This window comes from Salvelinus namaycush, chromosome 24 (genome assembly GCF_016432855.1).
Source record: "Salvelinus namaycush isolate Seneca chromosome 24, SaNama_1.0, whole genome shotgun sequence".
NCBI lineage: Eukaryota > Metazoa > Chordata > Actinopteri > Salmoniformes > Salmonidae > Salvelinus > Salvelinus namaycush.
Genome location: NC_052330.1, coordinates 12,174,456 through 12,296,351, shown reverse-complemented (window position 1 = coordinate 12,296,351; position 121,896 = coordinate 12,174,456). Strand labels below are relative to the sequence as shown.

The window sequence follows — 121,896 nt, the reverse complement described above, 5'->3', positions numbered from 1 at the left end:
TGGAAATGTTTTTTGGGGATTCAGTTCATTTGCATGGCAAAGAGGGACTTTGCAATTAATTGCAATTCATCTGATCACTCTTCATAACATTCTGGAGTATATGCAAATTGCCATCATACAAACTGAGGCAGCAGACTTTGTGAAAATTAATATTTGTGTCTTTCTCAACTTTTGGCCACGACTGTATATTGCCACGCTGAGGTTGGAATAATACTGTGAAAATGATAATGCCCTTTTAGTGTAAGAGCTGTTCGAAAGATCACCTGAAATTTCTGCCTGTTTTGGTGGGATGGAGATTTGGCCTGCCTGGTGACATCACCAGGCGGTAATTGGTGAATGAACCAATTAGAAAGAGTTCCAAACCTCTCTACCAATAACAGATGGTTTTCAGTTTTCCCCTCTTCACTCAGACCACTCCCGAACAGTCCCAGTTAAATTCTTGCTTGAGAAATTGTTCTTTGCTAAGGAGCTATTTTTCCTTCTTTTTGACCGTTTTAATTGAAAAGAAGCACCGTAAGGTACTTAATTGTTATCCAGAAACTATATAACATTGAGATAAACCTGCTGCATTGGACCAACAAAAAAAAGTCTAAATTAAATATTAAAATATAAAACTTAAAATAATTTTTTCAATGGAATTGAAAATCATACCAGGGTATTTCAAAATTCCCCGGGATACGGTATATTTGGCATACCGCCTAACTCTTATGCGTTTCAGATCCTATTGAGAGGGAATATGGAGCTATACTGTTAGTTGGTTAAAAACTCGTTAGCTATGCTTTGAAGCCTGGGGAGAGAGCGCTGTGTATCAGGGCACAGCTGGTAGCTTCAAACACATTGCCTGCAGCGCAGGACCCAGCACTATCCACTGTCAGTCAATGATATGTTTGAACTTCAAGACTGCTCAGCCCCTCAATCTATACAGAGGAGTTCAACAGAAGCACATAACTCAAACTCAGAGCCTGAATCTTTTACCCCAGAGTTGAATTACATTTTTCCAGGCTCATTGTGTTTTTTCCCTGCCTTCTTAAAGTGGTAATCTATAGTTCAAACCAGACACCCCGCCACAGATTTAGCAAACAGTTTAGGGCTGTGCCTGGAGACCATTCTCAAATTAATCTACAGAGCTATGAATGGCAGAACCATCCATGAGATTATAGTTTTAACCATGTTTTGAAGCTATACAGTGTTTGTTAACAATGTTATTATTAACAAAGGTATAAAACAAGCTTATTTTCGGGTTCTGATAGCGTTAGACAGTTGAACTAAATTCCTAATTTAAAAACCCAAACAGGGATGTTGCAATCACGGATTGCTCCTTTAAGTTACAGGAGTCTAAATAAAACACTGACTGGCTGCAGGACTAAATGTAATAACTACTTGTGAATAAAACATCTTTCACCATGGTATTATCAATGTAATATTTTAAATGCCCTTAGTATTCAGAGTCTCCATCCTGTCTGGGCGAGTCATTACATATTCGATTAATCCAAATTTAAGGCACTGTGGAGAGAATAACTTGAGCTCTCTGAAAGTTACTTTGGGCACAGTTTTTTTTTCTTTCTTCTAAGAGATGACAAATTGCCTTCATGGAGTTATCCATTTACTCCGTTTCCTTGCACATTCTGTTGTTCTCCAGTCTCTATGTGGTTTGATCATGTGAAATTCATCCCTGCTTCTAAAATAATGATGCTCACAGTAGAGATTGGATGGAAGAAAAACTGAAAAATACTCTTTCATTGCTACTCCAAGGTGTCTGTCACGTTCGTCATAATGATGAGACCAAGGCGCAGCGTGAGTAGAGTTCCACATAGTTTATTAAAATTGACTCACCTAACAAAACAACCAAACGAACGAAACATGAAGCTACTGATGTGCACCAAGGCAACTATACATAGACAAGATCCTACAACACAAATGAGGAAAATGGCTACCTAAATATGATCCCCAATCAGAGACAACGATAAACAGCTGTCTCTGATTGGGAACCATATCAGGCCAACATAGACATACAAAAACCCCATGACATACAAAAACTAGAGTACCCACCCTAGTCACACCCTGACCTAACCAAAATATATAGAAAAACAGATATCTAAGGTCAAGGCGTGACAGTGTCTCAATTCAGGGCCACCCACCTATTCATGAATGGATTTTCTGTTTTTGTTTCACCCTTTCATTAAGTGTTTCATTTGTATCAGGAATATGACCATTTTGGAATTTATAAAACATTTTTGTCATGCATTTTCTGTCATTACTTAATATTCATTCATATTAGCCATATGGCCATTAGAAATGTCTGAAGTGCATCTCTCTGGTCATCCCTCAGGCAGTACATAGTGTCAGGCAATGCAGTGTACCGAGGGCCCGTGCAGAGCTTCCTCCAAAGGAAGAGGCTGGTCCATCACTGGATCTTCCTGGAGCAGAACTCCTAGGTTCACACGGGTGCTGCCTGACAACCTCTACCCTCTGCTGGAGTTTGACACCAAGATCTCCCAAGGTAAAGTAGAACCTCGGTTCTCCAGTATGTACCCAGAAACCTCTTGTTATCATTATATACCCACCCTATCAGCTACAGAAACCTCTGTTATCCAGTATATACCCACCCTATCAGCTACAGAAATTTCTGTTCTCAGTATATACCCACCCTATCAGCTACAGAAACCTTTGTTCTCCAATATGTACCCACCCTATCAGCTACACAAACCTCTGTTCTCCAGTATATACCCACCCTATCAGCTACACAAACCTCTGTTATCCAGTATATACCCACCCTATCAGCTACACAAACCTCTGTTATCCAGTATATACCCACCCTATCAGCTACACAAACCTCTGTTATCCAGTATATACCCACCCTATCAGCTACACAAACCTCTGTTATCCAGTATATACCCACCCTATCAGCTACACAAACCTCTGTTATCCAGTATATACCCACCCTATCAGCTACAGAAACCTCTGTTATCCAGTATATACCCACCCTATCAGCTACAGGTTGTCTTAAGATTTCCTTCTATTGATTTCTTCAATGTTGTCCTTTCTCATTTAGGTTCTTACTAGTTTTACTTGTGGTGCTAATGCAGGGTTTTCAGCCTTTAAGAATACCATGATGATTTTGATCATAGTCCGTTTTAACAGGGGGAAATCCCCTCCTCCAGGCAGCCAGGGTGGGAGGTATTTGAATATAAGTGGTTTGACATAATTTACCCTGAGCTGTACTACAGCCATCCATCACCGGCCCCAGCCATGACAGTTTGTCAAAATGCTCTACATTTTTTGTATTAGGATTTAGTAGCTGAGCCTGCCCACGGCTGACTGACCCAAGTGATAGACGGACACAACCAAAGGGGCCATTTGTCTTGTTTACAAGCCTAAAATTATGGCGTAGCAGGTCTGTGTTCTTTCTGGTGCAGATGTAATGCTTCCAATACACACACACACACACAGCAGCTAACCTTTGTGTTTACACTGTTCTCACTGTATGCAGTGTTCCTAGGAGGGTTTCCCTTTGTGGATGGCTGTAGAAATGCTTAAAAAAAAATCTCATTCACACGTGTGGATCTGCCAATATTATGGTTCTGCTGTATCCGTTTTTGATTGGAAGATGTGGTGTTTGCATGCATTCACTAAGGTTAACATATTTTGGGGGGTTTGTTTACATTTTGCCTCATTTTGCCAGGCCTGTGGTTTCTGTGAGGTTTTGGGGGGATTCTATTAAGCTGGCCCGGATGGGCGTCGTTTGCACTGGGTGGAAAGTGATAGCATTCATTTTGGAAGGGGCAGCCTCCCCGGCGTGAGCTGGGCGCCCCGTTCTGGCTGACAAGAAAAGTCACGTATATTAAGCACGTGGAGCAATGAGTAGGATTCTGCATGTTCACATGTGATAGTGTTAATATCAAAAGCAATCTGCCTTCCCAATGAAAACTAGTTGGAGGTGGGGAATAGAGGGAGAGGTTTCATTTATTTTTTGGAGGGGGTGGGTCTTGGATGGTTGAGGGGCAGCTCTCGGGGAACTGTAGGGGGATCTTGGAGGGCTGGTGGCCTGGCGGTTGGGAGCTTGGGCCGGTGGCCAATAGGTCGCTGGTTCGGGTCCCCGTTTTTGACTTGGTGGGAGATCTGGCGACGTGCCCTTGTGCAGGGCGTTGACCCTGGTTGCTTCTGGGGGTCGCTTTGGATGGGAGTCTGTTAGATGACTGAATGTAATGTAAATGTTGAGCTGCTTCACTGCCGGTAGATTGTATGTTTTAATATTCAATAATAAAATAATAATTAGGGTTTAGCCAACGGATGGATTGAACTACTTTGACGTTTTTGAATTGATCGGTCATTCCCCTTAAGTTGTGGTAGTAAATAGATTTCAAATGCTAACAATTCTTGGCCAATTAACGACAAAAGCTAGAACGTGTGACAGTGCTGGGTCGCTGTATAACCAATAAAACACAACTCATTGACTAGAACTGTGATCTGTTTCAGGTTCTGAATCATCTGATTATTATAACTGCGGCCTAGAGAGAACACATACAAACAGTTATAGAAAAATATTGTATTTGCAATCTGTACAAATAACATATCAAATGGAAAAATACTTGTTAATACATTTAGGAACATCATATATAAATAGACCTTTGGCATTCATAAAATCTAGCTGCAAAACTAAAAGCTTAAAACATTTATAAACCACAGAAATAATCCTACGTACAATAAAGCCAACCAGTGGCTCAAAGTCCACAGTGCACAGAGAGACAGCCATGACAACCACACCTTTCCCTTTTTAGATGAGTCGACAACACCAGTCTCACCATAGACTTACACCGTCACAATGGATGCCATACTTACAGTGCCTCACCGTTCTGTGCACCCGAGTACATTCTTCTTCAGGTTTCACAAGAGCCTGCTATGGTCATTATTTACCTGAGTGGATATGTATGCATTGTTTGTGGCTATTGCTTAGCAACATCTTTGTCAACATACAGACAGTACAATGTAAGATGGTAATCATACATTGTAAGCGAGTCAGATAGTCCTATTTACATTGGATGCATACATGCAGAATAGTTACATGTCTCCAGACACTATTCATGTCAATAGGGAGGAACATACAGGAGCTCTTATCTGCTGCATAGATTTGTAAAGGCACAGAAGAGCAATATCTCATATCTGCTGCTGATAACTGAATGTGAGGCGCTGGCTGGTGCATGGGACATTGCATAGTATTTTACGGTTTCCATGTATCACTTAGGGCTAGATTAAATCCGTATCGTGGAAGATTCGCAGTATCGTACGACTGAAATGTAAAAGCCATTCCCGGTTGAGCCAACACATGTAGGGTTTACCGCGACTGCAGAAACATTGCTTTTAAATTACAATCCCGCTCTACTGCGGTTCAGCGTTAGCGAGGCTGCATATGTCGGCTCGACTGGAACACAGTCAAAACGTTAGTTCCATATCTTATAGCCTACCAAAACATTTGTTACATAGCTCATACTGTACAAGTTTCCTTTTTAAGATCGGTAATACAACAGTAGAATAGGATACCCTACCCATGCAAATTGTTCCTCGCACACAACACAATGACTTAAGTCCACATTAAAACATGTCACTTCGAAACATGCAATAAATTAGCTATGAAAATGGATATTGTCATTTTTAACAACTTATTACCAGGCTGAATTACAGTATCTGTAGATCGTATTTAAAATAACATGTAATAACGTTCATCACCTTGTAGCAAACAGTAAATTCACTTTCCATTTAGTTAAAGATCAAGCATGAGGAGTATTCCTATGACAAATAGTGGGAACGACGGCAAACAATGAAGTAAAACAGGAGAATGTGAACCAACGATCACACCATGAATTCAATAGACTAAAGAGTCCCCTCTACTGTGTGGAAGAGGTTGGAGGAGTAGAGTGGTCAGTAACCTTGACGTATTACGTGCTCCTATATTGACTGACTGGATGGATACAACTACTAGCTGAGTCAAGTCCCAGTGGGTAATGTTCTGAAGGCCTAGACTGTAGAAGTGCCTTGTCAATTTTGCCCTCTGTGTTTTTGCATTTGTTCTACTGTCTCAATCAAACAGGTGTCTATGGAACTCAGGGGAGACGGTACTGAGCCCTGACTTCTGACCTTACCAAGGAGATTCCTAACTTCGAAAAACAATTCCTGAATTTAATTTGGTTAGAAAGACACCTGAATATTACCTGATGGGTTAATATATTGCTTACGATGTTCAACAACAATACAACAGCCAATAATATAACTGAGGGTATAATTGCAATGCTATCATTTCCTTATCAACATAGCTATCCTAATAACCAGTCTGGGAGTGTTATTCACATCACTGAACTCACACAGAAGAAACACCTATATTAAAAAGGAACCGGAAACACCACAATGGCGCGGATATGAAAGGAAGAAGTGCCACTATGCAGTGTCGACCTGCGACTATGGGCAGCAGCTGAGAGAGAGACGTTTGGGGACAAGGTCTTTGGATAACACGCATTGTGGAGATGATGTGTGAGAGGAGAGCCATTGGTTGCCGTTGGAGACGACTTAGGAAGGGGACAGCTGATTGCTGGAGAAGCTGTCACACAGAGGCACTTGACAGAGCAGCAGTGAGAGTAATTTTCCTACCGGCTGGTGATTGTGTCAGAGGGGCCAAATACACACCAACACACACACATACAGTCACACACTCATACTCCCTTCTGTGCATCAGTGAGGGTAGGGGTCTCCAGGTTTAAATACACAAGTCTATGCGCATGAAGCAATGTACATGATCATGTAGGAATTCTTTCTAGTACACAGGAAGCACGATCAACATTTGAAAAATCAAAACATCCTATTTAAAAAGACTGTTCCTTGTAAACTTGATTCACAGCTTGGTCCTACGTTCAGAAAGCTGGCGATAGATGCCTCCATCACGTAGAACTGGATAAAAACCTCACGGCTGCTTGACACTGTACCAGGTTTATTATTCCCTATTTTAACACTGTTCTTCCTGGGTTTCCTCCAATCAGGATTTCTCCTGTCCTCACTGGCTGTGAAACAGTAGCCCTGGGGAGAGGGAGAAGGAAGTGGGCATGCTGACGCTGTGCAGTGACAAGAGAAGAGGGGCGGTCAGAACCCCTCGTGGCGGGTGTGTCATTGTCATTGCGTCACACAGTTGTCGCCCATGTCCTGTGCGTAGCGGTCGGAGATGGCGGTGCGCAGGTCGTCAATGTCCTTCCTCAGCTGGCCAACCTCCAGCAGCTTGGCCCGCAAGTTGTCCTCCACCAGGGAGTTGTCATTCTCCTCCCCTGACATGCTCATCGCTATGGGGGTTAAGAGAGAGAAATACACCGTCAGAAACCAGAGACCACATCAGTGAAGCAATACTGAAATCTATCTGATGGGCTTTAGTTCACATCTACCATTGCAGGATTTCAACGAGCAGCAGGTGTGTGACTTAGTGAGTGTGAGATATGCCACATTATGAGATAGTAAGTGTATGAGTATCTTTTGGCAGGTGTGTGTATTTTTTATTATTAACTGGGTGGTTCAAGCCTTGAATGCTGATTGCTCTAATTCTGTCGGTAACCAGTTTATAATAGCAATAAGGCATCACGGGGGTTCGTGGTATATTTCCAATATACAACGGCTAAGGGCTTAGAACAGCCCTTAGCCACAGTATATTGGCCATATACCACACCCCCCCGGGCCTTAATGCTTAATTATACTGCGGCTGTGTGAAAGGCTCTGTTCAGTGTGTGAGTATAGAGAGTGTATATTGTGTATGTGCTAGGGATGGGCATTTGAAATATTGCCACTATTAGAATAATATTGTGATTGTTTTTCTCTCGGATATCCGGATAGTCAGAATACATGTGTCTTTTTTCTTGTTTGATGCGCGACAGCATAGACGATGCTGCTCTGCTTGTGCAGCAGGGCGGGGAAAGGGCAGGGGCCTGTGCCTGTTGGGAGAGAGAGAGAAAGTAGCTATACTCGCACTAGTTAGACACACTTGTTGCTGCCATAGGTTATCTATCATACAATCGATGCAAATAAGCTATTTTTTTAATGGGGCGCACGTCATAAACACTACATTCAAAAGTTTGCTGTTTTATTAAATGAATAATTTCATGGTACATTGCATTTGGAAAGTATTCAGACCCCTTGACTCTTTCCACATTTTGTTACGTTACAGCCTTATTCTAAAATGGATTAAATAGTTTTCCCCCCTCATCAATTTACACACAATACCCCATAATAAAAAACGGAAATATCACATTTACATAAGTATTCAGACCATTTACTCAATAGACTGCTGAGCATTTTTTAAATTTTATTATCCATTTTAGAATAAGTCTGTTGAAAAAGTCAAGGGGTCTGAATACTTTCCGAAGGCATTGTGTGTATATATATATATATATTTTTTAAAGGAATACTCTCTCAAGTAATTGAATACTAATGTACGTTAGGATATTCGATTAACCGTGCCCATCCCTCTGTGTGTGTCATAGTCCTATTTGAACCTTGAAAGGCTTTGTCTGAATTAAATACTATTATCCATGTGACATGGCTACATACAAGTACTGTATATACAGTACAGTACATTCGGAACGTATTCAGACCCTTTGACTTTTTCCACATTTTGTTACGTTACAGCCTTATTCTAAAATGGATTAAATAAAAAAATGTCCTCATCAATACCCCATAATGACAAAGTGAAAACAGGTTTCTAGAAATGTTTGCAAATGTATTAAAAATAAAAAACAGAAATACCTTATTTACATAAGTGAATAGACACTTTGCTATGAGACCTGAAATTGAGCTCAGGTGCATCCTGTTTCTATTGATCATCCTTGAGATGGTTCTATAACTTGTTTGGACATGATTTGGATAGGCACACACCTGTCTATATAAGGTCCCGCAGTTGACAGTGCATGTCAGAGCAAAAAACAAGCCATGAGGTTGAAGGAATTGTCTGTAGAGAAGGGTACCAAAACATGTATGCAGCATTGAAGGTCCCCAAGAACACAGTGGCCTCCATCATTCTTAAATGGAAGAGGTTTGGAATCACCAAGACTCTTCCTAGAGCTGGCCGCCCGGCCAAACTGAGCAATCGGGGGAGAAGGGCCTTGGTCAGGGAGCTGACCAAGAACCCGATGGTCACTCTGACAGAGCTCCAGAGTTCCTCTGTGGAGATGGGAAAACCTTCCAGAAGGACAACCATCTCTACAGCACTCCAACAATCAGGCCTTTATGGTAGAGTGGCCAGACAGAAGCCACTCCTCAGTAAAAGGCACATGACAGCCTGCTTGGATTTGCCAAAAGGCACCTAAAGGACATTCAGACCATCAGAAACAAGATTCTCTGGTCTGATGAAACCAAGATTGAACTCTTTGACCTGAATGCCAAGCGTCACGTCTGGAGGATACCAAGCACCGCTCATCACCTGGCCAATAACATCCCTACGGTGAAGCATGGTGGTGGCAGCATCATGCTGTGGGGATGTTTTTCAGCGGCAGGGATTGGGAGACTAGTCAGGATCGAGGGAAAGATGAATGGAGCAAAGTACAGAGAGATCCTTGATGAAAACCTGCTCCAGAGCGCTCAGGACCTCAGACTGGGGCGAAGGTTCACCTTCCAACGATAATTAGCACACAGCCAAGACAACGCAGGAGAGGTTTCAGGACAAGTCTCTGAAGGTCCTTGAGTGGCCCAGCCAGAGCCCGGACTTGAACCCGATCGAACATATCTGGAGAGACCTGAAAAAAGCTGTGCAACAATGCTCCCCATCCAACCTGACAGAGCATGAGGGTCTGCGGAGAAAAATGGGAGAAACTCACCAAATACAGGTGTGCCGAGCTTGTGGCGTCATACCCAAGAAATTGAGGCTGTAATCGCTGCCAAAGGTTCATCAACAAAGTACCGAGTAAAGGGTCTGAATACTTTTGTAAATGTAATATTTTATTTTTTTATTAGCAAAAACTTCTAAAAACCTGTTTTTGCTTTGTCATTATGGGGTATTGTGTGTAGATTGATGAAATCTAAATATATTTTAGAATAAGGCTGTAACCTAACAAAACGTGGAAAAAGTCAAGGGGTACTGAATTCTTTCCGAATGTATTGTATAAAATTAGTAATTAATTGGAGAAGTCAAATTGCTTTGAATCTTTGAAGGAAAGATGTCTGGTCACGAAGGAATGAAGCAGTGTCTTCTTTCTCCTCTGTTGCCTGAAGCCTGAAACCTGTGTAATCATCACTTTAAAACATAAATTTTTAACCCCCAACACGCTGCCTTCACTTCAAAGGCTGACAGTTTCTATATCTGGAGAAAACATCATTAGCTATCGGCCTCATAAATATGGGAGCCGGCAAGCCCACCAGGAGGTTCAGCCTCTCTGATCTGAGCTCTGACTGAAGGCGTAAGGATTTCTGTCTAGCTAAGCTAGCTATAGCTACAGTACAGCCACTGCTGCACTCCGTCTGCTCCTTTCACAGCTCCAAACAACGCATTTTCAAAAGAAAAGCTAACGATTCAACAGAAAAGGGAACATCATTTTCTCTGGCTCTGCGTCAATAGTTCAGACTCTTTTCAAATGCTTCCCCATGATTACAGTTATGCCAGTTGTTTGAGTAATTGCCACAGTGCAGCAGGACCAATGACGTATACACCCTGGATTGCTGATGCTATGTATTGACCATTGAGAGGCTTTGAAGCCACCAGTCGGCCAAATTGGCACACCTCAGGAGGAGCAGTCCTCCATAGGAATGAATGGAATTCTACAGTATTTCAATGAAATGTTTCAAGGACAAAAATCTATGTATTTAGGATTTTTGTTGTTGTATTGGGGACAGTAACATCAGTAACAACTAAGTAAATAGTTAAACCTTTTTAAATTTGTTAGTTTTATGTTTAGCTCACATAGTATACAGTGGCTTATGAAAGTATTCGCCCCCCTTGACATTTTTCCTATTTTGTTGCCTTACAACCTGGAATTAAAATAGATTTTTTGGGGGTTTGTATCCTTTCATTTACACAACATGCCTACCACTTTGAAGATGCAAAATATTTTTTCTTGTGAAACAAACAAGAAATAAGGCAAAAAAACAGAACTTGAGCGTGTATAACTATTCACCCCCCAAAGTCAATACTTTGTAGAGCCACCTTTAGCAGCAATTACAGCTGCAAGTCTCTTGGTGTATGTCTCTATAAGCTTGGCACATCTAGCCACTGGGATTTTTGCCCATTCTTCAAGTCAAAACTGCTCCAGCTCCTTCAAGTTGGATGGGTTCCGCTGGTGTACAGCAATCTTTAAGTCATACCACAGATTCTCAATTGGATTGAGGTCTGGGCTTTGACTAGGCCATTCCAAGACGTTTAAATGTTTCCCCTTAAACCACTCAAGTGTTGCTTTAGAAGTATGCTTAGGGTCATTGTCCTGCTGGAAGATGAACCTCTGTCCCAGTCTCAAATCTCTGGAAGACTGAAACAGGTTTCCATCAAGAATTTCCCTGTATTTAGCACCATTCATCATTCCCTCAATTCTGACCAGTTTCCCAGTCCCTACCGATGAAAAACATCCCCACAGCATGATGCTGCCACCACCATGTTTCATGGGATGTCAAGAACAACATGGGATGTTGTTCTTGGGGTGATGAGAGGTGTTGGGTTTGCGCCAGACATAGCATTTTCCTTGATGGCCAAAAAGCTACATTTTAGTCTCATCTGACCAGAGTAGCTTCTTCCATATGTTTGGGGAGTCTCCCAGATGCCTTTTGGAAAACACCAAATGTGTTTGCTATTTTTTTCTTTAAGCAATGGCTTTTTTCTGGACACTTCCGTAAAGCCCAGCTCTGTGGAGTGTAAGGCTTAAAGTGGTCCTATGGGCAGATACTCCAATCTCCGCTGTGGAGCTTTACAGCTCCCTTAGGGTTATCTTTGGTCTCTTTGTTGCCTTTCTGATTAATACCCTCCTTGCCTGGTCTGTGAGTTCTGGTGGGCAGCCCTCTCTTGGCAGGTTTGTTGTGGTGCCATATTCTTTCCATTTTTAATAATGGATGTAATGGTGCTCTGTGGGATGTTCAGAGTTTCTGATATTTTTTTATAACCCAATCCTGATCTGTACTTCTCCACAACTTTGTCCCTGACCTGTTTGGAGAACTCGGTCTTCATGGTGCCACTTGCTTGGTGGTGCCCCGTGCAGACTCTGGGCCTTTTAGAACAGTTGTATATATACTGAGATCATGTGACAGATCATGTGACACTTAGATTGCACACAGGTGGACTTTATTTAACTAATTATGTGACTTCTAAAGGTAATTGGTTGCACCAGATCTTATTTAGGAGCTTCATAGCAAAGGGGGTGAATACATATGCACATACCACATTTCCAAATAAAAATCCATTCAAATTACAGGTTGTAATGCAACACAATAGGAAAAATGCAAAGGGGATGAATACTTTTGCAAGGCAAAAGTATGCATTAAGGTGTCTGTAATAAATAAGTGTGACACATTAATGTATTCATTAAAGAGGAACTGCACCTGCTAATTTGGCCTTGCTCCTCAAGAAACGCTGTCGGCCCCCCAAAAGAGAAAATAATATATATATAAACTCAGCGAAAAAAGAAATGTCCCTTTTTTCAGGACCCTGTCTTTCAAAGATAATCTTTGTGTCTATCATACAATAATCTTTGAAGACAATGAAGATCACAGATCTTCATTGTAAAGGGTTTAAACACTGTTTCCCATGCTTGTTCAATGAACCATAAACAATTAATCAACATGTACCTGTGGAGCGGTCGTTAAGACACTAACAGCTTACAGACGGGAGATAATTAAGGTCACAGTTATGAAAACTTAGGACACTAAAGAGGCCTTTCTACTGACTCTGAAAAACACCAAAAGAAAGATTCCCAGGGTCCCTGCTCATCTGCGTTTACTTGCCCTAGGCATGCATGAGGACTGCAGATGTGGCCAGGGCCAATTGCAATGTCCGTACTGTGAGACGCCTAAGACAGCGCTACAGGGAGATAGGACGGACATCACACCTGCGGGACAGGTACAGGATGGCAACAACAACTACCCGAGTTACACCAGGAACGCACAATCCCTTCATCAGTGCTCAGACTGTCCGCAATAGACTGAGAGAGGCTTGACTGAGGGCTTGTAGGCCCAAAAAATAGAAAATTATATATATATATACATATATATATATCTCACACACACACGCTACCAGTAAAATGTTTGGAGACACCTACTCATTCAAAGGTTTTTCTTTATCTTTTACTATTTTCTACATTGTAGAATAATAGTGAAGACATCAAAACTATGAAATAACACATATGGAATCATGTAGTAACCAAAGAAAAAGTGTTAAATAAATCAAAATATATTTTAGATTCTTCAAAGTAGCCACCCTTTGCCTTGATGACAGCTGTGCACACTCTTGGCATTCTCTCAACCAGCTTCATGAGGTAGTCATCTAGAATGCATTTCAAATAACAGGTATGCCTTGTAAAAGTAAATTTGTGGAACTTCTTTCCTTCTTAATGCATTTGAGCCAATCAGTTGTGTTGTGACAAGGTAGGGGTGTTATACAGAAGATAGCCCTATTTGGTAAAAGACCAAGTCCATATTATGGCAAGACCAGCTCAAATAAGTATTATTACTTTCAGACATGAAGGTCAATATGGAAAATGTCAAGAACGTTGAACGCTTCTTCAAGCGCAGTCGCAAAAACCATCAAGCGCTATGATGAAACTGGCTCTCATGAGGACCGCCACAGGAAAGGAAGACCCAGAGTTACCTCTGCTGCAGAGGATAAGTTCATTAAGAGTTACCAGCCTCAGAAATTGCAGCCCAAATAAATGCTTCACAGAGTTCAAGTAACAGACACATCTCAACATCAACTGTTCAGAGGAAACTGTGTGAATCAGGCCTTCATGGTCGAATTGCTGCTGCAAAAAAACAATAATAATAAGAGACTTGCTTGTAGGGCTGGGCGATATGGCTAAAATATCATATCATGATATTTTTATTTTTTTTTACAGTATTTTATGTTTTGATTAATAAAAGTTCTAAATGTGCTTTATGAGTAGTGCATGACCCTAGGGTGGAAACACATATATTCTAAATTACTTCAATGGGTCTTTCTCCATTCGGATTGTTTTATACTGTTCAATTCAACTTCTACCTAAAATAATTTCCTGCATTTCCTGCACTCATTTGAGATCATTTCCACACTGCCACGATATGGGCAAAAATACTAGGCCTTATTTTTAACCAAATGTTGCAATTGCGATTTAGATCAAAACACTTGGGTGAACTTTTGGAATCATGGAACATCGTTGTCATTCAACATTGTTGCATGTGCTGCATTGACCATGCAGACTGAACGAAAGTGTCTCGTGGTCAAGCAACAACAAATGCGCTCCTTGAGTGACAGGGGGTGGGACTGGGTCTGTGTGGAAAGCGGCATGGAGAGAGAGAGAGGGGAGAGGGATGACTCAAGTAGCGGAGTAAACTATAAAAATGGATGTTACACACGGCGTCTCACACTTAACAAACCAAACATTCAAATACCGTTCTAGAAGGTAAACCCAAACCGGTCCGTGTATAAATACCGGTATATAGTAAAATACGGTATACCGCCCAGCCCTACTTGCTTGGGCCACGAAACACGAGCAATGGACATTAGACCAGTGGAAATCTGTCCTTTGGTCTGATGAGTCCAAATTTTAGATTTTTGGTTCCAAACGCCGTGTCTTTGTGAGACGCAGAGTAGGTGAACGGATGATCTCTGCATGTGTGGTTCCCACCGTGAAGTATGGAGGAGGAGGTGTGATGGTGCTTTGTTGGTGACACTGTCAGTGATTTATTTAGAATTCAAGGCACACTTAACCAGCATGGCTACCACAGCATTCTGAAGCGATACGCCATCCCATATGGTTAATCAATGTGATTTTTCCAAAAAAGGTCAAGTATTTACCTCTCCATGGTTGCAGAATCGTATCTATTTTTGCAAACTTTCTATTGAAATGAATTGTGGTAAGTTAATTAATATTTTTTGAGATATGAATACCAAGCATGTCTACTACACCACCCGTGCCCTTTTTATTGGTAAACTACAAGGTAGTGTAAACACTGTCTTTTAACGATCCAATACGTAATATGGTACAGTACACACTGACTTGATTAGTTAAATAAAATAAAAAAACACTTGTCATAAGTAGGTTTTAATCCAGAGAGGCTAGAAAAGTGATCAAGATCTTCAATGAGACTTTGCAGGGATCAAGATTTATTTATTTATTATTTCACCTTTATTTAACCAGGTAGGCCAGTTGAGAACAAGTTCTCATTTACAACTGCGACCTGGCCAAGATAAAGCAAAGCAGTGCGACAAAAACAACACAGAGTTACACATAAACAAACGTACATTCAAGTTTGCGACTTAAGAAAAAACTTCAGTCATCGGCATACATTGACACTTTTGTTTTTATCCCCTGGATTTCTAACCCCTTGATGTTCTTGTTGGATCTAATTTTAATAGCTAGCATTTCAATGGCTATAATAAATAGATATGGAGATAACGGACAGCCTTGTTTTACTCCTCTTAAAAGCTCAATACGTTCTGAGAAGTAACCATTATTTACTATTTTACATCTGGGGTTGCTGTACATAACTTTAACCCATTGTATAAGAGATTCACCAAAATTAAAGTAATCCAGGCATTTTATATATAAATTGTAGTCATACTTTATCAAACTCATTTCCAAAATCTGCTATGAAGACCAGGCCCGGTATCGTTGATGTTTCATAATGTTAAATTGTTTCAAGTAACCGTTGTACATTATCTCCAAGATATCGTCCATGTAAAAAACATGTCTGATCAGGAGGAACAATATCTGGTAAAACCTTCTTTATTCTATGTGCTATGCATTTCGCCAGGATTTTCGCATCTCTAGAAATGTTTGGTGTAGCCTACTGTTCTCCGGGTATAATGCAAGATACATTTTAAGCAAAACATTAGGAAATTTAGCAGGCTATGTTCTTTCTATGATAAACATTAGAAATATGATGGCCATGGATCGTTTTTGCAAAAGACCTTGCTTTTTCATTGTAAGCTCATTTACTTTGTGGCTGCCAGCCAAATAGTGTTGCACTTTTCATCTGATGAAAATTAAGCTATTTTATGCGAAAACGTGTTGCACTAATGCATTTTATGTGAAGGAAAACTATAGTTGCAGGCCACGGATCCTATTGAAGTAAAAAAAAAACACTTGACTTTCAATAGAAAACAAGACTCCTGTCAATACACAGCTGGACTCACCTGTTTCTGCTTTCTCCCATTGTGCTATGTACAAACAAACATGACTGGCTCAACTGTTCTCGGGAACAACGGTAAGCTTCATAATGTAAAATAATGTGACACGTGAAATTAATAATGTGATCTACTTTATCTCCTAACGGATTGCACAAGTTGACTGCAGTTATTTGCTTAAAAAGTAGCTACAAATTTGTAAATGTATTGAAAAAATAGTTTTAATGGTATTGAATGTATTGAAAAAACATCCCATGGATATTTCCAAATACCCCAGTATACCGTACGGTATACCGCCCAAGCCTATTTTGGATACGGCAGTAGTTTGTGGGTGGAGGTGTGTGTATGCAGAGAGGTATGATCTAGACAGATGTACTTACATTTGATGCCCAGTAGCAGTGCCAGGTTAGGCTCCTTGCCCTGGGCCCTCTGGGTGAGGATACTACAGAGGGCCTTGAGGTCCAGCAAACACAGGGACATCTCCTTAAGTAAGGGCCCCGCCTCGGGCCCTTGGCCCCCGCTGCCCTGTCGCACCACCACGCCCTCCTCCACCTGCCTTCGGTTCTGTAGGAATACACACACACAGTGGAACACACACACTTAGAACACACACACACACTGGGTTTATTATTAAACGCTGACACTAATGCAGCAGAGCTCTGGAGTGTTCATTAAATTAATGTAAAACCCATTAAATCCGCCCCAATATTAAATAGGATTTTGCGCCAGTTCAAAGTAGATAAAGTGTTGCTGAATTGAAACACAAATTGGCAAAAATCTTTGCTGTGCTTAAAAGCGTCATTGTTGTTCTCTGTCACTGTCACAATGCATTAACAACAACACATTGTAAATAGCTAGAGAAGGGAGTTTAGTCGCTCACAATAGGAACACAAGCATTTCACGGACCTGCAATAACATCTGCTAAATATGTGTTTGTGACCAATACAATTTGATTTGATAAAAACGTTTTTGTTTTTATCATAACATGACAGCCGCGCTATTATTTCTAAACAGAAATGGATTTGTCCATTAAGGCTCCAGAGATTGTATTTTTGGATGAAACTGTGAATTTGAGAGAGAAATGCTGAAGAAGTGAGAACTGCCGCTGGCAGGCGGTGTCTAAAGCTGAGTGTGCGTGTGTGTGTGTGTGTGTGTGTGCATTTGTGTGTGTTACACTCCTTTGTAACCTGTGAGGATCATCAACACTTGCACAGCCTCTCATTGGTTCTGCTTTGAAACAGAATAGTTCAAATAGACACTTTAAAATGAGTCTCTCCAAATGTCTCACAGAACACCATGTAGTTTGGAATAATAATCACCATCCCTCAACAGGATAATGAGGCGTCATAGTAACACAAACACCCACAGAGGGGGCAGAAAGTTGTTGCAGGTGCAAAGTCATTTTAGGACCGATTATCCAAGATCCTGCTCTTCCAAGATGGAGGCCGTTTCACCACAAAAAAAAACTCTCTCTTTCATCTCAGTTTCACACCCAAAGGTGCTTACCACTTGTTGATGCCTGGAGTCAAATGTCCCTCCTCCCCTGTCATTCTTTCTACACGCTGCTGGGGACATAGTGTGCAGCTTAAGACCCAGCCTCCACAGAGCAGTGGAGTTAAAACCACCCATACTAGACACACCACACAGACTCATCTCATCTTGTCATATCTCACCGTCCCCGCGCCGACAGCCCTTTGAGTAGTCAGAGCCAGGCAACACTCCATCCCCTCACCCTCCACCCTCCCCCCCCCTCTCTCTCTCTCTCTCTCTCTCTCCAAACCAGCGACCTCGCTTTGTGGGAGCCGAGCCGGGGAATCTTCCAGCTGATAATTGCCTCTTGTGTCCCTGTCAGTGGGATAATGTATGATGCTGCGGCGCCAGCCATGTGTGCTCTCTAGCTCTCCTCTCTCCTCTGTACAGGAGACACACATGTGTGCTCTCTAGCTCTCCTCTCTCCTCTGTACAGGAGACACACACCTTGAGACGGGCGGGGGAGGTGAAGAATGACACCATGAATTCTAATAGGGTGTGTGTGGTAGTGGTGGGAGCTGGAGGGGCCATATTGGGTTATTCATGACTTGGCTGCTATGAAAAGATCTGAGGACAAAAAGGGTCACTAGAGGAACATAATGGGGGTGAATGGACCTCTCCATCACCAGCTAAACCTGGGACAGAGCTACTGTCTGACAGGATGTGTGTGTGTGTGTGTGTGTGTGTGTGTGTGTGTGTGTGTGTGTGTGTGTGTGTGTGTGTGTGTGTGTGTGTGTGTGTGTGTGAGATACTCCAATCTACCCTTGGTTCTAACATGCGTTCTTTGTCCTGATCTTGTCCTCATTCTGATTGTGCCCACATTCTTAGACAGGAGTAGACGATTAAAAGGCCCACTGTGAACTGATTTTGATCAGATCTTATAAGTGTAAACTTATAGTAAACGATCAGGACAAGACCAGGACGCGTGTTAGCGGAGGGTATAAACGGGGCTAAAGAAATGTCCGCTCATTGTTTGCTGTTCCCGAGAACAATTCTACTTTGCGACGTGTACACATTTGTAGTTAGTGTTTTAGGAGAGGCTGCGCGGGGCTCATCAGCGAGGGTCTGGTTACCTGGTGGAGGGTGTAGGAGAACGCATCCAGGTCCTCGTCCTTCTCCTGCAGCTGTTGCTGGAGCTCTTGGGAGAGACATCGCTCCTTCTGCAGCCTCTGCTCTACAGCCTGCAGCAGAACAATAAGACAGCCATCACATGAAACGCCCACTATGCTGTACGATGCACGGATGACAGTGATGACTGATCGTCATCCTCTTTTTAAACATTATCATCATCACCCACTCGCAGACACACTCAAGGACAGACACACAACATGACAACTACTAGACGACAATAGCACCTGATTGAAGCATACTGTTGACCCAAATTCAGTCTAATAATAAGGCTTACCGTCAGCTCAAGGGTCAGTTTTTCTATCTGGCTCTTCTGATTGTCTATCAGCTGAAAAAGACCAGAGCGGAATCGTAAACATCTGGTAGCTGTCAAGACTCAGCACTCTGAATGACCCTGTGTGTGCGCGTGTGTGTCTGCATTCGGCGTCTGACCTTGCTGGTGGTGGCTTGTTGTTCCTGTAGTCTTGCGTTCTCTACCTCCAGCTGCTTTAGGTCCAGCATGGGGAGCCGGACCCCGTCCTCAAGACACTGCTCCACCTTTTCCTGCAGGCTGGGGGAACCAGAGAGACACAACGTTAGGGCACTGTCTGTCATCAGCACAACCACAGCTAACCAGCTCCGTTTTAATCGCACTGTGACAATTAAAAACATGTTGCAATTGTATTTCTATTCCTTGGCCATACCTCTGCACAGCAGCCACCAGCTCCTTCTCCCTCTTGCACTGGGTCTCAATCAGGTCCTCTTTCTCCTGCAGCACGGTGCGGCCTTCCTCCAGGTTTTTCTCCAGACGAGCCACTGTGTCCTGCAGGCCCTGGGCCTTCCCCTGACCCTCCTCCAGCTGATAAACACACACAGCACATGGACATAACATTAGGACTGTACACACACAAACAGGCAAACACAACTAGATAAGACTCACCAAACCATACACACCAGTTTAGTGCACACAAACCCACACTATGCAATTTACATTGACTTAATTGTCTGGTTCTTATTGACCTCTGGTGGTAAAATGGTGTATTACACGATTACCATTACCAAATTGAATCTCATTAATTGTCTTGAAGAAAATTACACAAAGCAGGTTGACGATGATTTAATTATCATTACAGTTCAGATAGACAGGGCAAACACAATAGGAGACATATTAACTTAAGGTTGATCAGAGGTTATTAACAGACACTTGCTGTTAATTGACAGTATGAACTCCCCTGCCTCCTCCTCTTTCCCCTCTAGCACTACCATTAATGCAGCCTGAAATGGCTGATCTAATCAGGTCTAATGGGATTAAAGAGCTGTAATGAAGAGACGCCTCCGCTCCATTACCAGGTGTTACTGTAGCTTATCACTGAGACGCTAGCTAGCAGAGATGTTAGCTGGGGCTCACTATCTGGCCATGCTAGAGGGGGCAGACATAAGGAGCTTTCTGACCAGTGACCACAAATCCAATTTCAACCAATAACCTTAACCTTTAACCCTCACCCTCACCTGGCCTTTAAGCTAAATCTTAACCCTAAAACTAAATCAAGACCATACAGGCTAGCTTATGTACTTTCTCATCATTTTGGGGGTATTTTCTAACATGGCCATCAAATGACTAAGAAGCATAGCAGAGATTCTAGCAAAGATTCTAGCGGAGATGCCAGGCAAACGAGACCCCCTGAGATGATCCTGTGGCTGGACAGGGTCTCTACCTGCTGGGCCTGGGTCTGGACTTCATCCAGGGAAGGCAGATCAGCCAGGTACTTCTCCAGGGTCTCTATCCTCTGCTGCTTCTCCTGGTTCTGCTCACTCTCCCGCTGACACTTCTTCTTCAGGCTGTTGATGTAGCGGTCACGCGTCTTCATCTGGAGGGCAGGATAGAGGGTTGATTACATACATTAGGGTTAGGGTTGTGGCTAGGTTAAGTGTTCCAGGGGTGTACACATCAAGCTAGAGTTAGGGTTGTGAATGAGGCTGGGGTTAGGGTTGATCCAGGGTGTAGACATGAAGCTAGGGTTAGGGTTAGGGTTGAGGCTGGGGTTAAATCAAATCAAATTGTATTAGTCACATGCACCGAATACAACCTTACAGTGAAATGCTTACTTACGAGCCCCTAACCGACAGTGCAGTTTCAAAAAATAAAGAATAAGAGATAAAAGTAACAAGTAATTAAAGAGGAGCAGTAAAAAATAACAATATATACAGGGGGGGGTGCCGGTACAGAGTCGATGTGCGGGGGCACCGGTTAGTTGAGGTAGTATGTACAAGTAGGTAGAGTTAATTAAAGTGACTATGCATAGATGACAACAGAGAGTGACAGTGGTGTGGAGAGGGGAGGGGGGCAATGTGAATAGTCTGGGTAGCCATTTGATTAGATGTTCAGAAGTCTTATGGCTTGGGGGTAGAAGCTGTTGAGAAGCCTCTTGGACCTAGACTTGGCGCTCCGGTACCGCTTGCCGTGTAGTAGCAGAGAGAACAGTCTATGACTAGGGTGGCTGAAGTCTTTGATAATTTTCAGGGCCTTCCTCTGACACCGCCTGGTATAGAGGTCCTGGATGGCAGGAAGCTTGGCCCCAGTGATGTACTGGACCGTACGCACTACCCTCTGTAGTGCCTTGCGGTCGGAGGCCGAGCAGTTGCCATACCAGGCAGTGATGCAACCAGTCAGGATGCTCTCGATGGTGTAGCTGTAGAACCTTTTGAGGATGTGAGGACCCATGCCAAATCTTTTCAGTCTCCTGAGGGGGAATAGGTTTTGTCATGCCCGCTTCATGACTGACACAGTGTTCTTGGACCATGTTAGTTTGTTGGTGATGTGGACACCAAGGAACTTGAAGCTCTCAACCTGCTCCACTGCAGCCCCGTCGATGAGAATGGGGGCGTGCTCAGTCCTCTTTTTCTTGTAGTCCACAATCATCTCCATTGTTTTGATCACGCTGAGGGAGAGGTTGTTGTCCTGGCACCACACGGCCAGGTCTCTGACCTCCTCCCTATAGGCTGTCTCGTTGTTGTTGGTGATCAGGCCTACCACTGCTGTGTCATAGGCAAATATAATGATGGTGTTGGAGTCGTGCCTGGCCGTGCAGTCATTAGTGAACAGGGAGTACAGGAGGGGGCTGAGCACGCACCCCTGAGGGGCCCCTGTGTTGAATCAGCGTGGCGGATGTGTTGTTACCTACCCTTACCACCTGGGGGCGGCCCGTCAGGAAGTCCAGGATCCAGTTGCAGAGGGAGGTGTTTAGTCCCAGGGTCCTTAGCTTATTGATGAGCTTTGAGTGCACTATGGTGTTGTACGCTGAGCTGTAGTCAATGAATAGCATTCTCACATAGGTGGGAAAGGGCAGTGTGGAGTGCAATAGAGATTGCATCATCTGTGGATCTGTTGGGGTAGTATGCAAATTGGAGTGGGTCTAGGGTTTCTGGGATAATGGTGTTGATGTGAGCCATGACCAGCCTTTCAAAGCACTTCATGGCTACAGACGTGAGTGCTACGGGTCGGTATTCATTAGGCAGGTTACCTTAGTGTTCTTGGGCACAGGCACTATGGTGGTCTGCTTAAAACATGTTGGTATTACAGACTTGGACAGGGAGAGGTTGAAAATGTCAGTGAAGACACTTGCTAGTTGGTCAGCGAATGCTCACAGTACACGTCCTGGTAATCCAACTGGCCCCGCGGCCTTGTGAATGTTGACCTGTCTAAAGGTCTTACTCACATCGGCTGCGGAGAGCGTGATCACACAGTCTTCCAGAACAGCTGGTGCTCTCATGCATGTTTCAGTGTTATTTGATCCGGGGTATTGATATGAAGCTAGGGTTAGGGTTGGGGTTGTGGCTGAGGCTGGGATTAGGGTTGATCTGGGGTATAGACATGAAGCTAGGGTTAGGGTTGTGGCTGATCCGGGGTGTAGACATGAAGCTAGGGTTAGGGTTGTGGCTGATCCGGGGTGTAGATATGAAACTAGGGTTAGGGTTGTGGTTGAGGCTGGGGTTAGGGTTGATCCGGGGTGTAGACATGAAACTAGGGTTAGGGTTGTGGTTGAGGCTGGGGTTAGGGTTGATCCGGGGTGTAGACATGAAGCTAGGGTTAGGGTTGGGCTGGGGTTAGGGTTGATCCGGGGTGTAGACATGAAACTAGGGTTAGGGTTAGGGTTAAGCTGGGGTTAGGGTTGGTCTGGGGTGTAGACATGAAACTAGGGTTAGGGTTGTGGTTGAGGCTGGGGTTAGGGCTGATCCGGGGTGTAGACATGAAGCTAGGGTTAGGGTTGTGGCTGAGGCTGGGGTTAGGGTTGATCCGGGGTGTAGACATGAAACTAGGGTTAGGGTTGTGGCTGAGGCTGGGGTTAGGGTTGATCTGTGTAATATGCCCATTGCCCACCTTCTCCTCCAGCTTCTTGATATCCTCTGTGTATTTCTGGGTGTTCTGTTTGAGGAACTCGTTGAGGTGGATGACCTCCAGCTCTGCAGCGGCCAGCTTACGGCCCAGCTCCCCGTTGTCACAGCACAGAGGGCTCATCCTGTCTGGGACCTGCAGCTGGGGCTGGGGGTGGGGCTGGAGCTGGGGGTGGAGCTGCAGATGGAGCTGGGGGTGTGATTGAGCCACTGGACTGTCATATGGAGACTCCTGGAAAATAGAGGAGGATAGACATGAGTTGTCAGTCTTTTAAAGAGTTCCAGATATGTCAACAAATGGCTTCAGACAAAGCTTAAAAATGTTAACACATGGCCAGTTGTGTATAACAGTATACTGTACTAAGTCAGACAGTTGAGCTGTTAATGTATAGGTGAGGCTTTATTACCTTAGCTTTGAGTAGATAGGGGTCGTCACAGCGCCCCTTCTGGCTCTGGAGGACCTGTTGCGCTTTCAGCTCGTTCTCCCTGATCCGAGCATGGAGCTGTAGGATCTGCTGCTTCTGTCTGGAAAACACACATCCGACATAGAATGTCAGCAATACACCACAATGTATAGCAGAAGTAGCTATACTGATATCCAGGTAATACTTACACATTAAAAAATGAGGTACACATTCAAATATGCAATGGTCACACACAGTGCCACCTCTCTCCATTATGAATATTAGACAGGCTGGCAGTAATACAGAAAAACACAGCCAACAGGCCAATCAATGTGGAGCATATAGGACCATATATAATAATAGTATATAATAAGGCAGCTTGACTCAGTGTAAATCACTTAAATCTAATAATTCTCTCTTGTGAAGGGTGGGCCAGCTGGCTACATACTATCCCGATGAGGCAAGCACACTTTCCTCCCCTAAACCCCGCCGTGAAAAAAAGTCACATTTATAATCAGCTCCTAAATACCTGTGTCTCTTTGCTTTGACATTTTCTGCCTTTCAGCAAAATAAAAAGGGGAGCGTTGATAAATGCTACCGGATCGAGATAGGAATACTAAACGCTTGGTGATTAGGTTTGCTTTCGACTGCCACCTGGTGGTGAAATTTGCCCGTTTTCTCATTCATTTGAGTCACAATTGATGGAGACATTCAATAACGAGGCACACAATTGAGAAAGCCCTCACCTTAACACCAGCCTGCTGCTAACTCAACTCATGAAGTTACATAACGTTAGGAAACTGTTCATCCCATATCTAACAGCATGTTGTCGTATTCACAATAACACCAGTTGGCCAGGATATTGAGTGTACTAGATTGATCTCTCCAGTTCAAAGCGGGTCCGGCCTTTAATGTCATACCAGTTCACGTGTCGATGTGGCAGGGTAGTGTCTGTGTGCTGTGTGTCTCCTCTGTTTCTCTGCCTGTATTTCCTGCAGTAACCTCAGGGTGGGTGTGTGTGTGGGTGACCCTGTGCTGTCCACTCCCCTCCCCTGGCACTGCCCAGCTTGTCCTGTCAGCGCCAGCCTGCCACTCTGAAAGGGGACACCTCGGACGCGTGTGGCCGACATGCCGCCACACGGACATCTGCTCAAGGTCATTGAAAAGTGTGTGTGTATGTGTGTGTGCATGCCTCGGCTGGGTTGACAGTGACAGTGTGTGTGTGTGTGTACATGCCTCGGCTGCGTTGACAGTGACAGTGTGTGTGTGTATGTGTGTGTGTGTGCATGCCTCGGCTGGGTTGACTGTGTGTGTGTGTGTGTGTGTGTGTGTGTGTGTGTGTGTGTGTGTGAACATGCCTCGGCTGGGTTGACAGTGTGTATGTGTGTGTACATGCCTCGGCTGGGTTGACAGTGACAGTGTGTGTGTGTATGTGCATGCCTCGGCTGGGTTGACAGTGTGTGTGTGTATGTGTGTGTACATGCCTCGGCTGGGTTGACAGTGTGTGTGTGTACATGCCTCGGCTGGGTTGACAGTGTGTGTGTGTATGTGTGTGTACATGCCTCGGCTGGGTTGACAGTGACAGTATGTGTGTGTATACATGCCTCGGCTGGGTTGCCAGTGCCAGTGTGTGTGTGTGTGTGTACATTCCTCGGCTGGGTTGACAGTGTGTGTGTGTGTATGTGTGTGTGTGTGCATGCCTCGGCTGGGTTGACAGTGTGTGTGTGTATGTGTGTACATGCCTTGGCTGGGTTGACAGTGACAGTGTGTGTGTGTGTGTACATTCCTCGGCTGGGTTGACAGTGACAGTGTGTGTGTGTATGTGTGTGTATACATGCCTCGGCTGGGTTGACAGTGTGTGTGTGTGTGTGTGTGTACATGCCTCGGCTGGGTTGACAGTGACAGTGTGTGTACATTCCTCGGCTGAGTTGACAGTGTGTGTGTGTATGTGTGTGTGTGTGCATGCCTCGGCTGGGTTGACAGTGACAGTGTGTGTGTGTGTATGTGTGTGTGTACATGCCTCGGCTGGGTTGACAGTGACAGTGTGTGTGTGTGTATGTGTGTGTGTACATGCCTCGGCTGGGTTGACAGTGACAGTGTGTGTGTGTGTACATGCCTCGGCTGGGTTGACAGTGACAGTGTGTGTGTGTGTGTACATGCCTCGGCTGGGTTGACAGTGACAGTGTGTGTGTGTGTGTACATGCCTCGGCTGGGTTGACAGTGACAGTATGTGTGTGTGTGTACATGCCTCGGCTGGGTTGACAGTGACAGTATGTGTGTGTGTACATGCCTCGGCTGGGTTGACAGTGACAGTGTGTGTGTGTGTACATGCCTCGGCTGGGTTGACAGTGACAGTGTGTGTGTGTGTACATGCCTCGGCTGGGTTGACAGTGACAGTGTGTGTGTGTGTGTACATGCCTCGGCTGGGTTGACAGTGACACTGTGTGGCCCATAGAAATGAATAAAGGATGTCAAAGACTGAGAGACTGCAGTGCTCTAACTGTCCACCGGGCAATAGCAACCAGAAGGGACACTCACGGAATGTTCTTTCCTTCCAATGTGACGAACAGAGTCAGACACCGTGCTGGAATATAATGAGGTACATACTGACTCAGTCCGACTGTGTACATTTGCTGCTCAGAAGCCTTGGTCCAATATAATAATGCTAAGATTCAGATGTGTTTCTCCTAGAATTGTTTTGGTGTTTTTTTTCCTCCAGCCTAAATGAATTCCCCTGCTTGGCCCAATGACTCACTACTGCACCTCTGCTGGTTTTAAACGCCCCTGTCCTCTGCCGTGCATTTCTGACCTGTCAATCTCCAGCTCTCTCTGTCGCAGAAGGCCCTCTTTGATCTTCACCAGCGTGTTCACAGGAAGGGAGGCTCCGCCCAGCATCTGCACAGGAAACACACACATCGGTCAGCACACTTAACATCTACTCAACAAGCAGATCCACATCGTTTGTCATCGTTGTCATTATCTTCATTATAATCAAACTAAAGATTTAACTAAGAGACACCATAATGCCATTTCACATTTATAACCTAAATGTAGTCCCTATACAAAGACATGAGCCACAGCTTATCTGCAAGCGCTGGGCCTTCACACATTCCAACAGTATATCCTTTATAGCCCTCCTCTATACAGGAGTGTGGGTAGGGTGTCACGGACAGGCCGTTTGGGCGGGCGTCTCTTCAACATTGCATCAGTGAGTGACTAATCTCCTATAGCATAACAAGGTCTCTGTGCCAGATGGCTGGGCTGCTGCAGGGGCCCTGGTAAGAAGCTGTCACAGGGATCACGATATGGGTCAGGTATGTCCTCACTATCTACTACTGCAGGGGCACAGGGGCACAGGGCAGAGACAGACATATCACGTTCAGTAGGCATGAAATAGAAAATCATTTGAATCGGAAAGATGAAAATGGGTGTTCCTATTGGACAAATTCAGTTACTGAACAGATCCCTTACTATTATAATCTGGTCTCAGTCTCCATAAGATTGAAGGTTAGGAGGTTGCAACATCTACGCCTTTATTTCTATACTCTCAAACCATATCTGAAACCCTGAAGAATCCCATAGGTATTCTAATATGGTGGACTGGACAGTGTGTCTACAACAGACTTCAGGCTTAGTCACGGGTGGTATGGTGGTGCTATGGCGCTATGTGCACAAACAATGCACACCAATCATATGGATCCTGGACACAAGAGCCATTACCACATACTGCGTTCTGCTTATCTGATGCGTGTAACCCTTCGGTTATTGTCTGTTCATTTTTTTTCTTCTCCAGTGACAGTCGGACTTTGAGTTGCCCTGCCTGCCACCAGGTTAAAAATACCTCTCCTATTAATGCCCTAGATATCAGCTGCACAGCTCTTCTCTCGGTCTCTCTAGCCCTGGTAAAAGGACCCCCTCCTGTGAGGCTTTGCCCCCCCCCCCCACGCCCTGATAGGAACCAGGGTAGGAAGACATCACAGGAGATTGGTGGCACCTTAATTGGGGAGGACGGGCTCGTGGTAATGGCTGGAGGGGAAATCAGTGGAATGGTATCAAATACATCAAACACATGGTTTGATGCCATTCCATTCGCTCCGTTCCAGCCATTATTATGAGCCGTCCTCCCCTGAGCAGCCTCCACTGGCAGACATCCATCCGTCCCTGACTCCAGATCCACTTCACATAGCGTAGCCTATTTTTAACAAACCATTGTGTGACTGTGGCCACAGCAGCGGGCAGAAACAAGCAGAGACGTGTCCACTGTATCCTGGTAAGATAAGCTAGTACACATGGGCTCTCAGAACTCAGCAGATAGGAGATATTACAAAAGGGCCCCAATAAAAAGGTAGGGACACTGCTGTACTGACAACAAACAAGCTGGAGGGAAACATGGGGAGTTCCCACAACACTGTATGAGGAGGCCAAGCCAGGACAGGCCAGGGTAAGACAGGATAGGCCAGTGGGGCCCACAGGGACTGGCCTGAATTCTGGATCCCACTGCTGGCTTCGGCCCTCTCATCACAATATCACCACACATGATGGTTTATGTGTTTTTCTGCAGAGGAAACGGAGGGAAGCTCCGACTCTCTTTTGTTTTAGGCTGGTCTAAACCCAACCTAAATAGCGAGCATGACAAACTGAGGAGGTGTCGCCTGTGTAGAGGACACTCAGTGTGTCTCTGGGGACGGCAGAGCACCAAACTGCCACTACAGCCTTCAGGGAGCAGGAACACCACCCAGGGAGCGGAAGTCAGCATGAAAAAATCATGAAAATGACGGTCAAGTTTGTGCATTAGTATGTGCTAAAAATGAAATGGCATTGTACGCTGGAGGCCTTTCTCAGGGAATTAATGGTGAAAGAGAAGCTGTCCACTTGCCTGCCAAGTTTATAGAAAGAGAAAGACAGAGCGAGCGAGAGAGAGAGAGTATGTTAAGAGAAGGTGGGTGGGGTGCAGTTAGTTTGTCGCCATGCAGTCGGAGGCTCTTGGGCTGGGGGGGATTTACTTTAACATTAGGGATGAATGGCTGATCTGGGGCATAGCTGTCCCCACCAGCTGATAGCAAAGCCCAACACAAAGCAACACCCACCGCCCTCTGACTGAGGTCATGGCCATGGGCGCAGCAGGGGTGATGTTATCACTGCATGCCTGCTAACCCCGCACCACACACTCTTTCTTCATTGGTTTAATACCAGAGGAAGCCTACTCCCAGCACCAGGCCCTAGACCCAGTATCAGGCTCCCTCACGTTGTCACTAGACCTAGAGCAGGAGCATACTGTATATCTCCGGTTGTCCGGCAACAGGTTTTTCAGTGTTCCACCTAATGACCATATTGTCGCTTTCTTCCTCCACACAGTCATTTCAACCAATTACAGTTGAAATGCAGTAACAGCAACAGCTGCTCCCAGACAGACCCAGACATTATACTGTGCTGCTGCCTGCTGAACTCTGCCAAACGACAAGACAGTTTCATTTAGATGCCTGGGGAGCTGGGTTTATTCATCTGTACCACACAGGAAGATGGAAACACGCACACACCCACACACAGGCATGCACACACCAAACTAACGAACCAGAAACCGAATCATCTTTTATAATGTGTCCCACATACGCCAGTGTATTTCAAGTTCAAAGCATTCTTACTGGGAGGTGGTCTTTAATCCTGTCAAAAGACTATCTTCCTGGCAGAGCTTATTACTTAAAGTAACTGTCCAGTGTTTCCCGATTTTTCTGAAATATGACCTATAATTGCTTACAATATGAGTGAAATAGTTTTCCTTTAAAAAGTGTTCAATTAAGTATGTTAAAAAGCAGCTTTTCTTTGTTGGAATGGTGTGGGCGTATACCAGTCGTTAAAAATATTAACGCGAGTAGACCGCTGATTGGCCAGCACATCGTCCTCCAGGCCGCTGATTGGCCAGCTCATCCTCCTCAGGAGTATGACATCATACTCTATCAGGAAATAGCAAGCATTTTTGAAACGGTCTGTTTGAGATGCAAGTTTGAGGCGGGGTGTTTTTCTTCCATTTTATGCTTTGACAAATAGGAGTATAGGATGAGTCAACAACATTATTTGGGTATGAGTTAACAAAATATGAACTTCTGAAAGTGAGATTTTCACTGGACAGTTAATTTAAAGGATCAGATCAGATTACAGCAGCAAACGGTCTGTTTGCTGCTGTAGGTAAATCTATTAGGCCCACTGGTCAAAGGTGCTATTGGCTAGTTAGCATAGCGAGGCTTGAGTTACATGTAACGGCTATGACCCAGGTTAGCCCTGAGGTGGACTTGCTAGCTTGTTAGCACCTACTGCTACTACATCTCACTAGCTAGATTTACCAAATCTCTCACTAGCTTTCTCACACTTCTACTAGGCCTACATATTATGTACTGTAGTCCTGGATTTAGCCCTACAATCTTTAATTGCATCCATTTAAATTGAGTAGAATTTGTTAAATGTTCTAATTTTCCAACAGAAACGGCCTAGCCTGTCTCTCTCCACTCTCTCCATCACCAGTCGAGGTCAGCATTTGGCTTTGGGCCTGGTTTCAGCTGCATCTATGTTACCAATTAAAATGAACCTGGCACATTGGGAACAACACAACTTTGTTCCCAATGAATTCTTGTGGAGATGCCTGACTAAATGACACCTGGGAGCCAAGCAGGCTAATAACTGTAGCTCGCTCTGTCCATCTCTCTGTCTCACTGCTGGAGAGGAGGTCGTCTAGGAGGGCCCTGGAGACCTGACAGGCAGGCAGGCAAGCAGGCAGGCTGACTCATTATACTGTAGTATGGTGGGGCAATATGGAGCAGAGAGACAAGCCATATTCTCTCTCTCTCTCTCTCTCTCTAGCTCCTCTCACCTTTCTCTCTCTCTCCCTATTTACCTCTTTCTGAGTCTCTCTCTTTACCTCTTTCTGAGTCTCTCTCTCTCTCTCTATCCCCTGGCTACTGCCGTGGCGAGGCGAGCGCCACTCTATCACATAGCACAGCTAATCTGCTGCCAATTCCTAGAACGTTATCGCCCCTGCCGCCCTCCTTCCAGGGCCCTCCAGTGCAGACACCCCAGCTTTCAGCACTCTCTCCCAGCCTTGCACACTGACACACACCTCCCCCTCCACCTCTCCTACCCTAGTGGGGATACATTGGGACTGCCGTGATCTGAGCATTGCAAATGCATTAGACTTTACCTTTACATTTGTATTTTTAAATGTTTTATTTAACCTTTATTTAACTAGGCAAGTCAGCTAAGAACAAATTCTTATTTACAATGACGGCCAACCAGAAGAAGCCTCCTGCGGGGGACGGGGGCTGGAAATATAAATAAAAATATAGGACAAAACACACATCACAACAAGAGAGACACCACAACACTACATAAAGAGAGACCTAAGACGACAACATAGCATGGCAGCAACACATGAAAACACAGCATGGTAGAAACACAACATGGCAGCAGCACAAAACATGTCACAAACATTATTGGGCACAGACAACAGCACACAGGGCAAGAAGGTAAAGACAACAATACATCACGCGAAGCAGCCACAACTGTCAGTAAGAGTGTCCATGATTGAGTCTTTGAATGAAGAGATGGAGATAAAACTGTCCAGTTTGAGTGTTTTTTGAAGCACAATCCAGTCGCTCGCTGCAGTGAACTGAAAAGACGAGCGACCCAGGGATGTGTGTGCTTTGGGGACCTTTAACAGAATGTGACTGGCAGAACGGGTGTTGTATGTGGAGGATGAGAGCTGCAGTAGATATATCAGATAGGGGGGAGTGAGGCCTAAGAGGGTTTTATTAATAAGCAGTGGGTCTTGCGACGGGTATACATTCGGGGTGTACATCTAAGAAATGAAGGTGTGTCTGCAGATACACCATATTCTGACTTTGACTTAATTCCATCATAATTCCACCACATTTATTCAGCGAGCGCAAGGGACCCACCTCTACCAAGCCTGTTACGCACCTTCTAAAGGGAAGTCTGAATACCAACTACTGAGAAGTGCTTAGGAAAGGCGTCATTTCCTAAGTCGGAATCGGGCCCTTAAAGCATAGAGCATGGCCTTGACACACATACAGCCAGAGGACACGCCAGCTGCAGCTCACCGTGGCCCGTCCTGGCCCTTAGTACCTGCCTCTCTCTGTGTAAGCATACACATGGCTGCTATATGCACTGAACACAGGTTTCCAACTAACCCCAAAGCCCACAGAAGGCCACAGTTAACGAGAGACCCATGCTGTGCTTAGACTTTAATGAACTAGCTAAACAACATCAACAGCTTCCATTATAGATGTGGCTATTTGGATTTCTCTCTCTCTCTCTCTCTCTCTCTCTCTCTCTCTCTCTCTCTCTCTCTCTCTCTCTCTCTCTCTCTCTCTCTCTCTCTCTCTCTCTCTCTCTCAGCATTGAAGAAGTTCTCTCTCATGTAATGGATACGGAGCAGATTTTTTTTTTTTGTATACAATTTTTTTTATTTCACCAGGTAGGCTAGTTGAGAACAAGTTCTCATTTGCAACTGCGACCTGGCCAAGATAAAGCAAAGCAGTGCGACAAAAACAACAACACAGAGTTACTTTACCTAGCAGAGACTTGTAGATGACCTGGAGCCAGTGAGTTTGGCGGCAAGTATGAAGCGAGGGCCAGCCAACGAGAGCGTACAGGTCACAGTGGTGGGTAGTAAATGGGGCTTTGGTGACAAAACGGATGGCACTGTGATAGACTGCATCCAATTTGTTGAGTAGAGTGTTGGAGACTATTTTGTAAATGACATCGCCGAAGTCAAGGATCGGTAGGATGGTCAGTTTTACGAGGGTATGTTTGGCAGCATGAGTGAAGGATGCTTTGTTGCGAAATAGGAAGCCGATTCTAGATTTAATTTTGGATTGGAGATGTTTAATGTGAGTCTAGAAGGAGAGTTTACAGTCTAACCAGACACCTAGGTATTTGTAGTTGTCCACATATTCTAAGTCAGAACCGTCCAGAGTAGTGATGCTGGACAGGCGGGCAGGTGCAGGCAGCGAATGGTTGAAGAGCATGCATTTAGTTTTACTTGCATTTAAGAGCAGTTGGAGGCCCCGTAAGGAGAGTTGTATGGCATTGAAGCTCGTCTGGAGGTTAGTTAACACAGTGTCCAACGAAGGGCCAGAGGTATACAGAATGGTGTCGTCTGCGTAGAGGTGGATCAAAGAATCACCAGCAGCGAGAGTGACATCGTTGATGTAAACAGATGATGATGAGAGGGTTTGGGAGAATGCCGTGCAGAGACACAGTAGGTATAAATGGAGTGTGTGTGTATGAATGCATGTACTGTATGTATGTATGTATGTATGTATGTATGTATGTATGTATGTATGTATGTATGTATGTATGTATGTATGTATGTATGTATGTATGTATGTATGTATGTATGTATGTATGTATGTATCTGTGTGTGTGTGTGTGTGTGGAGAGTACAATCGGTAAACAGCTCAAATGCGTAATGCTTTATTAAACCTCTAATGAAGGGCACCGACCGCTGGCATCCGACACCTGTGTGGGCATACCTGTGCCACCGCATGAGGGGGTGCCAGGTGTTCCAAGAACAGTACCACCCAAGCCAGAGAAAAAAGGGACAAAGCATGTCGTCCCAACTTCGTTCGCCCCCCGTCGTCCTTCCTCCTTCTTCAAAGCAACGGCCATATAAAAAATGCACTATTCTGAGCTTGTTTTGATCGAGTCAAGACCCAGCTAAACGCTCCTTTTAAGGAAGAGCAGAGGGCCGAAAAGGCAGGATTTGTTTCTGTTTTGGGGCTGAAAACTGTGCAGGAAAGATTTTCAGATTCAGAGCCCCTGGAGAGATTGATGACCACTGTGTTTCCTCTGATACAGTCAGGAACACAGAGAGGACTGACTGCATGCAACGGCAATAGACAGTCCAAACAAACAGAGTCTATGCGGGTTAGGAAGCACACACACAACGGAAGTCAGAAAAGCTGAAAGGGAACAAACTCTCAATAAGAAACAAGTAAGCGACGTGGCTGAGGATTGATTCATTCTCGGAAACTCTCCTGAGAGAGAAAAGAAGCACAGCAACCACAACATTGTGCTTTTTCAGCTGTGGCTGCGCATCACTTTCATGACTGACAATCAGCCTGTGTTTGCCATTTCAGAATGACTAAGTATGACCTGATAGAGACAGTGAAGACACACGGGTCAAACTCCTCAGGGTTCAGATGGTTTAGGTCCTCCAGCAGAGGGGAAGAGAGACCCTGTTCAGAACGTGTGGTACTAGCCAGGTGAGAGAGGGGAGGCCGCTTGCCCGCTCTGCCCATCCGTGCCCTCCTCTTCCAAAATGGAAGGATAAACAGACCACATAGCAGCGATGCCACTCCCCCAGGCAGCTACATCCCTCTCTCTCCCTTCCCTCTCTCCCCCTCTCTCTTCTCTACTCTCCGCCCATCTGCTTTTCCTCCCATAAACAAGGTGACATAGTGTAGAGTGCTGCCAGAGAACCTCCTCGCCTGCTGCTGCTGAATCCACAGCCTTTCTCCCAGCCTCCTCACCAGACGGTCTGTGACCTCCAGATCAACATCTATCCATCCATCTATCCATCCACTCCACTGGAGCAGGTAAGTGCACAGGCCTGACGAGAATGACAACTTAAGTGCTGTAAAGAAAGCAATATTGTAATATTGTTCCAGCTATACGATGATATCGACATTACCTTGAAACTAATAACAATGCATTTCTGCGGGGCTCCAAAGAATTCCCTAAGTATAATTTATTCACAAGGTCAAGCACTAATAGTTCAAATGGATAAGACTCACAGAATACTTAAGCAACTGTATTTGTCTCTCAAGCATTGATTGATCTTGCAATACGCAATAGTGTGTCATGAAGGCTATATCCTGAGACAAAGGTATCCTGACGTTTAGGATGGAGTAGTACTGAACTTAACTGTCCTACTGTCTAAACAAACAGAGCAGCGTGCGCACACACACACACACACACACACACACACACACACACACACACACCAGAGGCTAGCCGTGACCTATCCACAACACACACACACACACACACACACACACACACACACACACACACACACACACGAGGCTAGCCGTGACCTATCCACAACACACACATTTGCATCTGGCAAAGGCCTGGAATTTGCATTGATTGAAATGAGCAGACAGGACACAGAGGGAGTCTGTAGACAGGGAAAGGTTACTGCCAACCAACCAACCAACACTAGAGGAGAGAACTGGAAATCACATGGGTTTATCATGAAAATGGCCCTCTCTAGCTTGCCTCAGTGCAGTGAATCTACCGGTAATCATTTCTCATATTCATTGTAATCCTATATTTCAATACCAGGTGGAAGAGGCTGTTATGAAGATACATTTTGTTTGAATAGAACAGACATTTTGTGGTTGTCAACTGACCATTGTTCACACTGCTATGTGTACCGTAATTGGGACTGTATAACATTTCACGTATGCCCTCTCCTGGGCCACACAACCAAAGCAATGCCCACAGCTCCCTGTGCATCGCTGTGTGATGCCATCATGGAAAGTTCAGTGCTGGGGGCCAAGCCCATTGAAAGCTTTCCTCCCTCTCCCTCCAGATGACTCATTTTCACAGGAACTACGCCAAGAGAGCAGAAAAAAAAACTAAAACGAACATTATTGGCCTGTGAACGCTTCTGCCAGGTTTCAGAAGGATTTCCTTCTTAGGTTCGATTCGATTTCATGTTCAGCTTTGTTTTTCACCCACTGGCTCCGTCGCTCCATGTGCACTCTTTCATGGAGAGGAATGGCGGGTTTGGGTTTACAATCCAAACAACGTCCCCATAGGGTTTCAATAACAGCCTCTATTAGTTTGTCATTTCATCCTGCTGTGTCCTTGGCCTCCCCTTCAGAATGCCCTTGTAAGGGTGGGTGGGTGAATCGAGGGGGCAGTGAATGAGTAGACGGTGACATGTTTAGTAGTGCCAGGGGAGAGGCTATTATTAATGAACTTATCATATCCCCTTGTCCTGACATGAGGAGAACAACTCCTGACCACTCCAGAGTTGAAGGCTTGGGGGCATTTGGTGTTGACATGCCGCTTGATTGCCACTCATCACTGAAGGCATGGGGCGTTAAGCAAACCCATGTGTCATGTGACCAGGGTGAGGGAGGTATGTTTGTGCCAGCCTGGGCTCCGACGTCATTCACTAGTAACCCCTCTTACCCAGAACCCTCCAGTTCCTTTTAGGCTGGGGGGCTCCTGTGATCTTCTTGGAACACCGGGGTATAGCCTAGCATTCCTCTCAACCACAATGGAACGTAAAACAACACGACTCAAAACATGTAGAAAGATAATGATCTCTTAGCAGAGATGTATTAGATGCTATAGTGGACAGAAGAAAGGCCCTTAATCCTCACAGACTCATTATCAGGACTCTAGCGAGATTCCTCCGATTCTACATCCTAACCCATTAAATCCGCACGCTCTCCTACACCCAACCCATGCTTTGCACGCGCACTTCCCCTCCCTCCACACTGGTGGTGTTCACGAGGTCAGGTCAGAGGGATGTTTAAAGAGGGGTTTAGGTTTGGCTAGTGTCGAAATGGACTCCACCTCTTTGAGATAGCCAAAGGTCAGCCCTAAGAATACCCGCTGGCACATAGCTGGAGCCGGGCAGATAACTGCTGTCAGCAGGTCTTCAGCGGGCCTGGCCGCCTCCTCGCCTTGCATCTCCCTCCCCTCTACTCTGGAGCAGGCCATGGGTAGTCTGACTCAGAGAGGCAGGGAACCAGCAGGGACCAGGGGCAAAGCTGGGAGAGTGACCCACAGATCCTCACCTTTCCCGGGCATGCCTGTCACTGAGGAGCCCCTGAGGGGAGAGAGGATTCTGGAAGAAGAGATAAGGCCTGTGCGGACGGACTAGAGAGAAGTAGGGCTGCTCTGACGATCACAATCCAGTGTGTATATTCTCGACACAAAATGGAGGACAGCTTTAGCCACAGTAATATCTCCAACAGCACCCTCACCGTCACTGAGATTAGAGGTGGTTTGAATGGCTTCATCTCCAGTTAGAAGTGTTCTGCGTTCCGATAAGGCGTGTCATCTCCAGCAGGTTTTTCCTTCCATATTCTGCCAGAGGGAATGCGGTGGAGCCAAATAGGACACACCACGTACAGCACCTACTCACTTCCATGTTGGAGTTGTCAAAGACCCAGCAGGGAAATGGGCTATTCATTTATATGATGTCTAAAGCTGTCACAGTACATAGAAAACACACATTCCACATAAAATCATCGAGCTAAAGCATCGCATCCTTCAAGAACCCTGACAATATTCTAGTATTAAAATTAACCAAAATATACAAAAAAACAAGTAACATACACCATGAATACCAAACTGCCACCATCCAGGGTACAAACATCTCTTCAAACCTAGCTTCCGACTCACAACTTATGAACCCCATTGAGAGAAAAGTACAAAACCGGTTTCCTTTTTAGAAAACATTGCGGTGCGTCCTTCACAGAATAAGCCCAGATAAGATCGGCCAAATCCAGTCAGCCATTTATAGAGAGGAATGAATTATGGGAGACGACAGGAGGTTGGAGTCCATTTTATTATCATTCCATTATCCTCCCCTCTCTGTTGTTTTGACCTTGAGAGGAGGGCAGAGCAGTACAAACACGTGACACTAGAGAGCAGACTCAGTGGGGATAGGAGATCTGTGATTGATTATAAGGCCTGAGGTTATGGGGCCCCAAAGTGAGTGATGTTTGATTATATAGATTAAAAAATGATGTTGTATTGTAACATACACTGGATAGCTGCAGTGAAATGTGTTGTTTACAGGGTCAGCCGTACTGTTGGGCATGAAGGGGATGGGTGGGGTATCTTGCCCTCCAGTTGAACCAATTGTTAATGAAACTGAATGTGACTGAAAATGTTATTCTGACTCCGTTAACAGTATTTCTTTGTCTTTGTTTTCTGCATGCTCACTGACTCCACTTTCTCTGCTGCTCCCTCCCCCCAGCGCAGCTCCTCCAGACCCCTGGGCCCTGGGACCACTTCTCTCACCTCCCTCCGTCACCGCCCCGCCACCACTCTCCATCCTATGCACCACCCCTCTGTCCACCTGTCCTAGAGTACGCTCTCGCCCCTCACTGCCTAGCGCCCAACCCCACAGAGCCCGCCCCAAGCCCCAGCCAGCCCCAGCATGGATAAGGTGCAGCACACGATGCGCTCGGCCATCCGCAGAGCCTCCATGGCGGTGGACGTGCCCCCCCAGGCCAGGCAGAACATGCAGGAGCTCTTTGTCAACTTCAGCCTCATCCTCATCTGCCTGCTGCTCATCTACATCATCGTGTTGTTGATGTGAGGGCCGAGGGGGGGGGGGCCGGGAGGGGCCAGGTGCCACACTACAGCCCAACAGGGCCATGCACTCTTCAAGAGGGCCAGACAATGAAAGGGGAGAGGAGGGGAGGGGATTGGGTGGCAAACATGGAGATTATCTTAATATTTTGTCAAATGGTTTTGAATTTGCAGGAATTAGTGTAGGATAAGATCAGATATACTGTTTTGTAGAGTCTAATAATTCTGCATGATTTATTTTAATGACTTATACAATCAGACACTTTAATACTATAAAGTTGCAGTGTGAGAGTTGCAATAGAAGATTGTTGTTCCCAGATGCAGTATACACTCCCCTACATATTTATTTGCACAGTGAAGCTAAAGTAACAGGGGCATAAATATCCTACCCCACCAAAGAAAACGCTAATGAGAGGCTAGCATGTTTTGGCGGCATGATCTTTGCCCATCTGTCACTTTCTCAATCATCATTGTTCACGATTCATTCGTGATTATCCGTAACCGTGGTAGCACCCGCACGTTAATGTAGAAGTGTTCAGAAACATATTCTATTGTTATTTACAATACAAGGGACTCCAAAATGACACAATAAATGATTTACCAATCATTGAGCGCACCATCATCCGAAACACACACAATACTAAAACAAACTGCAAATGCATCCAACGAGTTTGTAGAGTCACAAGCATGATGTGGTCATTGCGTGCCAGGAATATGGGACCAAACACTAAACTTTGGACTAAATTGAATACACTATTCTAAGAGTAGAGGAGTTAACCTCCGTGTCCTGTCTGAATTCCCAATCTGGCCCGTATACAGTACCATCACAGTCACCTAATCATCCCCGGTTTACAATTGGCTCATTCATCCCCCCTCCTCTCCCCTGTCACTATTCCCCAGGTCGTTGCTGTAAATGAGAACGTGTTCTCAGTCAACTGACCTGCTAAAATATGGGTTCAAATACTTATGACACCTTCAAATGCGGGAGGACTAGATACATAACGTGCTTTCATTTCTAAACGGTAAACAGATATGTATGAAAATACCCTGAAATAAAAAGGGGACATTCTGTACTGTCGCCTGATAAAACTTTTGACCTCAAATCCAAAATGCTGGAGTATAGAGCCAAATTAAACCTTTTAGCCTCACTGTCCAAACAAATACGTAGGGGAGTGTACGTTAAAGTTGTGTGCACACGTGTCACCCTCCTGTACGTCTGTCATCCCTCACAGTGACTCTTAACCTACAGCCCCCTACTGCCACCTGGCTATACTGACACACTACAGTGCACTGCTGAAATAAACTTACTGACAATGTTAACCCAAGGGAATCTGATTTGTATATATGTGTGTGTGCGTGTGTGTGTGTGTGATCATATGTGTGTCTGCGTAAGCGAACCAGTCTCTCACTGGGCCCCTGTTTTCCCTCTCAGACCTCTGTAGCTGAACCAACAACCACCACAGCTTCAGTGAGGGCTAAGCAGGGAGATGTAATCTGCATCCATCCAATCATCCATCCATCACTAGCCTTCCTGAGGAACCTTCCAGAAGACACCCCCCCCCGAACTGAAGAGCTTTGCCCAGAAATTGATCACTCTGCCTGGGGTATCTGCAGCCTGAACCCAGCCTCTCCATGTTGAGTGTCATCATGGATCTGGTCAACAACCGCGGCCTCAACCTGATGCTCAACTTCCTGCTCATCGTCATCGTGTTGCTCCTCATGCTTGTCCTGGTCAAGCTCATGTAACCGCTGACCTCTGACATCTGACCTCATGGCTTACAGTAGTTAGGTTGAGCAATTCCAGTCCCCAAGGGCCACAGAGTCTGATGGGAGTCCCTCTACCTCTGATTTGATCATATAAATACACCATGGCTTTGACTAATTTCTATTCAACAGTTGTTCATCCACACCATCAAAACACTGAATAAAGGCTGCGAACCTGCTGGATTAGAATCCAAGATCTTGAGCTTTTGGAGAGAAGAAAAGTCTGGGATTCCATGAGATGGTAACATGAGACGACAAGATTCAAAATATGACAGGAGGATGAAGCTCCATCCACCGATGGTAGAGAATGTAAAAAATGTTGGCATGGGAGAATCAATAGCATGCTCTCCTTCTGTTTAGCTGACCTCCCCCTAGTGGTAGAATCACCTAACTGCACCACATTTCATTCTGGCCAATGGTTTATTTTTAAGTATGCCATTCAGCAGACACTTTTATCCAGAGTGACTAACAGTCATGCGTGCATACATTTTACGTATGGGTTTATATGAGCCATAGAGAACAAGCTCTTTAAAGCTTTTACACTCACAGTCAGACTATTCAAAGCTATTAAGACCAAAGCACAGAACACGAATGATGCCACTGACAAATGAAATGGAACTGAAAATGATTAAAGCTGCAATATGTAACTTTTTTGGGTGACCCTACACAATTCACATAGAAATGTGCGTTATAGATCTGTCATTCTGATTGAAAGCTAATCTAATCTGTTGTATGTGTGCTATTTCTATGCTTCCCATTTTTTTGTCTTTTACTTTCTTTTTCAGCTACAAACGGCTGAAAATACAATATTTTTGGTTATGGAAAATATATTTCACAGCGGTTTAGACGGTACAATGATTCTCTACACTATACTTTCTTGTTTGCCACATAAACTGAAATTAGGCAAACTAGTATGCGATCTTTAAAGGCCCAGTGTATTCAAAAACGTGAATTTCCTGTTTTATATATATATTTCCACACTATGAGGTTGGAATAATACTGTAATATTGTGAAAATGATGATAATGCCCTAGAGCTGTTTGAAAGGATTGCCTAAAATTTCTGCCTGTTTTGGTTGGATGGAGTTTTGGCCTTCTATGGTGACATCACCATGCGGTAAATTAGATAATAGACCAATGAGAAAGAAGAGTTCCAAACGTCTCTGAAAATAACAGCTCATTTTCAGTTTCCCCCTCCCCACTCAGACCACTCCCAGACAGTTGCAGCAAAATTCTTGCTTGAGAAATTGCCCTTTGCTAAGAAGCAATTTTTTTACCATTTTAAATGAAAACAATCACAAGTTAGGTACTTAATTGTTACCCAGAAATGATTTGATGTTGAGATAAAAACAGCTGCATATGACCTTTAAAGTTATCAGTCCTTTGTGGTGTGATATAATCTCTTGCACTCACAGAGTAACTGTTGAGTTAGGCCGTCCCTTTGGAGACGGTTTGCTTTTCATCTTTTTGTGTCCAGTTGCTTTTGAACACAGTATGAGTTTTAGCATATTCACAACACATTCTTCACTCAATAAAAATGGGTATGTAAGTGTAAACTGTTCGGTGAGAGATATAATATTGTTATGCGATATCCTAACATAATTGTGTGCTGTAAATGTTTTAGTGCCCAGTAGTAAGACTCGACTCATTTATTTTGGCAGATTAAGACATAAATACAGAGTAAATGCACCAAACACGTCCAGCTCTAGCTCTCTGAAGATGAAACTACTGTAGAACGGTTGTCTATCTGCAGGCACTGGCTCCACTGTTCACTTTCTTACGCCACAACGCATTTTGTAAAGAATGTTATAAAATAAAGATAAAACACACAAACCATAAAGAGTTTGTCTGTCTTCATTGAAAATGTGAACTACTTTATATAAACCTTCGTGGAAATGCTGGAATGGATGTGTATCTTGTATCGGTGCAATCCGGGATCCACCTCTACCGCTCCAGTATCCCTGCACATTGTAAATATGGTATTGGAACTGACCCTGTATTTAGCATACTTACTTTCTCGTGTTATTCAACAACAAAAAATTGCGTGTGTTTTTGCTCTACCTTATGTTATTTTTAGTACTACTTTGATTTTGATTATTGCATTGTTTGGTTTAGAGCTTGCAAGAAAGGCATTTTACTGTACTTGTGGACGTGACATTAAAACCTGAAAACGTGATCCTTGGGACGTCCCTAATCCATTGAAGTTCACAGTTAAAATGGTTAAGGTAAGGATTAGGTTAGAGTTAGGGTTAAGGTTAGGATTTAGGGTAGGGACGTCCCGAGGATTCCAGATAGCACTGACCATCTTGTATTGTTTGCCTTTAGGAAAAATGACAATGCTTCAGAAGCCCACCAGAGGGCAATATGCCCTCATATTTAGTCCTACATGAAGCGGTTCACAATTTGGAGGGAAATCTTCACCAGTTTTTAGTACAGACTCCAGGCAATATTGTGCTGAAAATCTGAAAGGTTAACACCCATGACAACTAACTAACACTCATCAATTTACTTGACAGAGTCCCCTGACTAGCTGTCTAACAGAAACTGTAGCCTACTTCCCAATCCACTCCTCTCACCTGGTTGAGCTCGGCCTCTTGCCGTAGCCTCTCCCTCTGCTGCTGCTCCTGTTGCCAGGCCGACAGGGCCCCACACAGCTCTGGCCCGGGGCCGGGGGGCCGGTACTCCATCTGCTCACTCAGCCACATCTGGGTCCTCACTGCTGGCTGGATGGGGGACCCTCCTACTGTCTGGTGGCCCAGTGGTAGGCCCCTCTGGCTGGGTACCGTCAGCCCGACGCCAGGATGCTTGGTCTCCGGTAAGGCACTGTAGGTCAGGTCTAAGGTGTTGGGTTTGAGTGGGGACGAGCAGGCAGAGTGAGAGTCTGTCTTAGTACTCAGGGGGTACTTGTACCTGGCCTCGGCCCCTGGGGAGTGCAGGTGGGATAGGTAGGGGTCCGTGGGGCCCAGAGGGTCATGTCTGTAACCGTAGAGCATCCCTCTGTCCAGGGAGCCATGGGCGTCAGAGCGGTACGCGGCCCGGCCCCCGGGGATGGTCTTCTCCTGGGGGCTGAGGCGGGTGAGGGAGGACCAGCGGCGGACAGGCCGGGGGTCCTTCATGTCCAGGGGGCTGTCGAGGGGCGAGGGCAGCTGGCATGAAGACCAGGGGCTGCTCCCAGGGGAGGGCACTGTGCTGAGCTTGGAGCCGGAGGAGGGCGAGGGCATGACGTGGGCCGTGGGGAGGGCACCTTGGGAGCGCAGCGGCTGGAAGGACAAGGTGGTGCTGGAGCTGGAATGGTCTGGAGGAGAGGAGAGAGGAACAGTGTGTGGGTGGACTCGTTCAACTATCTTACATATTCCAAATGACATACATTTCTATAATACATGACCACAACTTTTTGGGAAGTTTCTTGCCTGACGACTGTAGAATTTAGTAACAAAGGGGTGTTCCAATTCTGAACACAGTACTGCACAGTGTGCCCCAAGAACCATTTCATACTACTGAACATTATTATTTTAGAAAATGTGTTCCTGGTTCATAGAAAGCTGCAGTCTGTCTGTCTGGAGGGCTCAGATGTTCGGGAGGGGTGTTACTGTGTTACTATATGGGTGGAGGCACCGCCCACAGTGTCAGCCCCGGGCTCATCTGCCATGTTCCTCATGAATAACCCACGATCTGTGTGTGTGTGTGTCTGTGTGTTATACGACATACTAGGAACACTGCTTCCTCAGGGGCATCACGCAACGTGAGCAATGAAGGACACAGCTCATGGAACAGACACATGTGGCCAGTCACACACAAAGAAGCACGGGGGAAACAAAGGACTGTGTCTATGGCTGGGCCCTTCTAAACCAACATGACTAACTACCAAAGCAAGACACGGATAATTATCTCCCCAGTGCAGGTCTGAAATTGAATGACAGCATCATATGTTAAAGTCACACTGTCATTAATCATTGGATGAACCAAACCGTATACTTCTACTGTACCTCAGCATGAAGGCCACTAGTTAGCCATGAGTATATAGACAGGGCTGAACTCGGACTCATCACCAATTATAAGTTCTGCCCATTACTTAAGCACATCATAGCAATGATGCAACAACCAGTGGCCCATATCCAACTTTCCTCATTTACACCAATAGACTAATATTAAGGCATCAAAGCCTCCACCGGGGCTTCCGTGCATCTCATTAAAACTAGAGGACTCTGCAATGCAGCAGAGCAGGGATTTACTCCTTCCAGACTTATTGGAAGTAGACTGGCTGGTGAGTTGGAGGAACAGGGAGAGGGAGGGGAGAGCAAGCCACAGTGACAGGGAGAAAGGAGGCTGAAGCTGGGGCAGAGTGGGAGGAGGACAATAGCCTGGGATGGTCTTAGCGCTGCCTGGGCCAACTCTTTTGTCATCCGTTGTAATGCGGTAAACTGTTAGCATGGTAACTAACACCACAGAGGAGTTGGCTAAACTAAACCATGCAGTGACAGTGATCTTCCACCAGGCAAGAGAGAGGAAGACAGAGGAGCAGTCTGAGAGTGACAGGGCAGTCCTCCAACATCCCAGAGCCCTCTAGTACAGGAAGCACAGAACTGCTCCTGGCCCTAACTAACCCTGTGTAACGTTCCCTTCAACTGAATCTAAGCAATAGATGACCAGATAATCTGAGGCCAAAGAACCTCGGCCAAAATAAGAGCATTGCAGGCCAAGGGCTCTGACTCCCCTGTACCCTGACAGTGACAGAGAGTGACACTTTGAAGGAGGAGTCAGCCAGTCAGAGAAGAGACAGAGCAGTCATTCTGTCAGCCCTCCTCACATCACATTAGTCATTAGGGCAATTCACGCATCAGAGCAACCCCCCCCCCCCATGCACTGCTCCCACGACCAACGACCGGAATGTTCTCTAATATGAGCAGCAAGGACGCAGGGGGGACGCATAATGATTTTATCCTTGGTTGAGTTATAAGGTCAATCAACTTAAAAGATTGTCGGCAATATTTTGAAAGCAATGTTAGTTCAGAATGGAGGTCAATTTCACTGGTTTGCAAGTTGTACTGAAGTAGCCGACTTAAACTGACTTTGTACTGAGACAAAGACCCTGTTGTCATGCCACCATACCACCCGGATTCCGTTGCTCCTTGTTGTTCAGTTTGCGCTCACCTTGAGCTCCCGGGAAACCATTAGCGGTTGGGCCGTTAACAAAGACAGTGGCACGTGGCTAGTTGAGGTTCTGACAAAGTGCTCCTTTGTTAACACTTTTGAGTGTCAGGGCAAATGCTAGAGCAGCTGGAAGGGGCTGGGGGTTGAAGGGTGGAGGTGGGGCTAGGGCAAGTTAGGCTCAGACAGCCCATTCCACACAGGACCGGCTGCCACTCTAAACCTCACACATTAGACACTTCCTTCCCTAGCTGGCTATGTGCAATAACCTGGTCTGGGAAGAGGTGACTCTAAACCAGGGCCCGGATGCATAAAAAATCAAGGGTTTCCCTTAAGGAATAGAGCCCCTCAAATATGTCCTTAGGCCTACTTGAGGGGTTTTACAGTAGTTTGAAGGTATGTATGGCAGAAAGAGTATCTGGTTACCACGGAGACGGCATTATTCACTGACTAATGTCTCGTCAAAGAGATTGCTTTAATTTTGTCAGATAACAATCAAGACAGGATAACCAAATTGCTTCAGAAGACAATAAATCACGTTTCTTGTAGTTACTTTTTTCTCAACTTGTTCATATTAAGTACGTCAAGCTAGCTTAAATAGTACTTAGAGCTAACTAGCCAGCTTTGTAGCCATGGATTGTGCATCTTCCATTGTTTAGCTAAGTAGCTAGCTGGTTGAAGTTTTCCTTTTGTAACCAGAGCAGATGAAAGCAACCTTCACCTCCAAAATTGCTGTTTACATTGATATCCATACTGAATGAAGCAGTTCAGGGACCTCATGGGCACCCTTAACTTTTTCACTTAATTTAACGGGGAAATTCACCTTAAAATGTTTTAACCAGACCCACTAACCAGCCTTCGGCTGTCTCTATACACGCTGAGCCTGACACAGGTAGTCTGGAAGGCTTTGAGTAGATATAAACCAGTCTGAAAGGTGTTAAGTAGACATAAACCAGTCTGGAAGGTGTTAAGTAGACATAAACCAGTCTGGAAGGGGTTAAAGAGACATAAACCAGTCTGGAAGGTGTTAAGTAGACATAAACCAGTCTGGGAGGTGTTAAGTAGACGTAAACCAGTCTGGAAGGTGTTAAGTAGACATAAACCAGTCTGGAAGGTGTTAAGTAGACATAAACCAGTCTGGAAGGGGTTAAAGAGACATAAACCAGTCTGGAAGGGGTAGACATAAACCAGTCTGGAAGGTGTTAAGTAGACATAAACCAGTCTGGAAGGTGTTAAGTAGACATAAACCAGTCTGGAAGGTGTTAAGTAGACATAAACCAGTCTGGAAGGGGTTAAAGAGACATAAACCAGTCTGGAAGGGGTAGACATAAACCAGTCTGGAAGGTGTTAAGTAGACATAAACCAGTCTGGAAGGTGTTAAGTAGACATAAACCAGTCTGGAAGGTGTTAAGTAGACATAAACCAGTCTGGAAGGTGTTAAGTAGACATAAACCAGTCTGGATAGCTCTAAGTGAAGAAGACATATCCTGGCTGGCTACTGTTGGAGACTGCGGCTCAGACCTGCTGGTTTCTCTTTTCCTGCAGGCCAGCCGGAGCTCAGGAAGCATGCTACACTGAGCGCTAACAACTTGGAAAGGCATTCAGATGCACACTGTGACTGACTGACACTGGGCTTCCAATGGCTACTGAAGTGAACTCAGCCTCAACCACTCTGGATGCCAGCACTACATACAGTACAGCACACTAAGCACTGAGAGGTAGGGAACAGCATGGAGGGTTAGTGGAGGAGGGAAAGTCAACGTGGGGAAATACAGAGGGCAGTGTATTAACACTGACCACCATCTCTGACAGCCTGATGATGCTAGCATGATGATGATGGTAACTGATATAACAGTTGGCTACCAGGGAGCAACCATAATGAGGCCACACCACAGAATGGTGACAAGTGGTGACAGGACTGCTGGCAGGGAGGATATGTTCAGGACAATTCTAAGCAATGCCAATAAGCTTGTTATTGGAGCAAAAAGCAATAAAAAGTGTTCTGAAAGGCGTTACAGATCTCTGAGATCCAGCAGGCTTTAATTAAAACTCTATTAACAGGGCTCAATAGTGCAACAATTTTACTCGCGCCTAAATTTTACTTATGCGCCTAAATATTTTGCTGTGCGACCTTACATTTTAACCAGTGCGCCTAGAGAAATGAAGGATTCTAGCTTTATTACCTCAGATATTTTTCTTTGTGCTCCTAAATTTCTTTGTGTTTGCCTATATTTTTCAATTTAGGCGCAAACATGCTCCTTGTAAAAAAATGATGCGTAGAGAGATGATTAAATATCTAGGCCTTATTAAATCAAATGAAAGAAATTTTAATCTAATCAAATTGTATTGGTCACATGCTTCGTAAACAACAGGTGTAGACTAACAGGGAACTGCTTACTTACGGGCCCTTCCCAACAATGCAGAGAGAGAAAACAGAGAAATAATAAAAAGGTTAAACATAATAATAAATACACAATGAGTAACGATAACTTGGCTATATAGACGGGGTACCAGGACCGAGTTGATGTGCTGGGGTACGAGGTAATTGAGGTAGATATGTATAGTGCATTCGGAAAGTATTCACATATTGTTACGTTACAGCCTTATTCTAAAATGGATGACATTTTTTTCACACCTCATCAATCTACACACAATACCCCATAATGACAAAGCAAAAACAGGTTTTTAGCATTTTTTTCAAATGTATATATATATTTTTTTACATAAGTGACAATTCATGACATTTACATAAGTATTCAGACCCTTTACTCAGTACTTTGTTGAAGCACCTTTGGCAGTGATTACAGCCTTGAGTCTTCTTGGGTATGACGCTACAAGCTTGGCACAACTGTATTTGGGGGGATCCTCTGTCAGGTTGGATGGGGAGTGTCGCTGCACAGCTATTCGCTGCACAGAGATGTTCAATCGGGTTCAAGTCCGGATTCTGGCTAGGCCACTCAAGGACATTCAGAGACTTGTCCCGAAGCCACTCCTGCGTTGTCTTGGCTGTGTAGTTAGGGTCAATGTCCTGTTGGAAAGTGAACCTTCACCCCAGTCTGAGGTCCTGAGCACTCTGGAGCAGGTTTTCATCAAGGATCTCTCTCTACTTTGCTCCGTTCATCTTTCCCTTGATCCTGACTAGTCTCCCAGTCCCTTCCACTGAAAACCATCCCCATAGCATCATGCTGCCACCACCATGCTTCACCATAGGGATGGTGCCAGGTTTCCTCCAGATATGACGCTTGGCATTCAGGTCAAAGAGTTCAATCTTGGTTTCATCAGACCAGAGAATATTGTTTCTCATGGTCTGTGAGTCTTTAGGTACCTTTTGGCAAACTCCAAGCAGGCAGTCATGAGCCTTTTACTGAGGAGCGGCTTCGTCTGACCACTGTACCATAAAGGCCTAATTGGTGGAGTGCTGCAGAGATGGTTGTCCTTCTGGAAGGTTCTCCCATCTCAACAGAGGAACTCTGGTGCTCTGTCAGAGTGACCATCGTGTTCTTGGTCACCTCCCAGATCAAGGTCCTTCTCCCTGATTGCTCAGTTTGGCCGGGCGGCCAGCTCTAGGAAGAGTCTTGGTGGTCCCTAACTTCTTCCATTTAAGAATGATGGTGGCCACTGCGTTCTTGAGGACCTTCAATGCTGCAGACATGTTTGGGTACCCTTCCTCAGATCTGTGCCTCCTTCGACCTCATGACTTGGTTTTAGCTCTGACAAGCACTGTCAACTGTGGGACCTTATATAAACAGGTGTGTGCCTTTCCAAATCATGTCCAATCAATTGAAATTACCACAGGTCGACTCCAATCAATTTGTAGAAAGATCTCAAGGATGTTCAATGGAAACAAGATGCACCTGAGCTCAATTTCGAGTCTCATAGCAAAGGGTCTGAATACTTATAAGGCATTTTTATTTTTTTAATTTTTTTTTATACATTTGCAAAAAATACTAAAAAACAGTATTTGCTTTGTCGTTGTGGGGTATTGTTTGTAGATTGATTAGTATTTGTATTTTTATTGAATCCATTTTAGAATAAGGCTGTAACGTAACAAAATGTAAAAAAAGGGGTCTGAATACTTTCCGAATGAACTGTACATATAACTAGGAATAAAGGGACTAGGCAACAGGATAGATAATAAAGAGTAGCAGCAGCTTAAGTAATGAGTCAAAAAAGTTCATGCAAAAAGGGTCAATGCAGATAGTCCTGGTAGCTTTTTGGGTAGAAGCTGTTCAGGGTCTTGTTGGTTCCAGACTTGGTGCAGAGAGAACAGTCTATGACTTGGGTGGCTGGAGTCTTTGACCATTTTTCGGGGATTCCTCTGACACCGCCTGGTATAGAGGTGTACTGGGCCGTACGCGCTACCCTCTGTAGCGCCATGCGATCGGATGCCAAGCAGTTGCCATAGAAAGTGATGATGCAGCCAGTCAAGATGCTCTCAATTGAGGATCTGAGGGCCCATGTCTCCTGAGGGGAAGAGGCATTGTCGTGCCCTCTTCACAATTGTGTTGGTGTGTGTGGACCATGATAGATCCTTAGTGATGTGGACAATGAGAATCTTGAAGCTCTCGACCCGCTCCACTAGAGCCCCGTCAATGTGAATCGGTGCATGCTTGGCCCTCTGTTTCCTGTAGTCCACGATCAGCTCCTTTGTCTTGCTGATGTTGAGGGAGAGGTTGTTGTCCTGGCACGTATTGAGGGTCAGCGTGGTGGATGTCCTATTGCCTACCCTCACCATCTGGGGGTGGCCCGTCAGCAAGTCCAGGATCCAGTTGTAGAGGGAGGTGTTCAGTCCCAGGGTCCTTAGATTAGGTGATGAGCTTGAAGGGCACTATGGCGTTGAACGCTGAGCTGTAGTCAATGAGCAGCACTCTCACATAGGTGTCCAGGTGGGTGAGGGGCAGTGTGGAGTGCAATAGAGACCGCGTCATCTGTGGATCTGCCGGGGCGGTATGCGAGTTGGAGTGGGTCCAGGGTGTCTGGGATGATGGTGTTGTGATGTGAGCCATTAAGAGTGATTTCAGATGTTATTGTATGAAATCAAAGAGGGGCAAGAGCCTAAAACAGACACACACATTTTAACAGCTGTTATTCATTACACAATTAAAAAAACAAAAAAAGATTTTTGGAGGTCGAGGTCTGTGTTTCCCATCCTTATATAGTCAGGGAGGTAATTCCAGACAGGGGGTTTAACGCACTCAGAATAGACTCATCTGGTTCTGATTTGCATTGCGGCAGTAGAGAAAAACAGGGATACAGACAGAGAGAGAGAGAGGAGAGAAAGAGAGAAAGAGAGAGACAGAGTTGAGAGAGAGCACAAGTGAGAGCGAGACAGCAAGAGATGGGGAACTAGGCCTGCGGAAGCCTGGGGCTGGTAGTACACAGCCCTCCCCTACCACAGCTCACAGAGCTGGGGAGAGCCTCCTTACAATGTTCCTGCATCTAGCAATGAAAATCACAGCCCTTTTGTGTTCCAGGCCAAATTATGTCCAGTAACAGTCAGCTGTAGAATGCAGAGCTACATAGCTCGCCTCTGCCTCTCTGATTTTGTACAGTCTGTAGCTTCCCTCAGTTAGACCCATCTGGCTCTCTGTCCCCTGACTCAGCTAGCCTGTCCTCTCTGTGCAGGCAGGCAGAATGGTGCAGTGTGAAATGCCCCGTACACTTCATAATACCCCGTACACTTCATACCCCGTACACTGCATACCCCGTACACTTCATACCCCGTTGGCTCTCGAGCCCCAGCCACACACACACGGACACACATCCCACTGCCTCACAAACACCAGCTAAACACACACCCCCTTGCCCAGCAGGGTCACAGCGAGCCACCCACCAGGGTCAGTGGCCTTTCTCAGCAACCCCTTCTCACTGCTGTCCGATGGACTGTGACACTCACTGGGGGCAGCAACACTGTGACCTAGACAACACAACATCCACACAACACAGCGCTGACTCAGAGGGGCAGGGGACTGCAGGGGGCTGCACAGTGGGGTATGGGTAGATGGCTCCACAAGTCATCCCTGCCAAATATAATGTGCACCTTCCACAGTTCAACAGATAGGAAAAGATCTATTCTGTGTTTATTTATCGAGAGGTCCTGGAGAATAAATCAACTGTATTTAAATAAACGGTATTCCCCCAAACCCCAGTTACATGACAGGACAAGATAAACTGTCCAGGGCCAGCAGGATGAGGCTGTGCTGCAATCCCCAAAAGAGGATACAAGTGGATCAGGGTGATCTCTGTTAGCCTGAACATCAACAGAACAGGGCTGGATTTGGACTGGATCACGTGGCCACAGCGTTCCTCTAGGCCAAACAGTATCTGGTCCAAGTAACACTGAGGGGAGGCGATGAGCTCCGTCTTATATCACAGGATCTTGAACAGCATCCAAGCAGCCAAACGCCCAATGACTCACACCGCGAAGTTATCCTACATGAGTGCAGGACACTGAGTCCAGGTGAAGAAAATAGCAGTGAGAAGAGAGAAGGGGACAACAACAGCAGCGTGACAGACTGCGTGGTCTCAGATCAACAACACGTCGCCTGATAGAACGGTTGGGAGGTGGTGGTGGTGGTGGTGGTGAGTGATTGTGAAAGAGAAGGTTGCGTCATCATCATCATCATCATCATCACTGTCAATAGAACCAGCCTCATGATGTGTTCCACCAGCCAGGCCCTGTTGAGCAATCCCACACACGTGTCTATTAGCCAATCAACAGCTCTGTGGTGTGGGCCTCACTTAGTATGTGTGGTTTTGAAGAGAGAATTTGTGTGTCTGAGAGAGAGTGTGTGTTCACTCTGTGGCCTTGTGAGCATGTGTTTAAGAATATGTGGTATATACGATAACGTATAGTATACGATAACGTGTGTGTGAAAGATGGTATGTGTTGTAGGTGTGAGACAATAAGTGCGTAAATAGTTAAGTGGGTATGTGTCAGACACGCCGTGTAACATGTTTTCATCCCCCTTTGTAGACAGCCTTTCTCCCTGAAGGGTGCGTAGGATGCTAGCGTTTCCGCCACATTAGCACGTATTTAGCCACAGCTATCGGGTTTCACGGCACCGGGCTGTTACCGCGGCGCTGGCGCCAAGGAGACGGGTCACCGGGGTAGAACACGCGACTCAGGAGCTCTGGACGTTCCATTCTCGTAAACCAAGGGCCGGGCCAGGGGCCAAAAATGAGGCTCCTATAAAAACACAGCCGTTTTTACAGATGGGGTCCGACAGGGGCCAGAGTAGAGGGAATTGGAGGGGGGTGAGAGGACTGCTTTAATGTCCTGCTGCTTGGCTAACTGCAGAGAGAGAGAGATATAAATGGGATGTTTTGATTCAGGTTTAATCCGGGATGGGTAAACATCCTATGGTCCAGCCACTCAGAGACATGACGTAAGGAAGTGGAAGGACCCCTGCCTGGGTAAAAGGTAGCCTCTGTCCTGCCTGTCAAAAACACAGGAAGAATCAGATGACTGAACAGTCTCATGGTAGGCTCAGGAATATGATGTCATCAGTCACACACACACCATGTATTATCATATGACTTCGGTAGGGGGTGTGTTAGATTTGTTCATACCCACAGCAGCCCCATGGGCATACAGCCCCACTGTTCCAATACCTTTCAATTGTACTGATCCTAACACCTTTTCATGTCCGTCAATATCATCATTCATCAGACTTTTGAAGTTTGTTTACAGACCCGCTCACATGATGCCATTCAATCTGCAACGAACACCACGCGGCTTCAAAACTCACCATCACAAATACAGCACATCAACCTCATCTATTTATGTAGTGAGGTGGAATCCAAATGGGAAAGCAGTAACGTTGGCTTCCCGTCAGCCTGCGCTCCTCGTGTCACGACATGCCTGTCCTGCTAGCTGTCGTCTGAGCGGTAGTGGAACTCGCTCCACTGGTTGCGTCACCACAGATAGCACTTAGCTAGCTAGCCCTGCCAACTTGCTCCTGTCCTGGACTCAATAAGCATGCCTCAGGGAAGAGACGTGTTGATGTAACCAGAGAGATAGAGCTAGGACGCGGGGTACAGACTGAGACAAGGGCACCAGCTGAAATATGAGTCGCCACATAGGACAGGAGAGGAGAGTAGAGAGGGCGGGCAGGGTGTGCTATCTGAGCTGAGCACTGGCCAACAAGGAGCACAGTTTAGCGGCCATCAAAAGAGACGCGAGCTAGGGTTAGCAGTCATTACGGCTGTTGATTTTGATTGTAAACATCCTACCGCTTATGCATTCCGCCTGTCAACAATAAACAAGCTCTAGGCTAATTCGAAGCGACAAGTGGGGAGCAGCAGCATCCAATCCGGTTGCGTAACACCTTTAGTGGCTGAGCAGCAGCTTTGAGGCAGTGTTTTTTCTGTATGCCCAGTTTGGCTGCAGTCTTATATAACAGTTCTCCAAATCCAAAATTCATGTAAGAGTCCTCAAGCCCAAAACCTCCGTGATAGAGCGTAAACAAGTGTGTGCAGTATAAATTCTGCCCGGTATGTAGTATGCCTGCGTGTGCACAGTATGTGCCCAGATGAGTATCATAAAAACAGTGTCCACATGGCTGGACCACAGGCAGTGCTGCTCAATAATCCCACCGAGGCCAGTGTGTGTGTGTGCACGAGGACACGAGGGGACAGATGGTCCTATGGCCCAGTGTGTGTGTTCATATATCCCTCTCTAATCTCCCAGTCATCAGGGTTAATGGAGACCTGTTGAAGGAGGGACACAGTCAGAGAGACCGGCCAGCTGGATGTATGAATATAGACCACCTCCCTCTCTCTCTCTCCCTATCTCGCCATCCCTCTCTCTATCTTTCTCACACTCCCTCTCTCTTGCTCGCTCGCTCTCTCAGCAGCCTAACCGACCTGAAGCAGAAACAAAGGAGTCACCAGTCAGCATAGTGTTAGTGAGAACGCTTGGCTTGCCTCACCAATTATACGGTGTCCGTAGCTGACTAGATAACACAAGCCTGTACAGGACAGGAAAGCTGGCTGGGTCTGGGGAGAAGTGCTGAGCCATCAGGCCTGTCAGAGCTGAGAGACGGACTTCATAAAGAGAGAGGAGACATATGACTGGGCTCAGCTCTCCAATAACACTGGCTGACGGCAACAGAGTATGGCTTCAGATGAGTCTGCAGATAGTCAGCGGCCAGTCTACACCGAGACCGGGGGAATTACTGTCATATAACTGTAAAGTTCTCAGTCAACACCTAAAACACTCGGGTTGTTCCCTGTCGTTCCTCCACGCACAGAGACGATCCATGGATTACCTCACTTCAGTCGCAGTCACCTCAAATCACACGATCTACCACTGAGTTCCCTCCTCCTTCCTGTTGCTATTCACATCCTTCCATCAACAGCTCCCAGGAACGCAAACCCAGCAGCACGTTGCATGTCACCAATATGCATTCCACTGGTGAATCAGTGCACATGGCTCTGTAGCCTAACTACAGCCTAGCTCCTGTATCCTTCCCTTAGCTCATTAAAGTAACATTTGAATTAGAGCCCTGCCTTTAACACGAAGGGGTAAGTATTTCTGGTGTACACCGTAGAGCCTGGGTGGGGACTGTAATACCCTGTTAGCAATACTGTAATAAACTCCTGCCATGCTCCTCATGCCTCTGTAATGAAGCAGGGCCGCTTTCCTCTCATCTCACCCCTCCTTGTTTCTTTCATTAAGTCCAGGGTGTCTCAGTTCATCTGTATGTGATAGGGATAGACCTCAGCTTTAGAGAGAGAGAGTGAGGTAAGATATGAGATAATGAGCTGTAATGCTTCCTGTCCCAGGGGCCTGCAGGCTATATGAACATACTCAGGAAGAGAAGGATCGATTGGCCATTTGTATTTTATGTGGCACGTGACAAAAGGGGGGGAAAGGGGAGCAGAGAAGGAGAGAAGGGCTAAGTGGAGGTTTTTACGACAGGAAAGACAGCAAGAGGTGAGTGTGCTGCATTTGTGTTTACTGTGTCTGTGGGTATTCCTTAGGGTAGGAACAGAGAATGGGAAGACAAGAGAGGCGAAGAGGGAGGTAGCCGGGAGGAGGGAGAGAGGTGTGTGTGTGTGTGTCAGCTCCACCTCCTGCCCTGTGGGCTCTCAGACTGACAGGTACGGTGGGGTCGTGACTTCACGTCCCCCAGAAAGGCACTGAAGCTGGGGCCGATTGACGAACGAAAGGCCGCTCCATCATACACTGGGTGTTAAAGTGCACCTACCACAACAGCCCTATCAAAGCCATAATAGCTAACATCTGATGTCAATTATTGTTATAGCCTACAGCAAAGGGAAGACGCCATAGTGACACCAGAAATTAGACATCGCTAGGCTAAACCCTACAATCTCAGAGCAAGGCTGTTAGAAGAATGTTCATGAGCGACCTTGAGAAAGCTCAAAATAACAACCTTTTGGGTTTTAGAAGAGAGGAGATTAGTGGAGTGACCTCATTCAGCACCTCCATTCATTTTCAGAAGGACACTCCCCCCCCCTGAGGTCTTTAGTTACACCAGTTCTAGCTGATTTCAAACTGAGAAACCGTTCATTCACAGACTGAGACCGGCAAAGCTTTTAATCCCATTATCATTCATTAAAATAATATTCAGGATTTCTGAAATGCTTAGAAGAGCCACATGGAGAACATAAATCTTAGAAAGTGAAACAAGTTGAGGGCTTGCATCTCACGGGCTGAAAATGAATCTGGTTCATTTTGCCACCATGCAAAAGAAAGCTAAGTAATATCATTTGTCCCATTCCACTAACCACCAGTCCAAACCAAATACCATGACCATTTTTTAACCACTTCCCCTCCAGGCGGGTGCTGGGATTTGTAGTCTAATTACACGTTGTGCCTCTCTCTACGAGACGTCACTGAAAAAGACCCTGGTTACGATGATGCCTATACAACCCCCCCCCCCCCCCCCCCCCCCCCCAAGAACTTGGTCTTCCTATGGTCAGACGTTGAGGACACAGAATACTGAGAGTGTCCTGCTGCGAGAGATTCTTCCTCCTATGCATCCATCCTCCTCAGAGTGGTGTAATTTAACATGGTGAAAAGCAGGCTGTTTATCTGGAGAACAGACCAAGGACACGCACTCCTTGCTGGTCTCTCATCCTGTCTGTCAGAGAATTGCCTTTCCAGGCAGATCCTCGCTAGGGGGCCATATAATTAAGCTGGCATGGAGACTGGCATGGACACTTCCTGTGTGTGTCTTCTCAGTTACATCCAGCTCCATTCAGTTATCCTTCTCCTCCAGGTATATCTATGTAACATGGATTTAAAGAGGAATATGAAGTGTGTGTAATCCAGAGAGAGGTGCTCACCTAGTTGTGTCTCTACTCGTCGTTAGTGGATTTGCATACACTACAGTCTCCCAGGGCAGGATTTGCCTCCAAGCTCTTCAAAAAGCTTTAAATCTCAGATCAGTTCAGGATGGACGATTATCCTATTAGAAATGCGTGGATGGTTTCTTTATCTACGAGGGTGGCGAATCTACTCTTTTCTTGAATGTTGGGAAAGTATCCACAGACACAACGAAGCCTACCTCAGCAACATTGCAACATTGTCACCGTGGAATTCACTCGTTGTTTTCGGTTAAGGAAACCAATCAAGGAAAATTGACCGGAAAAATTGACTTGAGATGCATCCAGGGAATAAAGAGATGAAGAGCTGTTGTTAAAGTGCACATTCAGTGGAGGAATGGAAATCTGACAGAGACGAGCCAAGGGCTGCCAGAGAGAGAGAAAAGGGAAAGTTTGGTTTCCTTGGGAACCCTGAAGGAGGCGGGAGAAACTGGTGAAATATCTATCAAGCCTTCATCTAGAAGACAGCTATTGTGCGTTGTATTTAGAGTCATCCCCTTCCCACTACTAGAGCAGAAAACAAACCAGACTCATAATGCAGACAAACACACACACACACAAATGCACGCACCTACACACATACCTTCCCTCGCTTGTCGACCTCATTCCATTTCCCCTCTACCCATGCTAGCCTGTATCAGCGTGTCAACGATGGACAGTGTGTGTACCAGGCACCGACTGACAGTCAGTCAGACAACCTGGGTTCTGTCTTTTCATCGCCCCTAGATTAACTCTGGGGGGTCCCACTAATTACAAAGGGCAGTGATGAAGGCTGCAGGAGGCCCCATATGTACACATGGCTCAACTCCAAGTCTAATGACTAGCCTAATCCATACATGAACTGGACCACTTCCTGTCTTCACACCGCCACGCCAACCCCTCGTCTGACACATCCTGTCGTGTCAAGCCCCCCTAAACTAAAGAACAGATTCAGAACAGTTGGGGGGCCTCTGGTTTATTTCATAAATCCAACTAATATCCCATGAGATTATATACAAAGAAGCCTTTTACAACATCCACTAAATGAGGTGTTAATCAAGTTGGGGTTACGCTCCTTGAAAGGGTCCAGGATCGCTGTAAGAGGATTTGGTTTTTATTAAAAGATTATGGGAACCAGAAATGCGGTAACAGCACTGTGTAAATAACAGAATCTAACAGAGTGCTAACATGCATTGTGGACTAGCTAAATGGTGTATCCAGGTTAGCATGCAAGCTAGTACAGTAGCTTATTATCCTTCACAATTTCCATTGTTTGAGCTGAGTTTTAGTTGCTTAAGGTTCATTATGCATCCTCTTCCTACATCCGCATATTTAGTTTGTGGAATACGTGTTGATGCCAGCAGTGCAGACAGTGGAGCCAACAGACGCCTACAGCACACGACTACAAATTCAAATGTCAAACTGTGTCTTTCTTTGAGCCTGAAAGACAAAGAAAGACACAAACTATACTAAACTGTACAGAACTACCTTAACACCAGGTTTGTTCATTCCCTCCACAGCGGTACCATAACAGCAGGGAAATCAGCAGGGAGACCATTTCCTTTGTGAATGCAGATGTCCAAATCAACACCCGATCACATGTGGTGCATAAAAAACATGTCACCACTGCCAAAAGCATCTCTGTGAAGACGAGGGAAGATGGAGCTGCGTTCAGCCCAACTGTGACTCACATTATAGCAGAGAACGATAAGACACGCACTCTCTCACACACACACACACTCTCTCACACATGCAAGCACTGATCCCTGGTCCCAGCGGAGAAACTAACTAGCTCTGATTCATCCGGATCTAAGTCAGAGGCTCAGTGAGCGAGAGGGAGCTTCAGAGAGGAAGAGGCTGGGGAGATCCAGGAGAACAAAAGAACACTGCTTATTATTTATGACACTATTAAAGCTAACTGCGCTAGCTAGCTACTGCGTGTTAGCGCACAGCCACAGGATCAGCTAATATGCTGGCTAACTAATTGCAGCATTACCGCAAAAATGGATGACGCAAGTGGAAGGGGGAGAAAGTAAGGAACTTGTCTGTCGGCCCTGCATTAAAGACCATAATTGGTTAAAGAAAATTGTGATAAATAAGAAAGTATACCAGTTTCATTTAAGGACCAAATAATGTACAGATGTGCAAAATATACGTTGCAAAATAGTTGTGAAGAGATTTTCGATGTACTGATTCCATGGCACTGATACGGAAAACGTCACTGGATTCAAAATGATTATACAAAATTCTTGCAACCAATAGAATGTTATATATATGGGGGGATACAACCATCCCAGCTCTGGGGATTTTGCTGCAAAAAGACAGAATCATTAGATCATGTGTTTTGGTACTGTCCATATGTAGTTTGTTTTTGGTCGCAGGTCCAGGAATGGCTGAAGAATTGCAACATTTACCTGGAGCTAACTCTGCAAATAGCACTGCTGGGTGATTTGAAAAGTCATAGTCAATCGTTCAATATTATAATAATACTTTTAGCAACAACAACAACAATCTTTCATTTACAATCTGTAGAAACTATGAGAATAGAAAGGTTCAGAAATTTGTGAAACATCACAGCACAGTTGAAAAATATATGCCAATTATAAATAAAAAAATGGATGGAGATACCTTAAGAGATAGATGGGAGGGGTTGAATGGAGCTGAAGGGTGAGACTAAAAACAACAAGATATCTCATGTAAAATATACTGTGTCCGTAAAACGTATACAGGTTCAGAACTTTGTGAAACAGTAAAGTTTAAAATATACGACAAATAGAAATCAAACTGGATGGTCTTCAGAGATAGATGGGAGGGGGTGGAGGGTAGCTGAAGGATAGGACTAAAAACAAAAAAAAGATAACTATTGCAAAATACATTGAATCCGTAAAATGTATATAGTATGTATAAGCTGGAAGTAGAAGCCTAAGTATGGTTGTCCATTATTTACTCCAATTAGGGGAGGGGTGGTAGGGTTAAAAATAAAAAATAAAAAATATGCCGGCTACAGTGGCTAGCAGATAGCGTTAGCATACTGTCCTGTACCTCACAGCAGGATGTGATGGAAAACGTTATGTTTGTGCTTTTCTAATAACCAATTCTGTGACTGATTGAACAAATCCTCACTATCAGTATCTGCAATTTGGCAGTACGCCGAGACCCTTGTTTTGAGAATGAAAGATATCTTAGTTTCAAGGTTTCAGCTTAGAGAAAAGAAGCCTTGTGAGGTATTGGTCTGTCACATGCATGACCCAGTATTGGTCGGTCACATGAATGAAGCAAACGTCAATGACTAATTCATTATGAATAAGTTAAAATATAACTTGTATATAAGAGAACTAACGGGACTGCCCCGGTGGAGCTCCTGATCAACATGTGTACTTGGTGCATTGAGTTGTTTGGAACCGCTCCAGCGCTGATAATAAATAATGATTCATTTAAGATTGACTTCGAGTGTCCCTGTGTAGAATTTCCATGACAGGGATTAGCATATGAAAACTAGCATAATGGACAAACAAATACCCATCTGCTTATGCATGAGTGGACAGGGATTAAAGGCTCATGCAAATATGTGGGATCAATGTAGGCCTAACTCTACTATTAGGCCTAACCTTTACCAAATTGGATCCACTCACATGTTGCCTATCACAGTAACCATTTGGTGAACACAAAACAAAACAAGAATCTTGATAACATTGCTGACATTTTGGACTGGACTCTCCAAGTGGGTATATTTCTATTTTCAAGACTTAGCCTAGGCTAAAGACCCATCTGACATATTACCCAGCGGGAAATGTCATATTCAGGTACACAATAGCTAACTTTGCTAACTTCAGTGAAGGATGGTCCTTGCCAAGTCTTTGTGTGGCCTGTCCTAACCCATCATTAGTGAGATGAGAGCGGAGCAGCTGGTCTAGCGGTTGTGTTAGGGACTAGAGGGGTGACGGGGCAGGGCCCTGGGGGCCTTGCCCAAACAATACCCCCCACTCCCTTCAATCATAGCCTAAAATAATTACCCCCCTCACAGTCAAACGCTAATGAGATGAGCCACAACTGGCCGAGCGTGCTTGGGATGGTGCAAAGCTACACCAAATCTCATTTCAGAATAGCCTCTCTACTTAGGTCTCTTCTGGGAGGTGGAAATTAGGTTCGGATCAACAGGAGATTTAGACACTTATTCCAAAATGGCCTCCTAGAAACAAGGATTCTAGACAGCAAATCTACATGGATAGTTAACCTGCCTAAATTCATTAGACACCATATAAAGCACAAAGGGGAGCAGTTGCTGGCCCTTTTTAACTGGGAACAATGGTCCCCGAATTCCCTCCAAAACGTGAGCCTATCCCGGGCTTACCTTTCAAACAACTGGAATTGGTCATACAAGGGCTTGCAAGAGTGGGGGACTATGAAGAATGGAACATAGACATGTTGAGCTAGAGACCTGACACCCACTATTGATACACAGGGTTGAGTGATGAGTGTAAATCCTTTGTGATGGAGTGAGTGCCGAGTTGCCCTTCATCGATACGCATGGGTGTTCTTTAGTATTAATAGAGTGCTCAGGGGAATGCCAAGCATCCTTCCCGCATGTCTTGGACCACCTCCGTGTTTATTCCTGGCCCATATGTCACTGTGCTCAGCTCAGGTTGCCTCTCCCAACTGCCCATCATCTCCCTGGTAACCTAACACCCCGGTGACGGCCCGGGCTCGACCTGCATTACGTAAAGCACCCCATGGATCTGGATGTCTCCACGGGGCCAAAATAAGAACCTGAGAGCCTCTATGCTTAAGGTGTACACAGAGCCTGTAGTAACCCTGAGAGAAGGACGGTTGCTGGAACTCAAGCATGGAATTTTGCTGCACTGTCCATGTCACTCCACAAACAACTGCTGATCTGATATCAGGAGGGCCTTCACTTGGTCTTGATTAAGATGTTGGCTAGCAGTGTACCACCCTGTATCCCACTGCTGGCTTACCTCTGAAGCTAAGCAGGGTTGGATGGGAGACCAGATGCTTCTGGAAGTGGTGTTGGAGGGCCAGTAGGAGTCACTCTTTCCTCTGGTCTAAAAAAAAAAATATCCCAATGCCCCAGGGCAGTGATTGGGGACATTGCCCTGTGTAGGGTGCTGTCTTAACCCCAGTGTCCTGGCTAAATCCCCTTTCTAACCATCATGCCCAGCTTCCAATTGGCTCTTTCATCCCTGTAACTATTCCCCAGGTTGTTGCTGTAATGAGAATTTGTTCTGTCAACTTAACTGGTTAAATAAACAAATAAAAATGTTCAGCTTACATGGAGTAGTTAACCCTGGCAGAACATTACATCAGCTATTGGAAAGAGTCTTCAACAGGAAATTGACATGAACCACCAATATGTTCACCTTTGCAACACAACCTCTCAATAAAAAGCTTTACAGCCAACCATCTGATGGGCCTGTTTTACCCAGAACCACTGTGGTGAAGCTAAAGGCACCCCTGAAGTAATTATGAGGCTTGCTGCTGTCGCGGCCATGTATAATTAGAGAGGAGGGTCATGGGGCGGCCTGGTTCCAAACCGGAGGAATTTCCTTCGCCTTGTTCTAGGTCGGCAGCGGCCGAGAGCTAATTTAGAAACGGGGGGATTCTTTAGAAGGGCTCCTTGGTTCTCCAGAGGTCTGGGAAACTGTGTCGTCTGTTACAGGTTGGTTGACTCAGAAAGCCGGATGTATCAAATTCTTTGCTCAACGCTATTTTTTCTCAAGGTTATATTTGACCGAAGAGAGACGGTAAGGGATGGTAATGCTTCAACCTATTTTTCCAGGTTGGATCATTTTGTGGAAAACCAGGTCCACCAGAGAGTTGGAGAAAGGGTTATCCGACACACAATCGGATACAGAGATTTCATCTAGAGACAAGAAGAGGTAGCCATAGGCGATAGATGATCACTTACAAACGCAGCTCTCAAGAAGATGATGACCTCACACAATCAGGAAAGACATTCCTCCCCTAAACAGACATCTACCCTGCCCCCACCCCAATGGACATTTATCATGCTGAATAGCCACCACTACTACTTCACTGCAACTACATGTGCGATCCTGTGCATGTGACTAAATAAAAATTGAATCTACTGTGAAAGGGGGATACCTAGTCAGTTGTACAACTGAATGCATTCAACTGAAATGTGTCTTCTGCATTTAACCCAACCCCTCTGAATCAGAGAGGTGCGGGTGGGCTGCCATAATCGACATCCACATCTTCGGTGCCCAGGGGAACTGCCATGCTCAGAACGACACATGTTTACCTTGTCAGCTCAGGGATTTGATCCAGCAACACTTTCAGTTACCAGCCCAACGCTCTAACCACTAGGCTACCTGCCACCCCTGAACACATTCCATCTCTGCACTTATACTGGGAGGCCGGAGCCAAATCATTTAATCATGGATGTAAATATCCAAACCTGCTAGTTCTAACACTAGAAGTCTACAACACCCTAAGAATATACTCTGAACTTTTCAGCGCTCAGGTAAGTACATATATGTGCAACCCTGAAACAGAACTAGCCTACAGCTGACTTCAAGCACCAAATCAGATGGCTCTGTGCAGGCTGCCATAGACAGCCTAGAGCTCTGGCTGGGATGGATGACCTATATTTACATCAATATTATGTCTGGAATTCTGAGCCTGGACTGAGCCTCTGGTATGGCTACATCACCCAATGGTCTTTGGCATTGGTGTCAGCACAGCCATTGGTCTTTGGCATTGGTGTCTGCACAGCCATTGGTCTTTGGCATCGGTGTCTGCACAGCCATTGGTCTTTGGCATCGGTGTCTGCACACACAGAAACCAGGGAAAAGGCAGAGTGACCTGGATGCACCCATGTCCCCAGGCGAAGCCAAGCCCATCCACTGTATCCTACCTCCTAATGAACCGGAATGAACTGGAATAATTATGAAACTCACGTGATGGAGAATAGCTATCAAAGGCACACAATTGAAACACACACAAAAAAGCAAGCGGCGTTACATAAGCACGCTCTGCAATGAAGATGTTGTTTAAGGATATGTAAGGGGGACTGAAATAGAGCCGTTTTGTCTTGGTAAACGTCAGACAGAGAGACGGAAAGAGAGCGGGCTGAGGAGTACAGCAGATAGCAATCTCTTGATAGGGGGTACTGAAAGGGTATACTGTCAGTACGTTTGGATTAAATGTGTGTAAAACCAGATTGTCCCCATATGTGAGGAGCAAAACGGAGGGCAAAAAGAAGATCAACCAACTGTACAATTGATGCAGTGGCTCCAGGAATTACAATCCTCCCTTCATGTGGATTACAGTCTGCACAGAAAAAAACCAAGGGTTTGGAGTAGAAACACCAGCGCTGCATAAATACCAGCCTTCAAACCCCAGCTATACATCGAGATGAGAACAAGAGGAATTCATTGTATCACTGCTGTAAGGAGAGAGGAAGATTTCCTATAAACTCAAATGTCAACGCAATGATGTGAGGTGGAAAAGTGTACAATAAAATGCATGAGATCCTGCACACAAGGGGTTTAAATAGCGAAAAGGTATCTCTCAAAGTGTCGAGTCCAATGTCCAAACAAAACAAATAGGAATAACTGAGAATTCAATCATCCCTTAATCACTAGACCTTTGTTCCATTTAATTACAGGGTCCAGTGGATTAGCAATCGGAGTTTGTCTGATGTTAGCCTAGCTACAGTATCGGAAGATATAGCCATGCTACAGGATGATCACAGTAGTGTCCTCCTAATGCGATAGTTATAGAAGAGCTCCTGATCCATCCACTCATCCACCATTGTCATGGCAGAGCTGCCCTACTTCAGAGTCCAGCTCTCTCTCTCGGCCTGTATCCATTCACATCTCCAGTGGTTATGGCATTTAGATGGGGAGGGGGGGGGGGGGGGGGGTCACGAGAAAATACAAAGGAAACAATTCACTATTTGTGGTTTAAAATAGGCAGAGCCTGTACAGGTCATCCTGGGTTAGTGAAAGGCAAGTCGATGTTATCTTACGTTCTCCTAACACACCAGCCAGCCTGGAAGAATGAAATAGCAGCAGCGGAGATGAAGAAGTGAGGAGAACTGAGTCTGACCTTGTTTCTGGATCTACGCAGTGCCTGATACGCTGCACTGAAGGTAAGTAGCTCAATTAAAAGCAGAGATGCTGCGATCAATGTGAGTCTGCCAGGCCCTGTGCTCATCAACCGGCCGGGAGAGGTCGGGGAGGCTCAGTATTAGTTAGTTCCCCACAGCACACACACACAGACAGGCAGGTGCCTCAGAACAGCTCTAGATCCAGCCAGGCTCCAGGAGGTGACAGACAATGTGCCCTAGCCCGGCCCAGTGTCTCTGGCTGGGAGGGTGGATGAGGGAGGGCAGGGTGCTGAGTGCTGAAATGTAGGCCAGAACAATGAAACTCCAGCCTGGTGTTTCCGCAGGTGAGGACAAACAGAACGTTGGCGCAGTGCTATATTCCATCATCGCCAAGGGTACCAATTAGGAACTGTTGACTGCTTGTGTCATAATTAACAAGAAGGGTTCCCAAGGTAACAACACTTCCTTTGGGTGTGTGCTGTCTGTGTACATTCAAGTTGCTAGGGGGGCTACTGGGACACAGAGTTGAGAGAATTGAGAGTCACTCTCCTATTCATCTCTCACAAGGCAGTGACATTCACAAGCGTCTGAAGCGCTCTGTGTGTGTACGCTCCAAAATACATCTGAAAACACTCTGCAAGTCCTAACGAAATGCTAAATGATTCTGTGCGTTTGTTTAAATGATCCTAACAAAGCAAGGCCTTGAGCAGATCTCTACAGCGCAGCCCACAAAATGTCTGGATGACCTGAATGTAGAGTCTTTGTTTGGGTAGCCCTGAGGCAGACCGTGTCTGGCCAGCTGTTAATGGTTATCGTGGTTGTGGGAGATGGGTGGCCAGTCCAAAGAGCTCCAGTCCCAGACACAGCTCCCCAGGGAAGGTAGAGGGTAGAGGGGGCTGGGCTGGGTCCTGACATCTGGACCTGTGGAGGTTATGGCCGCAGTGCAGCCAGGGGGCTGCCGACAACATTCTCTAATCTGGCAAAGCCACAACACCACACAAGGCAGGCATACCCCCCATCAGGAGATAAAGTGAGCAGCTTTAAAGTTTGGCTACTAGAAACTAGTAGGCCTAGTCCTAGAGTGGACTTGTTGATAAGCAAACGTTTGCCACAGACTTCTTGTTCATGTTGGGCTGGTAGGAGTAGTACGCAGTAGTGCAGGGAGTAGGACCTACTCAATCCAAATGTAAGAGTTGTAGTCTTGACAATTGTAAGGAAAACATATTTCCCAATGTAGCTAGAAACTAGGAGAGAAACAGGGATATGCAAGAAGTGAGTCCCGTACCACAAAAATAGAGTGGATTTGGAGTCTCCACTAAATCTCAATTGAATTCCTTCCAGTGATCCAGACAGTTAAGCCACACTACTGCCAAAAGGACAATACTTAAGTTTCCATTTGTGTCATCGTTACTTTCCTTTAGAAAGTGAAACACCCTTATCCGGAACAACAGTGTGGAAAGAGTTGGACTAGAGTCCGTAGCTTCAGAACTAGTCATTTATATAACAGCAGACTCTTAGCTAGAAGATGCGGTGAAACTTAAAATGGGTCATACATGAGAGATTCTCTCTCCCTCTTCTCTTGCTAATAATGCTCTTATTGTGCTGTACTGTTAGTGTTATGGAGGAGTGGACCTCCTATGCATGATGAGAGTCCATACCTTCCACACTGTCGGAGCAGGATGTGCCGATGCCTGTGTCACCGCTGTCAGAGGCACCGCTGTGGCGTCTCCCACGGTTACTGGTACCGGGGGCAGAGGAGGTACCCTGCCATGACGACTCACACCCCGGGACCCATCCAGGAGGGCTGGTGTTGGAACCTAAAAAACAAGACCCCCAGTCAGGGAAGAAGCGTTTGTTAGAAACACTCACTGTTTACTACACTGTACTAGTCTGTTTCAGTCCCAACAAAAGTCAAACCAACTTCAACTTTAACAATCCTGTGTTTTCATAATAGATTCAATGAATTAGCCTACCACCCATGGTAGCCCAACAGCTAGGCCTAGCTCTAACATGAAGCCAATAAATGCTGTCTTGGTGGGTTACCTTATCTCTAACCGATAAGAGGATCGGGATTGTTTGATCATTATTAAAGTCAGCAAACAGAATCTGCACAGCTAGAGACCCTAATAACAGCTGCTAACTTAGCTCAACTGGCATATGTTTTGGTTGGAGACGGACTGACTACATTTCTGTTGCTCTACACCCCCTTCCCCCCCTAGTAAACACACAACTAGTTGGCAAAAAAACAGACTCAACAATCCCTGAAGTCTGGTTGTATGCTATAACTACACTAGATCTACTTTTCTCTCAATTACAGTCAATGTGATTGTGTTATACAGTCAGATATTTTTTATTTAACCTTTATTTAACTAGACAAGTCAGTTAAGAACAAATTCTTATTTACAATGACTCCCTACCCTGGCCAAACCCTAACAACGATAGGCCAATTGTGCGCCGCCCTGTGGGACTCCCAATCGTGGCCGGTTGTGATACAGCGTGGAATTGAACCAGGGTCTGTAGTCATGCCTCTAGAACTGAGATGCATTGCCTTAGACCCCTGCGCCACTCGGGATAATATAGAGATAGTAGTACTGAGGGGGTAGTGTTGACAGTTGAATGATACAGTGGTAGTGCACATATTGACTAGGAAACACTCAGTTCCTGAGGGGAGATAAACCCAGTAGTATAACATGACACAGTGTCACTGAAATCTACCAAGCAGGGATGTGGCCTGTACGCTCAGGTCAAAAAAGACTACACAGCTTAGATTTAAACTAGCCCAAAGGCCGGCAGATGTCTCTTCATCTTACCGTCCGAAGGCATTGTATGCAGCCGGCTCAAGCACGGTAGTGGAAAATGGTGTTTATAAAGAAAGTATGCATATTTCCCCCATTTTTTCCACCTTCTCACCATTAAATCGAGTTAAGGAGGAAATTGACGCCTTTGCAGCCTGAATGGAGAATGTTTTATGTACAACCCTGTCCACGGATACGCAGCCGCTGCATACAATACCTTTGGACGGTAAGATGAAACGACTCAATATCGCCATCTGCCGGCCTTCGGACTAGATTTAAACCAAATTATGTTCTAAACACAGATAGGACTGTTTAGTATCAAACAAAAACAAGGGATCGTAGATAAGTAAACCTATTTTTGAGATAATAACCAAGAAAAAAGGCAGAGGACTTCATACTCTTTTGTGCTGACTGAGCTAACACATGAGACGTGGAAGCCAGACCAGAAGTGCCCGCGGTACTGATTTTCTGTCTGCTCAGACCTCTAATCCAATTGTTTCCCTTGATTTACTGAGTCACAAAACACAAAATAACTTTTGCCTCCTGTGATATTCAGTTGTTAGACAGTATGCTAGGCCCTAGTTCACTGCTAAGCTACACCAATCCATAACTGAGCAAACCAGTCAGTCGCCCATTATAAAAACACAGTCCCCTCTAGTGAAAACAAACCCTCTCTCCCAGGCACATGGAAATGAAAGCAGAGGCTACACTGAAATATTTCCTGAGTAATTTCAGATGACAGGAGGGATTTTCGGTTTCAGATTCCTAGGGAGAGTTACTCACACTGAGTAACTGTTATGTGTGTATGGGTAATGACCGAGGTCAGGTTAGACATAGTGAGGTTCAGGTGAGTCCCAAACACACAGTAGTGCATCCCAACAGTCCATGTCTGTCTCTACACACTGCAGAGGCTGTATGTCCTCTTTGTCTGCAAACTATTCTGAGTGTGTAATCCGTTTAGACAGACGTCATTAAGGCTGTCCTATTATGTGCCGTACGGCAGGAGGAGGCTGAGGAGGGTGCAGCTCAGATGTGCTCTGTAACGTTACTCCACATGGAAAGGTGACTGTCCTCCTGCTCTGCTGTGACCATCACCAAGGCACTTGCTGAAGCACACTCCTGTTACAATGCAGCGTAGGTGGTAGAATACTTTTGCTTATAGATAAGACGTTATATCAAATTGCTCTTATACCTATGTAGTAACACTATATTACTTTAGTAAGAACATTGCTACTTATTGTAGCCTATAGTTGGCCAATTGCGTAGTGTTTTGGGGGGTTATTACACAATAATAAGAATATTACATAGTTGTGTAAGAGGCATGGATAGTTATCCAATCTACAGTGACCACATACCAGAATCCTATTTCTCTTTACACACTTTCCTAGACTCTCCCTCTCTCTCTACCAGGAATCAGCACATCAATTATGATAGGCATCAGCAGCAGAGAGAGGTTGAACTAGACCTGCTACATGATCACTCTCCCATTTCTGACGTGTCTTAAATCTCGAGGGCTCTGTCCAGACAGCCCCTTACATCATCATGCCCAAGGCCTCCACTCCACTCCTGCTCCCAGCCTGCATATGTGGCACATCACAAATACCTGTGATTTCTAGCATAATTCTGAAAGCTGGAATCTCCCTGTGGATGTAACACTTGGTGAGGGTGAACCTACAGTGAGCATGGCTCAGATTGAGGTGATTGAGCTGTTGGATTCCAGTGGTCCACTCTCTCTAATCACTGCCCAGATATATTAGCCATTCCAAAATTGCCTACATTCTCAATATACCTGTCCTGAATCTGAGCCTGGTGAAACCACTCACATAAACTAGAAGTCCTTAAATAAAGACGATCATAAAATAACGATATAATTGATATGCCTTTTGTAGCCAACATATTGTAACACTATGGAGAACAAGTTGATAGTGTAAATTCCTCATCTGTTTTACGGAGGAGTGCGCCTAGGCTCTTTAGAAGGTAGTACTTGGGTTATGCAAAAATAGATAGATTATTTAGATCACAAAAGCACGCTGCACCCGCCAAGCTCCATTATGACACTGCAGTGGCTATGCTCATCTGATTCAGCAGTTTGCTGGGCGCCGAAGAACATTATGCTTAGGGAACATATCAAGTTTGTTGTTCATTGTAGGCTAAATCAAAACGTGATGATCTATTTGTAGGGCTGGTACTATATCTGTTGGCCACTTTAGATGATCTAGCTAGTAGGCTAGCTAGATTGATAGTTAACTATCAATCTGGCCATAGCCACAGTAATTGACAGGGCTAGCTGTCACTGACTCACTGGACAGGAAGACAAAGGACGCGCGGGGGTAAATCCGTCATAATATAATTCCTGCGACACAATGCAGATAACTACATCACAATGTAGCTTGGCTAGACATCTTTCGAATGTTGATTACAGAAACAGAAATCGTAAGCTATAAGGGCGAGCAGTTAGTTAAATGCCCCCGATGATGAAAAAAAATCCGCTCTCTGCAACCTGCATTATTTTGTCATGAACAATTGATAGTCATCTATTCAAGCATTTCTGTTACAATGTCTCATCATCAACGATGTTTCATCATTATCAAGAAGCACCAGATGCTCCGGGAGAGCAAACGTTAGCAGTTAGCTCGCTAGCAGAAGCCCTTATGTATTAGCTTAGCATCAGCTAGCTAGAATCGAGTGAAGGTTCACCGTTATACGAGCCTGATCAAGCCTCTCGTCTGTTCAGACATTATTGCCAAAAAAATATCAACACAGTGATGTTATTCTTGAATAAAATATAAATAATAAGATCTTACCCGTTTTAAAGGTATCAAACCCATCCTCAAATTCGTTTCTGCCCCACATTGTGACTGGTTTTATGCGCCGGATCGCAGTGGAACTCCGATAGATCCCACAAGAAAAAAGCAAAACGTGATCTCACAAAAGATGGAAGATTCCTCAAGAGGTTGTCATGATTACATTGCGGGAAAGGACAGTCATTAAAACTGAAACGAAACGGCTTCCTATTATAACACGTCTTCTGTCCAAAACGAGCTCCATAAATCTGAAATCTTGGTAAGGTTGACTAAAGAACTACTGTCGACTCGCTGGCAAGAGCAATGCATGTAAGGATGTGATCTCACTGAGTGCGCGCAACAGCTCCTCTTCCCGAAAGGCTGTCTCCTCCCCCTCTACTCAGTGCCAAGGCCACTGCAGCTAGACAAGGGTTGAGTGTGCCTTGGCGACTCTAAGCATAGCCAACCGGGCTTCACACAGTATTCTAAAATACTGATAATCGTTTCCCTGTGTGTGGCTTTTGGGATTTTGGTTTTGAGCTGCAGTATGCAGTCAAAGGCAAAGCCCCACTGTCTGCAGTCTTGACGGAGAGCCAATTGTACAGGTGCGCTGAGCATCATGAGTAAATTGTGACGTTTCTGGCGCGCTGTCACTTTTAAATTATGATTATTTTTTATCCAGGTGAGGCCCTGCTGAACGGCAATTAAACAACAAATTAATATATCTAAGGGAAATATACTTGTTACTGTCGTGTAATTAATTAATACATAATAACACCAACGTTCTACCCCAAGACTGCACTTCCATTAATAGGTAAACAAGGCAAGGTTACCCGAAAAGAAAAGGATCAGCTAAGGTCATATCAGCTGGCAACTTCTCACAGTGAGATTTATTTTGGATTACAGAAATGTTTGAAGCTCTGTGGAAGACACCTGGTCAAAGCTGCTAGACAACAACACAGCAGTCAAGACAGGAAGAGGAGCTATTGAGTTGCCTAGTGGGGAAACCAGTGGGACCAGTTAGTGACATTCCTCATTTTTTTATTTAACTAAGCAAGTCAGTTAAGAACAAATTCTTATTTACAATGGCGGCCTACACCGGCCAAACCCGGACGATGCTGGGCCAATTGTGTGCCGCCCTATGGGACTCCCAATCACAGCTGTGATACAGCCTGGATTCAAACCAGGGTGTCTGTAGTGACACCTCTAGCACTGAGATGCAGTGCCTTAGACCGCTGCACCACTCGGGAGCCTCATATAAGTCTCATATAAGCCTGCCTACTACACATTCCTAAATGGTCACATTCCTACTAATGACAATTTTCTACACTAATCCTGAAATGATGAAGGGCACTTTGGGACCTTCCGTTAAGCACTTGAACTGAAAACTGAACACAGTGCATTTGTTTTTTTGCAGGCAGTAAATGTCCCTTTAAACCTAGTCCTGTCACTTCTGCTTTGCTCTCTTTATTCCCTATCACTTAGTTATGTGCTTCACTGTCCAGCTTTGTTCCTCTATTGTGAATTTAAAAAACTACCGCTTCTTAGACTTGCTTTCAATGAGAATTACAGATCTAAAAGTCACAGATCTATAAGTCACATTTCTATGTGAATTTGGTTGGTAGCTCAAAAAGTTACATATTGCAGCTTTAACCTAAACCCATACCAAACCCGTTATCATGCGAATGTTTATTTCTACACAATATTTCCTTGGGAAAAACAGACTACCATAATAATGTGTCAATAAGCAACATTTCAGCAAACACAATTCCAAAACTCATCCTCCTAAGTTCATATAAATACTTCCCTTTAAGTTTGAACAGAGGAGCTTCCTTAGCAACCTACCATGGTGCTAACAAATTGACAAATTGTGATGAATCATTGTTCATTACACAGTAAGATCACAATATGACAGATCATTCCCTGGCCATCAACAGGTTTTAACCGAGTGAAGAATATTTGGAAGGAACCCAAGGATGACAAAAAAAAATCTGAAATATCCCAGACAAAACATCTGTAATATTTCAATGTGTGCTGGAGTTTTGCATCACTACCAGACTGTAAAATTGGTCAGCTATGACACCAGAGGACCGATCCAAATCAGTTCCAACGCTACAATGACATGAACTGTCTGCAGTCATTCAGCATGAGACCGTTTCAGGCCGAGGGGAACAGCCCCGCTGCATAATTATTTGTGTACAGTATTGTCCCGCTTCAATTACCCATACTGTCTCAATTAAATAAATTACATTCTCTCTGTGTCTGCATACAAATGCAATTATCTCAATAGACGAGCTAAACAGAGCTGCCAAAAGACATGAGACACATGGGAAAGTGTGTGTTCTTAATCACTAAATGTTTTTTTGTGTCATGTAATTGAAGACTTATCAACACAAAATGAGAGCACATGATGGTTGCACACTCCTCCTGCCCGCTTTTGATCAAGTTAATGTAGAAAATATATGGGAAGTGTGATGTCAGTGTCACAAAGTTCATGAAGTAAGGCAAAGATAGTGTTTTGTTATTGAATTTCATCCCCCATGGTTTAGAGTGTTGGCAAATTCAGCTCTGACCTAATAGCAAAAACATTAAGGGTCAAGCCCAAATCATACATCAATATCAACATTGGAAATTCGGTCTAAATTCATTATAATGATATAAGGAAATGGGAAGTATGAAAACAGACCACAGTATTTACAGGTATAAGAACTTCCAGATGGCAAACTGTTATAAACAAGAACAAAACACACAACTGAATCTCCCAACAGGTCTGAACATGACGCATCACTACAGCGTATTACACAATCATCCATTTCCATCATCAACATGAGTTATTGAGAACACTCTCCCGTTCACAGTCAACTAATTGACAAGGTAGTACTTTGGCAGCGCTCAAAAAAGGGGGTCACAATGCACAGTGCCTTCAGAAAGTATTCATACCTCTTGACCACAGGAGGTTGGTGGCACCTTAATTGGGGAGGACGGGCTCATGGTAATGGCAGGAGCAGAATGAGTGGACTGGTTCAAATATATCAAACACATGCTTTCCATGGTTTCCATGTGTTTGATACCATTGCATTCACTCTGTTCCAGCCATTACTATGATCCGTCCTACCCCCTTATTCCACATTTTGTTGCGTTACAGCCTGAATTCAAAATTGATTAAATAAACTCAGCGAATAAACTCACTGTCAACTGTGTTTAATTTCAGCAAACTTAACATGTGTAAATATTCGTATGAACATAACAGGATTTAACAACTGAGACATAAACTGAACAAGTTCCACAGACATGTGACTAACAGAAATTGAATAATGTGTCCCTGAACAAAGGGGGGGCAAAATCAAAAGTAACAGTCAGTATCTGGTGAGGCCACCAGCTGCATTAAGTATTGCAGTGCATCTCCTCCTCATTGACTGCACCAGATTTGCCAGTTCTTGCTGTGAGATGTTACCCCTCTCTTCCACCAAGGCGCCTGCTAGTTCCCGGACATTTCTGGGGGGAATGGCCCTAGCCCTCACCCTCCGATCCAACATGTCCCAGACGTGCTCAATGGGATTGAGATCCGGGCTCTTCGCTGGCCATGGCAGAACACTGACATTTCTGTCTTGCAGAAAATCATGCACAGAATGAGCAGTATGGCTGGTAGCATTGTCATGCTGGAGGGTCATGTCAGGATGAGCCTGCAGGAAGGGTACCACATGAGGGAGGAGGATGTCTTCCCTGTAACGCACAGGGTTGAGATTGCCTGCAATGACAACAAGCTCAGTCCGATGATGCTGTGACATACCGCCCCAGACCATGACAGACCCTCCACCTCCAAATCGATCCCGCTCCAGAGTACAGGCCTCGGTGTAACGCTCATTCCTTCGGCGGTAAACGCGAATCCGAACAGCACCCCTGGTGAGACAAAACTGCGACTCGCAGGGATTGTGCGTTCCTGGTGTAACTCGGGCAGTTGTTGTTGCCATCCTGCAGGTGTGGTGTTCAGATGTACCAATCCTGTGCAGGTGTTGTTACTTGTGCTCTGCCACTGCGAGGACGATCAGCTGTCCGTCCTGTCTCCCTGTAGTGCTGTCTTAGGCGTCTCAAAGTACGGACATTGCAATTTATTGCCCTGGCCACATCTGCAGTCCTCATGCCTCCTTGCAGAATGCCTAAGGCACGTTCACGCAGATGAGCAGGGACACTGGGCATCTTTCTTTTGGTGTTTTTCAGAGTCAGTAGAAAGGCCTCTTTAGTGTCCTAAGTTTTCATAACTGTGACCTTAATTGCCTACCGTCTGTAAGCTGTTAGTGTCTTAACGACCGTTCCACAGGTGACTGTTCATGAATTGTTTATGGTTCATTGAACAAGCATGGGAAAGATCTGTGAAGTTATTTGGATTTTTACGAATGATCTTTGAAAGACAGGGTCCTGAAAAAGGGACTTTTCTTTGTTTGCTGAATTTATATATTGTTCTCATCCATCTACAAACAATACCCCATAATGACATGTAAAAACATATTTTAAGAAATGTTTGCAAATGTATTGAAAATTAAATACAGAACTATACAGTACAAGTTTACATTTTGGACACCTACTCATTCAAGGGTTTTTCTTTATTATTACTATTTCTACATTGTAGAATAACAGTGAAGACCTCAAAACTATGAAATAACACATATGGAATCATGTAGTATCCAAAAAAGTGTTAAACAAATCAAAATGTATTTTATATTTGAGATTCTTCAAAGTAGCCACCCTTGGCCTTGATGACAGCTTTGCACACTCTTGGCATTCTCTCAACCAGCTTCATGAGGTAGTCACCTGGAATGCATTTCAATTAACAGGTGTCCCTTTTTAAAAGTTAATTTGTGGAATTGCTTTCCTTCCTAATCTTTGAGCCAATCAGTTGTGTTGTGACAAGGCAGGGGTGGTATACAGAAGAAAGCCCTATTTGTTAAAAGACCAAGTCCATATTATGGCAAGAACATCTCAAATAAGCAAAAATAAATGACAGTCCATCATTACTTTAAAGACATGAATGTCAGTCAACCTGGAAAATATCAAGAAAGTTTATTCAAGTGGAGTCGCAAAAACCAAGTGCTATGATGAAACTGGCTCTTAGGAGGACCACCACAGGAAAGGAAGACCCAGAGTTACCTCTGCTTCAGAGGATACGTTTATTAGAGTTACCAGCCTCAGAAATTGCAGCCCAAATAAATGATTCACAGAGTTAAAGTAACAGACACATCTCAACATCAACTGTTCAGAGGAGAATGTGTGAATCAGGCCTTCATGGTCGAATTGCTGCAAAGAAACCACTACTAAAGGACACCAATAATAAGAAGAGACTTGCTTGGGCCAAGAAACACAAGGAATGGACATTAGACCGGTGGAAATCTGTTCTTTGGTCTGATGATTCCAAATTTGAGATTTTAGGTTCCATCCACCGTGTCTTTGTAAGTGAACGGACGATCTCCACATGTGTGGTTCCCACCGTGAAGCATGGAGGAGGAGCTACTTTGCTGGTGACACTGTCTGTAAATCATTTAGAATTCAAGGCACACTTAACCAATATGGCTACCACAGCATTCTGCAGTGATATCCCATCTGGTTTGCACTTAGTGGGACTATCATTTGCATTTCAACAGGACAATGACCCAACAAACCTCCAGGCTATGTAAGGGCTATTTGACCAAGAAGGAGAGTGATGGAGTGCTGCATCAGATGACCTGGCCTCCACAATCACCCAACCTCAACACTAATTGAGATGGTTTGGAATGAGTTGGACCGCAGAGTGAAGTAAAGCAGCCAACAAGTGCTCAGCATATGTGGGAACTCCTTCAAGACTGTTGGAAAAGCATTCCAGGTGAAGCTGGTTGAGAGAATGCCAAGAGTGTGCAAAGCTGTCATCAAGGCAAAGGGTGGCTACTTTGAAGAATCTAAAATCTAAAATATATTTTGATTTGTTTAACACTTTTTTGATCACTACAAAGCTCCATATGTGTTATTTCATCATCTTGATGTCTTCACTATTATTCTACAATGTAGAAAATACAAAAAATGTAGAAAAATCCTTGAATGAGTAGGTGTCTCCAAACCTTTGACCATTACTGTAAGTATTCACACCCCTGAGTCAATACTTTGTAGAATCACCTTTGGCAGCGATTAAAGCTGTGGGTCTTTCTGGGTAAGTCTCTAAGTCTCATTTGCCCATTTGTCTTGTCAAAATTCTTAAAGCTCTGTGAAATTGGTTGTTGATAATTGCTAGACAACCATTGTCAGGTCTTGCCATATATTTTCAAAACTGTAACTCGGGAACATGCACTGTCTTCTTGGTAAGCAACTCCAGTGTATATTTGGCTTTGTGTTTAAGGTTATTGTCCTGCTGAAAGGTGAATTCATCTCCCAGTGTCTGGTGGAAAGCAGGCTGAACCAAGTTTTCCTCTAGGATTTTGCCTGTGCTTAGCTCCATTCTGTTTCTTTTTTATCCTGAAAAACTCCCCAGTCCTTAACGATTACAAGCATAGCCATAACATGATGCAGCCACCACTATGCTTGAAAATACAGAGAGTGGTACTCAATAATGTGTTGTATTGGATTTGCCCCAAACATAACACTTTGTATTCATGACAAAATGTGAATTACTTTGCCACATTTTTTGCAGTATTACTTTAGTGCCTTGTTTAAAAACAGGATGCATGTTTTGGAATACTTTTATTATATACAGGCTTCCTTCTTTTCACTCATTTAAAATTCATGTTAAACACTATTATTGCAATTTAAAACTATCCATGCAACTTATTATGTGACTTGTTAAGCACATTTTTACTCCTGAACTTATTTAGGCTTGCCATGAGAAAGGGGTTGAATACTTATTGACTCAAAACATTTTAGCTTTATATTTGTAATTATTTTCTCAAAGAAACTGACATTTTGTGGTATTGTGTGTATGCCAGTGACAAAAATCTCTATTTAATCCATTTTAAATTCAGTCTGTAACACAATAAAATGTGGAAAAAGTCAAGGGGTGTGAATAATTTCTGAAAGCACTGTACCTACACTCTAATTCTCTGTTCCCATAGGATAACACTTTGGAGAGCCCTTTTTGGTTCCAGGTAGAACCCTTTTGGGTTCCATGTATAACTATTTTCACAGAGGGTTCTACATGGAACCCAAAAGGGTTCTCCAATGGGAACAGCCAAACAACCCTTTTGGAACCCTTTTTTAAATTAAGAGTGTAGGATTCGATTTGTCAATCACTACTTCTAATAAGTATTCTACTGTCATAGATAGTACAGTGATGAAAACCACGGCCTCTGATGAGTTTGGTAACTGTTTGGGTCAGGCCTGAACAAGAACACCTGTGTATTAGAGGAGCTAAGTTGTGCATGCATCTCTAGACACAGAGTAGACATGTTGTTCTGGATGGAACCCTGGCACTGCAGGACACCACAAACGGTCCCCACGACAACAGTAGCTCTTTCAGCCAAACAGCACAGCCCACTCCCTCCCATTCTGAGTCTGAACAGTAGACTACACTTCAGAACAAAGAACACTTCACATTTACCAAACAATCCTTGGGCTGTTAACAGTGCACATTTATGTGTGATTGAACTTGCGTCTTTGGTTATTTTCAGATGCACCTTTTATGAGCAGCAAAAAGACCTTGAAGAAACATTCAATAAGCTAAGGTGACCAGATTTTGGAAATTAAAATGTTTGCAATAGTCCTTTCAAATATTTGTATTAATTATAACACAGAAATTGATTACCCGTCGTGGACATTTTTGGGGACAGCTCTAGCCGGGGTCAGGCCACCAAAACCATGGACTGTCACCAGAAATTGGGGGAGTCTGGTCACCCTACAATAAGAAGTGGCTTGTAACTAGACCTATTACAAAACCACATCTGGATTGTGTCTAAGTCAGGGAGAATTCCAATACAACTAGCTAATAATGGAATGCATTACTACAATATTGTTTAAAGAAAGCCTAATTCTCCAAAGCAAAGAACACACGTTTTGGTATCAAAGCAGAAGTCTGGCACTCAGCCCTTATTAGAGAGTAATGAACAGTCGCTACCCAGCACACAAACACAACATTTCCTCTCAGAGGACTCTGAATATCTCAGTGTTCCACTGACGACAGCAGTGACCTGCTCTTTCGCTGTTGTTTTTCCCTCCACCACCTCAGATGAGCTGGATTACATGTACAATTTCCAGATCATTGTTGAAATATATATCAAGAGGGACTTTGGGCAAACGGAGCTGTGTCAGAATCAGTGTTTTTGTGCATGTTATCAGCTTGTTGCAGACTGCTCCCTGCCCCCACTTCCTGTCTCTCAGCCAGGAAACCAATGACTGGGCCTGGACACACTACTACAGCCAACCTGCACACTGAGCTCACTGTCCTAGCACACAGCACTGACACATGTCAACAGAAAACCCTGGCCAGACCATGTGTTACACTAACATACCAGTACACTAGCATGACCACTACATGTTTATGGAACATTAGCTGTTTTCATACCACAACTTTTACACATTTCTGCCCAAAATAGTTTCTCTGAATAGTACAACGGATGGTGGTAACAGAACTTGAGAATAAATCAACAACATCAACATGGGCTGTAGAATGGAATGCCAGATACAAAAATGCTAAGTCAAATTCTGTTTAAAGTAGCCTTAATCTTGGTTATATCCTAATAGAAGACAAGTGTCCTCTTTACATATTCACATCTGTTTTAAATAGCACAACCATATTTCTATGTATTTCTTTTGAGGAGCTTGCTTTATGAGTAAGTACACACCAACATGAACAAATATGAGAAAAGAGTACGGGTAATACATCTATTAAAGTTTTAGAAAATTTACTTACACAAATTGTTCTTCATGAGCACTTCGGCACGCAATGCAGAAGCAGAGTGAGGAAGTGGTAAAGGACTCAGAATACGTTGACATGAAACTCAACTCAGGAACTTGATTAGCCAACCACCTTCACAAAACACAGCAAGAAAAAAGTGACATTTTGAACACAAGCTGTGCAATGAGAAAGGTCTATGACCCGTACTCCACTTTGTGATTTTGGCCTAGTTTTCAGGAAGAATTCATAAGATCAAAGGAGTAAAAAAAATATTTAACCTTTCTACACATGCTATACAGACAAAACTATTTCATACAATCTCTTGACAGTGAAGCATCAATACAGAGGGAAACATAATCAAGGTACCAGCTTTATTGCAGAACAGTTGAAGCCTGCTTCCTTCCAGACAGCTAGTAAATCTGCCTCTATTTTCACCATTAGACTGGCTGACTGGGAGGTTTAAGTGCACTTCTAAAACCATGGATTTAGGTTACTTGTTAATTAGCCTCTTTAATTGGGTGTTTTGTCTGACCTTCTGTCTGTATCCATATAGATCAATAATGTTAGTCTAAGTCTACATTTTAGACTGCGTCTGGACAGCCAGACTAGACCCATGGTCTCTATTCCAAGGCCTCTACAATATCCCCCGGTCAATTGATTATCATGGTCATTCCAGAAGCTTTCAGCTCCACTTTGAAGTTAAAACAGAAGTCAACTAAACTTCTACAATGGATCTCTCCAGCTCTTACGTCCCTCTCTGCCCTCTTTCTCCACTAGATAAGAACATATAGATGCTGTTTTGGGAAGTTGGAGCTGTCATTCAGTGTGGAAATTCCAAGGAAGCTGAAAGTTGGTACTCAGAAGAGTCTTTCTACACAGTAAGGGTTCCTTAGTCGGCAGTTATTTTTTCAGTGTTAGTTTCCGGCTTGTCAGTGCAACTGTGTGGGTGCATTGCCCAACTTTTTACATGCCACAGCGCAGTAACAACAGTCTCATACACAGTTGAATCCATCTCAGACAAATAGTACTTGCAGTCTTATCAATATTATCCTTATGTGTAAGACTGAATCCAAACCATGACCATATTGAGTTAAAAAAATGTTGAATGCACAATGTTGTCAAACTCAGAGACAGCTAGCTTGGAGGTGTTGTCAGTCACATTAGCCTGCATGAGTTCATACCTCAGGCCTCCAGCTCTTCTGTCAGGAATGATCATTTTCAGCCTTCTCCCCTCTGTTCCTGCAGCACCCATGCAAAAACAAGCCTGTGAAATATCTCCACTGTGTTTATGTAACTGTGTACAGACTGCCAGAGGCACGCAGGCCAGCCTTTCACTGCTGCTCATTCCTATGCAACCCACAGATCTAGTACCACAAGTTTTAGAGGCACATTGGAGTACATTCGGAATCTGAAATGGTTTTTAGCAGCTAGTGATTATCTGTCATCTGTTCCAGATCTGCCAAGCCAGTTAGAACACGAAGGGGCTGTTCTAAGATGCATTCTTATAGGAATGAAAGAAAGGAGATATCAGTCATGACTGTGATACAGTACTTCATGTCCTAAAATATCAGATAAAGACAATTTTCTAAAGTTCTAAAACAAAAAGTAGACCAGACTTACCCTAAAAGATGATCCTCCAAATTGAAAGACAAAACCCTGAGGAATAACAGAAATCTCAACCGCAAAGAATAAACTGAGGACAAAAGCAAAACAGTCTGTTGAATTGAACAAAGACCTCTACACAGGAGAGTACCAAGACATGTGCATTTGGCACATAGCAACTCTGTCAGCTGTTCAGACTGCCAAAACCTGCTGAGAGGAACTACCACTGTGGCTAATAAGTTCTACATTAGCACTTTACATTTCAATAAGGAAAGTAGGTATAGCTCATTTTATTATAAAATAAAGTATTATAGGTCAAGCGGCAAATTCTCAAAGTACAGCACTTCTAAAAGCTGTGAATATTATGAGCACATGCACTTCACATGACATATTATACCCGTGCCAATATTATTCTGACAAAACATTCAATCCTTTGAACTGAGACTAGAAGAACCTCAGAAACACTGTAGAGGACAAATGAGAAATACAATGCTCCTGAAAATCAGAATAAAACTGCTGGAAAACAAGAGAAGGCTGACATCATGCAGTGATTGGGTGAGGTATGTGGTAGTAGACAGATGGGCGGATGGCTAATCAATGTCTCTTCATTATTGATGAGGCTGCTTCTTCATCTGCAGGAAGTTAGGATCCATTAACTCCTCATCTTACCTCCTGTTGTCACCCACCTCCGACCTTCCTCCATTAACATCACCAGCACACCACCTCACTGGGGACGGTCTGGCTGTCTGGCCGACATTGAGCAGTCTGACCTACACCAACTAGAACAAAAGACATGCTTCAGCAAATTGGGTCGATATGATTGTAATGTGTGCAGTGCTTCTCCATACGTTACCTTTATGCAAGTGGCTGATTCGTAGAGCCTCTTCGGTTTGTCGTTCCTAGGGAGATCTGGTTGATTTGTTTCCATCTTCTTAAATGTTACTTACGAGAAGTGATGGATTGATACTATTAGTGTCCTTGCCTAAACTCAGCCAACACATCTTATAACGAAACAGGACGAGACCCAAATGCAGACACAGGAGGCAGATGGTTTGAGTCTCTGATATTTATTAATAGACAAGGGGCAGGCAAGAGGCAGGTCGAGGACAGGCAGAAGTTCGTAAACCAGGTCAGAGTCAGATGGGTACAGAACGGCAGGCAGGCTCGAGGTCAGGGCAGGCAGAATAATATGGCAGGCGGGCTCAGGGCAGGCCAGAAAAGGTCGGAACTGGGAGGACTAGAAAACAGGTATTAGACAAACAGGAGTGTGGAAAAACACGCTGGTAGGCTTGACAAGACTAACTGGCAACAGACAAACATAAACCACTGGTATAAATACACAGAGGATAATGGGAACAAATGGGAGACACCTGGTGGGGGGTGGAGACAAGCACAAGACAGGTGAAACAGATCAGGGTGTGACAGTACTCCCCCCCCCTCTAGGTGCACCACCTGGCGTCCTGCGCGATCACATACCTGGTTGACCGGGATGCCGGCGGTGAAAGTCAGCGATGAGGGCCGTGTCCAGGATGTCCTTAGCGGGGACCCAGCACCTCTCCTCCGGGCCATAACCCAGTCAACCAGGTACTGGAAACCCCTGCCCCGATGGTCAAACGCTCAGGAGGCGCCTCACCATGTATGCCGGATAGCCATCGATGAGACGGGGAGGGGAGGGGAGGGGGGGCCTGGAAACAGATCAGGGTGTGACACATCTTCCATACTTCCTCCGATCCCATTAGCTTTTGCTGAGGAGCTTTCATGAAGCTTCCCTTTGGAATGCCATCCATGTAGTCATGACAACAGCCATGCTCCCTTTGGTGCTATGCTTTCTGGAAGTGGTTAAGAAGATGAAACCATTACATACCACATCATAATCATAATACATAGCTTTAGGCAAATGTAGGGCCATGTCAGTTATCACCCATATTGATTGGTGCCAGCCTTTTATGACTGAATGAACATAACTTCTGCCTACAGCAATATTGCAAGTTTTCATGGAGCGTGTGATATTGCCCATTCCATGGTGAAAATGTGCCATTTGCAGCCTCATATGAACAAATTAGTCATATTTAAGTTTTACCATCTCATATAACAGCATTATTTCAGGGGCAGCAGGTAGCCTAGTGGTTAGAGCGTTGGGCCAGTTACCGTGAAGGTTGCTGGATCGAATCCCCGAGCCTATGAGGTAGAAATCTGTCGTTCTGCCCCTGAACAAGGTTCCCCGGTAGGCTGTCATTGTAAATAAGAATTTGTTCTTAACTGACTTGCCTAGTTAAATAAAAAAAATATTGTGACACAAGATAGGTTTCATTAAGAGAATAAATAGTTTCACTAGATTGTATCTATGGCATAATTCCTGTTCAATAGCCAGCAGCATGACATCAAGTCAATAATGAATCTCATAATCAAACACTGATCTGCATATTTATACAAATTCGTGAGAATACAACACACACGCATGCATGTACACACACGGTGACAAGTCACAAATAATATTCAGTACATTACTGTTTCAAACATTGTGCCATTTTTGCTTTTTTCACTGACTCCTTGTCCCAGGCCACATCCAAATCATCATCATCGAAGTTGGAGGAGCTGAACATAGAGAAGCCAGAGAAAAGGCCTTCAGAGCCCAGCTCAAAACACTTCCTCTTTTTAGGGTTGGCAGCAGAATCTCCAGCAGGGGTCTGGCCCTTACTGTTGACTGTCTGTAAGTCTTTGCCTCCACTAACCCCTGCCTCAGTCCTATCCTCTGTAGAGGCTTTAGCTTGCGTCCCTGTCCTCTGCTGTATGTTGGTGATAGCTTGTGTCCTTGTGTCCTGGTGCCCTGCTTTAAGCTCTATGGAGGAGGTTACCTGAGCATCTGATGTAAGAGTTGTTTTTGGGGTTGTAACTTCCTGGTCTTTTGTGGTTGTGAAGGAGAAGCTGGAGAGTTTGGCCAGGGTAGAGGCCGCCACAGTGGGCTTTGGGTGGTCTGGCTGTAATGGGGGTGGTGGTGGCTCTGTGGGGGTTGTTGATGTAGTTCTGTTCTCACCTGGAGCCATACTGCTTGGTCTGCTCAGCAGCTGCTGGCGTTTCTGCTCTGTCCCATGATCCCCCCACCACCACCACTTCCCTCTGCCCTGGGACCACTGACCTCTGGGCTCAGGTCACATGATACCTCAGTGAAAAAGTATTTTTCGGCAGACTGAACCCTCAGTCTCAGCTTCTTGGATGCACTGTTGCCCTCTGCTGGCCTGTCTTTGTAACACTTTCTCACTCATTCCCTTTTCTGTTCTGTCTTTCTCTGTCGCAGAAGTAGCTATGTTATGATTGTCTCTGTTCTGTGGGTTTGCTTTGCTATGTGGACCTCTATTCTCTGTGTGAAAGTCTGAGCTGTCAGGATAAGGGCAGAAGTTTAGTGTGGGACATCTTCTCTCTTGGCTTAAATGTGAACCCTGTGAACTATGAGTGCAGTTCTTCTTCCCATGCCCCCACAGTATCAGAGGGGTCCTGGTCTCCAGACGGAAGGTTACAAGGGACATTGTTCCTCTTTGAGTTGCATTTCTTCCCTGCTCTAGATGGTCTATGAGGTCTTTGCTGGTGCTGCCTCCTCCCACAGATTCCTTTGCCTGCAGGGGAACATTAGTCATCTCTCTGAGCCGTTTGTCTCGCAACTTCTTAGACACCTTCTGTACCACAGAGCTGGATGTGTCTTTAACTACTTTAACTAGCTCGCCCTACAGCTCGCCCTACAGCTCTCCCTACAGCTCTCCCTACAGCTCTCCCTACAGCTCTCCCTACAGCTCTCCCTTCAGCTCTCCCTTCAGCTCTCCATACAGCTCTCCCTACAGCTCTCCCTACAGCTCTCCCTACAGCTCTCCCTACAGCTCTCCCTTCAGCTCTCCCTACAGCTCTCCCTACAGCTCTCCCTACAGCTCTCCCTACAGCTCTCCCTACAGCTCTCCCTACAGCTCTCCCTACAGCTCTCCCTACAGCTCTCCCTTCAGCTCTCCCTTCAGCTCTCCCTTCAGCTCTCCCTACTTTTTTTTCACCTTTATTTAACCAGGTAGGCTAGTTGAGAACAAGTTCTCATTTACAACTGCGACCTGGCCAAGATAAAGCAAAGCAGTTCGACACATATAACAACACAGAGTTACACATGGAGTAAAACAAACATACAGTCAATAATACAGTAGAAAAATAAGTCTATATACAATGTGAGCAAATGAGGTGAGATAAGGGAGGTAGATGAGAGTAGATGACAGTAGATGAGTGTGCAAAGTAGAAATACTGGGGTGCAAAGGAGCAAAATAAATAAATAAATACAGTAGGGGAAGAGGGAGTTGTTTGGGCTATTTATAGATGGGCTATGTACAGGTGCAGTGATCTGTGAGCTGTTCTGACAGCTGGTGCTTAAAGCTAGTGAGGGAGATAAGTTTCAGAGATTTTTGTAGTTCGTTCCAGTCATTGGCAGCAGAGAACTGGAAGGAGAGGCGGCCAAAGGAGGAATTGACTTTGGGGGTGACAAGTGAGATATACCTGCTGGAACGCTTGCTACGAGTGGGTGCAGCTATGGTGACCAGCGAGCAGAGATAAGGCGGGACTTTACCTTGCAGGGTCTTGTAGATGACCTGGAGCCAGTGGGTTTGGCGACGAGTATGAAGCGAGGGCCAGCCAACGAGAGCGTACAGGTCGCAGTGGTGGGTAGTATATGGGGCTTTGGTGACAAAACGGATGGCACTGTGATAGACTGCATCCAATTTGTTGAGTAGGGTGTTGGAGGCTATTTTGTAAATGACATCGCCAAAGTCGAGGATCGGTAAGATGGTCAGTTTTACGAGGGTATGTTTGGCAGCATGAGTGAAGGATGCTTTGTTGCGAAATAGGAAGCCAATTCTAGATTTAACTTTGGATTGGAGATGTTTTATGTGAGTCTGGAAGGAGAGTTTACAGTCTAACCAGACACCTAGGTATTTGTAGTTGTCCACATATTCTAAGTCAGAACCGTCCAGAGTAGTGATGCCGGACGGGCGGGCAGGTGCAGGCAGCGATCGGTTGAAGAGCATGCATTTAGTTTTACTTGTATTTAAGAGCAGTTGGAGGCCACGGAAGGAGAGTTGTATGGCATTGAAGCTTGTCTGTAGGGTTGTTAACACAGTGTCCAAAGAAGGGCCAGAAGTATACAGAATGGTGTCGTCTGCTTAGAGATGGGTCAGAGACTCACCAGCAGCAAGAGCGACATCATTGATATATACAGAGAAGAGAGTCGGCCCAAGAATTGAACCCTGTGGCACCCCCATAGAGACTGCCAGAGGCCCGGACAACAGGCCCTCAGATTTGACACACTGAAGAACTCTGTCGGAGAAGTAGTTGGTGAACCAGGCGAGGCAATCATTTGAAAAACCAAGGCTGTTGAGTCTGCCGATGAGGATGTGGTGATTGACAGAGTCGAAAGCCTTGGCCAGGTCAATGAATACGGCTGCACAGTATTGTTTCTTATCAATGGCGGTTAAGATATCGTTTTGAACCTTGAACCTACAGCTCCCCCTACAGCTCCCCTTACAGCTCTCCCTATAGGTCTCCCTACAGCTCCCCCTACAGCTCTCCCTACAGCTCCCCCTACAGCTCCCCTTACAGCTCTCCCTATAGCTCTCCCTAAAGCTCCCCCTACAGATCTCCCTATAGCTCTCCCTACAGCTCCCCTTACAGCTCTCCCTATAGCTCTCCCTACAGCTCCCCTTACAGCTCTCCCTATAGCTCTCCCTACAGCTCCCCTTACAGCTCTCCCTATAGCTCTCCCTACAGCTCTCCCTATAGGTCTCCCTACAGCTCCCCCTACAGCTCTCCCTATAGCTCCCCCTACAGCTCTCCCTACAGCTCTCCCTATAGCTCTCCCTACAGCTCCCCTTACAGCTCTCCCTATAGCTCTCCCTACAGCTCCCCCTACAGCTCTCCCTACAGCTCCCCTTACAGCTCTCCCTACAGCTCCCCTTACAGCTCTCCCTACAGCTCCCCCTACAGCTCTCCCTACAGCTCCCCTTACAGCTCTCCCTAAAGCTCCCCCTACAGATCTCCCTATAGCTCTCCCTACAGCTCTCCCTATAGCTCTCCCTACAGCTCCCCTTACAGCTCTCCCTATAGCTCTCCCTACAGCTCCCCTTACAGCTCTCCCTACAGCTCCCCTTACAGCTCTCCCTATAGGTCTCCCTACAGCTCCCCCTACAGCTCTCCCTATAGCTCTCCCTACAGCTCTCCCTATAGCTCCCCTTACAGCTCTCCCTACAGCTCCCCCTACAGCTCTCCCTACAGCTCCCCCTACAGCTCCCCTTACAGCTCTCCCTACAGCTCCCCCTACAGCTCTCCCTATAGCTCCCCCTACAGCTCCCCCTACAGCTCTCCCTACAGCTCTCCCTACAGCTCCCCCTACAGCTCCCCTTACAGCTCTCCCTATAGCTCCCCTTACAGCTCTCCCTATAGCTCTCCCTACAGCTCCCCCTATAGCTCCCTCTACCGCTCTCTCTCTACCGTCTCCTCTATAGCAGTTTTCCTTGGCATCTTATCGCACACAGGTGATCTCCCACTCTTGCGTGCAGCACCACTGTTGCCTGGCAACGACCGGGGGGTGGTCGGGGGGGGGGGGGTTTCGGGCCTGCTTTGAGGAAGAGTTGTGGTTGTCTTGTGTGGATGTTGCGGTTGTGTTGTGTGGATGATGTAATGGGTGAGGTGATGATGGGTGAGGTGGTGTCTCCTCACCCATCTGGGCCGGCCAGTGAGTGGAACCAGTCCAGTCCACTCTCTGAGTCTGTGGTGATGTCAGAGCTCCCCGGCCACCTTATCGGAGCATTAGAGCTCTTCTCTACGTAATGACAACCAATGCTCAGATCATTGTGTTGTGCAGAGGAGTACATTTTTCTGTTCTACTTTAAGGGAGCATGGCTCATTATTCTGCAGCCTAAAGAAAGCACAATGACTCACTGTATATGAGAGGGAAATCTTACTCCTTCACAGAGAATTGTATTCAGTACTTTCACTGGGCTAGGGTTTAGAGATTATATGTTGGTGGGGAGATGTTATAAATGGGATTTATACTGAACAAAAATATAAACGCAACATGTAAAGTGTTGGTCCCATGTTTCATGAGCTGAAATTAAAGATCCCAGAAATGTTCCATACGCACAAAAGCTTATTTCTCTCAAATTTTGTGCACAAATTTGTTTACATCCCTGTTAGTGAGAATTTCTCCTTTGCCAAGATAATCCATCCACCTGACAGGTGTGGCATATCAAGAATCTGAATAAACAGCATGATCATTACATTGGTGCACCTTGTGCTGGGGACAATAAAAGGCCACTCTAAAATGTGCAATTTTGTCACACAACACAATGCCACAGATGTCTCATGTTTTGTTGGCATGCTGACTGCAGGAATGTCCACCAGAGCTGTTGACAGATAACTGAATGATAATTTCTCTACCATAAGCTGCCTCCAACGTAATTTTAGAGAATTTGGTAGTACTTCCAACCAGCCTCACAACCGCAGACCAGGTGTAACCATGCCAGCCCAGGACCTCAACATCCGGCTTCTTCACCTGCGGAATCGTCTGAGACCAGCGCTTCGGACAGCTGATGAAACTGTGGATTTGCACAACCAAAGAATTTCTGCACAAACTGTCAGAAACCGTCTCAGGGAAGCTCATCTGCGTGCTTGTCATCCTCACCAGGGTCTTGACCTGACTGCAGTTCGGCGTGTCGTATGCGACTTCAGTGGGCAAATACTCACCTTCAATGGCCACTGGCATGCTGGAGAAGTGTGATCTTCACAGATGAATCCCAGTTTCAACTGTACCGAGCCGATAGCAGGCAACATGTATGGCGTTGTGTGGGTGAGCAGTTTGCTGATGTCAATGTTGTGAACAGAGTGCCCCATGGTGGCGGTGGGGTTATGGTATGGGCAGGTATAAGCTATGGATAACGAACAGAATTGCATTTTATCGATGGCAATTTGAATGCACAGAGAAACCGTGACGAGATCCCGAGGCCCATTGTCGTGCCATTCATCCGCCGCCATCAACTCATGTTTCAGCATGATAATGCACGATACCATGTCGCAAGGATCTGTACACAATTCTTGGAAGCTGAAAATGTCCCAATTCTTCCATGGCCTGCATACTAACCACATATGTCTCCCCTTGAGCATGTTTGGGATGCTCTGGATCGATGTGTATGACAGCGTGTTCCAGTTCCAATATCCAGCAACTTCGCACAGCCATTGAAGATGAGTGGGACAACATTCCACAGGCCACAATCAGCAGCCTGATCAACTCTATGTGAAGGAGATGTGTCGCCCTGCATGAGGCAGGTACTGCTGACTGGGGTTGTCAGGAAATGACATGTGCAGAGCATTTCTATCTCCCAGGAGAGCGCCCCCTAATGCGCAGACACACAACCAATCTCCCAGACACTAGCATTTCCATTTCATGTGATGCGTGTCATGAAGTGTTGGGCTAATGACATTACCATATACACTCAATGAAATTGTAAAATGTAACGACATATAACGGTTTCCTAGCTGCATAGAGCACTCCGTGACGGAGACCTCGACAACAGCATCCTCCACAGTGACAGTGTCTGGAAACATCAACCTGGCACGTGCTGCAAGGACCAAGAGAAACATAATAAGCTGTTTGATCACATATGAACGACTATAGTATAAAACATTCATACAATAAATATGATAATAAATATGAATTATTACAGTTTCAGTAAATACTAAACACCTTAGTAAATGAACTAAACCTAATTGAGTGCAGAAGGAAAAGAATGATATTATATTTGTCCCGCGCTCTGCCAGGCGGCTGAGGCTCTCCAGCATGCGGTGGGTGGTGTGGGCTGCGTTCCTGCTGTCACTTTGCTTCTGCAACTGGTAGTAGCCTCTGGACAGAATGGAGTTGGCCTCCTCAGACACCCGCGGCTGCAGCCCCTTGGTAAGGCAGAAATAGGCCTTCATCTTCTCCATGCACCACAGAGACTCCTATGACTGGCTGGGAGCTCCTGGAGGGCAGATGAAGGGGTTATTATTTATCAGGGTCGTATTCATTATCAAATCAAATTTGTATTTGTCACATGTGCCGAATACAACAGGTGTAGACCTTACCGTGAACTGCTTACTTATAAGTCACCAGACAGAAGGACTGTTTGTTAAGAATTGTTTTCAGTTGCAAAACATTTTGCTACATTTTTCCGTAATGAGTAGGACCCAGCCTTCAGTAACCACAGCTCTGAGTGGTCGTCTTGATAATGACACAGAGCACCGATTAAACTGGGGCGATGACGTAGAGAGTATACATCATTGGCTTTTATTCAACATAGTTCTTCCTCATGCAAATAGTGTGGGAATTATATTATGAAAATCATCATGTGCTGGCTTCCGGGGAAGAGAGACCAGACGAGGTCTCAAGTCTAATTTGCAGCGTAGCGTAACTTAACGATATCATATCCCAGTGATTCCTCTGTAATTGGTGGATATCTCAGGCACTAAGAGCAGTGCTGTTACACTCCACTTCTAGAGAGATGCTTTTATTTTATCCCTGTTCTGTACTTCAACTGATCCTATGTCATTAATTGGCCGGAGAGTCCTTCCCTCTGAATCAATCTCTAACATCCAGTAGGACCAGGACCAGGTCAAAACGGCTGAGCAGAGGGATGGTAAGGGTCACGTTGACCGACACAGGCATGTTGGGGTCATACTGGCCCTTAAGGGTTGGTGGCTGCCAAGATGGTTGTCCTGGTGTTCAGTTTACACACCATGCTGGGAAAGACAGGGAAATACAGAGGGAAATAGATGGCAAAAAGTCAATGAAGGCAATAGAAAGAGGCATTATGTGTGTCATTATGTCGTTATCTTTTGAATGCCTACTGACATTATCGTGTTCGATATGTCTAACCCACAACAGAAGTAAAGACCAATTTTGAGTGCAAGATAGGATTTCTATACAGTAGAGCAAGAGGCTTTATAGAACCGCCCTCTGGAATTATATTATGACTATATACATATAAAAACTGTATTTTCTTTACCCTGCACCTTGGCCACACTGATGGTCTGCTTCGCCATGGTTCCGTGGATACTGGTGCGGTCGTGGTCTTTGATGCTGTTGAACACCAGAGCTCCTGCCTCTAGATGTCACTCCCAAGAGTCCTTCACGGCTGCCACCGTGACACACACTACATTTTTTACTACTATAAGTGGTTATTTCATGGATTCTTCTAAGCAAAGTGCACTGTATCAGATGCACCAGCAGAGGTCAGACAGACCTGCGGTAGGAGAGCAGATCCCAGCAGTGAGGACTGAGAGGGGAGTGATTTTAGCAGCGTACTTCAGAAACTTCCCACCTGCAGAAGATGAGACTCGCCTAAACAAGGACCTAAATACAGATCTAGAATCAGATATTAACATGGACACGGTTATTTGCAGTATATAAGATACAGTTGAAGTTGGAAGTTTACATGCACTTAGGTTGGAGTCATTAAAACTCGTTTTTCAACCACTCCACAAACTATAGTTTTGGCAAGCCGGTTAGGACATCTACTTTGTGCATGACACAAGTCATTTTTCCAACAATTGTTTACAGACAGATTATTTCACTTATAATTCACTGTATCACAATTCCAGTGGGTCAGAAGTTTACATAGACTAAGTTGACTGTGCCTTTAAACAGATTGGAAAATTCCAGAAAATGATGTCATGGCTTTAGAAGCTTCTGATAGGCTAATTGACATCATTTGAGTCAATTGGAGGTGTACCTGTGGATGAATTTCAAGGACCACCTCCAAACTCAATTCCTCTTTGCTTGACATCATGGAAAATAAAAAAAATCAGCCAATACCTCAGAAAAAAAATGGAGACCTCCACAAGTCTGGTTCATCCTTGGGAGCAATTTCCAAATGCCTGAAGGTACCACATTCATCTGTACAAACAATAGTACGCAAGTATAAACACCATGGGACCACGCAGCTGTCATACCGCTCAGAAAGGAAATGCGTTCTGTCTCCTAGAGATGAACATACTTTGGTGCGAAAAGTGCAAATCAATCCCAGAACAGCAAAGGACCTTGTGAAGATGTTGGAGGAAACAGGTACAAAAGTATCTATATCCACAGTAAAACGAGTCCTACATCGACATAACCTGAAAGGCCACTCAGCAAGGAAGAAGCCACTGCTCCAAAACCGCCATAAAAAAGACAGACTACGGTTTGCAACTGCACATGGGGACAAAGATCGTACTTTTTGGACAAATATCCTCTGGTCTGATGAAACAAAAATAGAACTGTTTGGCCATAATGACCACCGCTATGTGTGAAGGAAAAAGGGGGAGGCTTATAAGCCGAAGAACACCATCCTAACCGTGCAGCACGTGGGTATCAGCATCATGTTGTGGGGTGCATTGCTGCAGGAGGGACTGGTGCACTTCACAAAATAGATGGCATCATGAGGTAGGACAATTGTGTGAATATATTAAGGCAACATCTCAAGACATCAATCAGGAAGTTAAAGCTTGGTTGCAAATGGGTCTTCCAAATTGACAATGACCCCAAGCATACTTTCAAAGTTGTGGCAAAATGGCTTAAGGACAACAAAGTCAAGGTATTGGAGTGGCCATCACAAAGCCCTGACCTTAATCCTACAGAATATTTTTGGGCAGAACTGAAAAAGCTTGTGTGAGCAAGGAGGCCTACAAACATGACTCAGTTACACCATATGTCATGAGGAATGGGCTTGTGAGCTTGTGGAAGGCTACCTGAAGCGTTTGACCCAAGTTAAACAATTTAAAGGCAATGCTACCAAATACTAATTGAGTGTATGTAAACTTCTAACCCACTGGGAATGTGATGAAAGAAATAAAAGCCAAAATTAATAATTCTCTCTACTATTATTCTGACATTTCACATTCTTAAAATAAAGTGGTGATCCTAACTGACCTAAGACAGGGAATTTTTACTAGGATTAAATGTCAGGATTTGTGAAAAACTGAGTTTAATGTATTTGGCTAAGGTATATGTAAACTTCCAACTTCAACTGTATGTGAGAGAAATGGGCCCATGTTTAGAACAAGGATACATACCTCTTACCTGTGTTCCAGAGGGATCTATTCTTTGCACCCCACCGGCTAACACCATAGCAACAGATAACTTAACTATGTACATTCCAAACACCTGTGGGCACAGACTCATGAGAATCTGTTTCCTGCCTTCGGAATGGAAAAAGAACAACAATCAAATTCCATAAACACTTTATGTCCATCTCATCTCATAGTATTTATCATGTAATAATGACTATTAAATAAATGTAAAAGTTGTATTTAAATCTATATGGCAACAGTTAGTTAGGTTAGTTTCTATGTACCAGCTATAGGGTCATGTTTGTCCCAGAGCTAGTCAAACTCCTTCTGCATGTCCTCTAGGACCAGAGCTGCCATGGTCTGCTCATTGTTCACTTCAATAAAGTTGGCTTTCAACACTAGATCCAGTTCACAACGTGCGACCTCATACAGCGGCTTCCATCGCTGACAAACTACTCCATGCACTGTGACATCGTCTTGTTAACATTCTTAATCACAATAATGAGATTTTAGAGAATCAGCCCAACATTCATTGTGATGTCACTAATCCCTTTAAAAACATTCCTATTCGTTAAAAACATTCCTATTCATCTACTATGACTTCATCTTCGTTGAAAGCCAATCATACAGTATTGTGAAGTTATCATAAACAAAATGACACCCCAATGTAACATCCATATATCGTACAGTATTATGACATCATTGGTCACACATCACACTGTGGAATTTCAATACTCAGTGATGTCACAATCTAACTGGCAACATAATGATGTCACCTCTGCAAAACAAATAATTGTTTAAAAAAATCCCGTAATATGACAACATCCTTTATGTAACAAATCACACTGTGACGTCAACTGTAATACTGCATCATAGTCACAACCCACTGGGCACACACTGGTTGAATCAAATTATGTTGAACCAACGTGGAATAGACATTGAATTGACATCTGTGCCCAGTGGGAAGCCGCAGTCTGATCAAATATAGGCTTATAATTTCTGTTTGCAGATGTTATTTAACAGGCTATTCCACCTTCAACCCACAGTAGGGTTATACAATGTGTAAAACAGAGCTATAGCCCCTTGTCCCCCAGTCAGTCAATCACCTGCTCCTGGATCTTAATCTGCGGTTAGTCCCTGCAAGCTGCTGGGTAGGTGAACTTGGTGCCAGGTGAACTTGGAGTTGCAGAGGTCCTGGTTGGGGCAGTAGGTGGGAGCTCCATCTGGCAGTAGGTGGGAAAGTCAGCTTGCAGGGAGAGCACATGACTGCACTTAGAGCACATGACGGCACACATTTAGTCCCTCTTGTACTCCAGGACTTTGGTCACACTGGTGCGGATGACCGTGTCTGTTACGAACAGGAAGTGACCCGCGTTCCGAGACTTGGGGATGTTCTCCCTGGTGAGCTCTGGACACACAGGAAGACCTGAGGCCTGATGACACATTCAGCAGAGAAGGTTAAGGTTATGGACATCAAATAGACCAAGGAGCACTGGACTAGACTTTAAATCAGAATTGATAATACAACTGCACCAACATACTTGGAACTTAAAAGTTCAGCATTACTTGTCATGCTCAATATACACCATCAGATGGGGATCTCTACCCAGTCTTGTATTGAGGAGAGAGCGCTTACATCTTGCATGAGTCAAATAAAACACACTACATAGAAGAATAAAAAAATGCTTGGCCTACACATCTGGCACAAGTTGTTGCCTTGCTGTACATCTGTTAAGTAGCCTACAGTATTGATTTTCAGTGGATAAAAGTACCTAATGGAGAGAGTTCAAAGGGAGGTAGCTTAAAAGCGCCCGCATACTAGGTTTGGTTTGCTCCTAGCAGAACTTCTGAAAATAGTCTGAATTAATCTAAAATAAGGCCAGCATCCTGGAGTTGCCTCTTTACTGTTGATGTTGAGACTGGTGTTTTGCGGGTACTCTTTATTGAAGCTGCCAGTTGAGGACTTGTGAGGCATCTGTTTCTCAAACTAGACACTCTAAAGTACTTGTCCTCTTCCTCAGTTGTGCACCGGGGCCTCCCACTCCTCTTTCTATTCTGGTTAGAGCCAGTTTGCGCTGTTCTGTGAAGGGAGTAGTACACAGCATTGTACGAGATCTTCAGTTTCTATTCAATTTCTCGCATGGAATAGCCTTCATTTCTCAGAACAAGAATAGACTGATGAGTGTATTCTGGCCCTTTTTGAGCCTGTAATCGAACCCACAAATGCTGATGCTCCAGATACTCAACTAGTCTAAAGAAGGCCAGTTGTATTGCTTCTTTAATCAGTACAACAGTTTTCAGCTGTGCTAACATAATTGCAAAAGGGGTTTTCTAATGATCAATTAGCCTTTTAAAATGATAAACTTGGATTAGCTAACACAACATGCCATTGGAACACAGGAGTGATTGTTGCTGATAATGGGCCTCTGTAGATATTGTAGATATTCCATAAAAAATCTGCTGTTTCCAGCTACAATAGTCATTTACAACATTAACAATGTCTACACTGTATTTCAGATCAATTTGATGTTATTTTAATGGACAAAAAATGTGCTTTTCTTTCAAAAACGGTAGTGTACATATGACCTCAATTACCTTGATTAACCTGTAGCCCCGCACATTGACTCGGTACCGGTGCCCCCTGTATATAGCCTCATTACCGTTATTTTATTGTGTTACATTTTGTAAAACTTTTTCTGTATTTTTTGTGAAAATATTTTCTTACTTACTTTTTAAAAAACTCTGCATTGTTGGTTAAGGGCTTGTAAGCAATGTTCCCACTAAGCTGCACGCTTACGGGGGCACACAGCTCCAGTGGTGTAAAGTACTTAAGTAAAAATGCTTTAAAGTACTACTTAAGTAGTTTTTGGGGTATCTGTACTTTACTTTATTATTTATATTTTTGGCAACTTTTACTTTACTACATTCCTAATGAAAATAATGTACTTTTTACTAAATACATTTTCCCTGACACCCAAAAGTACTCGTTACATTTTGACAGGAAAATGGTCCAATTCACACACTGATCAAGAGAACATCCCTGGTCACCCCTACTGCCTCTGATCTGGCGGACTCACTAAACACAAATGCATCGTTTGGAGTGTGCCTCTGGCTATCCGTCAATTTAAAAAAACAAGAAAATGGTGCTGTCTGGATTGCTTTATATAAGGAATTTGAAATGACTTATACTTTTACTTTTGATACTTAAGTACATTTTAGCAATTCCATTTACTTTTGATACTTAAGTATATTTAAAACCAAATGTTTTTAGACCTTTACTCAAGTAGGATTTTACTGGGTGACTTCTCTTTTACTTGAGTAATTTTCTATTAAGGTATCTTTACTTTTACTCAAGTATGACAATTTAGTACTTTTTCCACCACTGCGCAGCTCCCTGGGACTGCCATGCAGAACAAATATCAGCCCGCACAGAAAAGCACGAGATTAAACTTTCTAGAGTTTTCCATGTTAGTTAATATTACCAACGTTTCCCTTTACTGTGGGAATTGTGATCGAATCAACACAATATTAGCCACTTTCAATGCAACATACCGAAACCAAAAAACAAACTATGCAAAACTAACGACTCAGGCCCGAACTCTTCACAGACCGGTGCGCCATAAACAATCAGAGCTGCAGTAGCCTAAATGCAAATAGACCATTGCCATATATGGACCTGTGCCATTCACTTTGAACTGGACTGTGTTTACAGCATGACCGGTTGTGATTAGATTGCGTTTGTTTTGAGAGCAAAGTGAGAGCTACATGTAGCAACGTGTGCACTTTTGTTCATATCCTTTGCTAGTTATTGAGATATTAGCCCATTTATAGATCATTTGTAGTCAGCAATGAGGGCGTGACTGCTTCCTACAAGAGCATAAAATGTGTGCATTTATTTTTCTTTTTTTTTCTTTCTTTTTTAAAATTTTATCCCATTTTCTCCCCAATTTTCGTGGTATCCAATCGCTAGTAATTACTATCTTGTCTCATCGCTACAACTCCCGTACGGGCTCGGGAGAGACGAAGGTCGAAAGCCATGCGTCCTCCGAAGCACAACCCAACCAAGCCGCACTGCTTCTTAACACAGCGCGCCTCCAACCCGGAAGCCAGCCGCACCAATGTGTCGGAGGAAACACCGTGTACCTGGCCCCCTTGGTTAGCGCGCACTGCGCCCGGCCCGCCACAGGAGTCGCTGGAGCGCGATGAGACAAGGATATCCCTACCGGCCAAATCCTCCCTAACCCGGACGACGCTATGCCAATTGTGCGTCGCCCCACGGACCTCCCGGTCGCGGCCGGCTGCGACAGAGCCTGGGCGCGAACCCAGAGACTCTGGTGGCGCAGTTAGCACTGCGATGCAGTGCCCTAGACCACTGCGCCACCCGGGAGGCCTAATGTGTGCATTTCTTGACATCTTTGAAAAGTGAGTCAGGTAAAGAGTTTTTTTTGTCTTAAAGAGGCAGTGTTGTATTTTGAGATAGGCTTGAATAAGCTAAGTAGCTAATAGGCAGAGGGTAGTATAACTTGTCTGATTCTGTGTAATAATGGTATGTGAATAATGATGCATTTTATTTTGTAAAGTTGTTTTTGCATCAAACAACCAGATTTTCAGTCACAAGTGGATAAACAGGTTCATGTCAAGCCCTGCATGTTTTTTTCAAAAATCTCATGGAATGTAGACCTACATTGAACACCACACATCGCTGCTACTGTAGGCTGAATGATAGAACAGCTATTTCCATGTTAAAATGTTATGGGATGCATTTTCTTGATTGTTTTTGATGATATGCCACTCTGGTAGGCCTACATTATGATCAATTAGCCACAGTAGGCTACTTGACCACTGTTAAAACTAACTTAAATCGGGTACAGCCTCAGTGTTCACAGTAAACACGCACTGGAAGTTGCACAGAACTTTCACAATGTTCAAGTTTGCACTCAGCAGAATAGAAATTTGCTCAGTGATGATTTTTTTTTGAGGGAACATTGCTTGTAAGGAAGCATTTCACGGTAAGGTTTGCACCTGTTGTATTCGGTGCATGAGACAAATACAATTTGATTTAATAGATGACATTGCTCTTCTTTCATCCCACGCACTGACAAAGTATAAAAGGAAAATAGGCCTTTATGATGGATCCAATGCAATATTCCAGCCCACCAAATGCTATCATGGCCTCATAGAACACATCATCTCTCTCCATCTAGCATCTTAAATGGCATTCACATTTTACGTCCACATCTTCAGTGCTTTTATGTGAAGCACTTTCCATTTTCTCAATGAGATTAGACAACTCCGATTTAAGATGGAGCCCACATACAGCGGCCCTCTCCACAGAGAGACATACTTTGTATTTCGAGCGAGCAACATGTTGAAAACATCGAGTCATCAAAAGAGCCCAGCATACCCTGAGGAGAAAGATATTGGTCTGACCTTAAACATTGCCGTGTAGTAGTAACATTCCCCACCAGAACACACACGGCTACATCACCAAGAGCCTTTTGAAGCGCATCCTCTGGCTAATTATAACGCTGCTGTCTGTACCAGTGAGACCCCAGACTGCAGTGCACAATGGCTAAAGTAATTAGGTGTGGAGGTTGACCTAGGACGGCTCACACAGGAAAATGTATAAACCGGTACTTTGTTTCGGTTCTAAGCGGTTCAGAACTTTATTTTGCTGGTCGGAATAGTGGAACAGAACAAAAAAATTGTGAATCATCATGAATGAAGTCGACAATCTACTGTCAAATCCTTTTCAATCCTTGTCATATGAAGATAAATTATAGATAAAACGTATCGGTGTTCATCGGCCGTTGGACATAAACATTACACAACAAGGTGGAAATCGTAAATTCAGTAATGAGTGGTTTGAAAGGAATCAGTGGCTAACTGCAAGCATTGCAAAGCAATCACTAGCCTGCTACTCAGTGGAGTGGGTGTGTGGTCCAAGTCTGGGTTTAAGGGTCTCTTTTCCAAGATTAAAAGGATAAACATTCAACATTGGCCACGCTGTCAATCCAGCATGACTTCTTCCGTGTTCGAAACAACTGGAAATTCAGAACTGGGAAATCTCAGACTTCAGTGAGTTCAAGACAACTGGAAACTCTGAAAGAAACAAGCTCCGACTGGGAAAATAAGTTTGGAACGGTCACCCAACTCGGAATTCCAAGTCGGGAACTTGGGCCCCTATCACTGACGTCATAATTCAACCTTGTTTTTTTTCCCAGAGTTCCTAGTTGTCTTGAAAGCGCCATAAATCAAGAGAATGCCAAACTTTAAATGACAAAGTTTGAAGACAAAATTTGCCACGAAGGACCTCTGCACTACCTTCCTGTTGACGTGAACACAGCACAACAAGGTGAGTCCAAAAATGTCTTGTACTGTATGCTGCTGCATAAATTATGTAATGTGACAGGGAGTGCAGTGCATTCGGAAAGTATTCAAACCTCTTGACATTTTCCACATTTAGGTTATGTTACAGCCTTATTCTAAAAGTAATTACATACATTTTTCCCTCATCAATCTACACATAATACCCCATAATGACAAAGAAAAAACTGGTTTTTATAAATTTTTGCAAATTTATAAAGAAAAAACTGAAATAGCACATTTACATAAGTATTCAGACCCTTTACTCAGTACTTTGTTGAAGCACCTTTGGTAGCGATTAAAGCTTTGAGTCTTGGGTATGACGCTACAAGCGTGGCACACCTGTATTTGGGGAGTTTCTCCTATCCTCTAAAGCTCTGTCAAGTTGGAAAGTGTCCCGAAGCCACTCCTGCGTTGTCTTAGTTGAGTGCTTAGGGTCGTTGTTCTATTGGAAGGTGAACCTTTGCCCCAGTCTGAGGTCCTGCGCGCTCTGGAGCAGGTTTTCACCAAGGATCTCTCTGTTTTTTGCTCCGTTCATTTTTCCCTTGGTCCTGACTAGTCTCCCAGTCCTTGCCGCTGAAAAACAACCCCACAGCATGATGCTACCACCACCATGCTTCACCGTAGGGATGGTGCCTGGTTTCCTCCAGATGTGACGCTTGGCATTCAGGCCAAAGAGTTCAATCTTGGTTTCATCAGACCAAAGAATCTTGTTTCTCATGGTCTGAGAGTCTTTAGGTGTCTTTTGGAAAACTCCATGCAGGCTGTCATGTGCCTTTTACTGAGGAGTGGCTTCCGTCTGGCCACTCTACCATAAAGGCCTGATTGGTGGAGTGCTGCAGAGATGCTTGTCCTTCTGGAAGGTTCTCCCATCTCCACAGAGGAACTCTGGAGCTCTGTCAGAGTGACCTTCGGGTTCTTGGTCACCTCCTTGACCAAGGCCCTTTTCCCCCGATTGCTCAGTTTGGCCGGGCGGCCAGCTCTAGGAGAGTCTTGGTTGTTCCAAACTTCTTCCATTTAAGAATGATGGAGGCCACTGCGTTCTTGGGGACCTTCAATGTTGCAGATCTGTGCTTCGACACAATTCTGTTTTTCGGAGCTCTTCGGACAATTCCTTCGACCCTCATGGCTCTGTTTTTGCTCTGACATGCACTGCCAACTTTGGGACCTTATATAGACAGGTGTGTGCCTTTCCAAATCATGTCCAATCAATTGTAGAAACATCTCAAGGATGATCAATGGAAACAGGATGCACCTGAGCTTAATTCAGAGTCTCATAGCAAAGAGTGAAAACATATGTAAATAAGGTATTTCTGTTTTGTTTTTTTATACATTTGCAAAACAATATGCAAACCTGTTTTCGCTTTGTCATTATGGGGTATAGTGTGTAGATTGATTCATATTTTATTTTCATTTAATCCATTTTAGAATAAGGCTGTAATGTAACAATTTTTTTCTTTTTAAAGGGGTCTGAATACTTTCCGAATGAACTGTACATATAACTAGGAATAAAGGGACTAGGCAACAGGATAGATAATAAAGAATAGCAGCAACTTAAGTAATGAGTTTAAAAAGTTAATGCAAAAAGAGTGTAATGTAAGAAAATGTGGAAAAAGTCAAAGGGTCTGAATACTTTCCAAATGCACTGTATACGGTAGCTAAGTAAGCAATACTAATTGTATGTTGTGCAGCTGTTAGTAGTTCATGTGCCTCACCCTAATAATTTGCTCCCTAACTTAGCCTACTGCTCTGACTTGGTGGTGCACATTTATTTAGCCTATAGCCTGTTTTAGAGAAATGCCATCATCGGATACTGTAAGAGATTTTATTGTCTGCTTATATGCCCCCTTTATTTATCCTACGGTTCTGACTTGGTGTACAGGGATAATACTGTAAGAATGGCCCATGTTCTAAATTCCTCCGCTGTACATTTCAAAAGTGCTGAACATTGACTACGTCCGTCCTCGCTCGCTCATTAATGTCTTAATCGAAATTACGGATTGCCTCTTATCCACTCATTGACCCCTTATGCCATAGTTTGTACATCTCAATTTTCAGTAGAAACCACAATGTTTAAGCAAGTCAACCATATCAGCTATGTTTTTTTTAAAGGCAGTAAATGAGGCTGAATGAACTGTTTCGCTGCCAAACATAGCTAAGCTGGTTTGGATTTTGCACTGACCAATATGGCTGCCACTTTCACCCCACTCTGGAACTTTGAGGGTCTATAATATAGTCCCTCTACTAATATAATAGGCTCTCTATGGTAAGGTCCTCTTACCTGTGATTCTGGCCTGCAGGTGGTGTTTGACCTTGTGCCAGCCTTGCTGTGTTGAGTTCACTGACACCGTCTTGGCGGCTCTGTGAAGGGCGTTGTCGAAGATGTTGATGACCCCTCGCTGGGGTAGGCATTAAATCAGTCTCCCACCTCCATGTTGGCTTCGAATAGCGTCATGGTGTTGCTGACCACCGAGTAGTGGGCATCTTCATCAAGCGCCAGAAGGATCTGCAGGATGTCAGTCGCGTGGTGCTCTGTTACATACGCCTCAAACACCTGCCCTATCAGAGCTACCAGCTCAGGTTTATCAACATCATGGATCTGCAGGGGTGGAATATGATTTAAATTTAACAAGCTGTGTAATGTATGCAATGATCGATGCAGCCAGATGACATCTCATATAAACCCAAAGGGCTCATCTGTAGTGTCTGGCTTGTAAACTGATGGTGAAATTGGTAGTAGAGGCAAATGTGGACAGCAATCTATCAGATTGGTGATAGTAATTCCGGCTAACACGAATGCGTCAGTTCTGTACGCTATGAGATGCATTCGCGGACCAGAGTTTGTGTGTTCTATTCTGGAGAAACAACTGGTGTATGCAGAGACGTGTTTGTCGACACTAACAACTTTGGTGAGTTACAAAAGTATATTGAAGTAAGTCACTAAACAAAGTCGGAAAATAATTCTTCTAGAGGGATGAATGTAATGGCCGAAGATCCCAAAACACAGCGGAGAGAGACGGTTCGCTAAGTGCGTCGTTAGACCATGTGTCGATACTGATAGGATCGAAAGAAAAGCAGCGCTGCTCTCGTCTCAGCTTCCTCCATTTAAATCTTACATGAACATAAAAAGGATTCCACTATACCGACGACGGATCAGCTACTAGCGATATTACCACCGCTGGAAATATTGAGGCTTTTTATTATGCTTACTTAATAATAATGCCCTGAATCACAGATTGGTCACATCATTGCCCTGTTACACATCATGAAATATACTGAGGCAAATAATTACAGACAGCAGCCTAAAGAAATCTCCAATTTGGACTCCAGACCAAAGGCCGAATTTCCACCGGTCTAATGTCCATTGCTCATGTTTCTTGCCCCAAGCATGTCTCTTCTTATTATTGGTGTCCTTTTGTACTGGTTTCTTTGCAGCAATTCGACCATGAAGGCCTGATTCACACAGTCTCCTCTGAACAGTTGATGTTGAGATGTGTCTGTTCCTTGAGCTCTGTGAAGCATTTATTTGGGCTGCAATTTCTGTGGCTGGCAACTCTAATGAACTTATCCTCTGCAGCAGAGGTAACTCTGGGTCTTCCATTCCTGTGGCGGACCTCATGAGAGCCAGTTTCATCATAGTGCTTGATGGTTTTTGCGACTGCACTTGAAGAAACTTTCAAAGTTCTTGAAATATTCCATATTGACTGACCTTCATGTCTTAAAGTAATGATGGACAGTCCTTTCTCTTTGCTTATTTGAGCTGTTCTTGCCATAATACGGACGGTCTTTTACCAAATAGGGCTATCTACCTTGTCACAACACAACTGATTGGCTCAAATGCATTAAGGAGGAAAGAAATTCCAAAAATTAACTTTTAAGGAACACCTGTTAATTGAAATGTATTTTAACTAGGCAAGTCAGTTTAGAACAAATTCTTATTTACAATGATGGCCTAGGAACAGTGGGTTAACTGCCTCGTTTTTACCTTGTCAGCTTGGGGATTCGATCCAGCAACCTTTCGGTTAATGTCCCAATGCTCTAACCACTATACTGCCTGCCACCCCAATTTATATATATATATTACACACTACCGGTTTATATATATTACACACTACCGGTTTATATATATATATATATATATATATATATATATGGAGGTCATTTTGCAGGGCTCTGGTAGTGCTCCTCCTTGCACAAAGGCGGAGGTAGCGGTCCTGCTGCTGGGTTGTTTCCCTCCTACGGCCTCCTCCACATCTCCTGATGTACTGGCCTGTCTCCTGGTAGCGCCTCCATGCTCTGGACACTACGCTGACAGACACAGCAAACCGTTTTGCCACAGCTCGCATTGATGTGCCATCCTGGATGAACTGCACTACCTGAGCCACTTGTGTGGGTTGTAGACTCCGTCTCATGCTACCACTAGAGTGAAAGCACCGCCAGCATTCAAAAGTGACCAAAACATCAGCCAGGAAGCATAGGAACTGAGAAGTGGTCTGTGGTCACCACCTGCAGAACCATTCCTTTATTGGGGGTGTCTTGCTAATTGCCTATAATTTCCACCTTTTGTCTATTCCATTTGCACAACAGCATGTGACATTTATTGTCAATCAGTGTTGCTTCCTAAGTGGACAGTTTGATTTCACAGAAGTGTGATTGACTTGGAGTTACATTGTGTTGTTTAAGTGTTCCCTTTATTTTTTTGAGCAGTGTATATATATATATATATATATATTTATATATATATTACACACTACCGGTTTATATATATATATATATTACACACTACCGGTCAAAAGTTTTAGAATACTGTCACTGATTCCCCCGGTACTGCTGCCTACCGGTCAGTTTTACCGTCAAAAGTTTTACAATATATATTTAAGCTAACCCCAACTGTTTTCCTAACCTTAACCTAATTCTCCAAACAAGCTACATTAATTATCCTAACCTGCTGCGTAAGGTCTTTTAACCTGCTATGAAAAGTCAAATCTGACATTAACTTGACAAAAGCTGGATCCCTTCTAGCCATGACCTTTAAGAACTTTCCTCTGGATTCACACATTCAGTACTCCCACAGGGGTGTTCAAAACTACAACACGAAAGAAACATCACGGCACTGTCTTAAAATACTCACTATGAATTAAATGCTGCATTTACATCCACAATAATTCAATAGAAAACATGTTTTTTTATGTGGGTCAAAATAATCTGAAATTGCTTTTATGGAAGGAAGCCCTTATATTTTCTGATTTGTTAGCGTCTATGTCTATTCAGAATAAATGTGCAGCCGCAAGGCTGTCACATGCCACAACAGGACCAAAGAAATTCACCTGAACCAGACCTGAACACACACACACAGTAATACCTGTACATACTTTGACCATTTCAAAACATAATGGAGTTCATTCAAACACCTTATAATTAAATATTTTCTGAAGAAGTTGGTATTCTATGGCACAGTACTTTATGGTACAAATCCTCCATAAATTGAAAGGCCCCCAAAAAAGACAGCACACATATCATGATTAAATGTCACAATAATTATTTATTAGTTAAGCATACATAGTATAATATAAATATAAAATATGCAATTTATTTTTAAAATTGGTGAGACATCATTATATCTGTGTTGAGACAACCATACAAACAGTTTAATTCTACCAAAATTGGTTATGCGGCTGTAACAAACTCTCGTTATGGTGCCATTCTAAAATAAGGTACAGAGAGAGGACAATTTACTGTAGCAGCATATGCATCACTCTTTAGAAACTGCAGAAAAGAAAACGTCAAACATACTCATCGGCACTGTACAAACAAGGAACCCGTTCACGGTGAAGTAATCAACAGAATGAAATGGAGTGGGAGATCATTAAATAATGTTCATTTTTTGTTGTTGTATTTTTCGTTTCCTATGGTTGACATGCTCTCGAGTTGCAAAAGTCAGAAAGTGAAGTACTGGGCGAACCACTCCTGGCGCTGGGGGTCGGGGGATCCTACGGGTGACTCTTCTGTCTCAGGAGGGCTACACAGGGGGGGGCACACCACAACAGCAGCACAGTTACACAATACAGGACATTATTGACTAAGGAATCCTTATTACACCTTGGAGTTGAGAGTCATTTTATTTGATTTAAGTCTGTGGGTTTTATGCCTGTGTGATGTGTTTGTGAATGTTCCTTAGTGTCGTTGGTATAGTCATTCATCCAGTTCAGAGGATAATGGGATTTTGCTGCGGCAGTATAGATTTGATGATCTGCTCTTAAGTGTGAATGTTTCCTAGAAAACAATAACATTTCCATTGCGCTAACCAGCCTTTAATCGTGTTAAGTGTGCTCATTTCTAAGAGCCTGTGGCTCTACTAACTAACATTTCTGTTTTACATGATCATCCAGACATGAGGTTTTGTGAGATTAAATTACAAGACCATGCAGTTGTTAATCTTTGACTCAGGTCCTTGGGGGAGGACGCTGTCTTGGTTATATAGATATGTGAATGCATCTATTAAAAATCCTATGTACTACTTTCATACTACTTGTCTGTAGTTTCTGAAAAGCCAATGCAATTGTAACCCCAAGGACAAAATCTGAGAGGGAAAATGTATTGAAAGACCATAACCTTGTCTATTGTTGTTTGTTCTAAGTCTACCTAAGATATAGCATATTCAACCTAATGCATTTCACTGGGTTTGCTGGCTTGACCATAGCCTTGGCATTGACAAATTCACAATAACTGGCCAACAAACATCATTGTACTCGAACATTGCAGCTTTATTCCACATAAAATAACCTTTGCTCTTTGCCTATAGAGCTAGATATATCTCTGGCTGTCTGTCTGGCTGCCTGGTGTCTAGGGCTCTCCCTCAGCCTCAGTTGTTCAGGGTTGTAGCCCATTGATGGGCACCAGATGCCTCCTATCTATGAAGGGCTTGACATCCGACTGTCTGGAGAGCCAAAAAGGAGGAGAGGATGAGTGGGAGAAGTCTCATTGAAATGTCAGTACAGAACAAACCGTAATAATGTGAAGCGCTCTCCTCTCAACAACTAGAGTGTACAACGAGTTCAAGATGGAAAATATCTCAGTGATTTATGACTCAACTTTATATTGCAGTTGATATTTGACAAACACAAAGGCAAGGAAATTGCAGTCTGCGAATCTGACAAAGAACGGTGTAACTTCAGATATTTTGAGTTTTAATTTCCTACTATGGTTATTTCCACAGTTGTTATGTGAAATAACATCCTCTGAACTTAAAGTTTTATTATTACTATCATGACTAGATACAAATGAATGAACACAGTCTGCACTCATTCTTCACTGCACCAACTGTATTGCCCTAACTGAGCTGAACATGTCTGAAGTTTTTCAATTAAAGACACGTGGCTTCTTCATCCTGTGCGGAGCTTGAACTGTTTGTCTCTGAGAACTATCCTTAAATGTCTCCTCTGTGATCATTCTCTCCTCAGTCTCAGTAGCCTCCATTGCAGCAAACCCAATTGAATGCTCAATTCCTCACCAATTTCAGATCCAGAGAACACCTGGGCTGAGACGGACAGGGCTGACTTCAACAACATCAAAAGCTAGAAGCAGAGAACTGGCATAAGCACGCATGCTAGTGTTTTTCATCGGGAAAACTCAAGTATGTATGTACATGTATTGTACTACACATTTGCTGGTGAGCTGAATTAAGAAGTTCTATTGATCTAGGTATCTTTTCCGAGGACTGAAGCATGTGTATTCTGGTATAGACCTCGTGAATGGAAATAGGGCAGCACTTCAGGAGCACTGCAACGAGATAGAAGCAGCCTTTGAATAATCTGAAATCAAATATGTAATACATGGCACCATTGTGTCATCATTTGCCCCTGCAGTTTGGTTAATACGAGTGGTATGTGCTTCAGCAGGTATGTAGTATGTGGGGGTGCATCTGTTGCTAAGTGCAAACAGGGTCAACCTTGCCAGGGGCTGAGACAGACAGGCCATGTGTGTGATGCAGTGATGGGAGAGTCCCATGACAATGGAGGGCAGCCCCGCACAAATCCGCCACACCTACTCATCTGCAACTTATTTACATAGCAGCATGCAGCCAAGGCAACAGAAACGGCCAAAGCTCCTTCGGCACAGTGCACACGGGTACAGATACATAACAAGTGCAGCAATAGGCAGAAACCTAAGTACCGGATGAGTAGAGGCATCATAAGCTAGTACAACACGTGCACACGAGAGTACCACATTAACATGTGTGCTTAATACACATGAACAGAATTATAGCTGGAAGCACAACAACGAGCAAAGCAATGCCAAGGCACAAGAGAGAGAGGCGTTCATTGATGAGAGGGAGAGTGTTGTTGTTATTGGAGGCTTCAGTTAGACGTTCACACATCCCCACACACACAGAACTGTACATGGCAAGAAAATATCACCACCAATATTTTCCTCATGTAAAATCAAAACAATTTCACATCAAGGTGGACAACAAAGTGCAGTAAGTGCGGCAAGCCTGGAGGCCGATGAGGATGGGGGGGTTTAACAGAACAATATCACCAATGAGTTGTAGGCCTATAACTTCCAGAACAAACTGAACAATTAACACAACGCAGAGACACAGAGACAACTCCTAGCGTGCACACTTCAGTTTGCATGTTAAGAGTGATGGTGGGGGTGGGGTGGGGGTGGGGGGGGGGTAGTGGTACACATGCTCCTTTTGCATTCCAATGCCATTTTCAAAGCTTATGTATTTACTATACTTTATAATAGTATAGTAAAGTGTTGACACGTCTCCAGCAGTGTGTAAGTTCAGCTGGAATATATTTTGTTGTGTGTTTGAAAAGAAACCCTCCTGTGAAGTCACTGACTTCGCGGTATAAAGTAAAGATGAATTGACATAGCAGTGGGGGGGGGGGGGGGGGGGGGGGATTGTGGGAGCTCTGCCTCTCTCCGAAAGCTAATTCTCGGGGGATGCAATCAAAGCCTCGCAAAAACTGCAGGCAAAGACAAAAACCATCATGTCCTTCAAATAGAATAGCAATCAAGAGGGAATCCTGGGATGAACCCTCAGCCTGTTGGCAACAGGCAGCACACAACTTAATCTATTATTCAAGGTAATTAAAGTTCTAGACTGGAGTGCTTAAATGTTTTTTGTCATTCCTAATTTAACGCTCTTTTGTTTATCAGAGCGAGGTCTGACAGAGGGGGGAAGAACATCAACATTCGCCAGTGAGGGTCACATTGAGAAGTTTCTTTTAAAGACTGAAGCCCAACATAAAGGGATATGACAGCTGACTCTGGAGAGGTTTGTATGAAAGCTGCCTATCTGTAGCTGTATGGGCCGAAGGTCAGGGCAAGCCTCTGTCTGTCTGTGTGTCAGTGTGCTTGACCCCTGGGCCTGCCCATGGTGCGGACGGAGGCGTCAGCGGCGAGGGAGGGGCGGCGCTCACCTCATGAATTTCTTGGGCTCTGTCGGAGGGGTCGGTGGGGGCAGAGGTTTGCTAGTGTTGAGCTCAAGGTGGTGAATGGGGGAGTTGGGGATAGGCTCTAGGCGGTTGGGCTGGGGTTGCCCGCTCCCCGTCCCTGTTCCTGTCGCCTCCAGAGCCCTGAGGTTTGGAGAGCTGCTGAATCGGTTTGCTGATTTGTCATTCTTTCTCTGTTGCTACACAGTAGGACAAAAACACAAACAAATGGGAAAAATAGGGAAAGCTAGTCCAATGGAAAAAAAGACTGCTGTGTATATATATATATATATTTCTCATTCTCTTAGAGGATTTATGTGGATGGATGCTTTCTGATGGTCAAGCTCGCACCACTCAGCTAGTGAAGCAACAGTCGCTCTCAGCTTTATGTAAACTAAGATGGGCAAAAAAGGGATGCATCAAAGGAAGAGGCTACAGAAAGTTCACACTAACAAAGAATGGCTTGGAAAGCAAAGGAGAACTGGATGTCTGAACAGGGAGATAACACACACACACTGACTAACACACACACACACACACTGACTAACACACACACACACACACTGACTCACACACACACTGACTCACACACACACACACACACACACACACACACACACACACACACACAAATGTACAAACACACATAATATCGGAAGTTATAGAACTTGAAATGGAATCAACAGTTACATATTGACCATGCAGAGTGATCCATTCAACTGGGAGACAGGGGATTGCTGTGTTTACATTGGAATGGGACACAACTTCTCTCCACTAAAGGATGGAATGGTTCCAATGGAAATCAAGGTTAAATATACGTGGAAAATCTCCACTTCAATCATTCTCGACAACGACGTACAGGCAACCGGTTTAGGCTTGTAATGACCGGGATGGTTCCTTAATGGTTTCAAATTGTCACCGGTAGCTTTCGGGCTTCACAAAGTGTCAAAGATTATCTCAGATTAGCTATATGGCTCTAATCAACTGATGGTCAGTGTTAGTCCAGAGGTGTGTTAGCCTTGTGTCTGTCTGTATGGTGTGTAAGTGTACAGCGGTCAGCTCACCTTGATGAGGGGATTTATTACTCCCACGTTGGGACTGGTGTTGAACACTTTGTTGAAGTTGGTCTCTCTGTTCACCAACTCCAGCTGGTAGAACTTTTTGTCGTCCTGCACGTCCACAGAGAGATGCCAGTTAGGTCCCGGTGCTCTGAGTTCGTGATGGAGCATCTCACTGATTGTTTACGACACACCTCACATACTCGGTCTACAATGGGCTTAGCAGTACAGGATGATAGCACTGGCTAAAGTCAGAGGGTTTCTATCCACTCTCTCTAGTGCCACAGACACTTTGTCACCGATACGGTATGCTGGATAACCTGTCAATGCATTGCTGGGACTCAAGGGCTGTAACATAGCTCTCGGAGTCTACTGCTGCTGCATGAGAACTCTTAGGTCATGCAAGGCTACAGCACTCCATAGTCTGGTCTACTATTGTTTGGAGGTAAACAGGCATGCAGGCTCCATGTCTAGGATTATTGGGTAAAACCACAAAAAGGCATCCTGTAGGCCATCTTGTACTGTGTACATACACTTACCACCAGCTTCTTGACGAGGGACTCCCTCTCAGTCACCATGTCCTTTAGCTCAGCGATCACCTGCAGATCCTCAGGCCGGCTCTCCCTGTTCCGGAACTTATCCTCCGTGCCCTCCAGCCTGGGGAGAGGAGAGGGCCATTAGGGCTCAGACGTCTCACAGTTTGTTTGTGTAACGTGATAATACAAGTGCCTTGGATCAGCTTGGGGATATGAGCATTAATACATGCTGACACTGAGGGACCATGTTTTGAAGGCTTCCCTTCCCTTACCTACAGCTCAATAGTAAAGCATTAGCTTTTAACTCTCCTACGTTTAATCTCATAATCAGAAAGCCTATTAGTGCTTGTGTACTATGATCAAAAAGTGGCAGTACATGTTTTTCCTGAATTTCCACTTTAACGTGTCAACAAATAACAAGCGCTCTTTAGAGGAGTTCTTATCAGTGTTCAAAGCCATCTGCCTCTCCACAGTTTTTTGCTGCCTCTAACTTGAGATTGATGACTTTAATATGCCGAGATATTCCTCGTACTGTAAACAAGCATCCATCATGTCCAGTTTGGCTCGTCGTCCTCAGCACTTACAGATGTGGAATGACAAGTGATACCAAACTCGCCATCAAAACGGCGACGCAAGACCGGGACAGGCAAGCGCTTGAATTAGAGGGAGAGCACATTGGATATCATGATAATTGCTTCTGCTGCGCTGCTATGCATCAGCGATCTGTTCATTTCTTGCTCTACTACACATCACTTCAGTGTCACATTTCACTATAGACTCATCTGCATCCAGTGGTGTAAAGTACTTAAGTAAAAATACTTTAAAGTACTACTTAAGTAGTTTTTTGGGGTATCTGTACTTTACTATTTATATTTTTGACTACTTTTACTTTTACTTCACTACTTTCCTAAAGAAAACAATATACTTTTTACTCCATACATTTTCCCATACACCCAAAAGTACTCGTTACATTTTGAATGGCTAGCAGGACAGGAAAATGGTCCAATTAACTCACTTATCAAGAGAACATCCCTGGTCATCCATACTGCCTCTGATCTGGCGGACTCACTAAACACAAATGCTTCATTTGTAAATTATGTCTGAGTGTTGGAGTGTACCCCTGGCTCTCCGTAAATAAAAAAATGGTGCCATCTGGTTTGCTTAATATAAGGAATTTGAAATTATTTATACTTTTTCTTTCAATAATAATTTTAGCGGTTACATTTACTTTTGATACTTAAGTATATTTAAAACCAAATACTTTTAGAATTTTACTGAAGTAGAATTTTACTGGGTGACTTTTACTTGAGTCATTTTCTATTAAAGGTATCTTTACTTTTACTCAAGTCTGACAATTAGGCACTTTTTCCACCACTGTCTGTATCCCTACACATATTCCAAGCACACCCGTGTGAAATAAACATGTTGCTGCAGTGCAGCCTGGGAAGCTGGTGCTGGCTTGCTTTCTATAAATATATCACACTCCATTCAACTCTCTAGCGACATCGCTCAAAACAGATGTGACAACAACCAATCAGACAACAAACTCATGTTGGTTCCCAGGGGCTTAACCAATAGGAGATGTAATGAGATAAAATATTCATAAAGCATAAATGGCGTAATAATTTAGCGTTGGCCAGGGACTGGCTTTGGGTGAACGAAGCTGCCATGGTGATTAATTGGGGAGGGGACAGGGGCTGTCGTTAAAATAGATTTGTCCTGTGCTTAATTAGCAGGCAGTAAATCGGCCACCTCAAGGGAAGGCCCTGGAAATGTCAACTAGTCAGCAAATTGATAATGACAGGGGCTCGAACCAGCAGGTAATTGTTGGTTTTAGAAAGGTTAGTAACAGAGAAATCTATGTAGGGCCAATGTGACCTATTTTTACAATATCGTAATGGATTCTGTTTGTCAGTCAAATTCATGGAGGAACATGCGCACAAATAATGATGTATGCTTCACTAGCATTTCATTTTGATGTTGTGAAAGGAGTGATTGAGCCATGAGAAGATTTGGTGGGGAACATCACAGATGAGCTATTTTAAACAGAGGCTCTCTCTGCAGTAGCTGGCTGTGTGTCTAGATTGTGCTCTCATTCAAGTGAAAGTGAAACCAAATTAGGTCACTCCTGACAGCAAAATCCACAGTCCTAGGGCCCTCGCTGAGGCCTTGCATCTGTTTCTCCTCTGTTCCGCTCTCATATTCCAAAAATAGTTCCTATGGAGACGCACGGATCATTTATGTGTGCCTTCCTAAGCTCCCTATTTAATTTCCATAATCAATACATCTCCATTGATCTATTCACAGCAGTTTGCAGGGGATTTTTCTATGTCTAGGCTTGTATTTGCTGGTGTGTACTGTGTGTGTATTGTGGTGTCTTGAAAGCTAGGGCAGCTGCACACCCAGCTGGAGGTTTATCCCCAGTAGGACACTGCTACATGGACAGTGTGTGTGTGTGTGTGTGTGTGTGTGTGTGTATGTGTGTATGTGTGTGTGTGTGTGGGTGTGTGTGTATGTGATGGGATATTGAGGACACAGTCACCTCCGTACAGCACACGTGGGAAATAAAACAAGTCAGCCAGATCTCTCATAGGGAGCTGTATCTGTACTACTGGGAGGGTAAGGAGAGAGAGAAGGACCTTCCCAATGGGCCATATTCACCTCCGGAGGTCATGTGTAGCCCCCTTCTCTCTCCTCTTGGAATCCATCCCTCCCTCCCTCTCATCCTTCCTTCTATTCATCGCTGTATCTGTCTGGGGCACTCACCTTTTCACCCTCTGTTGCTCTGCCAGGGACTGTGGTCTTTCATCATCTGCCAGGGCTTTATATAATTTCACACACACACACACACACACACACACACACACACACACACACACACACACACACACACACACACACACACACACACACACACACACACACACACACACACACACACACACACACACACAGCTATATCAACTACATACTGGATGTACTGTACGTACAGGAATTGCAGAGCAGAGATCTTGTCTTTGAGGAGCTCCTGGGCCTTGTTGAAGTCACACAGCATGTTCTGAGTCTCTCTGTTGTGCATGGCGTTCATCTCAGCCATCTCCCGCTCGTGTTTCTTACACAGGTCCTGTTCATGAGCCCTGATGAGAAGAGACCAGACCATTAAAGCCCATTCAGATCACGTCTTTATACGCCTATCCAGCTCTGAGGCTCTGAGTCTCTGGTCCAGAGGTGTTACAGTATCCTAACGAGGCACAATTACCACAGACACATTCCTTTTCATCCTGCTGCCGCTATTCAAATTGTATTCATCTTTGACTTTCTTTCGTTTCCTGACATACTCGTCCTTTCCTAGAAAGACATACATAATTCATAGCAGAGGGCTCTGGAGGAGAGGTATCACTGTTTCGCCATAAGTGAAAAAAACACTCCTCTCTATTTACTTATTGATTTATTTTGAATCGGGACAGATGGACAGGACTTTTCCAGGACATTTCACAAGCTCATTGAAATTCCCTGCATGGTAGCGGTGACTGTCTCCTCTCAGTGGGCTTTATGTCAGTGCTGCTCACTCTGAGGTACTGCAGTCGGAGAGAGAGACCACGAGGAGTGCAGAGGAATATGTTTGTCTCTCCCTGAGTAACACCCTGAGGGACACATCATTTCCAATGTATTTATATATTATGTTATTTTTATCTCAGGAAACGAGGATTCGCCAGCGTGTTACATAATTGGAAGTGAAACGTGCTCCACGAGGGGCTTGGAATCCTGCCAGCGATGTGTGTCGTTGATGTCACACATGCATGCACACACAAACAGGCGTGCGCTGATGCATACACATGCGCACTGGAACACTAGCCCTCTGATTCAGAGGGGTTGGGTTAAATGTGGAAGACACATTTCAGTTGAATGCATTCAGTTGTACAACTGACTAGGTATCCCCCTTTCCCAATGAGACTCCCTAAATCTTTCTCAAACACCCAGAAAAGGCTACTCTCCTCAATGTTATCCTCACAAATAATCCTTATAGGCATCAGTCTGGTGTTTTCTGTAATGACCTTAGCGATCACTGTTTTACAGCCTGCAGTGTTCGTAATGGCTGCTCAGTGAAACGACCTGTCCTGATTTGTCAAAGACGCTTGGTAAAAACCTATAATGAGCAAGCCTTCCTTCATGAACTGGCCTCTATAAAATGGTATAGAATCAGCTTGATCCCCTCTGTCGAAGATGCTTGGACCTTCTTTTTGGATATTTTCAGTGGTATTGTTAACAAACACGCCACCATAAAGAAAAAGATAATTAAAAACAGGTTCAGTTCCTGGTTCGACCGTGATCTAGCAGAGTTACTCCACCTCAAGAAAAGGCTCGGCACACGCATACTCAGGCTGACTGGCTCTCGTTCAGGCAAATGAGAAATAAGTGGACTCAGGGGAAGGCCAAAGTTAGTTACTTTAAGGAGCAGTTCTCGCTCTGTGGGTCTAACCCCAAGAAGTTCTGGAAAACGGTTAAAGACCTGGAGAATAAACCTTCCTCCTCACAGCTGCCCATGTCCCTTAATGTTGATGATGTGGTTGTTACTGACGAGAAGCACATGGCTGAGCTCTTTAATCACCACTTCATTAAGTCAGGATTCCTATTTGACTCAGCCATGCATCCTTGCCCGTCCAACATTTCCTCATCTCCCACCCCTTCTAATGTGACTAGTCAGATGGTTTGACCCTTTCTTCTTTAAGGATGCTGCCCCTATCATCGCCAAGCCTATCTCTGACCTTTTTAACCTGTCTCTCTTCTCTGGGGAGGTTCCCATGGCTTGGAAGGCAGCCATGGTTCATCCTTTATTTAAAGGGGGAGATCAAGCTAATCCTAACTGCTATAGGCCTATTTCTATGTTGCCTTGTTTATCAAAAGTGTTGCAAAAACACAAATAATCAATTGACTGGCTTTATTGATGTCTATAGCATTCTCTCGGGTATGTAATCTGGTTTCCGCTCAGGTTATGGATGCGTCACTGCAACCTTAAAGGTCCTCAATGATGTCACCCTTGCCCTTGATTCTAAGCAATGCTGTGCTGCTATTTTTATTGACTTGGCCAAAGCTTTTGAAACAGTAGACCATTCCATTCTTGTGGACCGGCTAAGGAGTATTGGTGTCTCTGTCTCTGAGGGGCCTTTGGCGTGGTTTGCTAACTACCTCTCTCAAAGAATGCAGTGTATAAAGTCAGAACATCTGCTGTCTCAGCCACTGCCTGTCACCAAGTGAGTACCCCAAGGCTCGATCCTAGGCCCCACGCTCTTCTCAATTTACACCAACAACATAGCTCAGGCAGCAGGAAGCTCTCTCAACCATTTATATGCAAATTATACAGTCTTATACTCAGCTGGCCCCTCCCCGGATTTTGTGTTAAACACTCTACAACAAAGCTTTCTTAGTGTCCAACAAGCTTTCTCTACCCTTAACCTTGTTCTGAACATCTCAAAAATAAAGGTAATGTGGTTAGGTAAGAAGAATGCCCCTCTCCCCACGGGTGTGATTACTACCTCTGAGGCTTTAGAGCTTGAGGTAGTCACCTCATACAAGTACTTGGGAGTATGGCTAGACGGTGCACTGTCCTTCTCTCAGCACATATCAAAGTTGCAGGCTAAATTTAAATCTAGACTTGGTTTCCTCTTTCGTAATAGCTCCTCTTTCACCACAGTTGCCAAACTAACCCTGATTCAGATGACCATCCTACCCATGCTAGATTACGGAGACATACTTTATAGATCGGCAGGTAAGGGTGCTCTCGAGCGGCTAGATGTTCTTTACCATTCGGCCATCATATTTGCCACCAATGCTCCTTATAGGACACATCACTGCACTCTATACTCAGTAAACTGGTCATCTCTGTATACCCGTCGCAAGACTCACTGGTTGATGCTTACTTCTAAAACCCTCTTAGGCCTCACTCCCCCCTATCTGAGATATCTACTGCAGCCCTCATCCTCCACATACAACACCCGTTCTGCAAGTCACATTCTGTTAAAGACCACACACATCCCTGGGTCGCTCGCCTTTTCAGTTCGCTGCAGCTAGCGACTGGAATGAGCTGCAACAAACACTCAAACTGGACAGTTTTATGTCAATCTCTTCATTCAATGACTCAATCATGGACACTCTTACTGACAGTTGTGGCTGTTTTGCCTGATGTATTGTTTTCTCTACCTTCTGGCCCTTTGTGCTGTTGTCTGTGCCCTATAATGTTTGTACCATGTTTTACGCTGCTGTTGCTACCATGTTGTGTTGTTACCATGCTGTGTTGTCATGTGTTGCTCCCTAGCTATGTTGTTGACTTAGGTCGGTCTTTATGTAGTGTGGTCTCTTGTCGTGATGTGTTTTGTCCTATATTTATATATATTTTTTAATCCCATCCCCCGTCCCCGCAAGAGGCCTTTTGCCTTTTGGTAGGCCGTCATTGTAAATAAGAATTTGTTCTGACTTGCCTAATTAAATAAATGTTAAATAAAAATAAAATGAAATGTGCTTAGTTATCTCTAGCTCTAGAAAAGCGTCAGCCTCCATTATTTTATTCATCACCAAACAGGCCTTTAATTCTAATGAGAGTTCCTGCCGTTCATTCCATCCGGGCCTTAGCCACACATTATGAATTAATATAAGAGTGAATTATTAATTATCAGCCTGTGGGAAAAGCATGATGATAGATTATATTTAGGCCTTGCCCCAAATAACCGTTTCATATTTCCTTATCAATTTATTTGGCCATATAACAAAATGTCAAAAGGGACCATGTCATCAAAGGGAATAATAAAGCACAAAATATAAACCAGGACATCTAGCAGGGAGAGGCAAATTGCCCTCCTCTCTTTCTGCCAGTATCCTTCCACTTTAATCTAACTTGAAAACGATGCCAGCACTGCCAATGGCCACTGACAGTCACATCTAAACAAGAGGAAGTCACACAACTGAACTTCTCGTGTTGTGATTCACCAGTCATCTAAATGAACTAAACAATCCAAAAGAACCTTAATGGTGACCATATTAAAACGAGGTACCTGCAGGGATACGGAGATTCACCTACAGTGCCCTCAGAAAGTATCCACACCTCTTGACTAATTACACATTTTGTTGTGTTCCAGCCTGATTTTGAAATTGATTAAATTGAGATTTTGTGTCACTGGCCTACACACAATACCCCATAATGTCAAGTGGAATTATGTTTTTAGACATTTTTTAAAATTTATTTAAAATGAAAAGCTGAAATGTCTTCCGTCAATAAGTATTCAACCCTTTTGTTATGGCAAATCTAAATAAGTTCAGGAGTAAAAATGTGCTTAACAAGTCACATAATAAGTTGCATGGACTCCCTCTGTGTGCATTAATAGTGTTTAACATGATTTTTGAATGACTACCTCATCTCTGTACCCCACACATGCAATTATCTGTAAGGTCCCTCAGTCGAGCAGGGAACTTCAAACACAGATTCAACCATAAAGACCAGAGAGGTTGTCCAATACCTCGCAGAGAAGGGTACCTATTGGTAGATGGGTAAAACAATGGCAGACATTGAATATCCCTTGGAGCATGGTAAAGTTATTAATTTGGATTAATAACACTGTATGGTATATCAATACACCCAGTCACTATAAATATACGGGCATCCTTCCTAACTCAGTTGCCAGAAAGGAAGGAAACTGCTCGGGGAATGCACCATTAGGCCAATGGTGACTTTAAAACAGTTACAGAGTTTAATGGATGTGATAGGAGAAAACTGAGGATGGATCAACAACATTGTAATTACTCGACAATACTAAACAAATTACAGAGTGAAAAGAAGGAAGCCCGTACAGAATAAAAATATTCCAAAACAACTTGTTTGCAATAAGGCACTAAAGTAAAACTGCTAAAAATGTGGCAAAGAAATTAACTGTATATCCTGAATACAAAGGATTATGTTTGGGGCAAATCCAAAACAACACATCACTGAGTACCACTTTTCATATTTTCAAGCATGGTGGTGGCTACATCATGTTATGGTACGGTTGTCAACGGCAAGGGAGTTTTTTAGGATAAAAAGCAACGAAATGGAGCTAAGCACGGGCTACATCTGAGAGGAAAACCTGATTCAGTCTGCTTTCCACCAGGACAATAACCTAAATGTAACCTAAATGTAACCTAATAACCTAATGTTCCTGAGTGGCCGACTGTAGCTACAGTTTTGACTTAAATCAGCTTGAAAATCTATGGCAATACTTTAAAATGGCTGTCAATGATCAACAACCAACTTGACAGAACTTGAAGAATTAAAAAAATTATAATGTTCAAATATTATACAATCAAGGTGTGGAAATCTCTTAGAGACTTACCCAGAAAGACTCACAGCTGTATTTGCTGCCAAAGGTGATTCTAACATGTATTGACTCAGGGGTGTGAATACTTATGTAAATGAGATATTTCTGTATTTCATTTTCAATAAATTCGCAAACATTTCTAAAAACATGTTTTCACTTTGTCATTATAGGGTATTGTTTGTAGAAGGCTGATACAATAAATATATTTAATCAAATTTGAATTCAAGCTGTAACACTGAAGACACTGTAATTAAGTTTGGCAACGCGCCGCAACAACATTACTGTAGATGGCGAGTTATTGTGTCAACCCTCCTTTGTGTCACCCCATAATGCTCGTGGGGTCACGGCCCTCCCCTCCTCCCCTCTCCTTCCACCCACCTGATCTGCTGGTTGGCCTCACTGCGGATCTTCAGCACCTCCTTGCCCTTAAGCTCCAGCTCCTTGGTGAGCGTGTTGATGTTTTCATTCAGTGTGTGGATTTCGTGGTCCAGCTCAGCAATGTGGTTCTTCCTCCTTACCACCTCCTCCTGCAGGTCTGAGATACGGCCCAGCAACTCCCTCTCCTTTGGGGTAATAGGCAGACATACACAGGCACACACACAAAGATACACAGAAACACACAAAAACCAAGCAAAAAAAACACACGTTTGAGTTAGCATTTGATCTCATTTGTGCATTCTTGCTGTGCTGTTGTGCTGCCTCCTTGTATTCCCAAGGGGTACTGTGATGTTGGATACCATCTTTACAGTGCCATGATGCTACAGCTTAAGTGGGCACACTAACATACCATGGTCACTAGTGATTAGGCCTGGGAATTGCCAGGCACCTTACGATACAATATTTCCACGATACTTAGATGCCGATACGATCTGTATTGCGATTTGATACTGTGATTTTATTGCAATTCGATGTTCCAAACATATTGCTCATTATATGTCTGCTGCAGAGAGACATGAGAGAGCCATGAGAAAACAAGTTTTATCAGTCATGGAAATTAAAGTCCTGAAAACAAATTGTCTCCCTATTTAAAAATAAGATGGAGAACAAGCTATGAAGGAAAAAAACTGGAGTTTTAGTGCAAATATACAGGCAGCAAGCGCAAAAATTACATTGCGAGATTGTCAAAATGATACGTCGAGGAAACTGTGTTGTTCAGATGGGTTAAATGGAGAAGTAGCCTGAAATCTGGACACTGACTGTAGGTCTATAACCTCTCACATAGCCTAATCTAATAATAACTCATGCAGAATTAAGCATTTCTTGTTGTAAAATTATACACCAAATGTACATTTTGACTCGAGAACAGGAGTGGAGAAATATGATGTCACGTTCGCTGGAATAAATATCGGACCAAGGCGCAGCGGATGTTGAGTTCCACATAATTTAATGATAAAGTGAAACTTAGCAAAGACAAAAACAAATAAACAATAAACTAACAACAAACCGTGACTACAGAGGTGCAACGTGCACTAACTCAAAACAATATCCCATAAAACACAGGTGGAAAAATGCTACTTAAATATGATCCCCAATTAGAGACAACGATTACCAGCTGCCTCTAATTGGGAATCATACAAAATCACCAACTGTCACGCCCTGGCCTTAGTTATCTTTGTTTTCTTTATTATTTTAGTTAGGTCAGGGTGTGACATGGGGGATGTAGGCGTTTTTGTCATGTCTAGGGGTTTTGTATGTTTATGGGGTTTTGTCTAGTCTAGGTGTTTGTATGTCTATGGCTGCCTAGATTGGTTCTCAATTAGAGTCAGCTGTTTATCATTGTCTCTGATTGGGAACCATATTTAGGCAGCCATATTCATTGGGTATGTCGTGGGTGATTGTCTGTGTAAGTTGCCTGTGTCTGCACTTATCATTATATAGCTTCACGTTCGTTTGTTGTTTTTGTAAGTCTGTTTAAGTATTCTTTGTTTCGTTATAATAAATAGATGTATTTATATCACGCTGCGCCTTGGTCCTCCTCTCTTCAACCATACGACGAACGTGACACCAACATAGAAAAACAAAACTAGAACCCCACATAGAAATAATAAACTAGACTAACTCCCAGTCACGCCCTGACCTACTCTACCATAGAAAATAAGGGCTCTCTATGGTCAGGACGTGACATATGATTTACTTCTTTCAGCATCTTGAGAAAATGAATGCGCGGTTAGCAACCGTCTGTAATGGTGCTATTTTTATCAGCATAAAATCCTTATTTCAAACAACATAAAATATGCATCCAAGCTGAACTGAAATCTCCTCAAAAACAGCTTTTCATTTCCTTAAAAACGGTCAAACTGATACAATTCTGCAAGTAAAATCTTTCCCGTTGTAAGGGGTGTGTAACTGGTGGCAGGGAAGTCAGACGCAGGAGAGCAGAACTAGGTAATAGCCGGCGCAGTTTAATTCCAAAACCAACGGCATCAAGAAAATAACAACTTGGGTACAAAACCCGACGCGCACCAGTCAACATGTGCACAAGCACTTACAAACAAACAATACCACACAAAGACATGGGGGGAACAGAGGGTTAAATACACAACCCGTAATGAGGGAATGAAAACCAGGTGTGTGGGAAAACAAGACAAAACAAATGGAAAATGAAAAATGTATCGGCGATGGCTAGAAGACCGGTGACGTCGACCTCCGAACACCGCCCGAACAAGGAGAGGAACCGACTTCGGTAGAAGTCGTGACACCCGTTGAATTAATTAATTTTTTTACATTTTCTTCCAGGTCCCTAACAAGCTTTGCTGCACGAGAGAAGCAGAGATGAAAGAGGGCAAGGGTTTATTTAGTCTTCTAGGGCAACAAGTAATCAGAAGAGAAGCTGCATTTATATAAGTATAGACAAGTTGACTAACAAATAGGCTATAAGCAGAAACAGGCCTATATCTAAAAAGGCCTGTAAATAAATAGTTCTGCCATCTCTGACTGTACAGCTCATTTTATATATTTGCGGGTTAGGTTGGATGCGGGCCTCAGATTTTTACTTTCTCACATAGTCAGGGGTTGCTGATGGGTTAATAGCAACAGTGGTGGAAAGAGTACCCAGTTGTCATACTTGAGTAAAAGTAAAGATACCTTAATAGAAAATTACTCAAGTAAAAGTGAAAGTCACCCTGTAAAATACTACTTGAGTAAAAGTCTAAAAGTATTTGGTTTTAAAAAATATACTTAAGTATCAAAAGTAAATGTAATTGTTCAAATATACTTAATTAAGTATTGAAAGTAAAAGTAAAAATAATTTCAAATTCCCTATATTAAGCAAACCAGACGGCACCATTTAAAAAAAAATATATATATATTTTTACAGAGAGCTAGGGGACCACTCCAACACAGACATAATTTACAAATTAAGCATTTGTGTTTAGTGAGTCCGCCAGATCAGAGGCAGTACGGATGACCAGGGGATGTTCTCTTGATAAGTGTGTGAATTATACAATTTTCCTGTCCCGCTAGCCATTCAAAATGTAACAAGTACTTTTGGGTGTCAGGGAAAATGTATGGAGTTAAAAGTACATTGTTTTCTTTAAGAATGTAGTGAAGTACAAGTAAAAGTTGTCAAAAATATAAATAGTAACG

The 121,896-nt window shown here is 44.2% G+C and overlaps 3 protein-coding genes and 1 pseudogene across 3 annotated transcripts in view; 1 reads left to right on the top strand and 3 right to left on the bottom strand.

Annotated features, from left to right (window-relative positions):
• Positions 1–2,758: 2,758 nt before the first annotated feature.
• LOC120019709 (centrosomal protein of 85 kDa-like) lies at positions 2,759–70,340 on the bottom strand. Its single transcript, XM_038963111.1, has 13 exons — positions 70,042–70,340; positions 66,101–66,259; positions 42,448–43,166; positions 26,558–26,643; positions 23,752–23,869; positions 23,331–23,576; positions 20,668–20,820; positions 19,657–19,811; positions 19,406–19,523; positions 19,251–19,301; positions 18,919–19,026; positions 16,696–16,879; positions 2,759–7,319 (listed from the first exon to the last, which is right to left on the bottom strand). The coding sequence occupies exons 1-13, from the start codon at positions 70,088–70,090 to the stop codon at positions 7,156–7,158; spliced, it is 2,310 nt and encodes a 769-aa protein (XP_038819039.1). The 5' UTR covers positions 70,091–70,340; the 3' UTR covers positions 2,759–7,155.
• LOC120019710 (cardiac phospholamban-like) lies at positions 34,235–38,116 on the top strand. Its single transcript, XM_038963112.1, has 2 exons — positions 34,235–34,358; positions 37,772–38,116. The coding sequence occupies exon 2, from the start codon at positions 37,955–37,957 to the stop codon at positions 38,114–38,116; it is 162 nt and encodes a 53-aa protein (XP_038819040.1). The 5' UTR covers positions 34,235–34,358; positions 37,772–37,954.
• An 18,434-nt stretch (positions 70,341–88,774) lies between the features above and the next one.
• Positions 88,775–109,217, bottom strand: LOC120019285 (annotated as a pseudogene).
• Positions 109,218–109,430: 213 nt separating this feature from the next.
• LOC120019492 (protein FAM184A-like) overlaps positions 109,431–121,896 on the bottom strand; it is a 159,273-nt gene continuing 146,807 nt past the window's right edge. The window contains exons 13-16 of the mRNA XM_038962792.1: positions 118,690–118,874; positions 112,960–113,106; positions 109,973–110,090; positions 109,431–109,544 (exon numbers count right to left, since the gene is read on the bottom strand). Of these exons, the coding sequence (XP_038818720.1) occupies positions 109,431–109,544; positions 109,973–110,090; positions 112,960–113,106; positions 118,690–118,874 (564 nt within the window). The remainder of the gene's footprint in view (positions 109,545–109,972; positions 110,091–112,959; positions 113,107–118,689; positions 118,875–121,896) is intronic.

What these genes read in the sequence shown, in the direction of transcription:
- LOC120019709 (XM_038963111.1), bottom strand. Translation starts at nt 70,090, where the DNA reads ATGTGGGGCAGAAACGAATTTGAGGATGGGTTTGATACCTTTAAAACG. An exon ending in AGAGAGCTGGAGATTGACAG is followed by an intron (nt 23,870 to 26,557) that starts GTCAGAAATGCA and finishes TGTGTTTTCCAG; the next exon opens with ACAGAAGCAGCAGATCCTAC. An exon ending in TCCAGACCCAGGCCCAGCAG is followed by an intron (nt 19,812 to 20,667) that starts GTAGAGACCCTG and finishes TGTGTTTATCAG; the next exon opens with CTGGAGGAGGGTCAGGGGAA.
- LOC120019710 (XM_038963112.1), top strand. Translation starts at nt 37,955, where the DNA reads ATGGATAAGGTGCAGCACACGATGCGCTCGGCCATCCGCAGAGCCTCC.